Source organism: Macaca thibetana, chromosome 9 (genome assembly GCF_024542745.1).
Source record: "Macaca thibetana thibetana isolate TM-01 chromosome 9, ASM2454274v1, whole genome shotgun sequence".
NCBI classification, from domain to species: domain Eukaryota; kingdom Metazoa; phylum Chordata; class Mammalia; order Primates; family Cercopithecidae; genus Macaca; species Macaca thibetana.
The window spans coordinates 65,777,147-65,921,325 of NC_065586.1; the positions used below are offsets into that span (position 1 = coordinate 65,777,147).

Below are 144,179 nucleotides of genomic sequence, written 5' to 3' on the forward strand. Positions count from 1 at the left end.
AGATTCAGGCAGGGACACTTTCCAAACTATATTAAAGTTCCAACCTCACATTTCCCCTCTGCACTGCCCTAGTAAAGAGGCTCTTGGTGAGGGCTCTGTCCCTGTGGTAGGCTTCTGCTTAGGCTTTCTTACATATTCTCTGAAATCTAGGGGGAAGCTGCCAAACCTCCTTCACTCTTGCATTCTGAACACCTGCAGGTTTAACACCACATGGAAGCCACCAAGGCTTACAGCTTGCACCCTTCAGAGCTGTGGCCTGAGCTGTAGCTGGGCCCCTTCGAGCTGAGGCTGGGGCTGAAGTGGCTGGATGCAGGAAGCAGCCTCCCAGAGTGGTGCAGGGCAGCAGGACCCTGAGCCTGGCCCCCTAAATCATTCTTAGATCTCTGAAATGCCTTTAAGGTTTTTTTTCTCATTGTCTTGGCTATCAGAAACTGACCCCCTTTCATTTATGCAAATCTCTCTAGCAAGTGGTTGCTCTATAGTCTGCTTGGATTCTTGCCCTGAAAATGGATTTTTCTTTTCTACCACATGGCTAGGTTGCAAATTTTCCAAACTTTTACATTCTGCCTTCCCTTTAAATATAAGTTCCAATTTTAAGTCATTTCTTTGCTCCTGCATCTGAAGTTAGGCTGTTAGAAGCAGCCAGGTTACTTCTTGAACACTTTGCTGCCTAGAAATTTCTTCTGCCAGATACCCTAAGTCATCACTCTTAAGTTCAAACTTCCACAGATTCCTAGGGCGTGAATACTATATAGCCATGTTCCTTGCTAAGGCATAACAAGGGTGACCTTTGTTCTAGTTCTCAATAAGTTCCTCATTTCCATCTGAGTTCCATATCACCATCAGCATTTTGGTCACAACCATATTTAACCAGTCTCGCAGGAGTCCCTTTTCTTCCTGTCTTCTTGTGAGCCCTCCAAAGTCTTCTAGCCTCTGCCCATCATCCAGTTTCAAAGCTGCTCCCACTTTGTCAGGCATCTTTATAGCAAGGCCCCACTCTGGTACCAATTTTTTGCATTAGGCCATTCTTGCATTGCTATGAAGGAATACCTGAGACTTGGTAATTTATACTGAAAAGAGGTTTCATTGGTTCGCAGTTCTGCAGGATGTGGAAGCATGGAGCCAGCATCTGTTCAGCTTCTGGGAAGGCTTCAGGGAGCTTTTACTTATGGCAGAACGTGAAGTGGGAGCAGGCACATTACACGGTGAGAACAGGAGTAAGGGAGCCAGGGGGAAGATACCATACACTTTAAAAACTTTTAAGCCAGGTGCAGTGGCTCACCCCTGTAATCCCAGCACTTTGGGAGGCCAAGGCGGGTGGATCACCTGAGGTCGGGAGTTCGAGACCAGCCTGACCAACATGGAGAAACCCCATCTCTACTAAAAATACAAAATTAGTCAGGCATGGTGGCACATGCCTGTGATCCCAGCTACTCGGGAGGCTAAGGCAGGAGAATCACTTGAACCTGGGAGGTGGAGGTTGTGGTGAGCCAAGATCACATCATTGCGCTCCAGCCTGGGCAACAAGAGTGAAACTCTATCTCAAAAAAAATTTTTTTATATCATTAATATAAAAATAGGGACAGAGTCTCGCTATGTTGTCCATTCTGGTTTTGAACTCCTGGGCTCAAACAATCCTCCTGCCTTGGTCTCTCAAAGTGCTGGGATTACAGGCATGAGCTACTGCACCTGGCCAATACTACAATTTTTTGTTTGTTTTAGACAAGATCTTGCTCTGTCACCCAGGCTGGAGTGCAATGATGCGATCTCAGCTCATTGCAGCCTCCACCTCCTGGGTTCAAGCAATTCTCGTGCCTCAGCCTCCTACGTAGCTGAAATAACAGGCATGTGCCACCACACCCAGCTAACTTTTTTGTATTGTCAGTAGAGATGAAGTTTCGCCATGTTGGCCAGGCTGGTCTTGAACTCCTGGCCTCAAGTGATCTGCCTGCCTCAGCCTCCCAAAGTTCTTGGATTACAGGCATGAGCCACCATGCCCAGCTCTAACATTCTATTTGTTTATTCATCCATTGATGGACACTTGCATTGCCTCCACTTTTTGGCTATTGTGACTAATGCCTTGATGAACATGAGTATATAAATATCTTTTCAAATTCCTGCTTTCAATTCTTTTTTTTTTTGATTTAGATTAATTTTATTGACAAGGTTTATAAGAACAAATTAAATATTTAAAATCGAAGGCCAATTATTAGATCTCATTTAGTTGCTTATTTTGTTCACTTCTATTTACCTTTCCCTAGTGTCTGAGTAACTATCAAACAAGTCAAACCTGTGAAAATACCTGTTAACATTCAACATATATATTTCTGTTCTATGATGCAAAGATATTTTTCAACACTTAATTGGTACATCAAATGTGTCATTCTGTCATAAGCAGCATGTTTTAAAATTCAGATTTAATAAACTGATTTAAGACAGTAAATTGAAAGACAAAATTAGTCTCATTCAGGAGTGGTCCGTTGTGTTGATCATCTAGAATCAACACTGATTAGACAAACTTTAAAAGCCAGAGCCCCAACTCCAGAGAAACATTAAATTTCTTTAATGTAAAAGTATATTATTTTTGAGACACACTTTGTCAGAGATATCCACGATTACTTGCACATTATATTCTGGCATTATAATCTGGTACTTTAATCGTAATCATGAAGGTGGCTAAGTTTCTGGTAAATATCAGTATTTTATATGGGCAAAAGCAGTTAATAAAAATCGGTTCATTTACTATAAGCCAAATGTGCTTGTACTTAATCCCACCCTTTCCCAAAGTTTTTGAAGCTTTGATATGTTGATTTTTGGTCTGTCCTTAATATAAAACGTACCTACAGACACTTTTACAGAGTTAATACTAAAATTACAAATTGATGACACTTTCGAGAAAAGCAGGATAACTGTCTGTTCCTTCAGTGTTCCATCACTGAATTGACTTTCCATGCTCCATCATACTGTCTGGCTGAACACTGACATTCCATAGTCTACAACTGTAAAGATACCTACCTATGTGAGTTTAAAAAGTGGTCTGCACAAAAGAAATAAAAAAACTTTATATACAACAAATTGTTTTTTAAAAATACAAAAATAACATCTGTCACTTTTGTCATGCTAACAATCTGACATATATACACATGCGAGAAAAGTTCCAATTCAGTCATCTGGACAACTGTAGCTTGTATATTTTTAATATGATGGACACACTGCTGCTGAATTTTCACACTGACAGAGATGTGTATTCAAAATATTTCATATACTAAATACCCAATCTCTGTGTGTATAAATACCAGTCATAATAGTTTCTGTTCTACTTGATTAAAAGTATGCCTTAAGCTAATATTAAGCGCACTAAAAACCACGACAGTTCAAGAATCTATGACCTTATATAAAGAAACCCAAAATGTACAAAATACAACTATAAAAGCAAGGAACAATTAATGTCATGCAAGATTTTAAACTAAAAATGGCATAGAAATGCAATTTAAAATAGCAAACTCAAATTCACATAACACTCAAGATAAAAAGGTCAGCAGTAAGTTCTAATGTTGCTTAACAAGGATTTAGAAAAGGAAATACATTCTCTTTGCTGGTATAATGGTATAAATCAGATCTTTGAATCTATGGGAACGAGTCATCTTCTCTGTCCTCTATCTCAAGAAATTAGCTCTTTTACAGTTGTTTTTATGAAATCTTTCCTTTCAGTTAAATCATAAGTAGGATAATTTTCATAGACCTTTTTGCAAATCTGTTTCATTGTGACTTCTTCCAAGTTAGCACTGGCCAGTAATTTCTTTATTGTTTCCTTTAATTCTTCATCTGTAGGGGGTTTCTTCAACTTTTTAATTAAAGGTTCATCATCTGAACTATCCTCAGACTCACTTTCTTTTTTGGAACTGTTTTAATTCTTCTTGGTGGTGCTGCTATCTGCCTTCTTAACATTGGCACTTTTCACAGATTTTTTACTTTTAGAAGTAGCTTTCTGTTTAGGTTTTTCTCTTTTGGCTGTCTTTTTTGGTGGCTCCTCTTCACTTTCTTTATCGTCATCATCTGAAGACTCTTCCTTGTTTTTCTTTTCATCTTCATCACTACTAGATTCATCTGACAGAATTTCAGGACATTTGGTTCGCTTAGCCTTCCTTGCCATTCCAGAACTGTTCCGTTCCTTTTTACTGCCTTTGCTAGAAGTTTTTTTAGATTTTGGCAATGGTTTGCCAGAAGGCTTTGGAGGCATTAAGAAATTCAAGATCCTCTTCACTAGTTCACTATTTACACCTGATCTCTCCAAATCAAGAACCTCACAGATGCTCTTTAACATGGCATTTCTAAATTTTTTCAACATTTCTTCCTTCTTTTTATACTGGACACTTCCTTTTTCAAACGGAAAGCCACTGAACTGACCCACATTCTTCTTTAATGAGGACACAGTGCCTGGCCTGTTGTAAAGCAGTTTGTGTAGATTTCTAAGTTCATCGGTTTTCTTCTTACTTAGAAAAAAATGTATCCTCTCAATTTCACAAAGTTTCTGCCCCTTTCCTTGTGCAATTGTAAATGGCTCTCTCTGTAAGGAAGAGACTTGCATTGTCAGCCTCTCTACTTTCTTCTTTTCCCTCTTGCCTTCCACGATGAGACTCTTTTCTTTTTCCTCCTCTTCCTCCTCGTCGTCGTCCTCGTCGTCTTCCTCCTCGCTCTCCTCTCTGGGACCAGGCATTTCGGGTTCTTTCTCGGATGCGGGCTGGGCGGGGGTTCCCTCTCCCTCCGCAGCAGGGGCCGAGGCGGACATGCTGTGAACCGCGGATCCCGGCCACCACGGGCCTGGCACGCGAGGGCACGAGGAGGTTCTGGGAGGCGGGCCGCTGTCTGGCGTGACGCTCGCTGCTGCGCGCTCGGCTCCCCAGAATCAACAAGATTTTCCTGCTTTCAATTCTTTTGTGTATTTACCCAGAAGTGGAATTGTGGGGTCACATGGTCGTTCTATGTTTAATTTTTTGAGGAACCACCATACTGCATTCCACCATGGCAACTTCACATCATTAAAAGGCCATTTATCGGTGATTTAGATCAAGATATTGTGACATACAAATAGAACTTCAAATACCTTAAAGGATGTAGTGAAATTTCCAAAACAAAATTAATTGTACTTTAAAATTCTTTTTTTTTTTTTTGAGATGGAGACTTGCTCTGTCGCCGAGGCTGGAGTCCACTGGCACGATCTCTGCTTACTGCAACCTCCGCCTCCCAGATTCAAACAATTCTCCTGCCTCAGCCTCCTGAGTAGCTGGGACTACAGGTACATGCCACCACGCCTGGCTAATTTTTGTATTTTTAGTAGAGACGGGGTTTCACCATGTTTGTCAGGCTGGTCTCAAACTCCCGACCTCCTGATCCGCCTGCCTTGGTCTCCCAAAGTGCTGGGATTATGGTGTGAGCTACCGTGCCTGGCCTTAAAATTCTATATAGAACTTTTAGCAAGATAGCATGTACAATGAAGGATTAGTAAAAATGGTGCTTCAGTACTTTTTCTTGCTTCTCTTCAGAAATAAACCTTTAAAAAGATGTATATAGGTGGGCTAAAAGAAAAACCATTTTTTTCCCCTAAGATGGGGGAATTCAAAGGGTTAATGGCCAGGCATGTTGGCTCACATCTGTAATCGCAGCACTTTGGGTGGCCAAAGTGGGAGGATCACTTGAGTCTAGGAGTTTAAGATCAATCTGGGCAATACGGCAAGATCCTGTCTCTCTGAAAAAGGAAACAAAAAAAGTGTTAAGGCAGTTAAAATGTTGTGTCCCTGACCACTCACCTTTTTCTTTTCTTTTTTTTTTTTTTTTTTGAGACAGAGTCTCACGCTGTTGCCCAGGCTGGAGTGCAGTGGCGCGATCTCGGCTCACTGCAAGCTCCGCCTCCCGGGTTCACGCCATTCTCCTGCCTCAGCCTCCCGAGTAGCTGGGACTACAGGCGCCCGCCACCGCGCCCGGCTAATTTTTTGTATTTTTAGTAGAGACGGGGTTTCACTGTGGTCTCGATCTCCTGACCTTGTGATCCGCCCGCCTCGGCCTCCCAAAGTGCTGGGATTACAGGCTTGAGCCACCGCGCCCGGCCTCCACTCACCTTTTTCTCTAAATCCCAGACCTGAGCTGTATTTCTTAGGGCCAAAATGAACTGAAACATAAATTGCTTGGACCCACCTGAGACCAGAGACACTCCTGAGTCTGGAGAACCAACCCAGGAGAGGGGGGCACAGCCATCTGACCTGAGTTATCATCTAGTTCTTCTCATTGTCCTATTTTATTTTCTCTACAGTATAAATCACTATTTTATTATTTTATTTTTTGAGACGGAGTCTTGCTCTGTCACCCAGTCTGAAGTGCACTGGCACCATCTTGGCTCACTGCAACCTTCGCCTCCCAAGCAAAGTGAGTCTTTCTGAGTTCAAGCGATTCTTCTGCCTCAGCCTCCCAAGGAGCTGGGATTACAGGTGTGGGCCACCATCCCCGGCCTACAAATCGCTATTTTAAATGATCCTGGGTTTTGTTTTTTTTTTTTTTTTTTTTTTTTTTTTTGTTTTTTTTATGTTTTTCAGTTGTCTTCCTTCATCAGAACGTAAGCTCCATAAAAATCAAGACTGTGTTATTGGCCGGGCGCCGTGGCTCACGCCTGTAATCCTAGCACATTGGGAGGCAGAAGCAGGCAGATCGCTTTGAGCTCATGAGTTCAAGACCAGGCTGGGTAACATGGCAAAACCCCCTTCTCTTAAAACAAAGCAAAACAAAAACCAAAAATTAGCCGGACATGGTGCTATGTGCCTGTGGTCCCAGCTACTCGGGAGGCTGAGGTGGGAGGATCACTTGAGGTGGGGAGACGGGGATTACAGTGAGCTGAGATCGCACCACTGCACTCCAGCCTGGGCGACAGAGTGAGACCTTGTCTGAAAATAAATAAATAAATAAATAAAATGAAATATTTTAAACACTCAGAAAAGCTCCCACTATCCTTATTAACACATCCTAAGATTTTACCACATTGCTTCAAATTTTCTTTTTCTTTTTCTTTTTTTTTAAAGGATAGAGACAAAAATATATAGGAGATGGAGAGGTAGCTAATGTGGCAAGTTTCTGAAAATAGACAGTCTTTATTAACTCATAACACAAATGGTTCAGGTACATCTCTTATATAAACTCAAACTACAGATCCCAGGCAGCACTGCAATAATAGACACGTGGACTGTTCTTTTCTTCTCTGTAAACAGCCAATGAGAGGCAGAGTTTACAAAGGTCTAGGATGACATCTGCTGTATTGACTGTGGCCAGTCTTAAAGCTAGTTGTTGCTATTTGGAACGTGCTGCTCTAATTCAGATTTAAAGAGTTTCTTCCTGTTAATTCGAAGCTCACTGTGCCTCCTGTTTCCGAGGGAAGGAGGACTGATTAAGTCATCTAAATGGATGCAATACTGAATTACAGGTCAGAAGATATTGAAGATTACTACACATTACTGGGATGTGATGAACTATCTTCGGTAAGACAGTGGATAATGCTTTTATCACAACAGTATTCTTTTTCACAATAGTATTTCAAGTTTTTATTTAAGGTTTTAACTTTGAATTTTTGGTCACATTGCCTACAAACCTAACCTTGTATTGTTTTAAAGCACTTTTGGCTCAGAGAAAGTTAAGAATTTAAATGTATGTTGGGTTTTTACTTGAATAGTGTCCTATGGGAATTTTATGGAAGCTTCTGATTAAATGTGTATATTCTGGCACGTGGCCATATGCTCTGTTTCACAATATAGTATATTAAAAATAAATATTTAAAATTTTATTGTAATTTCTGATGGCAGTGTTTCACAGTATACATAAGCTATACCTTTATTATGGTGACTCATAATTGAGGTGAAACGAAATTTCTTATAAAATTAGGGATTTAAATATATTTTATTAAAATGTGTACTCTTATGTGAGCAGTCAAAATATAAACCAAGAAGCATCCTTTTATGTTAATATTTCAAATTGTGTGACAGAAATTGCTTCTTGAAAGGGTGGCTTCTGAAACAAAATGTGTGCAAACTCTGTAGCTGTTCACTGGATCTGTAAGAAAACAAAATTTTTAACGTTCCCAATAAACAATTATAAAGGTTGTAGAGGTTTTTAAAATTATGGAAAAATAATTTATAATTCCCTCTCCCAAGGATAACACTATTGATATTTTGGCATATTAATCTCCAGTCTTCTTTCTATGTATATTCTTTAAAGACATGTTTGGGAGGATATTATATGTACTTGTTGATTCCTGCTTTTTACCCATTTATATTATAACAAGGACTTTTCCATGCTATTAAACTTCCCTTGTACACTTCTTTTTTTTTTTTTTTTTTTTTGAGACGGAGTCTCGCTCTGTAGCCCAGGCTGGAGTGCAGTGGCCGAATCTCAGCTCACTGCAAGCTCCGCCTCCCGGGTTCACGCCATTCTCCTGCTTCAGCCTCCCGAGTAGCTGGGACTACAGGCGCCCGCCACCTCGCCCGGCTAGTTTTTTGTATTTCTTAGTAGAGACGGGGTTTCACCGTGTTATCCAGGATGGTCTCGATCTCCTGACCTCGTGATCCACCCGTCTCGGCCTCCCAAAGTGCCGGGATTACAGGCTTGAGCCACCGCGCCCGGCCCTTGTACACTTCTTAGTGGTTGCAAAATATTTTATTTTACTGTGTTACCACAGCTGAATTATTCTCTTATTGTTAAATATTTTATTTATTTCAAATTTTTCAATATTTCAAATAATGTTGAGATTAATATAAAATATACTCATTATTAAATTATATATTATTAAATCATGTTATTAGGATATATTTATGTTTTATAATTAATATATTTTATTTTATTTATTTTTATTAAAATCTAAGTAGTAAAATTAACATTTTAAAGCAAAATATTTTTATATTTATTGTGTTTCATAAAGGCATAGTTCATTAATAAAATGTACTTAGTTTTGTTTTAAGAATAGAATGCATTATTGGATACAAAGGATTAAAATCTCTATTTTTGCCATGCTGAGGAAGTTATCTTAGACATGTTGAAATTAAAAAACTGCCTCGCCCCCATAATAGCTTATAATGGTCTTTCAGTTGCATAGTTCTTCTCAAGAATGTGTTACCCTTGTTTATGTTGGTGGTGATTTGCTTATAGCAATTAAGAAAGCTTATTACCATTTTTACCATGTGTTTCAGAGTTGAAATTATACTATTATCAAACGATTTTTGAAGGAATACTTTAAAATCAAAGGAATATAATTTAACTTGATAAGGCTCACGATTTGGATTTAAAAAAATACATGCTAGCCTATAAAGTAAGGGTCATTATATCTCCATTATCTTGTGACCTATTTAGTCAGTCTTTTTTTTTTTTTTTTTTTTTTTTTTTGAGACGGAGTCTCGCTCTGTCGCCCAGGCTGGAGTGCAGTGGCCGCATCTCAGCTCACTGCAAGCTCCGCCTCCCGGGTCTACGCCATTCTCCTGCCTCAGCCTCCCGAGTAGCTGGGACTACAGGCGCCCGCCACCTCACCCGGCTAGTTTTTTGTATTTTTTTAGTAGAGACGGGGTTTCACCGTATTAGCCAGGCTGGTCTCGATCTCCTGACCTTGTGATCCGCCCGTCTCGCCCTCCCAAAGTGCTGGGATTACAGGCTTGAGCCACCGCGCCCGGCCTAAAATCAAAAGAATATAATTTAACTTGATAAGGCTCACGATTTGGATTTAAAAAAATACATGCTAGCCTATAAAGTAAGGGTCATTATATCTCCATTATCTTGTGACCTATTTAGTCAGTCTTTTTTTTTTTTTTTTTTTTTTTTTTTTTTAAATTTTACTTTAAGTTCTGGGATACATGTGCAGAATGTGCAGGTTTGTTACACAGGTATACATGTGCCATGGTGGTTTGTTGCACCTATCAGCCCATCATCTAGGTTTTAAGCCTCGCATACATTAGGTATTTGTCCTAATACTGTCCTTTCCCTTGCCCCCCACCCCCCGACAGGCCCTGGTGTGTGATGTTCCCCTCCCTGTGTCCATGTGTTCTCATTGTTCAACTCCCACTTATGAGACAGAACATGTGGTGTTTGGTTTTCTGTTCCTGTGTTAGTTTGCTGAGAATGATGGTTTCCAGCTTCATCCATGTCCCTGCAAAGGACATGAACTCATTCTTTTTTATGGCTGCATAGTCAGTCTTTTGAAGTTTTGCTATTGTCTTTTCAGTCTACATAGAAGGGGGATTCATTCTGGACAGCCTAACAGAAAATAATCTCATTGTTAATGTGTAATATTCAAAATATGGTTACCAGGTGGAGTCATACTTCCTTGTCTCAATTTTCCTTTTACTGGATATATTTTACTAGTCTGTCAATAGCATATCATATTTAGATAACAATTATTTATTTTTAACGAAATGTTTGTCATAATATTGTCACTTCTTTGTATATATATATATCATTTTTTCTCTCTCTCTTTTTTTTTTTTTAGACGAAGTCTCGCTCTGTTGCCAGGCTGGAGCGCAGTGGCATAATCTCGGGTCTCTGCAATCTCCACCTCCTGGGTTCAAGCGATTCTCCTGCCTCAGCCTCCTGAGTAGCTGGGACTATAGGCACGTGCCACCATACCTAGCTAATTTTCATATTTTTAGTAGAGACGGGGTTTCACTGTGTTGGCCAGGATGGTCTCAATCTCTTGACCTCCTGATCTGCCTACCTTGGCCTCCTAAAGTGCTGAGATTACAGGTGTGAGCCTCCGCACCTGGCTTTTCTCTTCTTTTTATAGGTATGCTTCTCATTAAAAAAATATTTTTATGACACCTTTTACTAATATGACATTTCCTTTACTTGATTTATATTGGATAAATTGCCTTTATTTCAGGTATTCCTTCATTTGATGCTCTAAAATTAACCAGAACTCATCATGCCCAAAAGCATTTTAGCTGTTATAATTTCAAAACAATTTGATATTTTAATTTTACTTATCACAATTGAATTGAGACACCCATGTAATACTTTTGCTTTGGTATATAGTTCTTACAATTTCAAGTTCGTGCTGGAAATTGATTAAAGTTATATATTTGATTCTCCTGCTTCAGCCTTCTGAGTAGCAGGGATTATAGGTGCATGCCACCACACCCAGCTAATTTTTGTATTTTTGTACAGATGAGCTTTCACCGTGTTGTCCAGGCTGGTCTCAAACTCCTGACCTCAAGTGATCTGCCCACCTTGGCCTCCCAAAGTGTTGGGATTACAGGTGTGAGCCACCGTGCCCAGCCTCTATGCCTCAGTTTTCTAACCTGTAAATTGGAGTAAATAGTACCCACCTCATAGAGTTGTGGGGATTAAATAATATATGATATATAAAGTACTTTGAGCAGTGCCTGGTGCAGAGTGCTAAGTTGTTGTGGTTGTGGTTGTGGCTGTTGTTTTGGCCCCCACAGTGTTACTGTGCACTTGGAACTTAGTACACTTATCCTATCCTTGAGTTTGCATTATTTTAAAGATGTTTTATTTTGCAGTAATTTTTGACTTACATAAAAGTTGTAAAAATAGTACACAGAGTTCCTATATACCCTTAACCCAGCTTCCCTTTATGTTAGCATCATACCTAATGAAAGTACAATGATCAAAATCAGAAATTAAAAAAAAATTGTAGCTCTGAGGCATTTTATTATAAAAACTTCGTACTCATACACATAAACTAAAATGAACTTAAAATTCATCATACATTTACTTCATTTTTTAGCTTGACCTTCTAGTAAATCTCTAGCTTCACTGATTTTGACTGCTATGATTTAAGAGTATAATTTATTGCAGGGCGCGGTGGCTCACGCCTGTAATCCCAGCACTTTGGGAGGCCGAGACGGGCGGATCACGAGGTCAGGAGATCGAGACCATCCTGGCTAATGCAGTGAAACCCCGTCTCTACTAAAAATACAAAAAAATTAGCCGGGCGTGGTAGCGGGCGCCTGTAGTCCCAACTACTCGGGAGGCTGAGGCAGGAGAATGGTGTGAACCCGGAAGGCGGAGCTTGCAGTGAGCCGAGATTGTGCCACTGTACTCCAGCCTGGGTGACATTGCAAGACTCTGTCTCAAAAAAAAAAAAAAGAGTATAATTTATTAATGAGCATCTCTTATTTTCCCTTTATTGGCAGTAGGGCTTACCCTTGGTATTAATGCTCCTTCTTGTTTTGTCATTTTGGGTTCAAACTCACCTCAGTAATAGCCACCACTGAAGGCAGATTTTGGTAGACTTTGAAAAACTTGTTTTTCTTGAGGCTCCATGTGCTCCATGACTTGCAAAACATAACGGCCTGCAAATCCTGCAGCAGCAATGGTTGGTCCAGCTGCTACCATTGTACTGACCATGGTTCTGACTGGGCTTCCCTGCCTCTACCGAGAGCATGGATCATCCCAGCCCAGAGGTCACGGCCAACAACTGCACATCTTTGCCTGAGAGTGACGCAGCCGCTGACCACATGCACAAACCACCAAAAAATCAGAAAATTAACATTGCTACAATTAACCCTACCACGGTCCAGCAAACATTTTTTTGTAAAGGACCAGATAGAGTCAGGACTAGAATGAGGCAAGTAGGGTGTGTAGGATGCAAAATTTAAGGAGGCACTAACATTTAGGGTTGTACACATACAGAAATTTGAGAGAGAGAGAGAGAGAGAAAGACAGAGGTAGAGGGAGAGGAAGAGGGAGAGAGAGAGAGGATATTTCCTTAAACCTAGGTGTCCTGCTTGCCTCACCTGGTGCTGATCCTGAGATAGCAAATATTTTAGGCTTTGCAGGCTTTACAGTCTCTGTCCTAACTGCTCAGCTCTGCCATTGGAGAAAACAGCCATAGACGATATGTAAGTGAATGATCTTGGCTGTCTTCCAATAAAGCTTTAATTAAAAAACAGGTAGCAGCAGGCCAGAGTCAGTTAATCCTTGATCTAAATTATAAGTCTTATCTAATTTCATCAGTTTTCCTACTAATGCCCTTTTTCTATTCTGGGATCCAAGCCAGGATCCCTTATTACGCTTTGTTGTCTTGTTCCCTTAGTGACCTCCAATCTGATGCTTTCTTCTACCTTCTTTGTCTTTCATGACCTGGACACTTTGAAGAATACTGGTCAGTTATTTTGTAGAATGTCCCTTAATTTGACTTTGTTTGATATTTTCTCATGATTAGATTAAGGTTGTGCATTTTTGGAAAGAACTCCTCAGAAGTGATGTTGTGCCTTTCTTAGTATCTCATGTGGGGGTGCATGATATGGATGTGCCTTACTGACCTTGAGCACTTCGTTAAGGTGATATCTGTCAGGTGTTTTCTGCTAGGTTTTTCCAGGTAGGGTTGTTATTTTTCCTTTTGTAATTAACAAATATCTTGGGGAAGATACTTTGAGACTGTACTGTTTCTCCTCAAACTTTTACTCACTAAGTTTAGCATCCTTTGGTGGATCTTGCCTGTAACAATTACTACTATGGTGTTTGCCTAATGGTGACTTTCTTTTTCTCATTAATGTTACATTTATTAGTATTCTACAGTAAGGAAATTCTTCAGTAAGGAAAAGCTATCCCTTCTCCCACATCTATTTGTTTATTCGGCTTAGTTTTTATCACTATCAATTAATAGCTACTGTATTTTAAGTGTTATAACCCAAATATTACCATTATTTATTTTGTGTCTCAAATTGTTTCTATTCCTCATGTCTTAATTAATTATCATTTGATTAGAATGATGTAGGAGGATCTCTCATTGATTTAAGAGATATTGCTAGTATCTGGAATTTTGTGGGAAAAATCTAGTTTTTTTTTTTTTTTTTTTTGAGACAGAGTCTCACTCTGTCACCCAGGCTGGAGTGCAGTGGCCGGATCTCAGCTCACTGCAAGCTCCACCTCTCGGGTTCATGCCATTCTCCTGCCTCAGCCTCCCGAGTAGCTGGGACTACAGACGCCCGCCACCGCGCCCGGCTAGTTTTTTGTATTTTTAGTAGAGACAGGGTTTCACCTTGTTAGCCAGGATGGTCTCGATCTCCTGACCTCGTGATCCGCCTGTCTCGGCCTCCCAAAGTGCTGGGATTACAGGCTTGAGCCACCGCGCCTGGCCGAAAAATCTAGTTTTAAACCGAGTGAATTAAAATAATATATATCAATTAAATCAGTATTAAAAAGGTGAGACATGGTGCTAGTGTATAAAGAACCTGGTATCCAATTGAGGAGCCAAAGCTAATACACAGGAAACAATTTGAGAACAATTAAGTATTGTGCTGTGTACTGTTCTATAAGTGCAGCAGAAATTAAAGAAAGTCTATCTGAATAGATTTCAGAAAGAGATGGGGCTTGAAATGGCTTTCCTAGATGGCCATAATTTTAATGCACTGTGGGAGAGACAGGGCATTTGTATGGCTAGGAAATCTTGGAGAAGATTCATCCAAGTGGGAATTGGATTAGTCTCCACAGCACACTGGAGTATTTCCTTGCTTAGACAAAAATACTTTGCTGCAGAATATGGAAAAGATAAGTTTCTAAGTTTTAAATTTAAGTTCTAAAATTAATATATGTTCAATGAGGAAATGTGGAATACAAAGAAAGCACAAATAAAAATGTTAACCTACGTGTTTAACATTTTGGAGTATGATTTATACAGGTTAATTATCTGTGCATATATGCTATATCTGTATATGTATATAAATAAGTAAATGCATATGTGTGTATGTATGTATGTATGTATTTTTGAGATGGATTCTTACCCTGTGGTCCAGGCTGGAGTGCAATGGTGCGATCTCAGCTCACTGCAACCTCCACCTCCTGGGTTCAAGCAATCCTCCTATCTCAGCCTCCCAACTAGCTGGGACTACAGGCATGTGCTACCATGCCCAGCTAATTTTTTGTATCTTTAGTAGAGATGAGGTTTCACCATGTTGGTCAGGGTGGTCTCGAATTCCTGACCTCATGATCCGCCCACCTTGACCTCCCAAAGTGTTGTGATTACAGGCGTGAGCCACCACGCCTGGCCTATGTGTATGTATTTATATGAGTATTTTTGTATGTATTTGGAATCAGACTACATGGGTTCAGTTCCTAGATGTGCTACTTATTAGCTGTGTGACCTTGGGAAAATTCCTTAATTTTTCTATGTCTTGACTTCCTTTTTTTTTTTTTTTTGAGACGGAGTCTCGCTCTGTCGCCCAGGCTGGAGTGCAGTGGCGCGATCTCGGCTCACTGCAAGCTCCGCCTCCCGGGTTCACGCCATTCTCCTGCCTCAGCCTCCCGAGTAGCTGGGACTACAGGCGCCCACAACCGCGCCCGGCTAATTTTTTGTATTTTTAGTAGAGACGGGGTTTCACCGTGGTCTCGATCTCCTGACCTTGTGATCCGCCCGCCTCAGCCTCCCAAAGTGCTGGGATTACAGGCGTGAGCCACCGCGCCTGGCTACTTCCTAATCTGCAAAATGAGAATAATGATAGTATTAACCTCATACAGTTGTGGGAATTAAATGAAACACTCTATGTAAAGTGCTTAGAAAAGTGCCTGCCACATATTAAGTTTCAATATTTTTTGAGACAGTCTTGCTCTGTCACTCAGGCTGGAGTGCAGTGGCGCGATCTCAGCTCACTGCAACCTCCACCTCCCAGGATCAAACGATTCTTGTGTCTCAGCCTCCCAAGTAGCTGGGACTACAGGCCATGCCAGGCTATTTTTTTATTTTTAGTAGAGACAGGGTTTTGCCATTTGGCAATTGACCAGGCTGGTCTTGAACTCCTGACATCAGGTGATCTGCCCGCCTCAGCATCCCAAAGTGCTGGATTACAGGTGTGAGCCACTGCACCCAGGTCAATAAATTTAAAATAATAATAATTATCATTATTATATACATATATGTTACATAATCCCTTTTGAGATAAGACGTGGATTTAAATTGCACATAATAGTTATATATTATATGCAGTATAACATAATATATTGCACGTAATATCTTACCTTTTCTCATAGAACTATTTAAATTTTCTCAGGTTGTTAAAAATCTTTTATGACAAGATAATTTTTTAAATGACTGAAGTATTCTAACTTACAGTTACATTACAATCAACTCTAACAAATTTCCTATTATTGGACATATAGATCGTAAGAATTAAAGAAAGAGGAGAGAAACACGAAGGGCGGCTCGACAGTCAACAGGGACAGGTTTATTTATCTATTTTTATTTTTTATTTTTTTGAGATGGAGTCTCGCTCTGTCCCCCAAGCTCGAGTGCAGTGGTGCAATCTCGGCTCACTGCAAGCTCCGCCTCCCAGGTTCACTCCATTCTCCTGCCTCAGCCTCCCGAGTAGCTGGGACTACAGGCGCCCGCCACCTCGCCCGGCTAATTTTTTGTATTTTTAGTAGAGATGGGGTTTCACCGTGTTATCCAGGATGGTCTCAATCTCCTGACCTCGTGATCCACCCGCCTTGGCCTCCCAAAGTGCTGGGATTACAGGCGTGAGCCACTGCGCCCGGGCCTGACAGGTTTATTTTGAATAAATCTGAGAGGGGCGGCTGGCTGAGTTAGGTTAGAGACGCACTCTCTTACAGACTAAGAGTTTTTAAGGATTCAGGGTGGGAGAGTTTATCAGAGGCTTGGACTGCTTCTCTGTCTCTTTGTTGTGCTTATCTGGGAGGGAGAGTTGTGTGTCTGTTTCCATACATCTTTCTGCAGCTGCAGGCATACCCCTCCAGTCTGCTTTTTGCTTCCCTATCTTGGTACACCTGAAGGGAAAGGAATGTGCTTATTAAGGCCCACTGTTTTACTGGGGTCTATTGTATGAGGGTGAAGTTTGGCAGCTACTCCAGAGACTTTCCCCCACCTCCCTCTGTGCCTGAGCTGTCTTATTTGTGTTTTACTGTCTGCTCTTTCTGGCTGCTTGCAGTTCAAAGAGAAGTGATTTCCTTGAAATGCATGAGGCTAGAAAGGGAGCTGGAATTTAAAGTGGCGGTGTTTGTCTGAGTTAATGGTGCTCCTGCTCTGTCATAGGTTTTTGTTTAAAATTTATATTTTATTCTTGGACCTTCTTACAGCTATTCTTTTCTTACCTCTGATTATCTTAGACAAATTTGTAAAATTGGAATTGTTGAATCAAAGGCTAGGAAATAAATTAAAGGCTCTTCGTATACATGTGTGTATCTATATACAGAGAGATAGAAAATAGAATATTTAACACTTTAAAATTTAAAAACAAGTCTAATTCTCAGTTTTATTTGTTAGATAAGCAGGTTATGGTGACTGATGGTTAAAGACAGCACCCAGAAGGAGGAAACACATAGTTAATTACAGTTCTTAACAGGAAGTCATCTTTTCCTATTATTCGAAGGTGTTCTCAGAAGTTTAACAAAGAAAATAATAGAGTTATTAATCTGGGTTTTATACATATGCCTATCTAATACAGCCTGACTTTGACTGTAAAAGTGAAGACATTTCTTATGAGAGTTGGCTAAGGATGACATGGAGCTGATCTACATATACAGAGATAAATACACACATATATCTATATATATATAGACACACACATATATACACATACACATACAAACATACATGTCTCAATTTTTTTCAAGAAAGTCTATACCTATTTACGTCCCCACCAGGAGAGCATGAATGTTCATTTCTTTTCACTCTCAGTAACACTGGTCATTACCATCCTTTGGATATTTTGATTTATTTGATTACGAGTAAAGTTGAACATTTTTTGTATGTTTACAGGACAACAGGGTAGGCAGTTTTGCAGACTACTGGACTTGGGTCAGGAAGGCAGGATTTGGTGGACCTTGACATGGAGGGCGTCAGCTCCAACGGACTGTACTTGGCAGTGGGCACATGGAGTAGGGAGACCAGAAGATAAATACAATGTGTTCAAGATAAACTAACCCACTTTACCAGTTTACATAAAGCCAGCTCTGTGGGAGCTTTGTAATAAACTTTATGATAGTAAAGCTATGAAAAATAATATAAGAAAGAAAAAGACTTTCTTATTTTTTTAAAATATGAATTTGTTAAAACCTAGAAAATATAAAGAAGAAAATAACAATCATGCATGTAAACAAACTGAGAATCAACCATTTTGACACATTTGCTTCTATGTACTAAATACTGGAATTTTTTTTTTTTGAGATGGAGTTCCACTCTTGTTGCCCAGGCTGGAGTGCAATGGCATGATCTCGGCTCACTGCACCCTCTGCCTCCTGGGTTCAAGCAATTCTCCAACCTCAGCCTCCTGAGTAGCTGAGATTATAGGCGGCTGTTACCACGCCTGGCTAATTTTTATATTTTAGTAGAGATAAGATTTCACCATGTTGGTCAGGCTGGTCTCTAACTCCTGACCTCAGGTGATCCACCCACCTCGGCCTCCCAAAGTGCTGGGATTACAGGCATGAGCCACTGTGCCCAGCACAGAATTTTTTTTTTTTTTTTTTTTTGAGACAGAGCCCTGCTCTGTCACCCAGGCTAGAGTGCAGTGTCAAAATCTCAGCTCACTGCAATCTCCACCTCCTGGGCTCAAGGAATTCTCCTACCCCAGCCTCCCGAGTAGCTGGGATTACAGGCTCATGCCACCATGCCCAGCTAATTTTTGTATTTTTAGTAGAGACAGAGTTTCACCATGTTGGCCAGGCTCCTGACCTCAAGTGGTCCACCCACCTCAGCCTCCCAAAGTGCAGGGATTATAGGCATGAGCCACTGCACCCAGCCCAGAATGTTTTCTAGTGGGATAGAAATTAAAAAATAAAACAGCAGCAACAATAAAACCCCAAAACTTTCTACCTTTGATATATAGGTATAATTTTATCTATTTATATTATTTAAAAGCCCTAAGATATATATACATATGCATATATATAAATGCATTAAAAGTGCATCTTTAGGCCAGGTGTGGTGACTCATGCCTGTAATCCCAGCACTTTGGGAAGCCAAGGCAGGCGGATTGCTTGGGCCCAGGAGTGGACAACATGGTAAAACCCTATCTCTACAAAACATACAAAATCAGCTGGGTGTGGTTGCCCATGTCTGTAGTCCCAGCTTTTTGGGAGGCTGAGGTGGGAGGATTGCCTGAGCTCAGGAGGTGGAGGTTGCAGTGAACCAAAATGGCACCACTGCACTCCAGCCTGGGTGACAGAACAAGATGCTGACTCAAAAAAAAAAAAAAAAAAGAAAAAAAGGTGTGTCTTCAAGGATATAACGTGTTCTCCTGGGTATATTCCTTGAATGAGGAATAAAAGGATTTTGACTTTTTCACTTTTTTTCTGTAGTGATAGAATGTTTTTCAAAGAGAGTTTGTAAGTATTTATAAATGACTTACTAATTTAAAAATGCTTACTACTACACTCTATAGAATATTTAATAATTTAAAATTTAAAAACAAGTCTAATTCTCAGTTTTATTTGTTATATAAGCAGGTTATGGTGACTGATGGTTAAAGACAGCACCCAGAAAGAGGAAACACATAGTTAATTATAGTTCCTAACAGGAAGTCATCTTTTCCTATTATTCATAGGTGTTCTCAGAAGTTTAACAAAGAAAATAATAGAGTTATTAGTCTGGGTTTTATACATATGCCTATCTAATACAGTCTGACTTGGGTTGTAAAAGTGAAGACATTCCTTATGCGAGTTGACTAATGATGACATGGAACTGATAAAAATATGTTTCTACCATGAATCCTTTGACAATATTCAGCTAAGGTGCTTGAGATTTAATTTCTCAAACAAGAGCTAATTTGTTTTCACTTATTAGTGGTTAGTAAATATGGAACCCCATGATAATTTCCTAAGCCTGATGAATTTGGCCATAGGGCATGGTGACACATGCCCGTAATCCCAGCTCCTTGGGAGGCTGAACCAAAAGGATCACTTGAGCCCAGGAGTTCTGGGCTGTCATGCTGCGCCAACGGGCTGTCCACACTAAGTTCAGCATCAATATGCTGACCTCCTGGGAGTGGGGGACCACTAGGTTGCTTAAGGAGGGGTGAACCAGCCCAGGTTGGAAATGGAGCAGGTCAAAACACCTGTGTTGATCAGTAGTGGGATCGTGCCTGTGGATAGCCACTGCACTCCAGCCTGGGTGACATAGCGAGACTGTCTCTGAAAAGAAAAAAAAAAGAAAGAAAAAACAAAGTTTGACTGTTCAGTTAACAAAAAACTCAGCTCTTTTTAGTAACTATCTGAATGACTTTAGACTTTAACCGCCTATATTTAATAATAGCCACTATTATTGAGTTCTTATGATGATCAGGTTTTGTGTTAAGTGCTCTACTTATATTATTCATCTGATGTAAAGATGAGTAAACCTAGACACATGGATGTTATGTAACTTGCCTAAAGCCTTGTGGCAGAACTGGGATTTCAAACCAAGCCATCTGCCCAGGTGCGGTGGCTCATGCCTATAATCCCAGCACTTTGAGAGGCTGAGGCGGGGGATCACCTAAGGTCAGGAGTTCGAGACCAGCCTGGCCAACATAGTGAAACCCCTACGAAATCTCTAGTAAATCTCTACTAAAAATACAAAAACTAGCCAGGTGTGGTGGTGGGCACCTGTAATCCCAGCTACTCGGGAGGCTGAGGCAGGAGAATCACTTGAAGCCAGGAGGTGGAGGTTGCAGTGAGCCGAGATCGCACCACTGCACTCCAGACTGGGTGACAGAGCGAGACTCTGTCTCAAAAATAAATAAATAAATAAATAAAATAAAAATAAATAAAATAAAACCAAGCAGTCAGATTCTAGAGCCACATAACCACTATTGTTTCCCGCTGCTGTCATTGCAATTATAATTAATAAACCCAAGTCTTAATAATTCATGATAATAGGGATTAGATGGGTAAGTGAAATCAAATCAAATCATTGATGCTGCTCAAATCTCATTTTAGTTTGGGCTGGAGTTTCTGTTTTCCAAATCAAAATCTCTAATGAAGCTCCTAATTGGTAATAAAATTATCACGTTTAGATTATGTTCTTTTTCATTTAATTCTGAAATTATTAATAAAAAAGAGACCAAAAGACAGGAAGAAGGAGCTTTGTAATAGATAATTTGTAAATTATAACTTATAATTCAGAGACAGTTATCCTTGAGTAATGGTGGCTAAGCATCTTTGAAGAATTTGGATATTTTATATATTCCTAGGAGAAACCTACCTGACCATTTTGGGTATGTATGTATGTATCTATGTATGTATGTATGTATGTATTCATTTATTTATTTAGAGACAGAGTTTCACTGTGTCGTCCAGGCTGGAGTGCAGTGGTGTGATCTTGGCTCACTGCAACCTCTGCCTCCCAGGTTCAAGCGATTCTCCTGCCTCAGCCTCCCGAGTAGCTGCGATTACAGGCACCTGCTACCACATCTGGCTAATTTTTGTAGTTTTAGTAGAGACAGGGTTTCACCATGTTGGCTAGGCTGGCCTCGAACTCCTGACCTTGTGATCTGCCCGCCTCAGCCTCCCAAAGTGCTGGGATGACAGGTGTGAGCCACCATGTCTGGCCTGGATATTTAAATATTTTGAGCTCATAGATCTCTTGGGCCATCATTTAAATTAAGTAGTTAAATTGTCATCACAACAACTATTTCAGTAGGAGCGTTTATTGGATGCTTTCTGAATTTCGTTATTGAGGAAATTATTTCTTAGAGGAAAAAGTCAAAATAGAAATATAGGGATCAAAAAAAGTTGGGTCGATCATGGCTGTTTTGGGGAGGATTGATGCCCCAACTTCTTCCTTTATGACATTTAAGTTTGACCTTTTTTTTTTTTTGAGATAGGGTCTTGCTGTGTTACCCAGGCAGGAGTGCAGTGGTGCCATCATAGCTCACTGCAGCCTTGAACTCCTGGGCTCAAGGGGTCCTCCTGCCTTAGCCTTCCAAGTAAATGGGACTACTGGCATGTGTCACCATGCCCAGCTAATTATTTTATATTTTGTAGAGACTGGATCTCGCTTTGTTGTCCAGGCTGGTCTTATTCCTGGCAATCTGCTTGCCTCAGCCTCCCAAAGTGTTGAGATTACAGGCGTGAGCCACTGTGCCTGGCATGACACCTTATTTTAAACACTGATTTTTGTTTTAGGTTGAACAAATCCTGGCAGAATTTAAAGTCAGAGCTCTGGAATGTCACCCAGACAAGCATCCTGAAAACCCCAAAGCTGGTAAGAATTTAATAAAGGCTATTTCTCAAGAAAATGAGTAGTATATAGAACCAAAAGCCAGTGAATAGTAACTTAATTTTTTCTTGTCTATTATGCTGAAACATATTCTTTCTTTGCATTATTGGATGATAGAAAGGGAGAAGGCTGTGCAGGATCTTTTCTAACAGTAGTCGTTTAAGATCCATTTTTCTTTCTGCTATAATGTGTTGCTTTGTGGTTTAAAATTCTTCTAGTTCATGCTTTATTTCACCAGTTATTGAGTGTTAACATAACTTAAGTATATTTGTAACCAGGTGGTTGTCTTTGTTTTGTTTTGTTTTGTTTTTTTTTTGAGACAGAGTCTCTGTCACCCAGGCTGGAGTGCTATGGTGCGATCATGGCTCACTGCAACCTCTGGCTCCCGGGCTCAAGCGATTCTCCTGCCTCAGCCTCCCGAGTAGCTGGGACTACGGGTGCGCACCACCATGCCCAGCTAATTTTTTTTTTCCTTGTATTTTTTTAGTAGACAGGGTTTCACTATGTTGGGCAGGCTGGTCTCGAACTCCTGACTTCAAGTGATCCGCCCGCCTCGGCCTCCCAGTGCTGGGATTACAGGTGTGTATCCGGCTAGGCGGTTGTCTTGATGAGAAACTTGTGATTTCTTCGTTATTGGGAACCCGAATATATCCATATAGTCATACTTTTGTTTCTTTCCTTCACTATCACTTAAATATGCTTATGCCTATCCAGGCTTGTGAAAAATGTGAACAAACCAATAATCCTTCGGCAACCTGTCTCTCTTCTCTACTTCCCTGCCTCTCTTCTTCTCTTTAGACCCAGACTTCCTGAAAAAGAAGTCCACAGTTGATGTCCCTATTTCCCTTCTCCCTATTTTTCCATTTATTCCACTCTGACTTCCCTAGTTTCTCAGAAATAAACCAAGGACTGCCTGAGTATCAAATCTAGTGGTTACCTTTTGGTACTTATCTCTCCTGAACTTGCATCAAAATTTGGCCCTGGTGACCATACCTTCCTCCTTGAAAGAAAGGTTTTTTCTCCTAGCTGTCAGGATACTATGCACTCGTGGTTCTCCCCCAGCCTCTTTGGGCTGCTTTCTCTCAGTCTCCTTTGTGACTCCTCTGTTGCCCCAAGGTTCCCTCCTAAGCTCTCTTCTGAGCCCACTCCCCATTTTCTCCTGAAGTCTTGTCCAGGTCTGTAGCTTAAATCACCAGCTCTTTTGATGGCCCCCAAATCTATCCTTAACCTAGTTCTCACTCCCCATGTTAAGACTGTAGTTTTGACTGTTTCTGGGAAATTTCCATTTGGAAACATTTCAAAGTCACCCTGTCAAAAATTAGACTCATTATTGTCTTATCACCCCCTCTGAAATCTTGTTTATTTTTCTGTTATCCCATCTCTATGAATGACACCACCATCCATTCAGGTGGTGTCATGGAAGCCTTGTCTCCTTCCTCTCCCTCATGTCCATATCTGGGCAATTGCCAAACACTGTTGCTTTACCTTCCGGGTCTCTTTCCACTGTGTCCTCCTCCCTTCATCCTGGGTGCCATTGCTGTAGGTAAGCCCTCATCATTTCGTGCCTGGATTGCTACAGCATTCTTTAAGTGCTTCTCATTGCAGATTTTTCTTTTTAATTATGGAAGAAAATAATACGCACAAAAAGGAATAAAGAATACTCTAACAAGTGTCCACATATGTTCCACCCAGCTTAAAACTTTACCAGTGCAGTTGAAGTCTCTTGTGTTTCCTTACTCTGATTTTATCCTCAGGGTAGGTAATATTATATCTTAATTTTTTTTTTTTTGAGACGGAGTTTTGCTCTTATTGCCCAGGCTGGAGTGCAATGGCACGATATTGGCTCACTGCAACCTCTGGCTCTTGGGTTCAAGCGATTCTCCTGCCTCAGCCTCCAGAGTAGCTGGTATTACAGGCATGCACCACCATGCCCAGATAATTTTGTATTTTTAATAGAGACGGCATTTCTCCATGTTAGTCAGGCTGGTCTCGAACTCCCGACCTCAGGTGATCTGCCCGCCTTGGCCTCCCAAAGTGCTGGGATTACAGGTGTGAGCCACTGCGCCTGGCCTTATATCTTAAATTTGATGGTTATGTTTACTATATGCATATAGCATGTGAGTATATGTGATTTTTCTACAAGGATAATATCATACTAAGACCTATCTATAATTCCACATGGCACAAATCCAAACTCTTCTTTATTTAGAAAATGTTTTCTTTGAGTGGGCACGGTGGCTCACGCCTGTAATTCCAGCACTTTGGGAGGCTGAGGTAGGCGGATCACCTGAGGTCGGGAGTTCAAGACCAGCCTGACCAACATGGAGAAACCCTGACTCTACTAAAAATACAAGATTAGCCAGGTGTAGTGGCGCATGCCTGTAATCCCAGCTACTCGGGAGGCTGAGGCAGGGCAACTGCTTGAACCCAGGAGGTGGAGGTTGTGGTGAGCAGAGGTTGCGCCATTGCACTCCAGCCTGGGCAACAAGAGCGAAACTTCATCTCAAAAAAAAGAAAAGAAAAAAAAAAAAGAAAATGTTTTCCTTGTCTTCAAGTTCTTTATTTATTTTCTCTAGAAATCATTGATTCCTTTGATTTGCAAAAACAGATCATTTTTCTATATGTGAGGTAATCTTTTGTTCGATATTTAACTATTGCTTCTGCTCATTTGGTTTTTTTTATCCTTTTTATTAACTTGTTTAAGGCACCATGAGCAAATAATAAGTGTGAGCTTGATAAATTTGTGCATATGTATAACCGGGTTAACCACTGCCCAGACAGATGTGGAACATCTTCGCACCCCAGAAATCCCTTTCACTTCTTGTTCAAAGTCAGCACCCTCTCTCATTTTTTGATCTCTATCACCATTGACTAGTTTTGCAGTTTTGGATTTCATATAAATCAAATCATACGGTATGTACTCTTTTGTGTGTAGCTTCTTTCGCTTCGCATTATGTCTGTGATGTACTGTGCGGTAGTTCATCCTTTGTCATTGTTGATAATTTAGGCACAAATCCCTTCATGCTGTGTACCTTAATTCTCCATCCCCTTTTGCTTTCCTTTGCTGTGCCTAGAATTTCATGTTTCAGCCACTCAGAACTACAATAGTTCCTTCATGTGCCCTGCTCTTTCTATACCCCAGCCCTCTATGCTTGATGCTTTCTGCCTGGAACACTCTGTGGCTCACACATGTCCCTGACTACTTGGCCAGGTTGTGTTTCTGTGTCAGGTCTCAGCTGACCATCAGTTGGGAAGTCCCGTGTGTCCCACCTACCAAGAGCACCCTGTACGTCAGGCAGCAGACTGTGTGTCACACTGTCTCCTTATTGCATGTTTACTTATTAGTCATTCTGGAAGCTCAGTAAGGCAGACGCCCTGCTTGTCTTGTTCACAGTTGTGTGCCCCTAGTGTGCCACTTACTGAAGAGGACATCTATTCTGCACAATTTCTTGAATAAGTGAATGCATAAACATTTCTCTCTCTCTCTCTTTTTTTTTTTTTTGCATCAGTCTCACTCTGTTGCCCAGGCTGGAGTGCCATGGCACAATCTCGGCTCACTGCAACCTCCGCTTCCCAGGTTCAAACAATTCTTGTCCCTCAGCCTCCTGAGAAGCTGGGATTACAGGCATGAGCCATCACACCTGGCTAATTTTTGTATTTTTGGTGCAAAAGGGGTTTCACCATGTTTGCCAGGCTGGTCTTGATTTCCCAACCACCGGTGATCCGCCTGCCTCAGCCTCCCAAAGGGCTGGGATTATAGGCATGAGCTACCCAGCTGGGCCTGAACATTTCTTTTTTTTTTTTTTTTTTTGAGACAGAGTCTCACTCTGTCGCCCAGTCTGGAGTACAGTGGCGCTATCTCCACTCATTGCAAGCTCCGCCTCCCGTATTCATGCCATTCTCCTGCCTCAGCCTCCTGAGTAGCTGGGACTACAGGCGCCCACCACCATGCTCGGCTAATTTTTTTGTATTTTTAGTAGAGATGGAGTTTCACCGTGTTAGCCAGGATGGTCTCGATCTCCTGACCTTGTGATCCGCCCGCCTCGGCCTCCCAAAGTGCTGGGATTACAGGCATGAGCCACCGCGCCCGGCCCCTGGCACAAACATTTCTTTAGAGGACATATTAACTACCTGTCTGAACTGGAGTTAATATTAAGATAGGTGTCCTAGCATAAAATTACAAAAATTTAGGTCAGGTTCGGTGGCTCACGCCTGTAATCCTAGCACTTTGAGAGGCCAAGGTGGGTGGTTCATGTGAGGTCAGGAATTTGAGACCAGCCTGACCAACATGGTGAAACTCTGTCTTTACTAAAAACGCAAAATTAGCTGGGCGTGGTGTCGCATGCCTATAATCCTAGCTACTTGGGAGGCTGAGGCAGGAGAATCGCTTGAACCCAGGAGGCAGATATTGTAGTGAGCCGAGATCATGCCACTGCACTCCAGCCTGGGTAACAAGAGTGAAACTGTGTCTCAAAAAAAAAAAAAAAAAAAAAAATTATAAAAATTTGATAAATACTTAAAAACAACCACCACCCAGGTTATTCTTTAACTGGGTTCTTTTCAGTGAAGCATGACTGTGAGTTGTTTCTCTGTCCCTGACAAACAATCTTTATTCAGGATACATGATGAATCACTGTGTAATTATTGCCATTTCTAGTTGCCATAGTGATGGGGGTTTTCATGTATGGGCTGCCTAAGGCGTCTTGTTCAAAGAAACACTGGACTGTGTAAATATTGTTTAAAATGAAAAGGCACACAGACATCAATATCTTCTCTAGTCAGGCATGCATTTGATATATGATTCAACCTTTGGGTAGAGGGTGTTTTTAAATCTATTTAAGCATCCGTTTACTCAGTTTTCATTAATACAACTTTCTGAACATTTATGTGGATCTTTATACACTTGGATGATTAAGGTTACTTAATGATGAAAGTATTTCAAACATACATATGAGACAGGATCTCGCTCTGTCTCCCAGGCTGGAGTGCAGTGGTGCAATCTTGGTTCACTGCAGCCTCAACCTCCCAGGCTCAAGCAATTCTCCCACCTCAGCTTCCCGAGTAGCTGGGACCACACATGCGTGTCACCACACCTGGGTAATTTTTTTGTATTTTTAGTACAGACGGGGTTTTGCCATGTTGCCCAGGCTGGTCTCAAACTCCTGGACTCAAGCAGTCTTCCTTCCTTGGCCTCCCAAAGTGCTGGGATTACAGGAATCAGCTGCTGTGCCTGGCCAGACTATTTCAAAATCTATTTTTTTATTTTCTGGGCAGGACAGAGTCTTGCTCTGTCGCCCAGGCTGGAGTGCAGTGGCACAATCTCAGCTCACTTCAACTTCTGTCTCCTGGGTTTAAGTGATTCTCTTGCCTCAGCCTCCCGAGTAGCTGGAACTATAAGCGTGTGCCACCACGCCCAGCTGATTTTTGTATTTTTAGTGGAAACGGGGTTTCACCATGTTGGCCAGGATGGTCTCAAACACCTGACCTCAAGTGATCCACCTGCGTCAGCCCCCCAAAGTGCCAGGATTACAGGAGTGAGCCACTGCACCCAACCTCAAAATATCTTTAAAAATTCACTTGGATACTGAAGTTTAGCTTGATGGAAATCCAGAATATAGTGGACAGATTGTGAAATGTATCTAATTAAGGTGAAAAGCTAGACAGTAGAGGAACTTTGGGTAGGAGAAATTAAACTCATATCTATACCTTTTTGGTCCGCTAAATATAGCCTGAACTGTTGCCATTGAAATTACTGATGTGGTAGCATGATGGAGTAATGGATATAAACACAGGCTTGTTTGTCTGGATTGCTCCCATTCCACTTACAGTCTAGTTGATCTTGGGCAATCTTTCTGAGCCTCAGCATTCTTGTAGGTAAAGCAGATAGATTAGTAGTATATTACTCCAAGCATCTGCTGTGAAGATTAAATGAAGAGTCCCGCATGTGGGAAGTGCTTAATGGATGCTGGCAATTTTAATTCAGTGGATTGTCTTTCCTTGCTTTTATGTAGCAGCCCAAGGTAGACATTTCACATGATGGGATAGTTTTCTCTTTTTATAAGTAATGATTAGATCATTCTTTTATTCCCTGAAAAAAAAAAAAAAAGTAAATCTAAGGCCACTAGAAATCCCTTCCGCTCTGCAGACGTGGGTGCGGCAGACAGGACTGACTTTGCTATAGAAATAGTGTCCCTGATCCCCAGAGCTCCTGGCGGGTGCTCATGCCAGCGCTTTGTGTGGGTGACAGTAACTGTTTCAGATTAACACTTTATTAACTTCTCCATGGCTATGAAGAAAGTAGACCTAAGGCTGGGTGTGAAGGCTCACACCTGTAATCCCAGCACTTTGGGAGGCTGAGGTGAGCAGATCATGTGAGGTCAGGAGTTTGAGACAAGCCTGGTCAACATGGTGAAACCTCGTCTCTACTAAAAGTACAAAAAATTAGCTGAGTGTGTTGGTGGGTGCCTGTAATCCCAGCTACTGTGGAGGCTGAGGCAGGAGAATCACATGAACCCAGGAGGCGGTGGTTGCAGTGAGGTGAGATCATGCCACAGTGCTCCAGCCTGGGCTATAGAGACTCTGTCTCAAAAAAAAAAAAAGAAAGAAAGTAAACTTCAGACTAAATTAAGAACCTGTGGAATGGCATTTTTGTTACTGATGTGCAAACTTCAAAGACATTTGGATATTAGAAGAAGGGGAACAATTTATCCTTTGTTAACTAATATCTTTTAATGTCTCAATTTTTTTTTTTAACTTTACAGTCTTTACTGTTTTTCCCCATAGAATAAAAGTAATATAATTAATAAATAAATTGGAAGAAAAAGTCTGCTTTTATCTTTCCCTGATAGTGAACTACTATTAACAGTTGGTATATTTTCTTCCAGATTTTTTCAAAGCGTATTTTGACATCATATCATTATTATTTCTCAAGTAATTGTAAATAGCATACATTTAAAATGTGACTGTTATAATGCAAATTCTATTGTGAAATATGAATTTAAAATAACCTCTGTATTTTGAAGGTAGACCCAGGAGTTAAATCAGAATGTCTCGCAAGACTTGCAGCATCATTTGCTCATATAAGCTTACAAAATGAGATCTCTCTTCCCAGAACTGGCACGTGTTTACCTTGTGTGACTCATTTGATTAATTGCTACATTAATGGAAAAATATAAACCCAAACTTACCTTTGTTAAATGTGGTGAAGTGGATGGAACAAGAGAAAGGTCGTGTTATAGGAAAGATAAGGTTTCTTTTTTCTTTCTGCTTATCAACTGTTGTTGAGGGACTTACATCAGAATAATTCTAAGCAGCTTCTTTCATTCTGGGAATTCTGGAAAGTGAAGCCAACAATGACGAAGGTGACTCACAGATAAATACATAAATTTTTACAAGCACCACACGAGTAGCAAGTGGCATGTGCATCCTTGGTGGTAATTTAATAAGCTTTTTATTCCCATTGGAAAAAGTGACATCTCATTTATATAATGGGACATTTACATTGTCGTCAGCAACAGGAAGGATTGCTCTCACTGGACCAAGCTGCTATGGCGAGATACTTTTATTCATTCATTTATTTTCCTGTAGCGTTCAATAGCCCCATCTTTTTTTTTTTTTTTTTGAGACTAAGTATTGTTCTTGTTGCCCAGGCTGGAGTGCAATGGCATGATTATGGCTCACCGAAACCTCCACCTCCTGGGTTCAAGCGATTCTCCTGCCTCAGCCTCCCCAAGTAACTGGGATTACAGGCATGCACCACCATGCCCGGCTTATTTTGTATTTTTAATATAGATGGGGTTTCTCCATGCTGGTCAGGCTGGTCTCGAACTCCTGACCTCAGGTGATCTGCCCATCTCAGCCTCCCAAAGTGCTGGGATTACAGGCATGAGCCACTGCACCCAGCCTCATTTAGCATATTTTCAAGACTCATTCATGTTGTAGCACATGTCAACATTTCATTCCTTTTTATGGCTGGATGATAATTCTTTTATGTGGATATACCATATTTTGTTTATCAATTCACAGTTGATGGACATTTGTGTTATTTTCACTTTTGACTATTATGAATAATGCTGCTATTATATGCTAGTTTTTGTGTGGACATATGTTTTCAATTCTCATGGATATATACCTAGGATTATAAAAGTTGGGTCATATGGCAACTCTGCTTAATATTTTTGAAGAACAGCCAAACTGCTTTTCAAAGTGGCTATACCACTTTACATTCCTACCTGTCACGTGTGACAATTCCAACTTTTTCACATTCTAGACAATTATTATCCTTTAATTTTAGCCATCCTAGTAGGTATAAAGTGGTATCTCACTATGGTTTTGATTTGTATTTCCTCGTGGACTAATTCTGCTCAGGATCTTTTCAGGTGCTTATTGGCTATTTGTATATCTTCTTTGGAGAAATGTTCATTCAAGCCTTTTGTCCATTTTGCATTTGAGTTATTTGTCTTCTTATTGAGTTGTAAATATTCTTTATAAATTCTAGATATAAGTACCTTATCAGATATATTATTTGCAAATATTTTTTCCCATTCCATGGCTTGTCATTTCACTTTGTTCATGGTATTCTTTGAGACACAAAAGTTTTAATTTTGATGTAGTCCAATTTATCTATTTCTTTTGTTGCTTGTGCTTTTGGTGTCATATCTAAGGAGCTCTTGCCTAAGCTGAGGTCACAAAGATTTATTCCTATGTTTTTTTCTCAGTTTTTTTATGTTTTTAACTCTTACATTTGGATCTGTGATCCATTTGAGTCAATATTTGTTTATAGCTTAAGGTAGAAATCTAAATTCATGCTTTTTATATATTGATATTCAGTTGTCCTAGCACCATTTGTTGAAAAGACTGATTTTTCTTCATTAAATTGTCTTGGCACTCTTGTTGAAATCAATTGACTGTAAATGTGAGGGGTTTGTTTCTGGATTCTCAATTCTATTCCATTTATAAGTATGTCTATCCTTATGTTAGTACCACACTGTTTTCACTACTGTAGCCTTGTAGTATAAGTTTTGAAATTCAGAGGTGTGAATTCTCCAACTTTGCTCTTATTTTTTTCAAGAGTTATTTTTGGCAATTCTGGGTCCCTTGTATTTGCAAACAGATTTTAGGACTAGATTGTCAATTTCTGCAAAAAAGGCAACTGGGATTTTGATAGCGATTATGTTGAATCTGCAGATCAGTTTGGGGAGTTATTATCATTTTAGCAATAGTAAATCTTTATGAACATGGGATGTCTTTTCATTTATTTAGATCTTTTTTAGCGTCTTTTGACAATATTGTGTAGTTCCTTCTTTTGTTCAATTTTTAAAAAATATTATATTCTCCTTGAAGCTTTTTTTTTTTTCTTTTGAGAAAAAGTCTTGCTCTGTCGCCCAGGCAGATTAATGATGTGGTCTCAGCTCGCTGCAACCTCTGCCTCCCAGGTTCAAGTGATTCTCCTGCCTCAGCCTCCTGAGTAGCTGGGATTACAGGCACCTGCCACCATGCCCAACTAATTTTTTTTTTTTTTTGTATATTTAGTAGAGACGGGGTGTCACCATGTTGGCCAGGCTGGTCTCGAACTCCTGACCTCATGATCCGCCCGCCTGGGACTCCCAAAGTGCTGGACTACAGGCATGAGCCACCGTGTCTGGCTCTTGATGCTCTTATAAATGGAATTTTCTTAATTTCGCCTTCAGATTGTTCATTGCTAATGTGTAGAGACATCACTGATATTATTTGTATATTGATTTTTTTATTTTTTTGGAGTCTTGCTCTGTCGTCTAGGCTGGAGTGCAGTGGTGTGATCTTGGCTCACTGCAACGTCCACCTCTCAGATTCATGCGATTCTCCTGCCTCAGCCTCCCGAATAGCTGGGATTACAGGCACCTGCCGCCGTGCTCAGCTAATTGTCTTCTTGCTGTGTTTTCGCATGGGGGAAACAGCGTGAGCAAGTCGTCTGGGTTTCTTTTATGAGGGCACTGATTCCATTCGTGAGGGTTCCACCCTCATGACCTAATCATATCTCAAAAGCCCCATCTCCTAATACTATCATTTTGGGAGTTAGGAATTCAACATGTGAATTTTTGTTTGTTTTGAGATGGAATCTTGCTCTGTCGCACAGGCTGGAGTGCAGTAGTGCGAACTTGGCTGCCTGCAAGCTCCGCCTCACAGGTTTCAATGATTCTCCTGCCTCAGGCTCCTGAGTAGCTGGGATTACAGGCGTGCACTAGCATGCCCGGCTGATTTTTTTTTTTTTTTTTTTTTTTGAGATGGAGTGTACGCTCTGTCACCCAGACTGGAGTCCTGTGGCACAGTCTCGGCTCACTGCAACCTCCACCTCCCAGGTTCAAGCAATTCTCTCCCTCAGCCTCCCGAGTAGCTAGGATTACAGGCGCCTGCCTCCACCTCCAGCTATTTCTTTTTTGTGTGTTTTTAGCAGAGACGGGATTTCACCATCTTGGCCAGGCTGGTCTTGAATTCCTGACCTCGTGATCCACCCACCTCGGCCTCCCAAAGAGCTGGGATTACAGGCATGAGCCACTGCACCTGGCCTATATAAGGATCTTGTATTCTGCTCTGCAGAAGGTTTTTACTTCACTGAGGAGCAGAAGAGATTTTGGAGGTGTTTCTAACAGAGCCATAAAAGGTTTCTATTATATGCCATCTGGTCAAGTAGATTAGTGACAAGCTACCATTTGTCCCAGCATCTACCATGTTATTTATTATACTTAAGGCCTCTCGTTTCTCTTAGGACAAAAAGCAGACCAGCATCCTTAACATGACATCTCAGGCCCTAGTTGATTGAGCTATTGTCTGTCTACTGTATAGCCCCCCATCCCTCATCATTCTGCCTCTAGCATTGTGTCCTCCAGCCACACTGGCAGTTCCTACTTCCTCTAAGTCACCGTGCTCCTTCCTGCTTTAGGGTCTTCAGTTTTACTGTCCCTCTTGCCTAATTACTGCCCTCTCTCACACCCAGCACTAAAAAAGGTAGTTTTCTTCCTACAAGGTAGAACAGTATTTTTTCTTTTTTTTTTTTTTTTTTTGAGACGGAGTCTCGCTCTGTCACCCAGGCTGGAGTGCTGTGGCCGGATCTCAGCTCACTGCAAGCTCCGCCTCCCGGGTTCACGCCATTCTCCTGCCTCAGCCTCCTGAGTAGCTGGGACTACAGGCGCCCGCCACCTCACCCGGCTAGTTTTTTGTATTTTTTAGTAGAGACAGGGTTTCACCGTGTTAGCCAGGATGGTCTCGATCTCCTGACCTCGTGATCCGCCCGTCTCGGCCTCCCAAAGTGCTGGGATTACAGGCTTGAGCCACCGCGCCCGGCCAGAACAGTATTTTTTCAATGTTTACAAATGTCTCTTTCCCCTGCTAATAATGTCTATTGTTCACATCTATGTCATCAGCACCAGGAGTAGCATCTGGCACATGACTGAGGCACAATACAGGGAGTGGATAAACTGTGTGCCAAGCACTTTACATCCATGATCTTGCTTGTCCTTTTGATACCCTTTACAAAAGCTTAATGAGGTAAATTGGCCCAAGGTCACATAGCTAGTAAGTGGCAGAGTCATGGTTCTAGTAAGATCAGTTGGATAGTTTTGGAGTTTAAAATATCCCCTCCGAGAAAGAAGTGCTCATTTCTTGATTTGTTTTCCAGTGGAGACTTTTCAGAAACTGCAGAAGGCAAAGGAGATTCTGACCAACGAAGAGAGTCGAGCTCGCTATGACCACTGGCGAAGGAGTCAGATGTCGATGCCGTTCCAGCAGTGGGAAGCTTTGAATGACTCAGTGAAGACGGTGGGTTTCTTGCTGGGGATGATGTGAATTTGTGAAGCTCGGGATGCCCATGGATTAGACTCATGTAGTTGCTTAAAGAGTCATTTGGCAATAGGAGGGAGAAAACCAAGAAGTTAGCAGAGTCTGGATGTAATTTAGTGTCCATAAATCCCATGAAGAGAAACTCACCAGAATAGAAGCAATGAATTTGTGCCAGAAGAGCCTGTGACTACATTTTTTTTTCAGTCTCTTTGGCTGTTTGTTTCAGTATACACACTCCCTGTTATTGCTTACTGTTTTATGAGCTCTAATAAACGTGCTTCTCAAGTTGCTCATGAATTGCTGAGTTTTAACCATTGTAAATTCATATTCTCCATCTTTTTCATTTATGTCAGCTTGTTCTCTTTTTAAGGCTTAGAATTTTCATTAAAAATGCAGGATCTGATTAGTCAAAGAAAGTCATGAATTATTCCTATTAAACATTCTGGTGAAAGAATTGTTAGACTTTAAAAACATTGTGTTATCTTCTTCATGTCATTAAAAGGCATAAATATCAAAATATTCACTCTAATTACTGTCATATGTTTATTTTGTTCAACATTGACCTTTGTATATTATAGACAAAATGTAATTTTAAATATTTAGGCATGATTTATTACCTAGATTCTCTCCATTGGAACATTTTTCTATGATATGGGACTTATAATACAGAAATTACCTCATAGGTAAGTTTTCAGGGACAGTTATTAGAATTAGTGTATAAAATGATTCACATCTCTTAAATTATAGTCCTTCAGGGTTACATTTAGATTTCCTTCTTCAGAGTTTTTATTTTTGAAGACTTGAGCAAATTGTTGATAAAAGGCCCATAATACTGAAGGGTGTTTTTGAAATAATGGGGAAGAGCAATGAAAAATTCCAAAGTATATGATTAAAGCCACTCTACATAAAGTGTAAGCTGTTTTCTTCTTTGCATTTTGGGAAGAAGTGTGCATTCATGTGGATTTGTTTAAGATGGGCTAATTATTTATGAGAGACTAACCATATGATTATTGTATAAATGCACAAAATTACTAGAGGGAATCTTTCAAAAAATTGTGACTTTATGTATCAAAAAATAAGATTTTTGTCATTTTCGTTGTGTAAATTCAAAATTCCTTTTTGACACTAGCTAAATATTGTTCTACCAACTCTGCATAACCATATTTCCATGTCTTCTAAGTGTCACACACTGTAACTGTAACTGGATTCCTGACTCTTGCTATTCTATTCTATTCTATTCTATTTATTTATTTATTTATTGAGACAGAGTCTCGCTCTGTCGCCCAGGCTGCAGTGCAGTGGCGCGATCTCGGCTCCCTGCAAGCTCCGCCTCCTGGGTTTGCGCCATTCTCTTGCCTCAGCCTCCCGAGTAGCTGGGACTACAGGCACCCGACCCCAAGTCCGGCTAATTTTTTGTATTTTTAGTATTTTCAAAAACTCTTCTCCAAATCCCCGCTTGGATTTATATTGCCAACATCTTTCCATTAAATACTAATTTCCTGTCTCCAAACACATCATTTCTGCTTTGAATGTAGCTTAACTGTGAACTGTTTGAGGTTTTACAATAATTACATTTTAGATATTACTGGCTGCATCATTTCTCTTGTCAGCAAAGTTGAAATAGTATGCTGGGCTATATTTGGCTTTAAATTTATTTTTATTAGTGGTACAAAAATGATGAGATGCCTATCTCTCTGCTTCAAATTAGCATTGATTTTTTTTTTTCTCATATAGTCTTCTTTGTTTGGGCTAAACCTTATTGTTTCTGATATCCTTCTATTTCTCTTCCACAGTGGACTTTGAATCGTATATACCAAGTATTACCTGTTCTATACCTCATTTGATAGACATTCTATAACTTTCCTTTCATTCCTTTTTGTTCTTTTTTTTTCTTTTTTTGAGACAGAGTCTCACTCTGTCGCCAGGCAGTGGTGCAATATGGACTCACTGCAACCTCCGCCTCCCGAATTCAAGCAATTCTCCTGCCTCAGACTCCTGGGTAGCTGGGACTACAGGCACACAACACCACACCCAGCTAATTTTTTTTGTATTTTTAGTAGAGACAGGGTTTCACCATGTTGACCAGGATGGTCTCCATCTCCTGACCTCGTGATCTGCCTGCCTCGGCCTCCCAAAATGCTGGGATTACAGGTGTGAGCCACCGCCCCCGGCCTCCTTTCTGTCTATGCCTTACAGTAACTTTTGCGTGTGAGAGCCTCACTTCTTTCTATAACATTTTAGTTGTCGCCTTGTCTTTTTGCATATTTCATCTGTTCATCATTTTGCATTTGCTACTCTAGAGACATTAATAACAATGATCATACCTAGTATTGTTCGTCACCTAAGAGATCACGTCTATCATTTTGTAGATAAATGTCACCATTAGGGTGTTTGTGTCAGGTATTCAGTAGTGTCCCCTTTATTCCCAGTTTTGCTTTCCTTGGTTTTAGTTACCTGCAGTCAACCGCAGTGCAAAAATAGGTGAGTATAGTACAATAAAATATTTTGAGAGTGTAAGAGCACATTCACATAACTTTTATGACATATATTGTTATAATTATCCTAGTTTATTGTTAGTTATTGTTATTAATCTTTTACTGTGCCTAATTTATAGCTGTGGCCATGCGGGCGTAGTAGGAAGCTTTCCTGATAGGTAGTCTGTGGCCAATTGGACCCACCCCAAAGACACCTTGCCCAGCTGGGAACCAAGAAACAATCAGCAGACAAACAGGCCCACGTGGGGCTGACCCAACCAGCCGTCCCAGAGGCAATCAATTTGTCAAATGATCAGTTCACCAAAAATGTGTTTCCATTAACTCTTTATAAAATTTGTAGCAATTGAAGTGGCATGAGATAGTTTTAACAGCTTATGAGAACTATGCCCATATGGCCACAGTTATAAATTAGGCACAGTAAGAGATTAGTAACAATAACTAATAATAAACTAGAACAATGATACCAACATATGTAATAAAAGTTATGTAAATGTGCTCTTACACTCTCTCAAAATATTTTATTGTACTATACTCACCTTGTTTTGGATTGGGGTTGAACTATAAACTTTATCATAGGTGTGTATATATCAGAAAAAGCATAGTATATGTAGAGTTTGGTACTACCCAAGGTTCAGGCATCCACATGGGGTCTTGGAATACCCTTTGAGGATAAGGGTAGACTATCATATATGCCATTCTGACAATAAAACGATTATAACTTTATTATTTCAATTTCAGTGACATGTATCTAAAACGCATGCCCAACACATTTGTACATTTTTTTTTCTTTTTTTTTTTTTTTTGAGACGGAGTTTTGCACTTGTTGCCCAGGCTGGAGTGCAATGGCGCCATCTTGGCTCACTGCAACCTCTGCCTCCCAGGTTCAAGCAATTCTCCTGCCTCAGCCTCACGAGTAGCTGAGATTACAGGCATACGCCACTACGCCCGGCTAATTTTGTATCTTTAGTAGAGACAGGATTTCTCCATGTTGGTTAGGCTGGTCTCAAACTCCCGACTTCAGGTGATCTGCCCACCTCGGCCTCCCAAAGTGTTGAGGTTACAGGTGTGAGCCACCACGCCTGGCTAGATTGTTAAATCTCATAAATTCCCTTTCCTTCACACCATCAACCCTGTGTTTCTGCTTTTTATTTAAATAGTATAATCCCTCTGGTAGGAAAAGCATTGTTTGGGAGCATTATTAGTCCCTGTACCCACAAGGCAGGCCAAATCACAGTATACTTTTGTAGCATCACACACAGGATCATATCTTGGGAATTTCCTTTCAGAAAATTCCTCAAATGAGCCATAGCCTCAGGGGTGCCACATTTTTTTAAATTAAAAACTTTAAAAAATTTTCAGTAGTTTTCGGGGTACAAGTGGTGTTATGGTTTGGATTTGTGTCCTGCCCAAATCTCATATTGAATTGGATGAGGGTCCTGATGGGAGGTGATTGGATCATGAGGGTGGATTTCCCCCTTACTTTTTTCATGATAGTGAGTTCTCATGAGATCTGATGGTTTAAAAGTATGTGGCACTGGGGCCGGGCACGGTGGCTCACGCCTGTAATCCCAGCACTTTGGGAGGCCGAGGCAGGTGGATCACGAGGTCAGATCGAGACCATCCTGGCTAACATGGTGAAACCCTGTCTCTACTAAAAATACAAAAAATTGGCCGGGCGTGGTGGCGGGCGCTTGTATTCCCAGCTACTTGGGAGGCTGAGGCAGGAGAATGGCATGGACCCAGGAGGTAGAGCTTGCAGTGAGCTGAGATCGCACCACTGCACTGCAGCCTGGGCGACAGAGCAAGACTCCGTCTCAAAAAAAAAAAAAAAAAAAAATGTGTGGCACTTCTCCCTTCTCTCTCTTTCCTGCCACCATGTGAAGAAGACCCTTTCTTCCCCTTCACCTTCCACCATGATTGTAAGTTTCCTGAGGCCTCCCAGTCATGCTTCCTGTTAAGCCTGAGGAACTGTGAGTCAATTAAACCTCTTTCCCTCATAAATTACGCAGTCTCAGGTAGTCCTTTACAGCAGTGTGAAACGGACTAATACAAACGGTTTTTAGTCACATGGATGAATTGTATAGTGGTGAAGTCTGAAATTTTAGTGCACCCATCACCTGAGTAGTATACGTTGTACCCAATATGTAGTTTTTTATCCTTCAGTCTCCCTCCCAGCCTCCTACTTTCTGTATATTATACCACTCTGTATGCTTCTGTGTACCCATAGCTTAACTCCTATTTGTAACAGAGAACATACAATGTTTGGTTTTCCATTCCTAAGTTACTTCATGTAGAACAATGGCCTCCAGCTCCATCTAAGTTGCTGCAAAAGATATAATTTTGTTCTTTTCTAGGGCTGAGTAATATTCCATGGTGTATATATACCAGATTTCTATCATCCAGGAGTGATGCAGCTGAACTGGTATTTTTTCCCCACACTGTCTATCACTTTACTACCCACTTATTTATTTCTCTTTTCGTTTTCTAGAAGTTCCTCCTGATAGTTTGATTTGTAAAAATATTTTAAGACCTCACCCAGGTCAATGAATATGTTGGCAGTTTAAATTTAGACATGTAGTATTGGTCTGAAAAAAAGGGTTTGGAGTGAGGATTCAGTAATCCAGGTCTTTGGGATCCTGTGATAACCTGAAGAGTTATCCCAGGATTCCAAAGAATCTTAAGGAAATGTATCTTTGTCATGCTAAATGGTTTTACCCACAGAGACCCAGGGTGTGGATGGCTCTCCCTCTAGCACCAAAATACATGGCAGCATGGATTTAGGATGCCTGTGGGAAAAAGAAGCCACAGCAAAGGCACAGTCAAAATGAATGGCTGAGAAAAATTCTCATAAGCCGCTAAAACTATCTCATGCCACTTCAGTTGCTACAAATTTTATAAAGAGTTAATGGAAACACATTTTTGGTGAACTGATCATTTGACAAATTGATTGCCTCTGGGACGGCTGTTTGGGTCAGCCCCACGTGGGCCTGTTTGTCTGCTGATTGTTTCTTGGTTCCCAGCTGGGCAAGGTGTCTCTGGGGTGGGTCCAACTGGCCACAGACTACCTATCAGGAAAGCTTCCTACTACGCCCACATGGCCACGGTTTCACCAGCCAGATGGGAAACAGTGTGCAATTCAACACCTTCTGCTAGTTCAAAAGGCAATCTGTCTTAATTGGATGTTATCCAAAAGCAGGTCAGAAATCACCCTGACAAATAAAAAATTCACTCGTGGTGATCGCTGATCCAGGATAATAATAACCATTCAATTTTGTATAGCTATTTAGCTGATCTATGGCTCATCTAAGTCAATGGATTTAAAAAAATTTTGTGCCAATGTTTACTGGAATGTAAACCAAATTTTTTATTTCCCTGTGTGTGTGTGTGTGTTTTAATGAATGCTTCACGAATGTGCCTGTTATCTTTGCGCAGGGACCATGATAATCTTCTTGGTATCATTCCAATTTTGGTATATGTGCTACTGAGGCGAGCTCTATTTCCTAGTATTGACGAAGGTCTAGAATGTAAGAAAATGACTTCCTAGAGAAAAAAACAACTCATTTAAGAAAGCTGGTAAACAAGTTAGTTGTGAAGGCAGAATAACAACATAGCAATTTCATAAACTGTTAAGATTAGTGGCCTTTGCACGTAGGTTTGCTGTCTGTTTAGTTTTAGTTCCTTCCATGCATATATAGATTTTCTGTCTTGTGCATTTTATTATCTTGCTCTACAGACTCTCCCCTTTCTAGTCTCTCTCTTAGTCGGTATCAATTGCTGTCATTTGATATCTTTTATTGCTGCTGATTCTATTGAAATGAGTAGCTCCATAATAGACTAGTTCGCTTGATGTTAAATGTTGTTCTGTGCAACTAATACCCTTGTGGAGTTGAGATATATGCTTGTGAACACAGAAATGAGTGATTTGCAGACTATCTAACTGTGTCCCAGCAAACAGTGATGCTTAGCATCACTCTGATGTTAGTCCTTTGATTGAACTACAAAGCATGAGAAGCACTTGTATCTGAGGTTAGATACAGTTTGGATATTTCTTCTGTATATTTCTTTAATGAGGATCAGCAGATGTGGGATTCTGATGATAACATATTTTATTCTGATTTACTCACAAAGGAGATGGATAAGACGACTATTTCAGAACATCTTTTCACTGAAACCTTTAAAGCATTTACTGTGGATTAGATATTAATTCTATCTAAGGCAGACCACAGGTACTTTGATTTCAAGAGAGAAGTACTGAGGCGCAGAGATCAACACATCATGTACAGGCCACCTTGCTGGCTTGTGAAGCTCACAGTTTACATTTTCAGCTCTCTGGGCCCTGAATTCTTGAACGTCTTATTCCCTGTTTTTCACTAACCTTCGTAGTATCCTTTTGCAGAGGAAGTCACTGGCAGCCGTTTTTATTTTGTGCATATGCAAAAACCAAATCAAAACAACAAATCTAAACCAACAAAGTCAATTTTTTTAATACCAGCTGAGGCATTGCCTCTTTAAAAAATTAACATTTTTATTTTGAAATAAAATCTACAGAGAAATGGGTAGTACTTGCATTTACAATTTAGCAAATGGTTTTGAAGTGTTTACTCTCTAACTATTCCCTTCCCACACACATTGTTGGCACCAGGAATCTCCCTCCTTAAATGTTTTTGCATCGAAACTTCATCTAATTTTAAAAATAGAATATTGTCTTTTTTTTTTTTTTTTTGAGACAGAGTCTCGTTCTGTCATCCAGACTGGAGTGCAGTGGTGCAATACCAACTCACTGCAACCCCCGCCTCCTGGATTCAAGTGATTCTCGTGCCTCAGTCTCCTGGGTAGCTGGGATTACAGGCACATATTACCTTGCCCAACTAATTTTTGTTTTTTTAAGTAGAGATGGGGTTTCACCATGTTTGCCAGGCTGGTTTGGAACTCCTGACCTCGTGATCCACCTGCCTCGGACTCCCAAAGTGCTGGGATTACAGGCGTGAGCCACTGCGCCCAGCCTAAAATAGAATGTTTTCTAATTGTAGATATACATAATCTTCTCATAGAAAATTTGGGAAATACAAAAACAAAAGATGTAATTCTGTTACACATATATAACTACAGTTACATTTTGGTACCTTTCATTCCCATTTCTTTTTCTTTTTCTTTCTTTTTTTTTTTTTTTTTGAGACCGAGTCTTGCTCTGTTGCCCAGGCTGGAGTGCAATTGTGCAATCTTGGCTCACTGCAACCTCCGCCTCCTGGGTTCAAGCAATTCTCCCGCCTCAGCCTCCTGAGTAGCTGGGATTACAGGTGTGCGCCACCACACCCAGCTAATTTTTGTATTTTTAGTAGAGATGGGGGTTTCACCATGTTGGCCAGGATGGTCTCAAACTCCTTGCCTCAGGGTTGCCTCAAGTGATCCACCCACCTTGGCTTCCCAAAGTGCTGGGATTACAAGCATGAACCACTGCGCCCAGCCTCTATTCTTTTTCTTGTTAGGGTGAGAGCTGATTACATTTATTGGTGGCAATGACTGCTTTATGGGGTGGTTCTTGGATCTTGGGGTTGATTAGCCTGTGGACTGGTTATATTTGAAGAAGAGGATTCAGGATGACACTTCTTTGTAGTTGGGAAGAGATAGGTTGAAGGTGGGAATAAATGACTTCTTTGATTTGAATAGGGCAGAGAGCTAGAATATTTATAATTTTAGGGTGTTAAAAGGCTATGTTTCCCTCTAGTCTTGAGTTTTGGTAATAGAACCAGTATGTCACTGTTTCTTAGTACTTCAGGAATAGCTTCCCACAGTATCCAGATGAGGTTTTAAGAAATAGTTAGGCATTATTTTGGTTGATGGTAGGGCTAATGATTCCACTTGAAATATTCTTGACACAGCAAATCAAAAGCGCTCTTTTTCACTGTATTCATTTGTTAATTCGTACATCCATCTCTCATTCATTCATCCATCTGTCCAATTTTTAGATCTAATAGGAAATACATATACAGAACAGAAAATAAAAAAGGTACAGAAGGGTGTATGGTGAAAAGTAACTATTAATAGTTGGATTAATTACTATTTGGATTAATTTGAGTAACTTGTTAATAGTCAAGTCTAACATGTTGTTAGTTAGCGCTACAGTAGTAGGTCAGGTGTTACTACATATCAAACTTTAAATATAGAAAATCATATAACATCAACTTAATTTTTGTATCTCTGCTTTACATTAATTTAGTCCATGCACTGGGCCGTCAGAGGTAAAAAAGACCTGATGCTGGAAGAATCTGACAAGACTCATATCAACAAGATTGAAAATGAGGAATGGAATGAGCAAAGAGAAAGAAAGAAAGAGGAGCTGGCTTCAACCACAGAGAAAACGGAGAAGAAAGAACCCAAGCCCCTGGAGAAGTCAGTCTCTCCGCAAAATTCTGATTCCTCAAGTAAGTCATGTTATATAACTGCAGAATGGAGAAAGTCTGAAATTAAAGAGCTTTGTTTATAATGTATTTATTCTTAACTTTTCCAATTTGTACAGCAGTGCCAAGTTTAAAGATTGGTTTAGCATCTTAAAAGAAACTTAGCATTGACACCGAAACTGGAAGGCATTCCTCAGAAGGGAAACCTTGAGACAATTCTCAGTGTCTTTGGCTTTACTGAAATAACACTAGCTAACATTGATTGAATGTTTATAATGTGCAGGAACACTCTTTACATATATTAGTTTACATTTATTATCTCATTTAATATTAATTTTACATATATTAACTTATTTAATTCTCACTACAAGCTTGTAGGCTGATGTCAATATTATTCTCATTTTATAGATGAGAAAACCAAAGTCCAGGAGGTTGAGTAATTTGCTTAAAGTCATACAGCTTGTATGGGAAGGGAAAGGGGTCTGAACCAAGGCAGGTTGGCTTCAGAGTCAGTGTTCCAAGGCATTGCCCTATCTTGTGATAATGCCTTATTTAATTTAATTTTTTTTTTTTTTTTTTGAGATGGAGTCTCACTCTGTCATCTAGGCTAGAGTGCAGTGACATAATCTCAGCTCATTGCAACCTCTGCCTTCCGGGTTCAAGCGATTCTTGTGCCTCAGACTCCCCTGTAGCTGGGATTACAGGCGCCTGCCACGATGCCTGGCTAATTTTTATGTTTTTAGTAGAGATGGGGTTTCACCATATTGGCCAGGCTGATCTTGAACTCCTGACCTCAGGTGATCCTCCTGTGTGGGCCTCCCAAAGTGCTGGGATTACAGGCGTGAGCCACCACGCCCAGCCCAACAATGCCTTATCTGTAAGTAGCTCTCTAGACATTCTGAATCATTTATAAATCCACTGAAGCAGAGTATTATAGAAGTTTACCTCCTGGCTACCAAGCTACACTACCTGAGTTCACATCCTAGCTCTACTGCTTATCATCTGTATTACTTGGCAAAGTTACTTAACTTCTCTAGACCTCAGTTTCTGCATCTATAAAATAGGGATTATAATAGTACTTGCTCATCCAGGTGCATTGCCATGCACTTGTAGTCCTAGCTACTCAGGAGGCTGAGACGGGAGGCTGGCTTGAGGCCAGGAGTTTAAGGCTGCTGTGTGCGATGATCACTCCTGTGATTAGGTGCTTGCATTCCAACCTGGGTGACATAGTGAGACTCCATCTCTTAAATAAAAAATAGTACCTTCTTATAGAGTTACCATGAGGATTAAATGGGGAGATACATACAAAATGCTTAGCACAGCGGTTCACCTGTAGGAAGCCCTAGGTAAATGTTAGCTGTTTGTATCATTTGTCTATCTGACAATCTATCTAGCCATCTGACTAGTTTAGATGTGTTATATATACACACACATTGTAACTGTCCTTCAAATTATGTGTTGATTCTCAGGGTAGTGATGTAACACCCTATTCGAATTTAGCCTTTAAGCAGAACGTTCCTGAACACCCTAGAACACTTGTATTAAAAAGAAGATAGTTTGATGGCTTGTGGTGGATTATAGTCTTTTGAGAAATAGTCACTTCAAATCTCTTTTTGGGGAGAACTTTTACATGTTCTCTTCTTGCTGGGAATGAAGTTTCATAGTGTTTGATTCAGATGTCTCTGTTGGTTACCCAAGAGATGGCTGTGGAGTCTGCACATTAATTGCATCACCCAGTAACTGGAAATGGTTATAATATAACAAACTGATCAAAGGAGAAGCCCGAAATGTAGAAAAACAGTGTTTTAAGCAAACACAGGAGTAAAATCACTCCTCTGCATGTAAACACGATGAATGTTCAGTTATGTGTGTCTTGAACCCCTGGGGGTTCCCTGAGTCATTCTGTTTTTGTCAGATTTAGACCAAGTCTGTGCACACCAGAATTAGGCGTAATGTGGGTGGGGTGAGAGATACTTCAGAGACTCAGGCATAATGCTGAGGCCTCATGAGCCCCTCTTATAGGAAATTTTCCTTCTTTTTAAAAAAATAGTCATTAGATACTGAATAAAAACAAAAGAAGTATAGACTTGCTGTTAAAAAAATTCAAAGAATCATATATAGGCAGTAACTTAGTGTCTACCCCAGGCTGCCAACTTTCTCTGCTTCTATTTCTTTTTTTTCTTTTTTTGAGACGGAGTCTCACCCTGTTGCCAGGCTGGAGTGCAGTGGCATAATCCTGGCTCACTGCAACCTCTGCCTCATGGGTTCAAGCGATTCTCCTGCCTCAGCCTCCTGAGTAGCTGAGATTACAGGCACATGCCACCATGCCCGGCTAATTTTTGCATTTTTAGTAGAGACGGGGTTTCACCATGTTGGCCAGGATGGTGTCGATCTCTTGACCTTGTGATCCACCGCCTTGGCCTCCCAAAGTGCTGGGATTACAGGTGTGCGCCACCGTGCCCGGCCAACTCTGCTTCTATTTCTTGAAGTAACCAAGGCTGACACTCAGATGTGTTTCCTTCCACTACTCTCTATGCTAATACAAGTGTGTATATGTGCACTTATGAGAGCTTTAAAAGTAAAGAATGGGGTTATACTGTACACATTTCTCTGTGTTACACGGTGGTTAAGAATGTGGGTTCAGCTTTTCACTGATGAGTTGTATGACCTTGGGCAAGCTAGTTAACCCCTCTGCATCTATGTCTTCTTAATTATATAATGGTCAAAATATTAGTGTCTACCTCATAAGAATTTTTTTTTTTGAGGAGTAAATAACTTAATTGTCTGGGTGCAGTGGCTCACACCTGCAATCCCAGCAATTAGGGAGGGTGAGGTGGGCGGATTGCTTGAGGCCGGGAGTTTGAGACCAACCTGGGCAACATGGCGAAACCATCTCTAAAAAAAATATGAAAATTAGCCAGGAGTGGTGGTGCGTGCCTGTAATCCCAGTTGCTTGAGCCTGGGTGTGTGGGGGGATGTTGAGGCTGCAGTGAGCTGCAATTGCACTTCTGTACTCCAGCCTGGGTGACAGAATGAGATCCTGTCTCTCTCACACACACACACACACACACACACACACACACACACACGTAAAATATTTAGACCAGTACCAGGCACATCGTAAACACTTTTTTAGTGTTAACTTTTATTATTAGGGACTTCTTTTTAAATCCTTACATTCAGAATGAATTCCTGCTTTTTAACAGCTGATAACATTCCACAGTGTGGATATATATTATGTCAAAGTCAAACAAAAATATAGATTCGAATCTCTATGTAAAACATTTTACTTGGGAAAATATATAAAAACTACATTGCAATTCAGGGCATACACACAGATGGGTGGTCTTTGGTGTGTCTGAAGAACAAATAAAATGTGTGTTTTATTAGAAAGAGAAATGTTACATACTGTTATGAAAGAAAACTCATTGGCACTAGCAAAGATTTTGGAGCTAGCAAGCTCTAATTGGTGAGTGATGGCAATAGGTAAAACTAGCCTTAGAGGCAAGGCAGGTCATTTCAGCAGCTGGCTTGTGATAGAATTCTTGGGCAGGCATTTGTGTCTTGAGTGCTTTTCTTTTCCTCTCCCTGGTTCTTGACTCTAATTTACTTGGGTAATAACAGATAATGCCAATTCATATAATTAATTTTCACATATAATTTACTCAGAACAAATTGTGATACCAGTTTTGATGTCTTCATATTGTGATATGTATGCTTTTTTTTGAAGTGAAGCCAGCCCTGCAGTCGCTTGGGCCTGTACTCCTAGAATTTTGGGAGGCTGAGGTGGGAGAATCGCTTGAGTCCAGGAGTTTGGGACCAGCTTAAGCAACATAGCAAGAGCCCTGTCTCTACAAAAGTAAAAAAAAAAACATTAGCTAGGTATTGTGGCGTGTGCCTGTAGTCCCAGCTACTTGGGAGGCTGAGGCAGGAGGATTGCTTCAGCCTGGGGGTTTGAAGCTGCAGTGAGCTATGATCCTGCCACTGTATTCCAGCCTAGGTGACAGAGCAAGACCCTGTGTCTCCCTGTGTCAAAAAAAAAAAAAAAAAAAAAAGAATGAAGTAGAGGGGATGGGAATCATTGTTCTTTTTTTCTGAAACAGAGTTTTGCTCTTGTTGCCCAGGCTAGAGTGCAGTGGCACCATCTCAGCTCACTGCAACCTCCACCACCCAGGTTCCAGTGATTCTCCTGCCTCAGCCTCCCAAGTAGCTGGGATTACAGGCACCCACCACCACACCCGGCTAATTTTCATGTTTTTATTAGAGATGGGGTTTTACCATGTTGCCCAGTCTGGTTTAGAACTCCTGACCTCAGGTCATCTGCCCACTTTGGCCTCCCAAAGTGCTGAGATTACAGGCATGAGCCACTGCACCCAACTGGGAATCATTGTTCTAAGAAGCTGTTGTTGGAGAATTATGAAATTCTGCCAAAGGTTGCATTTACAAGTATTTTCTTTATGCTGTTTAAAAGATTATTGGCTTTCTGACTAGTGCCTTAAAGCTGGAGTTGGATATATCAAAGCGCTGTTGCATGATTATTTATGATTTCATTTTACTGCAGTGTAAATTTTTATAATGTCAGCATTTAAGAAATATTATTCCCGTCAACTTTACCAAGCCCTGAGTGGCTTCTTATATATTACTTTTCAGCATATTTGCTAATTTCCTCAAGCAGTGCTAGATATTCACTTTGGAATTTGCCTTTTGATGTCTCTTCTGTGATGAGCAGCCACCAAACAGCCCCCACCACATTCTAATTCTTTATTGCAAACAGTAAAATATGGAGCACTGCATCTGAAAACCACTGTGCGAGACAATCTCATTTTTACTTTCTTTCTGCTTAAATATGCAATAAATATGCATTCTGATAAGTACAGTTCTAGAATAAAATAGTTTCGTGTAACATCTTGGAGTAAAAAAGAGAAAGAAAATTTTTTTTTTTTTGAGAAGGAGTCTTGCTTTGTTCCCCAGGCTGGAGTGCAGTGGCACCATCTCGGCTCACTGCAACCTCTGCCTCCCAGGTTCAAGCTATTCTCCTGCCTCAGCCTCCCAAGTAGCTGGGATTACAGGTACCTGCCACCATGCCTGGCTAATTTTTTGTGTTTTTAGTAGAGACGGAGTTTCACCATGTTGGCCAGGCTGGTCTCGAACTCCTGACCTCGTGATCTGCCCACCTTGGCCGCCCAAAGCACTGGGATTACAGGTGTGAGCCACCGCGTCCCACCAAGAAAAATTTAAATGTATGCAATTATTTTGGTGTGCTGCCATGTCCCTGGGCACTTGCCTTCCTAGGCATTGCCACCCCTGTGGCTCCAACCACAAACATTGTGACTCTGCCAGAGGGCTTGCTCTGGCAATGGAGCCTGCTTGGCAGCAAATCAGCAGGCGGTAAGTGCCAGGAAGTAAATGCCCTTTGGATGACAATAATGAGTGGGAGTGGGAGGCTAAATTCCCCACATCCTTCACCCCTCACATGAGATAACTCTAAAAAGTTTTATATTGTCTCCCAGGGTTCCCCAGTGGGATCATTTGTAGTTACCCATAGTGGTAACTTGTTTGATAATGTACCTTTTCTAGATTTGGTTCTAATTCTGTTAAGGTGCCACCTAGGATCACCTCCCAAATTAGCCACTTTGTTTCAAATTCTTTTTTTTTTTTTTTTGAGACAGAGTCTCATTCTGTCACCCAGGCTGGAGTACAGTGGTGCGATCATGACTCACTGCAGCCTCGACCTCCTGGGCTCAGACGATCCTCTCACCTCAGCCCCCAAATAGCTGGGACTGTAGGTGTGCACCACCACATCCGGCTAATTTTTTATAGAGATGGGGTTTCGCCATGTTGCCCAGGCTGGTCTCAAACTCATGAGGTCAAGTGATCCATTGGCCTCAGCTTCCCAAAGTGCTGGGATTATAGATGTGGGCCACTGTGCCCAACCTGTTTTAAGTTCTTGTCTGCATGTCTGTTTCTACAGGAACCCAAACTAGAAACTACATCCTTTTTTTTTTGATGGAGTCTCACTCCGTTGCCCAGGCTGGAGTGCAGTGGCGTAATCCGGGCTCACTGCAACCTCCACCTCCCGGGTTCAAGCGGTTCTCCTGCCTCAGCCTCCTGAGTAGCTGGAATTGCTGGTGCGTGCCACCATGCCCAGCTAATTTTTGTGTTTTTAGGAGAGATGGGGTTTCGCCATGTTGGTCAGGCTGGTCTCAAACTCCCAACCTCGTGATCTGCCCGCCTTGGCCTCCCAACGTGCTGGGATCACAGGCGTGAGCCACCATGCCTGGCCATAAACTACATCTTTTTAAACAAAAATGACACTTATTTACTATATAAAACGTGAGAAAATATGATCAAGCAAAAGGAAGAACATATAACTCATAATCTTATCATTTAGAGAAATATGTATTATCGATTTTTTTGGTATATTTTCATTTGTGTTAGTATGTTTAAAAGGATCATATATACATATTTTGTGAGTAAGTTTTAATTATAGGAACAATTATAGCAATCAGAAACAATTTCCTTTTTGTTTTTTCCCCAAGTGAAAATTCTTTAGATTTGTTTTCTCCAATAATTCTTTAAAAAGTGTCAGTGTAATCTGTTTTTCTGAGATAACCGTTGTTAACTATTCTGTGTATGCTTTTTCTGACTACATATTTATATACTGTATTAAAATATCATATTTATATACTATATATCATATTTATATACTTTATTAAAATATACATATATCATATTTATATACATATTTATATATCATATTTATATACTATATTAAAATATCAATGGAAGCATATTTTATATATTATTCTGTAACCTGCTTTTTTGTTAGCAATATTATTAACATAAAAAGACAAAAGGTATAGCTGTTTATTGCAGAAAAATAAGAAAGTACAGATAAACAAGAGTATAAAAAATGAAAATTGGCCAGGCACAGTGGCTGATGCCTGTAATCCCAGCACTTTGGGAGGCTGAGGCGGGTGGATCACCTGAGGTCAGGAATTTGAGACCAGCCTGACTAACATGGAGAAACCCTGACTCTACTAAAAATACAAAAATTAGCTGAGTGTGGTGGCTCATGCCTATAATCCCAGCACTTGGGAGGCTGAGGCAGGAGAATCGCTTGAACCCGGGAGGCGGAGGTTGTGGTGAGCTGAGATCGCACCATTGCACTCCAGCCTGGGCAACAAGAGCGAAACTCTGTCTCAGAAAAACAAACAAATAAACAAAAAAAGAAAATCACATCTATTGTAACAATCCAGGAGTAAATACTATTAATTTTGGTGTACCTTTTCTTATCTGTTTGTTTGTTTTTTGAGAGAGTCTCACTCTATTACCCAGGCTTGAGTGCAGTGGCACACTCTTGGCTCTGCCTCTGGGGCTCAAGTAATCCTCTTGTCTTAGTCTCCTGAGTAGCTGGGACCACAGGCACATGCTACCATGCCCGTCTAATTTTTTGTATTTTTTTATAGAGGCAGGGTTTTGCCATGTTGCCCATGCTGGTCTCGAACTCCTGAGCTCAAGAGATGCACGTGCCTCGGCCTCCCAAAGTGCTATGATTACAGGTGTGAGCCACCATGCCTGGCCTTCTTTTTTTAGATTTAAAAAAATTTCACATAAATACTCATGTAAATAATGAGTTCAGGAATGAGATCATACTATATAAACAGTTTTTTTTTTAACTGTCACTTAGCAATATGCTATGAGCATTTTTCTATGATGGTAAATATTAAAATATTGTTAATGATGATATCAAAACCTTTTAACCAGCTTTCATTTGCTAAAGTTTAGAATGTTTCCTGGTTTGCAAATAAAATTTATAAATGGTATCATTATAAACATCCTTACAGTTAAATTGTTGGGTGCATCCATTATTATTTCCTTAGGATACATTTCAAGAAGTAAAATTATTGGGTCAAAGGTTTATACATTTTAACAAGTTTGATAAATATTGCCAAATTGCCTCCCAGAGGAGTTTTGCCAATTTACACTTCTAGTAGAGAAGGAAAATTACCTTCTTTTCCCCTGGTTTTCAACAATGTTGTTTATTGTAACTAAAAAAGAAAAATCTTATTACCATGGAATTCAATTATAGTACTTGTATTTCCAGGGATCCTTTTACCATTGACTTTTAACTTTTGAAAGGTTTTTTTTTTTTTTTTTTTTGAGACGGAGTCTCGCTGTGTCACCCAGGCTGGAGTGCAGTGGCCCGATCTCGGCTCACTGCAAGCTCCGCCTCCCGGGTTTACGCCATTCTCCTGCCTCAGCCTCCGAGTAGCTGGGACTACAGGCGCCCGCCACCACGCCCGGCTAGTTTTTTGTATTTTTAGTAGAGACGGGGTTTCACCATGTTAGCCAGGATGGTCTCGATCTCCTGACTTCGTGATCTACCCGCCTCGGCCTCCCAAAGTACTGGGATTACAGGCTTGAGCCACCGCGCCCGGCCGAAAGGTTTTTGAAAACTGTGAAATTTGTTTTGAATTTCTTTGCATGTGAATTGTCAAAATCCCCACCACCGGAGGCATCTATGTATTTCCTCTTATTAAGTATTTAAGCATGTGAGGTCTTATTATCCATATAAATTGTAATTCCTGTTCATAAGAATTCCAGTCTGCTTAAGTTAATCCATTTCTCTAAGATGTTAATAATTCACACCAAAGTCTTACCCTTACATTGTACCTGTTGCAGTGAAATTTTATCCCCAAGCTGTTTTACTGTAACAAGATTGACTTTTCCTACTTCTGATTTTAAATATTTATTTTTTTTCCTTTAAAGGTTTTTCAGATGCAAATGGTTGGCACCTTCGTTTCCGCTGGTCCAAGGATGCTCCCTCAGAACTCCTGAGGAAGTTCAGAAACTATGAAATATGAAATATCTCTGCTTGAAAAATGAGGAAGAGCAAGACTGTCTTCTATGCTGCCAACATGCAATCTTTGTTTATATATTAAAAATGTCATGTTTATATGTCATGTCTGTGAATTGCTGAGTACTAATTGATTCCTCCATCCTTGAATCAGTTCTCATAATGCTTTTTAAATGAGAAAAATTCAGAAGATGAATTTCTCCCAATATTTGAATAAATTAAAGCTCTTAGATACAGAGTAGATTGTATTATATGCTTTTTCCTGTTAACACTACTTATAGAAATCCATTAAAAAATCAATCTCTGTATAGTGTATTTAAATATTTCATCGACATACTGTGATCTCTATTGTGATGGATGTACAAAAAATGTTTTCTTACCCTTGACTTACAATGAAATGTGAAATTACTTGTCTAAATCCCGTGGAGAAAAATAAATAATTTTCCCAAAGTTCATAATGATTTTATAATTCAATTTTTTTTAGGGTCTTGCTCTGTCACTCAAGCTAGAGTGCTGTGGCATAATCATAGCTCAAAACAATCTCAAACTCCTGTGCTCAAATTATCCTCCTACCTCAGCCTTTCTAGTAGCTGGGACTAGAGGCACACACCACCATGTCTGGCTAATTTTTTATTTTCTGTAGAGATGAGGTCTTGCTATGTTGCCCAGGCTAGTCTTGAACTCCTGGCCTCAAGTGATCCTCCCATCTTGGCCTCCCAAAGTGCTCGGAAAACAGGCGTGAGCCACCATGCCCGGCCTTGATGGTATTTAAAAAATAATTTGAATAGATATTTCTAATTTAATTTTAAAAGTTATGATTTATTTGAGGAAATTACATATATGTGTGTATATATGTGTGTATATATATGTGTGTGTGTGTGTATGTATATATATATTTTTTCTTTTTTTTTTTTTTGAGATGGAGTCTCACTCTGTCACCCAGGCTGGAATCCAGCAGCAAGATCTCAGCTCACTGCAAACTCCGTCCCCCAGGTTCAAGTGATTCTCCTGCCTCAGCCTCCCAAGTAGCTGGGATTACAGGTGCCTGCCACCGTGCTGAGCTAAATTTTGTATTTTTAGTACAGATGGGGCTTCACCATCTTGGCCAGGCTGGTCTTGAACTCACATTGTGATCCACCCACCTCGGCCTCCCAAAGTGCTGGGATTACAGGTGTGAGCCACCGTGCCAGACTGGAAATTATGTTTTTACAAGATTTCTTGTGTTATATAAGCAAGTGATATTTTATTTTATTTTTTTGAGATGGAGTCTCACTATGTCTCCCAGGCTGGAGTTCAGTGTTGTGATCTCATCTCACTGCAACCTCCGCCTCCCAGGTGCAAGTGATCCTCCTGCCTCAGCCTCCCAAGTAGCTAGGCTTACAGGAGTGTGCCACCATGCCCGGCTAATTTTTTTGTGTCTTTAGTAGAGACGGGGTTTCACCATGTTGACCAGTCTGGTATCAAATTCCTGACCTCAAGCGATCTGCCCACCTCAGCCTCCCAAAGTGCTGGAATTACAGGCATGAGCCACTGTGCCTGGCTGCAGATGATAAATTTATAAATTACATTCTAACTATGAAAATGAACCTGTTAGGTAACAGAACTTCTTTAGGTTGGAATTATTGATGAAAACATGTAGTCTGTATTTACTTTTTAGCTTGCAAACAAATGAAAAATAAATAAAAAAAAGGATTTTGGAGTAGAGGTTCCCTAGTCAGTGACAGAGTTTTCACTGGGCTACAGCACACTGAGAAAGATAAGAGTATAGCAAGTGCTATGGTATGAATGTTTATGTTTCTCCCAAATTCACATGCTGAAATCCTAACACCCAAGGTGATGGTATTAGGAGGTGATGACTTTGGGAGGTGATTACGTCATGCGGGCTCACCCTCACGAATGGGATTAGTGCTCTTATGAAAGAGGATTGAGAGAGACAGACCTCTTGCATTCCTTCCACTGTGTGAGGACACAGCAGGAAGTCACCATCTGTAAACCAGAAAGTGGGGCCTCACCAGATAATGTATCTGCCCTGATCTTGGACTTCCCAGTCTCCAGAAATGTGAGAAACAAAATATAGTTGTTTCTAAGCTACCCAGTTTACGGTATTTTGCTAAGTAGCCCAGTGGGCTAAGACAGCAATTTTGTTTTCCATTTTTTTCCCACTCCCCTCTCCCACATACAGTGTCTTTTATTATATTTATTTATTTATTTATTGAGACGGAGTGTCTCTCTGTCGCCCAGGCTGGAGTACAGTGGCACAATCTCGGCTCACTGCATGCAACATCCACCTCCAGGGTTCAAGCAATTCTCCCTGGCTCAGCCTCCTGAGTAGCTAGGATTAAGGTGCCCACCACCACAACTGGCTAACTTTTGTATTTTTAGTAGTCACTCGAGGTTTCACCATGTTGACCAGTCTGGTCTTGAACTCCTGATCTCAGGTGATCCACCTGCCTCGGCCTCCCAAAATGCTGGGATTACAGGTGTGAGCCACCTCCCCCGGCCACCTGTTTTTTTTTTTTTTTTTTTTTAATTTTTGTAAATTATTTTATTTCTTCCGTGGTGATTTAGAGGGACTATCTTCAAACCAGTACAAATATTTCATAAACAATATCTGGCTGTTTTGTAACCAACTGAGTAATTTGTTGCACAATAAGCCACCTCACATCTTTCACCAAGAAATACATTAAATTTGAATAGTAAAGATGTTACACAATGAATTTGACACGATTAAATTTGCTGTAAATATTTCTTCGGGGGAAAGGACACCACACTACTCAATGAAAAGGAACATTTTTACAGTTCAGAGGTCTTTTATTATTTTTTACACCTATTATGCCATGAATTCATAGGGAATAGATTCCAGCAGCTCAGGCGCCTTCCCATTAGTTCCCACAAAGTGCGCTTCTCTGGGTGGAGCAGGCTGGCTCTTCAGTTGAACCCAGGTACCTTTCTCATCGACTTCCTTATTTTTCGGATCATTTTCCTTCACGCGTTTCAGGAGCTATCTTGGCTCTTAGAGTGTTTAATGTGGTCAGCAAGCACATTGATTCTCCTAGCAAGAATCTTGCCCTTAACTCGTGTGTTTATAACAATGCCAACAGCATGCTGGGTAACACTGTAGACTCTTCCGGTTTTGCCCTGGTCACTCTTGTGGGGCATTTCTTTTTGAACACTATCCATTCCCTTATGTCTACAGTGTCACCTTTCTAATAGATTCGCATATATGGGGTCAAAGGAACAAGTCCACGTTTTCTAAAAGGCCTAGAGAACATCTATGGGTGCCTCTCCTCTTCCTTTCCCTTTGTGTTTGTTATTTTGGCGAATTACCGGAACCCGCCAAACAGCAACAGTTGCCTGTTATAATGCCTGCCTCGCCCTTGTAGGCACCCAAATAAATACTATATTGAATAAGTGAAGTTTTGAACCTAAGAATCAGGGTTTTATTTATTTTTTCTCTTTCCCCCAGACTGTCTGATTTATAACACTGATGACTTTTAATGACTTGTCAAAGGCAAAAACACTTCACTCCCGCGTTCCACTCTATTTTTGCTACAGACTCATTTCCCAATTGTCGACAAGATTGAGCACCAGCTCTTGTTTACTTTTCTTTCCCATAATGCCTGAAGCCTCCAACATGAAAAAGAGACGTTTCTCCACTTTAAGGGAGGTTTATGATGGGGCAGGCTTGTACTAAGCACTTTATATACTTGATCCCATTTAACTTAGTAGCAGACCTTTTACACTCAAACACTTAAAAATACTCCCCTGAACTCAAAGTATGAAAAGGGAGAGGACTGTGCTGTGATAACACAGCCTTTTGAATGGAAAGTAAGAGGAAAACAGGACGTTTCTTCAATAATTCAGTTCAGTTCCCCGGTGTGTCCAGCACAACTATAATCTGGTGTGCTTATATAGAATAGCACACTTTCTTTTTTTTTTTCTTTTTTCTTTTTATTATACTTTAAGTTCTAGGGTACATGTGCATAACGTGCAGGTTTGTTACATATGTATACTTGTGCCATGTTGGTGTGCTGCATCCATCAACTCGTCAGCACCCATCAACTCGTCATTTACATCAGGAATAACTCCCAATGCAATCCCTCCCCCCTCCCCCCTCCCCATGATAGGCCCCGGTGTGTGATGTTCCCCTTACCGAGTCCAAGTGATCTCATTGTTCAGTTCCCAGAATAGCACACTTTCAACCCCACTTATTTTTGCATTGTGGTTCAACTTCATGCCATAGCAAACTCATTATGAAAAGATGTTTTTACTTAATGATTATTAACCTCTAAAATCAGCAGCTCTAAATGGTGAAGATATTTTCTCATATTTGATACTGACTGAGACACATCTTGAGAACATTATGTGATAAATAATATACTAGCATTTGTGTAGGATACACACACACACACATATATAAAATACACAATATACATATTTTGTAGAGATGGGGTCTTACTGTATTGGCCAGGCTGGTCTCAAACTCCTGGCCTCAAGTGATCCTCCTGCCTTGGCTTCCCAAATTGCTGGGATTTTAGGTGTGAGCCACAACACCTGGCTTGTGTAGGGTATAAAAAGGCTTATGTCATGTTTATGCCCTCAAGGAGCTGATATTCTAGTGAAGTAAGACAGGTATGTGAATCTCTGTCAGTTTAAAAGGAGTATATCGAATTAGTTTGAATATGTAATGTACTTAGAATACAAGGAGTAAGTGCTATGTGTATTAGTTACCATTCTTACTGCATTACTATGTGTTGAGGCACTATTTCTTGCATACCATTCCTTAGATATTCCATTCATTTACACACATATATGTGTTTCTGTTCTTTACACACATGGTAGCATAGTATATCCACTGCTGAATAACTCCCATTTACTCAGTTAATACATCTTGGGAGTTTTTTCATTTTATTGTGTGAGTGCTGCTTTATTCTTTTTACCTGCTATGTAGCATTCCACTGTGTGGATGAAACATAGTTTTTTTTTCTTTTTTTTTGTTTGAGACAGAGCTTTGCTCTTGTCGCCCAGGCTGGAGTGCAATGGCACCATATCGGCTCACCGCAACCTATGCCTCCCAGTTTCGGGCGATTCTTCTGCCTCAGCCTTCCAAGTAGCTGGGATTACAGGTGCCCGCCACCATGCCCAGCTGTTTTGGAACCACACTCTTTTTTTTTTTTTTTTTTTTCCAACTTGTCCTCTATTGATGCCTTTTCAGGCTATTTACAATTTTTTTTTGCAATCACAAATAGCACTGTAATGAACAGCTTTGTAAAAAGTATTTCTTCTATGTAAAGTATACCTGTAGGATAAATGCTTAGCACTGGAATTTCTGGATTAAAGAGTACGTATGTGCATTTAGAATTTGATTACCATATTCTCAAGAAAGCAATAGGTGCAATTTGACAGGTTTCAGAGATCTTAGGTCCACTGAATTGATAAACCCTGGAAACAATGCTTATTCATTAAGATTCTTGCCTTCAGATTTTTTTTCACTCGAAACTGGACTTTGTTGAGTGGCTCAGTCTGAAGCTCTGTGCTTACGAAATAATTTACCCAGCACCTTCGCTAGCACCTAATACCAGGGACTGCCCAAGATATAAAGCAATAATAAAACCAGAGTACACATTTCTTCTGGCACCTTCCACAGAGAGAGAGGAAAACAGGGTTTTTTTGTTTTTGTTTTTGTTTTTTTTTTTCCCCCAGTGCTATGGCTACTTGCCTTCTGGGTATCCTGAAATGTTGAAATACAATTTTAAAACATTTTTGCTTTTTTAGGTAAAGGGCAATTCAACAGAGCAATGCTGGAAAACCTAGGCAGAATTCATAATTTCCAATGAATCCAAATAATTTTCAGTACCTGGACATATTCCCAGCCTGACAAAAATATGCTCCTCGATGAGCAAATTAGAAATACAGAAAAGACTTTGCAGATATTCCTTCTATATCACAGAGCTGGATAAGGAGAAGATAAGGTTGTTTTTCTGCTTATGAATTTTCATATCCTTTCCCTGCCCAGATCTGATGGTTGTTACAAGATCAATCACAGCAGCAAGCGTTGATGACTAATACAGTTATTGAGAGGAGCCTTTAATTTCCTGGAGGCAAACACCATTACTTGCCACTTCTACATCACAGACGGGAGTTGCCAGGACTACTGGGGAGTCAGTGATGGAAGAAATTATAAAACTGATGCAATTACTGAGAAAATGATGAAATGTCTCACAACGAAAGGCTTCAATTCCCTTCAATTTCAGGTTCTGTGATATGCATCAGTGTGGCCTTGTCCACAGTATTACTACTTCTCAGTTCTCTGTGGCAACTCACTCTCATTGTGGGAGATTGTTTTGCATCAGGCAGTTCATTCTTACCGTTTCTCCTCCCACCTGGCCTCTTTTGTTTCTTCCAATATTTTTGCCTTGATTATTTCTTATATTATTTGTGGAATTTAAGAGAGGTTGTGAAGAAATGAATCTTTCTCTAGTTCTAAACTACTGTGGTACTTAGGGCAAATTATTTGTGCCCCCTGACAGTTTCTTCTACCTGTGACTAGATAAAAGGATCTCCCCTTTGTAGAACATAGGATCTTGGCCAAGCACTAGCCCCAAAGTTCTCCAGTTTAGGACATTGAGTGGGAGCCAGGATATGTGGGAACTGGCAAGGAGTTTGTAGGCCAAAAGTGGAAGTCGAGGATTGTCAGGGACATGGAAGGCAGAGAAAGAGGATGTGTTTTCTCCATCATTCCTTTCTAATAACTCATCCTTTCTTACTAGTCTTTTAAGTAAAAGGACAGAGACAGAAAGGGAAAGATTATACTTAATTAGGTGCATCTATAGACAACTGCCCCAAACACCTCAATTATCTTTTCACATTCAGCTGAATTTGATGCCATTCTAGACAGCATCCCACCTTTAAAGACAAGGGTGAAATTTCTACCCTTGTCTTTAGAGCTAATTTCTCATTAGAGCTGGAAATGAGGCTCTAAACCAGGTCTAATAATAATACCAACAGTAACTACTACCTTTAATATTAATAATTTCCAAAGCATTTCCTGATATAACTTGTTTGAATCTCACAACTAATCTCATTTCGATGTAGCTTTTGTTACATTCCAAAAACCATAATAGAATGGAAAACATTTTTTTTTTGTTCTATTTTTTTTTTTTCCTTAAACCACTGGTTCTCAACGTTGGATTCAATGGGGAATATGAAAACCCTGGTTCTCACCAGTGACACTGTGAAGTATGTATTTGGTCTTTGTTTCTATTTCCTGTCATAGGGCTCTTAAAACCCTTGGAATCTCTTTTGTATGTTAATGAGATGACTGGTGGCAGGATGCAGCTTGGTCACTGGAAAGACCATGGCATGATTAGAAGGTTGGGACTTTCCTTCTTACTCCCCAGGAGAAGGGAGAAGGGCTGAAGGTTGAGTTGATCACCAGTGGCCAATGATGTAATCAATGATGCCTAGCTAATGAATCCTGCATAAAAACACAAAAGGACAGGGCTTGGGGAGGGGCTTCTGGATAGCTGAACACATGGAAGTTCTTGAAGGGTGGTGCCTGGAGAGAACACAGAAGCTCCATGCCCCTTCCCACATACCTTGCCCCACCCGTCTCTTCCACCTGGCTGCTCATCTTGGGAAAGAAAAGAAACTCCTTTTTTTTTTTTTTTTTTTTTTTTTTTGAGATGGAGTCTTGTTCTGTCCCCAGACTGGAGTGCAGTGGTGCAATCTCGGCTCACTGCAGCCTCTGTCTTCCAGGTTCAAGCAATTCTCCTGCCTCAGCCTCCCAAGTGGCTGGGATTACAGGCGCGCACCACCACATTCAGCTAATTTTTGTATTTTTAGTAGAGACAGGGTTTCACCATGTTGGCCAGGATGGTCTTGATCACCTGACCTTGTGATCCGCCCACCTTGGCCTCCCAAAGTGCTGGGATTACAAGCGTGAGCCGCTGTGCCTGGCTGAAAAATAAACTCTTTATATTAATTTTACCTCAGTCTTTTTTTAGGTCGACAATCTGTATTCTTTGTAATATCCTATATAATAAATGAGTGAATGTAAGTAAAGGATTTCTCTTGATTTCTCTGAGCCACTCTAGCAAATTAATGAAACCCAAGGAAGGGGATGGTTGGAACCCTGATTTACTGCCAGTTGGTCAGAACCATAGGACACAAGCTGGGGCTTGCAATTGGCATCTGAAGTGAGGAAGAATCTTGTGGGACTGAGTCCTCGCTTTATGGGATCTCATGCTGTCTCCAGGTAGACAGTGTCACAATTAAATTGAATTTGAGGACACCTTGCTCGAGAATCTGCCGGATAATTGACTAGTTGGTGGTGGGGAGAAATCCCCACACATTTTAGTTACCAGAGATGAAGCATTCTGCATTGTAGAGGAGGGCAGGCAAAGCGGTTTGGTTTTCCTAATATCTCAATACCACCCCATTCCACCAACCCCAGATTTCATGTTTCTGGGTAGGAATTTTACAGCTTTCAGGTAATTCTAACTGCCACTAAGGTTGAGGATCATGGTGGCTTAAACAATACAAACTGTAAATGAAGTGGTTAATGTCTTGGTGGCTCTCCCTCTTCCATGTCATCTGTTATTTCTAGGAGTCGCCATGACCCGAGAGGCACTCTGCTTGGGCTCCCAAACGTGTCTAGGACCTACGGCGACCCCTGTCTCTGCCCTAACTCTCCGATCCTCGTCTCCATCTTGGAGCGCCCCCTGCTGCTGAATATACCTGCTGGTGGAAGAAAGGCGGCCTCCCCTTCTAGCAGCTTCCTTCTCAGCTGACTTCTCTTGAAGAGTTTCTCAGTGTCCGGGACTCACCCTTTAACCATGCGATCACAGATCCTGACTGTTGGGCCTGGTAGGGAGTACAGTCCTAGCTTTCTCTGACCATCTCCTTCCTCTGTCATCTTGTTCCCATGCAAATGCCTTTCCTCCCCAAGCTTCAAAAAAGAAACACCTGGGCCAGTAAAGGACAAAAGATTTCGCAGTGTGTGCACGTAGAGGGAGGGTGATGTGTCTCCACTAGTAGCAGCTAGCTAAAAATGCTGTTTTAGAAATTCCATTAGTGTTCAAACAAGGTGGGACAGAAAATGTTAGAAATAGAAGCTTTCAATCATTTGATGTGAAGGTTGTTCATCAAACAATACTTAAAGAGAAATAGCTGTGTGGTGTTAGGCAAGTCCCTTCCGAGTATGTTTCCTCCCTTGTAAAATGAGGAAATATAAAATTAAACTAGGAAAATTGTGAATCAAAATCAGACTGATTTAAAAAGTTATTTTCAGGTTAAAATTCAAGGACTCAGGGAGTTTCTTTGTCATAGCAAGGCCGCTACTGGCAAAACACACATTGTTCATGGTGTAAAGTGTGTTGGTGAAGAAGGTAGCTCTGGGGATGGCACCAGCAGTGTGATGTTAGGCAAGTTCATTAACCTCCCTGTGCCTCAGTTTCCTTTTCTGTAAATCTGCAAAATGGAGATGGCAACTACCTTTGTGTAGGACACAAAATATTAACTGTTAATAGTAGTGCTATAGTTTTCATTTTTTTTTGTTTTTTTTTTCTTCAAGACGGAGTCTTGCTCTGTCACGCAGGCTGGAGTGCAGTGGCACCATCTTGGCTTACTGCAACCTCCGCGTCCCAGGTTCAAGTGATTTTTCTGCCTCAGTCTCCTAAGTAACTGGGATTACAGGTGTGCAGCACCATGGCTAGCTATTTTTTTTTTTTTTTTTTTGAGACAGAGTTTCGCTCTTTTTTGCCCAGGCTGGAGTGCAATGGCGCGATCTCGGCTCACTGTAATCTCTGCCTCCTGGATTCAAGGGATTCTCCTTCTTCAGCCTCCCACGTAGCTGGGATTACAGGCGCGGGCCACCACGCCTGGCGAATTTTGTATTTTCAGTAGAGACGGGGTTTCACCATGTTGGCTAGGCTGGTCTCAAATTCCTGACCTCAGGTGATCCACCCACCTCGGCCTCCCAAAGTGCTGGGATTACAGGCATGAGCCACCGTGGCCAGCTAGTAGTGCTATAGTTTGAATGTGATGTCCTCTCCAAAATTCATGTGGAAATTTAATTTTTGTTGTGGTGATATTAAGAGGTGAGGCCTTTTGAGAAGTGGTTAAGTTGTTGTAGAGCAAGCAATGGGCTTGCTGCCTGACACCCATAGAAGCCAATACTGTAGCACTGGCTTTTGAGAAAAGAAAGGCCCTATTGTAAGTCAACTGGAAAGGACATGGGAGGCAATGCTAAAATCTGTCTCTCCAACCTGGGAGCTGGGGCAGATTTTATAGGCAGAGGATAATAAGGCATGATCTAATTAGATCTTGCCATGAGATGATGCCAGGAGGTGTGATCTGACTTTATCATGCCATGGGGTGATGCCAGGGCTTGATCTGATTGGATCATGGATCATGCCGTGATGTGCTTGCTTCTTAATTCAGTCCCGGTTCCTTGGTCCAAGCGCTTAGGTTCCACCTGTGGTTGCATGCTTGGTTTATCTGAGCATGATCAGGTTACATAACTTGCAACCTCAGAGTCCATGGCAATTGAAAAACAACTCACCATTTTATCACACAAAGTAGAACCAGATTGGATTTGTTCCATGGTTAAGAGTCCTTAAGGCTCTACCCTCACGTATGTATGAATGCCCTTATAAAAGGGACTTCAGAGAGAGTTTGCCTTCTTGCTCTCCCCTTCCTTCAGCCATGCGAGGACACAGTGCTCCTCCTCACCTAAGGATGCAGCAACAAGGCACCATCTTGAAAGCAGAGACCGGGCCCCCACCAAACACCAAACCTATGATGGTGGACTTCCCAGCCTCCAGAACTGTAAGAAATAAATTTCTGTTATTTGTAAACCACCCAGTCTGTGGTATTTTGTCACAGTGGCACCAATGGACCAACACAAGTAGCAACTGGGAAAGAAAATTAGAGTCACTAAAACTATTTTTTTCATCACTTTCCCATTTTCTAGAATAGTGCTCCAGCATCACCCAGAAGCTTGTTACAAATGTGAGTTTCTGGGCCCCACCCCAGACCCATTGAATCAGAATCTGTGAGGTCTAAGGCCCATGAACTTTTTTTTTTTTTTTTTTTTGAGTCGGGGTCTTGCTTTGTCACCTAAGCTGGAGTGCAATGGCACGATCTTCGGCTCACTGCAACTTTGCCTCCTGGGTTCAAGCCATTCTCCTGCCTCAGCCTCCCGAGTAGCTGGGATTACAGGAGCCCGCCACCGTGCCTAGCTAAGTTTTGTCTTTTTAGTAGAGATGGGGTTTCACCATATTGACCAGGCTGGTCTCTTGGCCAGGCTGGTCTTGAACTCCTGACCTTGTGATCTGCCTGCCTTGGACTCCCAAAGTGTTGGGATTACAGGTGTGAGCCACCATGCCCGGCCAGAATTTGTTTTAACAGCCTCTCTAGGGGATTCTTTTGCATGCTAAAGTTTGAGCAGAGCTGTTTTAGAATCCTGCTCCTCAAAATGTGGTCCAAAGCTCAGCATCATCAGCATTTGAATTTATTAGACTTGCAGAATCTCGGGCCCCACTTTGGATCTGCTAAACTGTAATCTGTGTTTTAACAAGATCCTGGTGTTTCCATGCTCAATAAACCTTGAGACGCACTACCCTAGTAACGTATCTCTAATATGATAGCCAATAAGCATACATGGCTATGAAAATTAAAATTAATTAAAATTAAATAAAATTCAACATATAGTTCCTTATTCACACTAGCCACATTTCGAGTACTCAATGGTCACATGGAACTAGTGGTTCCCATATTGGACAGTACAGATTATAGAACATTCCCATCATCTCAGGAAGTTCTATAGGACAGTGCAACTTTACAATAATCATTATCATTATATTTTATAACCATGGGGCATCTGGGAGGAGCAGATTGCATGAGACAAAGTTGACAACTAATGTTTATAAGAGCCAGGCGGGTAAAGTAAATGAGTGAAGTAGTGAGAAGTAAATGAGAGAACCAGGAGCACAAACACAATAAGTGACCAATGACACTCAACCCACATGCTGGGGCTACAGTAGGAAGTGGTGGGGACTGTGGTAACCTAGAAAAAGCATGTTTTGATACAGCCAGTGGTTACTAGGGAGGAGGCTAGGCCCAGGATAGGCTGGGCTAGGCAGTTCTATTTTTGTTTGAGAAGCTAGAAATTCGGATTTTTATATGATTCTTAAATTTTGATCACTAAATTAAAAATTTAAAAATGCTGTACTGAGGCCGGATGTGGTGGCTCACACTTGTAATCAATTTGGGAGGCCAAGGAGGGAGGACTGTTTGAGCCCAGGAGTTCAAGACCAGCCTGGGCAACATAGTGAGACCCTCTCTCTATAAAACATTAAAAAAAAATTAGCCAGGCATGGTGGTGCATGACTAGTCTCAGCTGAGGTGGGAAGATCACTTGAACCCAGAGGTTGAGGCTTCAGTGAGCTGTGATCACAACACTGTATTCTGGCCTGGGGGACAGAAGGAGACTCTGTCTAAAAAAAAAAAAAACAAAAAAAACCCCCCAAAAAAACACTATACACTATACACTGTACTGGCCAAGGAAACATTCCTGAAGGCCTAATTTCACCTTGGTGTTGCAACCTGGAGTTCACACTGGCCTGTTCTGCCTTGTGATAAAAGAAACACTTCAGCCAGATTACATATAAAGGAGTTTAATGAGGAATGAATGATTCACGAATTAGGCAGACCCCAGAATCATAACAGATTCACAGAGACTCCAGTGCAGCCACGTGGAGGAAGAAAATTTATAGACAAAAAAGGGGAAATGACGTACAGAAATTAGAAGTGAGGTACAGAACGGCTGGATTGGTAACAGCTCACATTTTCCCTATTTGAACCCAGTTTGAACACGCAGTAGTCTATGAGTGGCTGAAGTATGGCTGCTGGGATTGGCCAACACTCAACTACTGTTATAGGTACATACTACTAAGTTAGGTTTTCAGTTTTGTCTGCCTATTAAGCTAGGTTACAGTTTGTCCACAAGGACTCAAACATACAAGTACGGAATCCTTCCCAGGCCATGTTTAGTTTGCTTTAACACTTGCCAAGGTCAGCTGTTTGTCTTGTTTATATCTTCCTTTCCTGCCTCCTTTTCTTCTTCCTCCTCTTGTTTTGATCTTGTCTTTGCTTTCCCTTCCCTTTTCTTCTTCTCTTCCTCCTCTTCTAATTTTCTTTCATTTAGTAAGCATTTATTGAATGTGCCAGGCACTGTGGTAGGGACTCAGGATAGAAAGATGAACCAACATCGCCCCTTCCCTCTAAGAGCCGGTAGTTTAGTGGGGGACTTGGACATACAGGTAGATAATGACAGGGCAATTTGAGAAGTGCTATAGTAGAAGTATATTCAAAGCCTTATTATAGAGCGTAAAGGAGCGAGCCAACTTTGGCGGGGAGGAGTCAGAGAGGTCTTCATGGAGGTATGGATATAGCTGCACTGGCTTTTTTTTTTTTTTTTTTTTTTTTTTTTGCGATGGAATCTCGCTCTGTCGCCCAGGCTGGAGTGCAGTGGCGGTCTCGGCTTACTGCAAGTTCCGCCTCACGGGTTCACACCATTCTCCTGCCCCAGCCTCCCCAGTAGCTGGGACTACAGGTGCCCGCCACCAGGTCTGGCTAATTTTTTGTATTTTTAGTAGAGACGGGGTTTCACCGCGTTAGCCAGGATGGTCTCGATTTCCTGACCTTGTGATCTGTCCGCCTTGGTCTCCCCAAGTGCTGGGATTACAGGCGTGAGCCACCGTGCCCGGCCTGCACTGGCTTTTGAAGAATGCATAGGAATTCTCCAGGATGAAGAGCTAGGATGAGAGGCAAGAGGGTATTTTTAGCGGAAGGAAGAGCGCGGAGGCTTCGCAGCACTTAGCGTGTTTGGAATGAGAAAGTTTCTAGGTGGCTGATGTGTACGGCATGTACAGTTGCATATTAGACTTCCTTGTTCTTAAAAGTCTGCTGGCTAGCCACTCCCCACTGCTGTTTAAGCCACCTCACCGCCTTTCTGCAGGTTCCTTTCACCGTGGCCTTGAGGCTTCTGGATCCACCATCTTCCTCTTGGCTCCTCTCTTCACCTTACCTCTGCTGTCTCTTTTTCACTCTTTCCGTCCTGGTAAGATCTCCCTCCATCCACTTTAAATTCTTGTCACTCAGAGCAGTTTAGAGATCCTGAAACCCCCACTCCCTCAGTCAATTTCAGGGTTCAACTCCACCAGAAGGAGAAAAATGATGCTGAGATTGTTAGCCCACCTCCTAGGAAGGTGGTTTAAATATCACTGATTCTGAGGACCTTATCTGAATCCTGATTCAAACTGTTACAAAACCAAGATAATTTATGAGACAATGCAAATTCTGAATACTGACTGGATATTATTGATCAACATTTTAAGGTGTAATAATGTTATTGTGGTTGTGTTAAAACAGAGTCTTTATGTTTGGAGATAGATCAGATGTTTACAGGTGAAGGGATATAAGGTCTGAGGTTTGCCTCAGAATAATACAGGAGGGGACGGGGATTGGATGGGGATACAGATGAAATGAGATTGGTAGAGAATTGATGATTGTTGAACCTGGGAGATGGATACTTAAGGGTTCATCATACTAGACTCTACTTCTAAATATGTTTGCATATGTGTTATGCTTGAAATACTCCATGTTATTGAATTATGGTCCCCTAAAAGGTAGGTTGAAATTCTAGTCCCCTCTCACTTCTGAATGTAACCTGATTTAGAAATGAGGTCTTTGCAGATTTAATCAAGTTAAGATGAGGTCATTAGTGTGTGCTCTAATCCAGTATAACTAGTATCCTTAGAGGAAAACCCCATGTGAAGACAGAGACACACAGGAGAAGGCCATGTGATGACACAGACAGAGACTGGGGCGATGGAACTGCAAGCCAAGGAATGTCAAAGATTGATGGCTACCACAAGAAGCTGTGACAGGGCAAGGAAGGACTCTCCCTGTGAAGGAGCATGACCCTGCCAACACCTTGAGTTCTAGGCTCCAGAACTAAGACAATAAATTTCTTTTAGTTTAGGCCAGGCACAGTGGCTCACACCTGTAATCCTAGAACTTTGGGAGGCCAAGACAGGTGGATTGTCTGAGCTCAGGAGTTCAAGACCAGCCTGGGCAACATGGTGAAACCCCGCCTTTACAAAAAATACAAAAAGTAGCTGGGCGTGGTGACGTGCACCTGTAGTCCCAGCTACTAGGAAGGCCAAAGTGGGAGGATTGCTTGAGCTTGGGAGGTCGAGGCTGCAGAGAGCCGAGATTGCACCACTGCACTCCAGCCTGGGTGACAGAGCGAGACCCTGTCTCAAAAAAAAAAAAAAAAAAAAAAAAAAAAAAGAATAAATAAAAAAATTTCTTTTGGTTTAAATTACTTAGTTTGTGGTTCTTTGTTATGGTAACTCTGGGAAACTAATACACTTTATCATAAAAAATTAAAAAAATAAAGATTAACTACTTTCCTCCCTTAAATTCTTCTTCTTTTCTTTTTCTCTGCTTCCTCTAAATAATCTAAATACCTTTATTATGTGTAGGTACATAATAATCTAAATACCTTCATTATGTGTCCACTTTGGGTATGATTCTGTTACTTTCTTTCTTCTTCTTCTTCTTTTTTTTTTTTTGAGACAGGGTCATAGCTCTGTTGCTTAGGCTGGAGTGCAGTGGTGCAATCATGGTTCTCTGCAGCCTCAACCTCCTGGATTCACTCAGTCCTCCTGCCTCAGCCTCCCAAGTAGTGGGGGCCACAGGCATGCAACACCACACCCAGATAATTTTTGTATTTTTAAAAAAATAAAGATAGAGTCTCATTATGTTACCCAGGCTGGTCTCGATCTCCAGGACTCAATAATCCTCCTGACTTGGCTTCCCAAAGTGCTGGTATTATAGACATGAGCCACCACACCCAGCCTGCTCTGTTACTTTGAATAAGGAGGATGACACAGAACTAAAAATCCAAAAGTGAGAGGTTGAGGGGGAGATAAGGAAAGAGGGATTCCTAGAAAGCTAGACAAAGGTAATAAACAAGAACCTTTAACTCTACACAGCCTCACCTGGCCACTTGCATGTCCTTAATAAGCCATGCTCCTTTGAGCCATTATTAGTTCCTCTGGGGGTCATGAGACTCGGTTTTTGGTTCTAGTACTGCCATTTTCTAAGTCAGAGATGATGGACAAGCTGTTACATACAGAAGACTTGTTTTCTCCTCAGGAGAGTGAGGGAGATGAGTTACGTGAGGAAGCCTTCTTTACTTCTCTTACACTGGCTCGGGGGCTCCTTCAGCCATCACCTGCTCTAGTGTACATCACACTGTCTTGTCCTCTGTTATCATCCGTGGCTATGGCAAGCCTGGGAGCTCTCTGAGGTAAGAACTGTATTGTTCACCACTGGATCTCCTCTCCAAGCAACTGGGCTTGCAGCATAGCAGATGCTTAATGAAAGTAGCCAACATAACCACATTGTATTTATGGTAAATCTATACAAACATTTGGTAAAAATTCTCTTTTAGAGGACTAGAGAAGAAATCATACATCGGTGTGTATCTGTTTTAACTCTTTACTCTGGGCTCTGCTAAGGACTGTCCTTCCACATTCCCACTTGGAGATCAGTCTCGGAGAGATCCCCGTCCTTACTCCCAGCACCAGAGCTTCCACCCTAACCGTGCTACGGTGTTGGTTATACATTTGCCGCAATGCCCAGAACTGTGCTGAGAACAACTAAAGTGCTTGTCCAGGCTAGACTTTGTGTGTGTCAAAAGTTTTGTGTTTTTTAGTGCTGAGGGTTAAACTTCACAACTGGTTCAGAGAGGAAACAAGAAAGTGACACAGTACTATGGGTGTTTAACAAGAACTTGGAAGAAGGATTTTTATTTGTTCATGGGAAGACATCAGCACTCTAGATATGCATGTACAGTTGAAGCCTTGGAGAAAAATGAGCCTGGGAAAGCACTTCAAATAAATGCATGCTGGTTTCTCCAGAGCATGGAACGAGATTTTTCCTTAAGAGTGATTCCATTTCAGAAAAAACAAGAATTTCAGGATGCAAAGTTACCCTATGATAAATGTGAAATCTGATATTATAGTGATTTTAGTAGAGTGTACATCAAGATTTTAGCATTTGGGCAAACTTGTCTTACAAAAAGCCTGGCCCTTTGGGAGGCTGAGGCAGGCGGATCACTTGAGCCCAGGAGTTCGACACCAGCTTGGGCAACATGATGAAACTTCATCTCTACAAAAAATACAAAAATTAGCCAGGCCAGTGGCACGCTCCTGTAGTCCCAGCTACTCAGGAGGCTGAGGTGGGAGGATCCCTTGATCCCGGGAGGTTGAGGCTGGGATGCAGTGAGCTATGGTTGCACCACTGCACTCCAGCCTGGGCAACAGAGAGAGACCCTGTCTCAAAAAAGTGAAATAAAATAAAAAATAAAAAAACCCCAGCCATCTCTTTACAAGGTGATTTCTAAGATCTAAGCTTCTCTGCTTAGAATTTTTTAGTCCACTTTCAAAGTTTCCCAAAGTAAGTTCTACCTAGATGAAAAATTGATAGAGGACATGATAAGGAAGTGTAAAGGTTTCCTCCTGCCGCAAAATATTGACATGATCCCCAGAAAAAAATCTTCACCATCTGTAAACTCTGGCTACGTTTCTTTAGAAGGCCACAAGATGGCAGCATTGGGCTAATAGTAGCAGAAGACTCCACATAGAAAGCATTTCCAAGTGGCTGTGATGGTGCAAAAAGACTCCAGATCTGGTGGTTTCTATAACCCTACGGTGTGGTCTGCTATTATTGTTGTCCACTGCAGACATTTCATGAATAAAACCTAGCGGGGCTTGAAGAAATCTTAAACAATCTAGCAATTCTGCAGTTGCTCAGGCCAGTGCTGTCAGTGCAGAATAGAAATACTTTTGTTCACAAGGGGAATATGTGTGTGCCAAGAATCTGAAAGTTTTTGCTATCTGAAAGCATTGTAGCCAGAGGTAAGATTGATGTGGAAGCTCAGATGAACATTTTAGAATGTTATGAAATAGGTGATACAACACTGAAAATATGTTAAATATCACCAAATGATGTCATAATGGATTGTCACTAGATGGTGGCCTTCAACAAGGTACGGATATGTCTGTTTTGTTGACCACCCTATCCTTAGCATACAAAAATGTTGCCACAGTCTGGGCATGGTGGTTCATGTCTGTAATCCCAGCACTTTGGGTGGCTGAGGATTGCTTGAGCCCAGGAGCTCAAGACCAGCCTAGGCAACAGAGTGAGACCCTCTACCTTACAAAAAAATTTAAAATATCAGCCAGGCATGGTTGCATGCCTGTAGTCCCAGCTACTCGGGAGGCTGAGGTGGGAGGATCACTTGGGTCCAGGAGGTTGAGGTTGCATTGAGCTGTGATCATGCCACTGCGCTCAGCCTGAGCTACAGAGTGAGATAGTGCAGTGGCATGATCATGGCTCATGGCAGCCTCAGTCTCAACCTCCCAAGTTCAAGCCATCCTCCTCCTTCAGCCTCCCTAGTAGCTGGGACTACAGACGTACACCACTGCACACCAGCCTGGGTGACAGAGTGAGACCCTGTCTCAAAAAAAAAAAAAAAAAAAAAGAAAGAAACGTTGCTACACACTGATTACCTTTTCCACCACCAAATCATGATCTTATAGTTTCTTCCACAATGATACTTTTGGAGAACGGGCTGAGAAGGAGCTGTTGCTGGGCTATATTCCTCTTCTCCCGCCTCCCATCCTCATTTCCCCTGCCACCTCGAATATTCTTAGTATAGATACACTTTCTATGCCAAGGATCTATACTAGTTTCCCAAAGTGTGATCAAGACAGCACTGCATCTCAGTTGTTTTAAAAAGTGTACATTCTTAGGTTCACCCCACATCTACTGAATCAGAATCTCCAACAGTGAGGTCCAGGGATTATGTTTTTAATAAGCTCTCTTAGTTGATTCTTCTAATGTTTGAGAATCTCTGATATAAGAAGAATCTTCTACAGCCTTAGAGCCTGGTGGGTCAAGGAAGATACTTCCTCAAATAGCCTGTGAGGTAAGAAAAGAGAGGAGTGAAAGTTTAGACCACAACAGACCCACATGTATCTCAGAATCAGTCAGTCAAGCCTAGCTACCCCTAATATCTCCCAAAGTGGATGCTGAACCATTACATTGCCAAGGAGGAGCAGAAAGTAATGTGAATTAATTACTGTTATCTTTCAGGCTGAATTTTGCTTTGTACCAGTTATTTTTAATGCTGGAATGTGGGGCAAGATGGGTAAAATGGGGGAAGCGGTAGATAAATCTTAAAATTTAGCAGAGTTATAAACTTTCCAAAAAGTAGATATTAAGACTACATACCCTCAACTTGAAATTTACTAGTCTATTTCCTTTGAAATTACTATGTTACCACTATGATGCTCAATTGTTTTCAGTAAGGATGCTCCAAAGAGTCAATTTCAGCTGCAGTTTTAGGGTCTAATAACTGATTTGGTAGAAAGTCAGAAAGCCAGAAATTGAATAGCAAATTCAATTTAGTACAACTAGTAAATATACGGTAAAACATAGAAACTCTACTAGTAATCAAAGAAAAGCAAATTAAACAAAACTGAGTGTGTTTGCCTAGTAAATTAGCAAAAAATATAAAAGGGAAAAAAAGCTGAAAGAGATAATACTCAATGTTGATGAGGGTTCCATGATTCTAGTTTTCTTATATATTCTTGGTGGCCCTAAACATGGGTATAATTCTTTAGCAATGCAATTTAGAAATACATATTTAGAGACATAAACATGTTCATATCCTCTGCCTCAATATTTGCATTCTTGGAACTATAGAGGTAGGGCTAAAGGAATGACATGAATTATGGAAAAAAGCTTGTATCATAAAGATACACATAACAACATTACATGCAAAGAAAAAAGAGTTTAAGTGTGCAACAGTTGATTTCTTAAATTTGGTGCAGCTACTGTGTAGTCTACTGTAGAACTGTTAAAAACAATGATTATGTCTCCAGAGACAGGACCAAAAAGGAAAAATTAAAAAAAAAATCATGATTATGAAGACAAAGAAGCAGCAAAAAGCCCCTAAGATAATTTTAATGAAAAATACAAAATATATGATGTCTTTTGTGCATCTCTGTGTGTTTGAAATATTCAGTGATTTAATGATTTAATTTGTAATTTTGTAATTTTTATTTTTTTGAAATGATTAGCCATAGTGTTAAGAATTTTTTTTTGTGGGGCCTAGGGGCAGCGGCTCATGCCTGTAATCCCAGGGCTTTGTGAGGCAGGGGCAGGAGGATCACTTGAGCTTAGGAGTTACAGATCAGTCTGGGCAACATAGCAAGATCCCATCCCTACAAAAAAGAAAGAAATTAGCTGGGCATGGTAGCACATGTCTTTAGTTCCAGCTACTCTGGAGGTGAAGGTGGCAGGATGGCTTGAGCCTAGGAGGTCAAGGCTGCAGTGAGCTGTTATTGTGCCACTGCACTCCAGCCTTGGCAATTTTTTTTTTTTTTGAGACAGAGTCTTGCTATGTTACCCAGGCTGTACTAGAACTCCTGAACACCAGTGATCCTCCCACGTCAGCCTCCTGCCTTAACCTCCTGAGTAGCTGGGAGTACAAGCACATGCCACCATGCCCCTAATGATTTAATTTTTAATGTAACCGTATATTAGACAATATAAATATAGGAAAGATCAATGTGTTAAGGTGCTGGATTATGGATGATTATTTTCTCTATTTCCCAAGTTTTTTTGTAAGTCAGAGTCCCAGCTATCTCCTATTTGTCTTTCCAAACCCACTCTGTGTCCTGTTCTCAGACACAGAGTTTGAGCAGTTGCATTTGGCCAACAGGGAGGCCTAACTGGGGAGCAGAAGAAGGGAGATGAGTGAGGTGGTGTATTACTACCACAGCTCCCTCCAGGAAGGATCAGCTTGCCCTGGTTGTGTCCTCTTTAGCAATGCAATTTAGGAGTATATATTTATTCCTCCTCAGGGGCAGCCCTTGCCTCAGAACTTTCTCTTTCAGGAGTCTGGTGGCTGCTCTCTCCCTTCTTAGGGGTGATGGCAGCTCAGTGTCCCTTGTGGTTTCTTTATATTCTCCCTATACCTTTGTAGTCTTTTTATTAAATCTGAATAGAATTGTTCTAAATTGACTGTGCTTTCTGTTTCCTGCTGAGACCGACTCATATACGAAGTCTGATACTTTTATCATTTAAAAAATGTAGACAGCGTCCATCAGAACCTGTGACATTGCAGCCTGAAGAGTCATGACAAGAAAATGTTTCAGCTTTGTGGTAGATTTTAGCTGGAAAGATGAAAACCTCCCTATTTTCCCAGTAGCCAAACATTACCCCCACTGAGAAATCCTCAAATGTAGTAATAATAATAATAATAATAGAGAGTAAAAAAAAGCAACTAAAAAACTGAGATGTGAAGGTACAGCCTAGCCGCTAACAGGTTGGATGTTTTATAGAGACAATCTTGAGAAAAATGGTTTGAGTGTTATTTTTTTAAATGAAGTTTTAAAAGCAGTGGGGGGAAAAAAACCCAAAGAATAATTCAGAAAGACATACTACTTGAAGGTAGTGCTGATGTATTAATACGTGCTAGAAATGAGTGGCTCAGGAGGCATCAATATACCTCAGCCCTGGTCATTTTTCAAGCCCGGATGGATGTAAACCAAAATCAAATTGTCAAAAGTAGATTTGAACGATATATTGGCTAATTTTCGTGGCAAAAGCAGGAATAGGAGAAGCAATAGATAACAGCATCTCTGAGCCTCTTTGCCTGCATTTTAGAAATAAATTAGCTTCCAGAGTGAATGTACCTTCAAGTCAGTCTTGCAAAGGAGTTGGGATTGTGTCATGATATACATGTGGGTACTGAAAAAAATTCATAGGGTTATACATCTTATCCCTGAAAGGTTCTGCAAGCTGAAGCGGGAACTGAGAGTGGGTCTCACGGACCTCCCATCCCTCTCTTGCTTTATAAATGACCCTTGACACTCTGCAGGGAAGGCTCCAGACCTACTTTCTTTGTAACTCCAGTCATTATCTGTCCCTCTTATGAGCCAGAGGCAGTGGGTGCTACACCCAGAAGGTATTTGAGTTAGCAGAGGCTATGGTCACAGAAATTACGACTGGAGCATCTTGAATTGTTAATAAAAAATTCCAGGAAGTCCAGTCATTTCTGGGGAGCTAATGGAGCTAAGGAGAAGGGAGGGGAGACAGAAGTAGTAAGGAAAGAAACAGTTTCTAAGAATTGACTCATTTGAGAAGTCATGAGGTAAAGGAATACTTTTCCTTCTGGCTCTTCGTTTTCTCTGGAAATGGAATAGACTGAGGTGGGAGTGAGTGTGCTTCCTTTTTCTCGGGTATTTGTGTAGGCTGTGCTTCTAGGACTGCTGAACTACAGTGATTTCTTGTGCGCAATTCCTGATACCTGAACAAGGTGCTGACCCCTTCTAATTCTAATTCTGGATGACTTGGGTTAAGATTCCTGCTTTGGAAAAATCTCACGAGTTTTTTTTTTTTTTTTTTTTTTAAGCATTTGTTTTTCGAAATCAAAAGATTAGAAACAACTTTAATGGTCTTCAGTAGGGATTTGGTTAAATAAATAATGATCTATTCATTCTGAGGCAGTGAGCTCTACCTGCAGCTGGCATTTGAGTTAGCAGAGGCCAGTTTTAGTGAGCAAACTCTTCACACAGAAAGATAGTGTATATCTTTAAATAACAAAAGCAGGGTTCAGAACATTTTGAATAATATGCTAACATTTGTGAACAATATGTATATGTTCTTTTATGTGCATAAAGAATACACCGAAATAAAAGGTGAGAAACTGATGATGGGTGGCCTTTGGGAAGGGGACCTCAGAGGACAGGGGTGAGAGGGAGCCATTGTGATTTTTGAGCCATGAGAATATATGACCTATTCAATAAGCAAATTAATATTATTTAATAATAAAAATCACTGCTTGTCTTGCCATGAAATAAGATTCTTGGTGTTTTAATTCTCGACTGTTTTTCTAGTATACCTAGCTTTTCTGGAGTATTTCTTTTTCTTTTTTAATTTTTTTGAGACACAGGCTTGCTCCATTGCCTAGGCAGGAGTACAGTGGCGTGATCTTGGCTCACTGCAACCGCTGCCCATGGGGTTCAAGTGATTCTCCTGCCTCAGCCTCCCAAGTAACTGGGACTACAGGTGCCCACCACCACACTCAGCTAATTTTTGTATTTTTAGTAGAGACGGGGTTTCACCGTGTTGGCCAGTCTGGTTTCGAACTCCTGACCCCAAACCACCCGCCTGCCTTGGCCTCCCAAAGTGCTGGGATTACAGGCATGAGCTACCATGGCTGGCCTTGGAGTATTTCTTGAAAATGAGACCGAACATAAATTAGTTATTGCTTATATATACCTATTTAAATTTATTTGTGTGTATGTTCTTAAATCCATGTGTGTGCATGTGTGTGCAGTGTGTGTGTATTTGTGTGTGCATGTTGAGGAGTGTGTATGTTCCAGGAAACCATTAAGATCTGGAGAAGTTTCTAACCAAGGATTTCAATGTGTGAAAGGACCAGAAATTGCTATTCGGTTCTGTGGGAGTGTGTAAGGCAGCCTAACTGGTCTTACGGAGTCATGCTGGGCAGTGGTATGAGACAAGGTTGAAAAGATGTTAGGGCCAAATTATGAAGGGCCTTGTGAATGAAACTGGGAAGCTTGGCCTTCACTCTGCCAGCTATCTACTGAAGGTCTGTGGGCAGGAGAGAAAGGTGGTCAGAACGGTGTCTAGAAAGAGGCCATGGCGGTTGGGCGTGGTGATTCACGCCTATAATCCCAGCACTTTGGGAGGCCGAGACAGGCAGATCACCTGAGTTTAGGAGTTCGAGACCAGCATGGCCAACATGGTGAAAACCCCTCTCTACTAAAAATACAAAATTAGCTGGGTGTGGTGGTGCATGCCTGTAATCTCAGCTACTTGGGGGGCTGAGGCAGGAGAATTGCTTGAACCTGGGAGGCAGAGGTTGTGCCATTGCACTCCAGCCTGGGCACTTAGTGCAAAACTCCTTCTCAAAAAAAAAAAAAAAAAAAAAAAAAAAAAAAAGAGGCAATGGTGATGGTGACTAAACAGCCTTACCCAGTCCAGGGATGCCGGGAGAGAAGGCTCCTCCAAGTCTTTCCTTTCAAGGACAGAATATCTCACATTCAGGGGTCATTGACACATATCATGCGGTTGATATATATTTTTTAAAAAGTGTTTGGAGATGAACCTGGAATGATGAGTGTTACATAGGCCGGGGAATTATATTGTAAAACCAATCATGAGCTGTAATAGGCATCAAAAAAAAAAAAAGGCCTAGATCAGAGAGAATGTCAGAGCAGCTGCTGTTAGCTTCTCAGAGACAGCCTCATGCAGTCCCAAACACATTCTCGGCTAGAGTCAACTCTGGGCAGCTTTGTACATCAACTCCCAGGGAACTTGTTCCTCCTTTTATCCAGCTCGGAGAGACAAAAGAGCAAAGAACATTCCACTCCTTCAATAACATGAGTCAAATGGCTTTTTTTTTTTTTTTTAAATCCCTGTCTAGTGTCTCCCTTGAGTTGGTTGCAGATACCTCTATGAGGGACCCATTTTGGCAAAAGGGGAAGAGAATACCAGCATGTGATCTCATCTTCACCTCTTCATCTGTAAACTAGCTGTGGTCTGTTTTGGAGGTTAAATGAATGAACCCTCATCACAGTGCCTGACCTGTGGTTCGAACTTAGAAAATGGCAGTACTGCTGACAATGTCATGAGGTAGAAGTAATTATTATTACCACTTAGTGGATAAGGAAATTAAGGCTCAGAGAGGTTATGCAAACTGCCCAAAGTTACATAGCAAGAAAGGGAAGGAGCCTATATTTGATGCTTGGTTGCTCTGACTTCAAAGCCTCCATTTTTCCTATTCCTTCAAATTCTTCCTATTCCTTCACATTACTTCACAAACTTGCAAACCTGGATTCAGGTTACATCTTAACATGCTCAAGGGCTGAAAGGCTTTGTTTACAGCAGCAGATACAATACTAACTACAGAGAAAGGAGAAACTAGGTAAGCATGACCTGCACCTCATCCACTGGCAAGTGGAGCAGAGAATCGCAGTATACAGGAGAGGATTCTGGAAGGCTTTGGGCCATTCTGATGTATTGAGATAAAATGATCTTAAAAAACATTCATTTGCAACTTGCCTCATGTGTGTATTACTGATGTCCTTTCTTGGTGTCTTTGTGTTAATGGAAATTATGAGATTTCTTGGATGTGTATAAACCAGGAAGAACTAGTGAAATGTTAACCGGCCTCTTGACAGTGTCCCACTTAATGATATCTTCACAGTGATAACTTAGGGAGAACTTTTTTATTATAGTGAGGAGAATCCTCTAGAGCAGAAATAAACTATAGCCACGGGCCAAATCCAGCCCACTGTTTTTGTAAATAAAGTTTTATTGGAACACAGTCACACTCATTTGTTTACAGATTATCTATGGCTGCTTTTGTGATACAAAGGCAGAGTTGAGTAATTGCAACAGAAACCATATGGCCTGCAACACCTAAAATATTTACTGGGTGACCTTCTGTAGAAAAAGTTGCTAACTAACCCCTGCACTAGAGGTGGGTACCAAAGTTAAGTGCAGCATTTCTGTGCTCCAACATCCTAAGCATATGTTATTTCAAAACACTAGCATTCTGTCTCCAATGATGTATGTGTCTTTACATCTGGAAGACAAGTAGCTTTCAGAGGGCCACTGTGTATATTCATCTCTTGGAATGATTTGTGATGTCAGATAAAATGTGTCTAAAGTTCGTGTGCTGAACAATCTTTTTTTTTTTTTTAAGACTGAGTCTCACTCTGTTGCCCAGGCTGGAGTACAGTGGCACAGTCTCGGCTCACTACAACCTCCACCCCCCGGGTTCAAGAGATTCTCAGGCTTCAGCCTCCGAGTAGCTGGGATTATAGGCATGCGTCACCACGCCCAGATCATTTTTGTGTTTTTAGTAGAGATGGAGTTTCACCGTGTTGGTCAGGCTGGTCTCAAACTCCTGACCTCAAGAGATCTGCCTGCCTGGGCCTCCCAAACTGCTGGGATTACAGGTGGGACCCACCGTGCCTGGCCTGAACAAATGTTTTGATAATTTTGTCTCAAATGAGTATGTTTGGGAGGGAAATATATTCCCCAAGAGTCTTTGTAGACCTATGTTATGTAGGAGGTTTTATTAGAATAAAAATTAAAAGAACAAAGGGAGCCTCTGAGATCCCTGGGGTGGGGACCAGGGGATTTATGAGTCCAGCAGACAGGAGCTGTGCCCTACCTCAGCCCCTGAGTGAGAAGCTTGTCAGCCCTAGTCTCTTCTCCAATCCGACCTCAAGCAGCAGAAAGCATCACGAGCATAAAATCCACAGGCTACATCCTCTGTCACTGAATTCTTCTAAATGGTCTGAGATATGAATGGAGAACTGGCCTTACTCATGCATGCCTCCTTTGGCAACCCAGCACCAGACAAAGCAGCTGAGGTAAGACTAAGTCCATCACAACTACTCTCTGGGCTGTGAGAGCCTGTCTCAGCACCTAGGACCTGAGGGGAGGGAAGGGAATGGATATTTTAAGAGCATGTGTGTGGGATGGTGGGAAGGAAACAGAAATAATTCATTTCCTGGGGCTTCTAGTCTATGAGCTTGGGTGAGCTTGACTGATCAACTTCATGCAGATTGGGAAAGAAACTAGTCTTTGGAACAAGAGCTGAAAGCTCTATGTTTTCTCCATCAGTGCTTCAGATAGAACAGGATATCTGCTTTACCTGAAAATTCCAGTGTCAGAGCCTCTGTCTCTCTCACCCGTGCAGGAGCTAAGACTTAGGTATTATTATTAGTTGTTTGCACTCTAATATGTAGAAAGAGCCTGAGATCAGATGTTTTTGGGGACATGGGCACACTGGGAAACAAGACTCCAGAAATGGGCATTCCCTCCAGAGGGGACTTGAAATGCAAGCTTTACACAGGTCATAGGCCAGCCCTATCTCTCACTTCCTTTTTCTACTGCCTCACTACACAACAATGCCTCCATTAACGAAAACTCTGAGGATGAAACTCCTTTGCAATGAACACGTTGAGTTAAAACAGAACAACAGCTTCATAAATCACGCTAAACAGTTCTGCAATATATCAAATGGTTGAGCTGCAATATTCCTGCAGATCTATGCAGTCAGGGCACAAATCTCTTCAGACACAGTTTTGATTCATCCCCAAAGTTGCAGGAAAACACAGTTTACCCTCTGTTTCCCACCCCTGCAGGTGTTCTGAGACCTCTTGCTTTCTGATCCTCACAATCACAAAATTCACTCAACAATATTACTTATTGAAGGCCCATTAAATAGCAGATAAGGGTATTTTGTGGTTTTACACACACACGTGCGCGCGCACACAGAGATATTAAGCAAATATTTCACACTAAAATATCACAAAGCATGATGTGTTGTGAAGAAAAAGAGTAAAACGGTATGAAATTACATAAGAAGGAGGACTGGTCAGTTTGATGGGGATGGAGACATTGGAGCATGTACAGAATTCCTAACGTGGGAAAGAGTTTGGACTCTTCAAGGAACTAAAAGGAAAGAAAGTACACATGGCTAGAGAATGAAGGGGAGAGGCCGAGTAATTATGCCATGCAGGATCATGGAGAGCTATGGGGTCATGCTGGCGATTCTAGTCTTTATTGTAACAGCACATGGAAATCCCCAGAAGAGTTCTCAGGAGGAAGGTTATAAGACCAAATGTGCATTTTAAAAGAAAATTTTATTTTATGGAGAACAGATTGGAGGGGAGGAAGAGTGGATTGGAGGAGATAATTAAGAGGCTTAGAAGTAGTTGAGATGAGAGGTAGTGTTGATTTGGACTGGGTGGTGGTAGTAAGTATGGAACAAAGTGGATTCTCAGCAGTTTTAGGGGCAAACTCAATGGCACTTGGGTTGAATAGGAAATGGGTTAAGGAACAGGGAAATATCAGGATCATTCCAAGTGGATGTGTCCTGCTCCATGGCTGGAAATGCCACAAACTGGGATGGATTTGGGACCTGGATTTAGAAGGGAAGGATAATTGTTTATTCAGTATTCCTACAGATTAACTGATTACAATTTGCAAAACATTCACTTCAGTCTGTTGAAGTGAATCAGACTGTTGCAGGATCAGAAAGTTGCAGGATTTAATTTCTATTAAAGGAAGTAGGTAGAAAAACATTTGGGAGAAGGGGACCTTGATATTATACTTATAACTTCCTCTGCCTTCGAAGAGGGCTCTGATTGCCAGGCATGTTGAGGCCAGATCGCAGGGACAAGGCTGAATTGCTGTGTAACATAAAAGAATGAAAAAGTTGGGGTCTTGAAAGAAAATCCTCAAGACAGTGCATCATGTGAGGTTGGGTCAGAAAAAGCTGGCTCGAGGGGATGCACAGGAGGGTTGGTAGTGGATAAGAGAACTCTGGAGAAGAGAAATGTGGAAAGAGGAGTTGAAATGGTTTCCTCTGAGAAGAGGAGTGCGCTGCAGAACCTCTTCCACATCCACCCCCACCCCTTCCATGGATTTTCCTTTGCTCACCATGGAGAGAGCTAAACCTTGAGTTGTATGGAGGCCAGTTGGAAAGTGAACATTCTCAAGGAGACAAAGGTGGGGGTGACCCATGGAGGCAGAGGTCTGTACATACTTGCCTCCTGGTTCTGTCTGCCCTTTTAGTGCTAGAAGACAAAGGATGGGAAGAAAAGGTAAGGAAAAAATATGGAAAGGGAAAGAAGGGTACATAGGCTGTTGTCCTCTGACCTCTTTTATATTAAAACTATTTTAGGTGGGGGATACTCAATATTACAAAAACTTATATTAAGGCCAAGATTAGTGGCCTTCAAAAGGAGAACAGCATGTTAAGCCCCTCCTTTCTCTCCCACTTTTTTTGGGCATTCTAGGGGTGAAGTATGGATGTGTGCCGACATATATTCATTCATTATTTCATCAAAAATTTGAGTCCCTTTTCTGTCGTATGTAGGGGCACAAAAATGAGAGATATTATCCCTTTACACTTTCTCAGGGAGTTTACCATTTAGTGGTAAGAAAGGCAAACAGGTGGAAACAGTGCAATGTCAGCCTTGCTATAATAGGAAATGGGAGAATTAAAGGGGCTTCCGGAGGCTGAGCACTGTAGCTCAGGCCTGTAATCCCAGCACTTTGGGAGTCTGAGATGGGAGAATCCCTTGAGCCAGGAATTTGAGACCAGCCTGGGCAACATAATGAGACCCTGTCTCTACAAAAAAATAATAAAAAAATTAGCTAGGCATGGTGGTGTGCACTTGCAGTCCAAACTACTCAGGAGGATGAGGTGGGAGGACCAATTAAGTCCGAGAGGCCGAGGCTGCAGTGAGATGTGATTGCCACTGCACTCCAGTCTGGGTGACCAGAGCAAGGCCCTGTCTCAAAAAAAAAAAAAAAAAAAAAAAAAAAATTGAGTGGCTTTATTTATTTATTTATTTATTTGGCAATGGAGTCTTGCTCTGTCCCCCAGGCTGGAGTGCAATGGCACAATCTGGGCTCACTGAAACCTCCACATCCTGGGTTCAAGCGATATTCTTGCCTCAGCCTCCCAAGTAGCTGGGACTACAGGTGTGCACCACTATGTCCAGCTCATTTTTGTATTTTTAGTAGAGACAGGGTTTTGCCATGTTTGCCAGGCTTGTCTTGAACTCCTGACCTCAGTTGTTCCGCCCACCTTGGCCTCCCAAAGTGCTTGGATTACAGGTGTGAGCCACTGCATCCTGCCTAAAGGGTGGCTTTTGAATCAGCCTGGGAGATTTTGCAGGAAAGCTTTCCCTGAGAAGTGGGACTTGAAAGAATATGAGTTTTCTTAGCAGACAATGATGGGCGGAGGGGGAGTTATATCTAAAACTTTTGGAAGCCAAAAAAATTTTTTTTTTTCGAATGGGGCTGATTTAAGCAGAAACTCATAGGAACTTACTGGAAAGATATTGAGTAGTTTGTAGATTTGCCAAGAAGGCTGCAAAATCACTTTTGGAAAGTAGAACAGGAGTAAGTTAGGGTAGGCGGAGTTCAAGATCACAGCAGAATGATGCTACAAAATTAGTCTTGTGTAGACCTTATTGTTCTGCTGCTGAACAGCTGTAAACTCCAGTTGCAGCTCTGGCTCTGGCAATCCCTGTGGGTGCCATTGTTGCCTCTGCCCACTGCAAGGATGGATTTCCATCCTACCTGCTTTTTGTATTATTAATAACAGCTCTTGATTGAAAGTTGGGCATGGGTACATCTGATTGGCTGAGCCTAGGTCACATGCTGCCTCCTCAGCTGCAAGGGAGTCTGAGACAGCATGTGACTTTTTCAGCTTCTATGCTGGGAGTGGGGTTGGGAGTGGATTATTAGCCTCACACCTAGATTCAAAAGGAAACCAAGTCCCCTAAATAAGAAGGGATTTCAAATGCTAGGTAGCCCTTTTCCTCTAGTGAGGGGACAAGGGTGAAGATATTCCAGGTAGTCACATGTGAACATGTTAAAAAGGCCCAAAGGCATGAGCCAGCATGCAGCGCTGGGAGGTCTTCCAGTAACTCCAAAGGAGAAGGAGGAGAAGGGTGGGAAGGTCAGAAGGGAAGGCAGGGGACTTGTCTTGAAGGCCCAATGTCTACAAGCTTTGACTTTCCTGTTATAGGACTGTGGCAGACGTAACTGATTTTCACTTAGTACCATCTGATTTTCTTCCTTCCGAATTTCAATTTGGGGAGCAATATACCCAGCTAAACTTCACCAAGATTCCTTCTAGCTAATGATAGCCATGATACATAGTTTGGGTAAATGAGATATAAAAGAGGGTCTTGTCTCTCCTCTTCTTGGTTGAATGCATATGTAAGGTCTGAAGGTATAGCAACCATATTGGGACTATGAGATGAAAAGCTGTATATGCATATTAAAAATGGCAGAGCAGAAAGATGGAAAGAGGCCTGTTTCCTGTTCCATCTGAGAATTTCCTATTCCCAGATTTCTTTGTTCTTTCTTTCTTTTTTTAAAAAATGGTGACAAGTGACTATTTGAAAACATTTCTTGAAACCATAAGATATTTCACAAGAAAAAAGAGTTGTCAAATGAAGCTAACTTTACAGCTTGGAGAGAACCATTTAGAAATAAAATTGATCATTAATTTGCCTTTTTGATGGAATGTTTTAATTTATAATTTTAGATATCTCTCCTTCTTGGATTCACTTTTTTTTTTTTTTTGAGATGGAGTTTCACTCTTGTTGCCCAGGCTGGAGTGCAGTCACGTGATATCAGCTCACGGCAACCTCCGCCTCTGGTTCAAGAGATTCCTCTGCCTCAGCCTCCTGAGTAACTGGGATTACAGGTCCTTGCCCCCAGGCCCAGCTAATTTTCATATTTTTAGTAGAGATGGGGGTCACCATGGGGCCAGGCTGGTCTCGAACTCCTGACCTCAGGTGATCCACCCGCCTTGGCCTCCCAAAGTGCTGGAATTTCAGGCATGAGCCACTGCGCCTGGCCAGGATTGCCATTTTAATATAGTGTCACGTATTTTTAAAAATTTTAGATGCAAACAAATAAGTTATAGACTATTTCATTCTCTTGGATACAGGAATGGTATTAATCTCCCAGGTTTTTAGAGACAAATCCCTATGAGTTTAAGTCACTAGAACTGGATTTTCTGTTATTTGCAGCTGAATGTAATCCTGACTGATACAGGAAAGGTGACCAGTTAGGAAACTAATGCAGCTGCTCGTAAGTGACTTAAATGGGGGCAGAAAGGGTGGGGATTGGGCAGAGAGGACGGATTGAAAATGTAAATATGGTGAGTGTTTGTGTTCAGCCAAGTCTCAAATAGGATGGGGCTGTGTGGGTGGAATCCACTTAGGTACCACAGAAAACTATCCCTAGCCTTGAGGTATCAGGTAAGTCCGTAAGAGCGCCTGGGAAGCATGGGGTGGGAGAGATATGGTGAAAGTGGGTTACAGGAAGCAGACAGGGGATGTGTAGGGTCCCAAAGACTAACCTCACAATTTTCTTATTTAAAACATAATACTGGGTCCATGTAGAAATTTTAGAAAACCCAGTTAAGGAAAAAATTATTTAAGAAAACAAAAATCTTCCCAAATCACACCACCCAGGGATAATAATCCCTGCTAACATTTTGGTGTATTTCTTTCCAGCCTCCATTCATTCTCCATCTCTCTCTCTTTCTCTCCCATTTTTCCCACATGAATGGGTATATACATGAATTGCTTAACAAAAATGTTATCATAATGCTGTTTTTCGATCTGTCCTAGTTTTTGCATTGGGCAATGCATTGGGAAGGCCCTCCCACATCATTAACATCATTTTAATGCTTACATGCATAGTATTACATTATGTGGATGTGTCTAAGATGCTTTATAAGTAGAACTTTAAAATTGCTTTTATTACTTCCCATTTCATATCACTTTTGGATGTGGTCTGCAAACCGTTGGAAGTGATTCTGGGATGGAAGGGAAGGTGGCATAGCGTTGTTCTTAGTTTTAGTGAGCTGATAGTTTGCTCAGGCTGTGATAGCCCGAAAACTTGCATCAGTATTTATATTCATTTTACTTCTATTTTGCCAGCTTGCTCTTCTCATGGAGCACGAGGAGTTAGTTACCTTGCCTTTTAGGGCAGTGGAAGGATTTTTCTCTTGGTGTAAACAGTGCGTGTTTGCACTGACATTTATTTACTTTTCTACGGCGTATAAAACCACTCCGTTGGCGCGCCATGTAGCTGGCAGGCATTGAAAATACAGAGAGAAGAGTAAAAGTTTTCATTTGAAGGTGTTTATTAAAAATAATCGAAAACGAAAAGACAGAAGCACCCGTTTCCGCAGCGAGCAGGGTTCGAACCTGCGCGGGGAGACCCCATTGGATTTCAAGTCCAACGCCTTAACCACTCGGCCATCGCTGCCACGAGAAGATCGGTGAGGCGGAGACACTTTAGTGTAACAACCACTGCGCTCACGCCAGGCCCGCGAGAGGGCGGGGCACGCACCCTCTGAGCTCAGCTCGCCGAGAAGCGGCGGGGTTGAGGGCTCCGGGTGCGGGAACTACAGGGTAGACGCGAAGAAATAATAGAAACCACCCTGAGTAGAGGCACGTTCAGAACTTAGAAACTCTTCCCTTCGCTGTGCTTCGAAAATCGCAACCTTGCCTGGCTTCTGGTCGTTGACCTGGTTTTCGCCCTCCCGCTTCATTAAGTCTACCAGAGGGCCGTGAAACAAAAAGATCTGTTCTCTTACGTGCTGCGGGCCCGCGCTCCCGAAAATTTGGCATTTCTGCGAGAGAAGCGTCTTCCGCGGCATTTCCCGCCTTGGCGGGGCGTCGCCTTCAGAACCCTTTCTTCTGCGCATTGAGGCAGGAAGTGTGAGGAGTCGGGATACTTGCCCGTGGGCTAGTCCCCCGCGGGCTTCTGCCCAAGCAGTCGTCTCCCATTTTTTAATTCTTCAGTGATCCCTTCATTGCCGAGCTCAGCTGGGAGACGTCAGGCCGCAAGTGTGCTCTCCGCTCTCTCAGGAGATGGGTGGCCGGGGACGTGGTCTGAGAACCAAGTTCTGCGCATTAGTCTGCATTCAATACCTTCAAATGCCATTAATGCCTTCTTGTGTTCTGTGTGGCTTCTGCCCTAGATGCTTTACCAGCGTTATTTCGTTAAAGCCTTGAGAACCGAGGTCTGGTCCTGTTGCCCACTTCAGGCCTGAGGCCCGGGGTTGTGCCGCAGGTTGGCGCGGCTGGTTCCAGAGCGCCTCCGAAGCCACTACCTGCGTCACGTGGCGCCACAGAAGCGCCAAGTTCTGTTGATGGACAATTTGAGAAAAATAACAGAAGGCCTTTCACTAGTTTAAGTTTCTAGGAGTATTCATGGAAACTCACTGCCCTTCTCATAATGGTACGTTTCATAATAAGGCAGGAAGGCAGCTCCACCTTTGGAAGCCTCTGTGTTGTGGTTCCGCTAGTTAAGGTGTGTAACTTTTCTTGAGACCTTCCATACCATTTCTCGAAACCAAAGTGTAGTGTTAAATGTCTACACCCATTTAATTGTGGAAGAGGAGCAGAATATTTGAGAATTGTGAGGATAAATTTTGTCTGATTTGAGATTGTTCTTTCAGGAATTTTATTCTTTTATTTTGGCAGAGCTACAGGAGGGATCCCATTTTCTCTATGAATACTGCATGGGAACAAAATAATTCCCAATATGGTCAGGCATGGATTTTATCATAAACACAAAATTCACTTGCACTTTTTCCAATAGGTATTGTGCAAGAACATTTTTGTTTTTTAAATCTTGTCCTTAGATTGTACCTATGTAGCAGGACAAGCTGCAGACAAAATTCCTCAGACCCGGAGTTAAAGAAGGAAGGGCTTTATTCAGCTGGGAGCATTGACAAGACTCACTTCTCAAAAACCAAGCTCCCTGAGTGAGCAATTCCTGTCCATCTTAACGGCTTACAACTCTAAGGGGGTCTGCGTGAGAGGGTCATGATGGATTGAGCAAGCACGGGGTACATGACTGGGGGCTGCATGTGCCAGTAATTAGAACAGAATAGAACAGGACAGGGATTTTCACAGTGCTTTTCTATACAGTGTCTGTAATCTATAGATAACATAACCGATCAGGGTTGATCTTTAACTACCAGGCCCAGGGTGTGGCGCTGGGCTGTCTGCCAGTGGATTTCATTTCTGCCTTTTAGTTTTTACTTCTTCTTTCTTTGGAGGCAGAAATTGGGCATAAGACAATATGAAGGGTAACCTCCTCCCTTACCTATGCCCTGAGATAACCTAGAATTTAACTTTACCTAATTTTACTCATTGTATTTTGATCTTGAAGCCATTTTTATCTTTCCTTCTGTGCAGTTGAATGATGATAATGTTTACTGAAAGCTCCTTTTCTTCCATAACCTTTCCTTTCCCTTTAAAGAATCCCTTCAATTGCTTCAAAGCTTGACAGTAATGGAAATTGATTATGGTTAAAATTGCTCAATCAAAATTTTTACTTTGAGAGGGCTTTCTTTATTTTGGGAGGGGAAAGCAAGACTATGGGGAAAATAATCGATTATAAAGTTATTGTATATTTTGTGAGAACAATTGTGATTAAAATGTCTTTGCAACATTTCAAGTGAAATACCTATATTTAATATTTAACTTTTAGCTTGTTTGAGTTAATGTAGGCTTTTAAAACAGTGAAATAATTTTTTCTTTGCTGATTTATTATAATGCTAGAATGAGCCAAGAGATCAAAATTGTTGATTCCTTCCACCACCCCCCCCCGCAAAAGTGTGAATTTCCAAATCCAAATGAGTTCTTTTGGCTCCAACCTTAAGTCTTTAGCATTGTCATTTAATGCAGTGAGCAGCAAGTTAGGAATACAGAAGTAAAATACATATGTTCCTAATTCATGACAATCATATCATAAAACATTGTTTTGCAACCATATACAAATTTCAGTTGGTAAAGGTCCACTGGTGATCCTGATGGTCTCCTCCCTGCCACTCCCTGTTTCTGTTTTTTTAATGTGGCAGTTTCTATTAAGCTAATTTGGGTGTGGAAGGCAAATATGTTGTGACTTTCTCAGAAAACCCTTCTTGGTGCCATATTCAGAGGCAGACAGAATACTGGGAGGAACAGGGGATGTGATTGGGAGCAGTATGGCATTTCTTTTTTCTTTTATAGCAAATCAGAAATTTATTTTAAATTATTTTGATGGTTTTGGGAGCATTTTGTAAAATCATAGAATTTTAATGCTGGAAGAACCATTAAAGCTGGTCCAATCTCTTCATCTACAGGAGGAAACTGTGGCCATGAATAGCTTGCCCAAGTTCACATAGCTAATTACAGTCATGTGCCTCATAATGACATTTGGGTCAATGGTGGACCACATATACAGCAGTAGTCCCATAAAACTTTAATACTGTGTTTTCACTGTATCTTTTTTATGTTTATACACACAAACACTATTGTGTTACGGTTGCCTACGGAATATGCTGTACAGGTTTGTAGTCTAGGAGCATAGGCTACACCAGTGGTCCCCAACCTTTTTGGCACCAGAAACCAGTTTTGTTGAAGACAGTTTTCCACAGACTGGGGGAGGGAGGATGGTTTTCGGATGATTTAAGTGCATTACATTTATTGTGTACTTTATTTCTATTATTATTACATTGTAATATATAATGAAATACACAACTCACCATAAAGTAGAATCAGTGGGAGCCCTGAGATTGTTTTCCTGCAACTAGACAGTCCCATCTGGGGGTGATGGGAGGCAGTGACAGATCATCAGGCATTAGATTCTCATAAGGAACACACAACCTACATCACAGTAGGTTGTGCACTTTACAGTAGGGTTCATGCTCCTATGAGAATCTAATGCTGATCTGATAGGAGGTAGAGCTCAGGTCGTAATGTGAGCAATGGGGAATGGTTGTAAATACAGATGAAGCTTTTCTCTCTCACCTGCTCACCTCCTAGGGTACCAGTTGGGGACCCTAGGGGCTATATTATATAGACTAAGTGTGTGGTAGTCCATACCATCTAGGTTAGTGTAAGTACACTCTATAATGTTTGCACAATGAGGAAATCATCTAAGGATGGATTTTTCAGAACATATCCTTATCATTAAGCGACACGAGTGTATTGGCAGACAGAGGTATAACTTGTAATATTAGCTTAGTGTTCTCACTCATTTTGTTGCCCTCATGTATTATTTGTTAGTCTCTGGCACAATGGCATATAAATTGAGATGTATAGATGGCAGTAGACAAAGCCTCCAGTAGGGAAGAGTCATGAGTTGAATGTTGAAGGCATATGAGATGTCAGATAATGAATGTGTTGTGATGGGTCATTTTTGTTCTTTATTCCAGAATCTATCCTCCCAACTGATACTGACACCTCAATTGTACTTAAGGGGCACCACCCCTCCGCCATTGGATGAAATGTTACTTTGTCTGTGAGTCAAGGTATCCCACCCTCCTCTGGCCAAGGAGTGGGCATGTGACTTGTATTTGTTTCCTATTGCTGCATAAGAAAGAACCATAAACTTAATGGCTTAAAACAACACACATTTATTACCTCACAGTTTCTGTAGGTGAGGAGTGTGATTATGTGTTCACTGGGTTCTTTGCTCAGGGTCTCATCTGGTCTCAAGGTGGTGACTGGGGCTGCAATCTCATCTGAGGTTTGGGGTCCTTTTCTAAGTTAACTAGTTGTTGGCAGAATTCAGCTCCTGTGGTTGTAAGACTTGCTGCTTGTCAGTAGGGGGGCATTTTCAGTTCCTATAGGCTGCCCACTTTGTTCCTTGCCATGTGGCTGTTTCCACAGCATGGTACTTTGCTTCTTCAAGATCAGCATGATAATTCCTCTGTAGTCTGCTACAATGGAGTTTTATATAATAGAATGAAATTATGAAAGTGATTATTCTATTATATTCATAAGTCCTGCAGAAGTGAAGGGGATTATTTAGGGAGTGTAATAGCAGGGGTGGGAATCTTGGGGACATCTTAGATTTTTGCCTACCACACAATTCAAGCTAGGCCAATCAGACCCCAAATCCTTGTTCTTTCTTTTACACAGTTGTATTATGAAAATTTCACACAAAACACATAGTAACCAACAAGAGGTGATCAAAGTGTGGTAATTTTAACTTAGCTGCCTTGTGTGCTTTTGCATTTCACTTGAAAGGAATAGGTTTGACTACAACTGCAGAGTTTTAGAGGCTTTGCCACTATTTAGGATTTCTTTTCTGTAATTTTATATGAATTGGAGAATAACTCTAGGTATATGTTTTGGATACCATATGTGAGAGGACTTAGTACAAATTGGACAAAGAATATTATGAAGTTATTGGCAATAAAACCTTCATTAAACTTTAGTCAGTAAATTAAATGTATCATGAAAAGTGATGGAAATAATTACCAAGGAATTGCTGCATTGCAAATGACCGTACTTTTAAAGCTTAAGTAATTAATTGTGGGTTGGATTTTAGTCACTGTGGTACTTATACGTAAATGTTTGAAGAAGGTTGAAGATATGTCCTAGTTAGCACTAGGTAAGCTTACTTACAGGATTTTCGTACCTAAGCATTTTCGTACCTAAGGATTTTCGTACTTAATGCCATGGCCAATTAAGAAGTAAGAAGAATCAAGAAGGATGGGGTCTTCTTTTCTTAAACGGTGTGATGCCAGTGTAATATTCAACCTCAAATTCTCAAAAAAGTAGTTTTCTTTGACTTTGTGATAGCAGAGATCTGGACTTACCAAAGACATCTTAGGTACATCTATTTTTTTAAACCAAATCAGATATCGAAGGGCAGAATAAGCTTGTTAAGAATGAAATCTTATACCCAGTTATTTATAGAAATGAATTGATTCCCTATAAAACTCTATGGACAAGCTCTATATATGGGGTTGATGTAGTGGGATTTTTATAAAGGCAACTGAAATGAACAATTTTAAGGATTACATTAAAATACAGCTATGATCAATGTATTGGGATTATAATTGGGGCACAACTAGATCCACAGACCACCAATCTTATAACTTTAAGGAGTTATAGCACCGTTTTATTTCCTTACAAGATACTGTCATCCCTTTTACTAATTCTTATTTTTTGGAGGGGCTATTACATTATATAGGAAACCAAGTCTTTTTCCTTGACTGTATTAGTCAGGGTTCTCTAGGGAAACAGGGTCCCTAAGATATATGTGTGTGTATATATGTGTGTGTGTGTGTATGTGTATGTATGTATATATACACATATACACATGAGGAGATTTATTATAGGAATTGCTTTATGTGGTTAGGGAGGCTGAGAAGTCTCATGATCTGCCATCTGCAAGCTGAAGAACCAGGAAAACTGGTGATATAGTTCAGTTCAGCTCTGAAAGCTCAAAAACCAAAAATGCTGATGTCTGGGGGCAGAAAAAGATGGATGTCTCAGCTCAGTAAAAGAGAGAAAAAATTTGCCTTTCCTCTGCCTTTTTGTCCTATTTAGGCCCTCAGTGGATTGGATACTGCCTGCCTGCATTGGTGAGGGTGGTCTTCTTTACTCACTCTACTGATGCACATGTTTATCTCTTCTGGAGATACCTTCACAAACATACCCATAGATAACATTTTACCAGATATTTGGACATCTGTATTAATCAGGGTTCTCTAGAGGGACAGAACTAATAGGATAGACATGTATATGAAAGGCAGTTTATTAAGGAGAATTGACTCACATGATCAGAAGGTAAAGTCCCACGATAGGCTGTCTGCAGGTTGAGGAGAAAGGAAGCAAGTGGTGGATCACTCTGAGTCCCAAAACCTCAAAAGTAGGGAAGCTGACAGTGTAACAGCCTTCAGTCTGTGACCAAAGGCCCGAGAGCCCCTGGCAAGCCACTGGTGTGAGTCCAAAAGCTGAAGAACTTTGAGTCTGATGTTCGAGGGCAGGAAGCATCCAACACAGGAGAAAGATGAAGGCCGGAACACTCGGCAAGTCTGCTCTTTCCAACTTCTGCCTGCTTTATTCTAGCCACGTTGGCAGCTGATTAGATGGTGCCCACCCAGATTGAGGCTGGGTCTGCCTCTCCCAGTCCACTGACTCAAATGTTTATCTCCTTTGACATCACCCTGACACATACACCCAGGAACAATACTTCAATCCAATCAAGTTGACAGTATTAACCATCACAGCATCCATTAGCCCAGTCAAGTTGATACCTAAAATTAACCATCACATTGACCTTAGAGAGCTCATCTATGCCCATGCCTTTAAATACATAAGAGATATTTGCTAAATATTTATTGTTTAAAGCTGCCATGTTTAGGGATAGTTTGTCATACAGCAATAGATAACTAAGGCATTTAGTTTTTCCTCCTAGAACTAGATACCTTTGCTCCCTTCCATGTTTCTGTCAGATGTTTTCTGTTTACCCAGCAGGCTGGAAGACACTCTTGATTCATTAAAATGCCTAGTACAGTGTTTAATATATAGTAGGTATAGTAGGTACTCAATATATGATAATTATCTTTTTTTGTTATGAAAACAATATAATATTAATAAAAAGTTTGAAAAACAGAAAAAAACTCAACCCACCTAAGTCTTTTAAAAACGATTATTTTAGTCTTTTCCCCTATACTTATGTATATTTTTACATAGTTGTAACTGTGTACATGGTAATTTTTCTACTTTTGTTATATTGAGGTAAAATTCACCATTTAAACCATTCAAGTGTATGAATCAGTGGTTTCCATTACATTCATAATACTGTGTTACTGTCAATACTGTATATTCCAGGACATTTTCATCAGCCCAAGAGGAAAACCTGTACTCAGTAAGCAACCACTCTTCACTCCCCACTTTCCTCAGCCCCTGCAATCACTAATCTGCTTTCTGTCTCTATATTCTGTTTGCCTATTACATTTTACGTAAATAGAATCATACAATATGTGGCTTTTTATGTCCATTTTTTTCTCTTAGCATGTTTGCTGGGTTTTTCCATGTTACAGCATGTATTGCTACTTCATTTCTTTATTTTTTAGTGTTTTGAAAATATTGTTACTTGCCTTTTAAAAATTTATTTTTATTGATGCATAATGTACATTGTTTTGAGGTACATATGATAATTTAATACATGATTTGTAAATACTAAATTGTTGTAGTTAGGATATCTATCACCTTAAATATTTGTCTTTTTTATGCTAGAAACATTTGAATTATTCTCTTTTAGCTTTTTTGAAATGTGCAATAGACTGCTGTAGACTATAAACACCCTACTGATCTATCTAAAAACTAGGATTTATTTCTTCTATTAAACTATTGAATAGGTATAAATATGTATCTGGTTAATCAATTTCGTTTCATCTTTCTGTTCCCCCCACCCTACCTGTCATCTTGTAACCACCAGTCTTCTCTCTATTTTCATAAGATCCACTGTTTTACCTCTCACATATGAGTGAGAACATGCAATATTTGTCTTTCTGTGCTTGGCTTATTTCAACTAAGGTAATGAACTTCAGTTCCATACATGTTGCTGCAAGTGACAGGATTTCATTCTTTTTTATGGCTGAATAATATTTATACCACTTTTTCTTTATCCATTCTTCCACTGATGAGCATTTAGATTAATTCCATATTTTGACTATCATGAATAGTGCTTAAATAAACATGGGAGTTCATATATCTTTTTGACATACTGATTTCCTTCCTCCCTCCCTCCCTCCCTTCCTTTCTTTCTTTTTTTTTTTTTTTGAGACAGAGAGTCTCTCTTGTTGCCCAGGCTGGAGTGCAATGGCGTGATCATGGCTCACTGCAACCTCTGCCTCCCGGGTTCCAGTGATTCTCCTGACTCAGCCTCATGAGTAACTGGGATCACAGGTGTGTGCCACCATACCTGGCTAATTTTTGTATTTTTAGTAGAGACGGGGTTTCACCATGTTGGCCAGGCTGGTCTCAAACTCCTGACACATCTGCCTCAGCCTCCCAAAGTGCTGGGATTACAGGCATGAGCTGCCATGCCCTGGCAATTTTCTTTCTTTTGGATGTATACCCAGTAGTGGAATTGCTGGATCATATGGTAGTTCTATTTTTAGTCTTTTGAGGAACCTCCATGCTGTTTTCTGTAGTGGCTGTACTAATTTACATTCTTGCCAACTGCGTATAATGGTTTCCCTTTCTTTACATCGTTGCCAGCATCAGTTATTGCTTGTCTTTTTTATAAGAACCATTTAAACTGGGGTGAGATGTTATCTCATTGTAGTTTTGATATGCATTTCTCTGATGGTTAGTGACATTGAGCATTTTTTCGTATACTCATTGCTATTTGTATGTTATCATCATCTTTTTTTTTTTTTTTTAAAAGATAAGGTCTCACCCTGTCACCCAGGCTGGAGTGCAGTGGAGTGATCACAGGTCACTGCAGCCTTCAACACTTGGGCTCAGGTGATCCTCTTGCCTCAGTCTTCTAAGTAGCTAGGACTACTACAGGCATGGGTAATTTATTTATTTATTTTTTTAGACATAGAGTCTTGCTATATTGTCCAGGCTGGTCTCAAATTTCTGTCCTCAGTTGCTCCTCCCACGTCAGCCTCCCTAAGTGCTGAGATTACAGGCTTGAGACACCGTGTCCAGCCATGTATGTATTCTTTTGAGAAATGTCTGTTCAGCTCTTTTGCCCACTTTCTGATCAGATTATTATTATTTTCTTCTCCATTGAGTTGTTTGAGCTCCTTATATACTCTGGTTATTAATCCTTTGTCAGATGGGTAGTTTGAGGATCTTTTCCCCCATTCTGTGGGTTGTTTTTGCACTTTGTTGATTGTTTCCTCTGCTGTGCAGAAGACTTTTATCTTGATAAAATCCCAGTTGTCTATTTTTGCTTTGGTTGCCTGTGCTTTTGAGGTCTTACACAGAAAATCTTGCCCAGACCAATGTCCTGGAGCATTTCCCCAATGTTTTCTTCTATTAATACTAGTTTCATAGTTTCAGGTCTTAGACTTAAGTCTTTTATCCATTTTGACTTGATTTTTGTGTATGGTGAGAGATAGGGGTCTAGTATCATTGCTTCTTTTTTAAAATTTTATTTTAAGTTCTGAGATACATTTGCATGATGTGCAGATTTGTTACATAGGTAAACATGTGCCATAGTGGTTTGCTGTACCTAACAACCCATCACCTAGGTATTAAGCCCCAAATGCATTAGCTGTTTATCCTGATGCTCTCCCTCCCTACGCCCCCGTAACAGGCTCCAGTGTGTGTTGTTTCCCTCCCTGTGTCCATGTGTTCTCATTATTCAGCTCCCACTTGTAAGTGAGAACATGCGGTGTTTGGTTTTCTGTTCCTGTGTTAGTTTGCTGACAATAATGGCTTCTAGCTCCATCCATGTCCCTGCAAAGGTCATGATCTTGTTCCTTTTTATGGCTGCATAGCATTCCGTGGTGTATATGTACCACATTTTCTTTATCCAGTCCATCACTGATGGACAGTTGGGTTGATTCCATGTCTTTGCTATTGTGAATAGTGCCGCAATAAACATATGTGTGCATGTATATTTATAATAGAATGATTTATATTCCTTTGGGTATATACCTAGTAATGGGATTGCTGGGTGAAATTGTATTTCTGGTTCTAGATCCCTGAGGAATCGCCACACTGTCTTCTGCAATTGTTGAACTAATTTACATTCTCACCAACAGTGTAAAAGCAGTCCTATTCCTCCACAGCCTTGCCAGCATCTGTTGTTTCTTGACTTTTTAATAATTGCCATTCTGACTCATGAGATGGTATCTCATTGTGGTTTTGATTTGCATTTCTCTAATGATCAGTAATGTTGAGCTTTTTTTCATATGTTTCTTGGCCACATAAATATCTTCTTTTGAGAAATGTCTGTTCATATCTTTTGCCCATTTTTTGATGGAGTTGTTCATTGTTTTCTTGTAAATTTGTTTAAGTTCCTTATAGATTCTGGATATTAGACCTTTGTCAGAGGGATAGATTGTGAACATTTTCTCCCATTCCATAGGTTGTCTGTTCACTGTGATGATAGTTCCTTTTGCTGTGCAGAAGCTCTTTCGTTTAATTAGGTCCTATTTGTCAAAGTTTGCTTTTGTTGCAGTTGCTTTTGATGTTTTGTCATGAAATCTTTGTTTATGTCCTGAATGGTATTGCCTAGATTTTTTTCTAGAGTTTTTGTAGTTTTTGGTTTTACATTTAAGTCTTTAATCCATCTTTAGTTAATTTTTGTATGAATTGTAAAGAAGGGGTCCAGTTTTAATTTTCTCCATGTGGCTAGCCAGTTTTCCCAGCACCATTTATTAAATAGGGAATCCTTTCCCCATTGCTTGTTTTTATCAGGTTTGTTAAATGTCAGATGATTGTAGATGTGTGGCCTTATTTCTGAGATCTCTGTTCTGTTCCATTGGTCTGTGTATCTGTTTTGGTACCAATTCCATGCTGTTTTGGTTACTATTGCCTTCTAGTATAGTTTGAAGTTGGGTAACATGATGCCTCCAGCTTTGTTCTCTTTGCTTAGGATTGTCTTGGCTATAAGGGGTCTTTTTTGGTTCCATAAGAATTTTAAAGTAGTTTTTTCTAATTTTGTGAAAAACGGCAATGGTAGTTTAATGGAAATAGCATTTAATCTATAAATTACTTTGGGCAATATGGCCATTTTCATGATAGTGATTCTCCCTATCCATGACCATGGAATGTTTTTCCATTTGTTTGTGTCCTTATTTCCTTGAGCAGTGGTTTGTAGTTCTCCTTGAAGAGGTCCTTTACATCCCTTTTTATCGGTATTCCTAAATATTTTATTTGCAGCAGTTGTGAAAGGGAGTTCATTCATGATTTGGCTGTCTGTTTGTCTATTGTTGGTGTATAGGAATGCTTGTGATTTTTGCACATTGATTTTGTATCCTGAGAGTTTGCTGAAGTTGCTTATCAGCTTAAGGAGCTTTTGGACTGAGACAATGGGATTTTCTAAATATAGGATCATGTTTTCTGCAGAGACAGTTTGACTTCCTCTCTTCCTATCTGAATACCCTTTATTTCCTTCTCTTGCCTGATTGCCCTGGCCAGAACTTCCATTCTATGTTGAATAGGAGTGGTGAGAAGGAGAGAGGGCTTCCTTGTCTTGTGCCAGATTCCAAGGGGAATGCTTCCAGCTTTTGCCCATTTAGTATGATATTGGCTGTGGGTTGGTCAGAAATGGCTCTTAATATTTTGAGATGTGTTCCATCAATACCTAGTTTATTGAGAGTTTTTAACATGAAGTGATGTTAAATTTTATCAAAGGCCTTTTCTGCATCTGTTGAGATAATTGCGTGACTTTTGTCTTTAGTTCTGTTTATGTGATGAATTACATTTATTGATTTGTGTATGTTGAACCATGCTTGCATCCCAGGGATAAAGCTGACTTGATCATAGTGGATAACCTTTTTGATGCTGCTGGATTTGGTTTGTCAGTATTTTACTGAGGACTTTTGCGTCAATGTTCATCAGGGATATTGGCCTGAAGTTTTCTTTTTCTGTTATATCTGTGCCAGGTTTTGGTATCAGGATGATGCTGGCCTCATAAAATGAGTGAAAGAAAAGTCCCTCCTTTTCAGTTGTTTGAATTAATTTCAGAAGGAATGGTACCCATTCCTCTTTGTACCTGTGGTAGAATTTGGCTATAAATCCGTCTGGTCCTGGGCTTTTTTTTTTTTTTTTTTTGGTTGGTAGCTATTTATTACTGCCTCAGTTTCAGAACTTGTTATTGGTCTATTCAGGGATTCAAATTCTTCTTAGTTTAGTCTTGAGATGGTGTATGTGTCCAGGAATTTATCAATTTCTTCTAGATTTTCTACTTTATTTGCATAGAGGTGTTTATAGTATTTTCTGATGGTTGGTGATATCTCCTTTATCATTTTTTATTGTGTCTATTTGATTCTTCTCTCTTTTCCTCTTTATTAGTCTAGCTAATGGTCTATTTTTTTTACCATCATTATTTTTTATTATTTATCTTTACATCCTCAGTGTTGGCAGAGTTTCTGGTGCTTAACAAACATTTGTTCAGATCAGATATGTGGAAAAAATTGTCATTTGCTTATTCAGGTCATGCTTTTCTGTGATATTCTGATCCTAGTTGAACATGCAGAAATAAATGTCTAAAACAGCACCTTGATTCTGGCCTACAATAGAACGAAGTTCCCTGTGATCTCAGATAAGCTTGGCTAAAATAGGACTTGAGTGGAGATAGTCACACTTCAGCAAAGAAAGAGAATCCCCTGTGTAATCTCACCAGGAGATTCAACCTCAGTATTCTGCATCAAAGGGATAGTCCTCCAAATGAGAGGATTGCAACATGTTACAGGCCTTCCAGTTTCTGTTGAAGCTGAGTATGGTTGCCATCTCCTCATCATTCAATTTAAAGTCAAAGACCTGAATGTTCTCAACAATGCGTGCTGGTGTCACAGACTTGGGGATCATAATCACATTCCTCTGGATATGGAAACAGATCAGAACCCAGGCTGCAGTTTTTTTGTGCTTTGCAGCAATCTCCTTAATCTTGGGGTTCTCCAGCAGGGAAGGGTCCTCTGGCTTGGCCCAAGATCTGTCTGGAGAGCCTAAGGGGCTGTAGGCCATAATGGTGATGCCCTTGGAGTGGCAGTACTGGATCAGTTTCTCCTCCATGAGGTATGGGTGACACTCAGCCTATTAGTCACTGGTTTATATTTCAGTCCAGGTTTGTTCAAGAGCCTTTCTATCTGGAAGTGGTTGAAATTGGAGACCCCAAAGGCTTTTGCCAGCCCCTCGTCCATCAGCTCTTCCACGGCCTCCCAGGCATCCAAGAACATTGCTTTTCCACTGATCGTATTACCTTTGTCATCTTTTGGGAAAAAGTCATCCCCAGACTTGAATCCCTGTGGCTAGTGAATCAGATAGACATCCAGATAGCTAAGCTTCAGGTCCTTGAGGGTCTTCTCATAGGCCTTCCTCACAAGGGGTCTCTCAAAGAAAGTGGACCACAACTTGTTGATGATGAAGAGGTCTTCCCGCTTCACAGCCTTCTGTTGGATGACTTCCCCCACCTCATGTTCATTCTGTTAGACATAGGCACAGTCAATGTGGCGATATCCTGCATCAATGGCCACCTTCACCACTTCTTTCATTTTGCTGAGAGGAGACTTCTAAGTGCCCAGGCCCACAATGGGCATCTCGGCTTTGGTACTGAGCTCTACGAAGGTGGCCATGGTTGGTGCAGAAATGATTCTGAGTGAGTAGGTAGAGGTCTCATGTCTTGCTGTGTCCAGAATTGGTTGCTTCTGGTAGGTTCTTGGTCTCGCTGACTTCAAGAATGAAGCCGTGGACCTTGGCGGTGAGTGTTACAGCTCTTAAACATGGTGTGTTCAGAGTTTGTTCCTTCAGATGTGTCCGGAGTTTCTTCCTTCAGGTGGGTTCATGGTCTCGCTGATTTCAAGAATGAAGCCGCGGACCTTTGTGGTGAGTGTTACAGTTGGGGGTGGGGCAGGGGGCTGAAAGAGAGCAGCAGCAAGATTTATTGTGAAGAGTCAAAGAACAAAGCTTCCACAGCGTGGAAGGGGACCCAAGCGGGTTGCTCACGGTCTATATGTATTTTATTAATTTTTTTCAAAAAACCAGCTCCTGGATTCATTGATTTTTTTCGAAGGGTTTTTTCATGTCTCTATCTCCTTCAGTTCCATTCTGATCTTAGTTATTTCTTGTCTTTTGCTAGCTTTTGGATTTGTTTGCTCCTGCCTCTCTGTATCTTTTAGTAGTGATGTTAGGGTCAAATTGAGATCTTTCTTGCTTTCTGATGTGGGCATTTAGTGCTATAAATTTCCCTTTTAGCACTGCTTTAGCTGCATCCCAGAAATTCTGGTACTTTGTCTCTTTTTTCTCATTGGTTTCAAAGAACTCCTTGATTTCTCTCTTAATTTCATTATTTACCTAGGAGTTATTCAGGAGCAGGTTGTTCAATTTCCATGTAGTTGTGTGGTTTTGAGTCACTTTCTTAATCTTGAATTCTAAGTTGATTGCATTGTGGTCTGAGAGACTGTTATGATTTCAGTTCTTTTGCATTCACTGAGGAGTGTTTTACTTCCAATTATGCAATCAATTTTAGAGTATGTGCCATGTGGCACTGAGAAGAATGTATATTCTGGTTTTTTTGGGTGGTGAGTTCTGTAGATATCCATCAGGTCCACCTGATCCAGAGCTGAGTTCAAGTTTTGAATATCCTTGTTAATATTCTGTCTCAATGATCTGTGTAATATTGACAGTGGGGTGTTAACGTCTCCCACTATTATTGTGTGATAGTCTTAGTCTCTTTTTAGGTCTCTAGGAACTTGTTTTATGAATCTGGGTGTTTCTTTATTGGGTGCATATCTATTTAGAATTGCTAGTTCTTCTCGTTGAATTAATCCCTTTACCATTATGTACTGCCCTTGTCTTTTTTGATCTTTGTTGGTTTAAAGTCTGTTTTGTCGGAAAGCAGGATTGCAACCCCTGCTTTTGTTTCACTTTCCATTTGCTTGTTAAATATTCCTCCATCCCTTTATTTTGAGCCTATGTGTGTCTTTGCATGTGAGATGGGTCTCTTGAAGACAGCACACCAATTCGTCTTGACTCTATTCAATTTGCCAGTCTGTGTGTTTTAATTGGGGCATTTAGTCTATTTACATTTAAGGTTAAATTTGTTATGTGTGAATTTGATCCTGTCATCATGATGCTAGCTGCTTATTTTGCAGACTACTTAATGCAATTTCTTCAAAGTGTCATTGGTTTTTGCACTTCAGTGTGTTTTTGCAGTGGTTGGTACTGGTTTTTCCTTTCCATATTTAGTACTTTTTTTCAGGAGCTCTTGCAAGGTAGGCCTGGCAGTGACAAATTCCCTTAGCATTTGCTTGTTTGAAAAATACTTTATTTCTCCTTCGCTTAGAAACTTAGCTTGGCTGGATATGAAATTCTGGGTTGGAAATTCTTTTCTTTAAGAATGTTGAATATTGGCCCACACTGTCTACTGGCTTGTAGGGTTTCTGCTGAGAGGTCTGCTGTTAGTCTGTTGGGATTCCTTTTGTAGGTGACCTGGCCTTTTCTTCTGGGTGCCCTTAACATTTTTTTTCTTCATTTTGACCTTGGAGAATCTGATGGTTATGTTTCTTGGGGTGAACTTCTCATGGAGTATCTTCCTGGGGTTATCTGTATTTCCTGAATTTGAATGTTGGCCTGTTTTGCTAGGTTGGAGAAGTTCTCCTGGATGATATCCTGAAGTGTGTTTTCCAACTTGGTTCCATTCTTTCTGACTCTTTCAGGTACTCCAATCAATCATAGGTTTGATCTTTTTATGTAGTCCCATAGTTCTCAGAGGTTTTGTTTGTTCCTTTTCATTCTTTTTTCCCTAATCTTGTCTTCCTGCTCTATTTCAGCAAGATAGTCTTCAAGCTCTGATATTCTTTCTTCTGCTTCATTGATTCAGCTATTGATACTTCTATCACAAAGTTCTCGTGCTATGTTTTTCAGCTCCATCAGGTCATATTGTTCCTATCTAAACTGGTTATTCTAGTTAACAGCTCCTGTAACCTTTTATCATGATTCTTGGTTTCTTTGCATTAGGTTAGAACATGCTCCTTTGGTTCAATGAAGTTTGTTATTACCCACCTTCTGAAGCCTACTTCTGTCAATTCACCCATCTTAGCCTCTGCCCATTTGTGTGCCCTTGCTGGAGGGTATTGTGATCATTTGGAGGAGAAGAGGCACTCTGGCTTTTTAAGTTTTCAGCATTTTCTTGTTGATTCTTTCTCATCTTCATGAGTTGTCTAGTTTCGATCTTTGAGGCTGCTGACTTTTAGATAGGTTTTTGTGAAGACTTTTTTGTTGACGCTGTTGTTGCTTTCTGTTTGTTTTTCTTTTAACAGGCCCCTTTTCTGTAGGGCTGCTGTGGTTTGCTGGAGTTTCATTTCAGGCCCTATTCACCTGGGTCCCTCTCGCACCTGGAGATGTTAACTAAGGAGGCTGGAGAACAGCAAAGATGGGAGCCTGCTCCTTCCTCTGGGATCTCTGTCCTCAAGGGGCACTGACCTGATGCCAAGAGTAGTGCTCCGTATAAGTTGTCTGGCAACTCCTGTTGGGGGGCATGGGATCCAGGACCCACTTAATAAAGCACGCTGGCTGCCCCTTGGTGGAGGGGGTGTGCTGTGCTGGGGGGAAACTCCCTCGTCTGGTCTGCTCAGATTCCTCAGAGCTAGCAGGAGGAAAGATGAAGTCAGCTGGTCCATGGAGACCATGGCCACCCCATCCCCTAGGGGCTCAGGCCCAGGGAGATCACCATTCTGTCCCTAAGGCCCTGGGTAGAGTTGCTGAAGTTCCTGCAGGGAGGTACTGCCCAGTGAGGAGAGATGTGTCAGGGTCTGGCCTAAAGAGGCAATCTGGCCATGATCTGCCACAGTCGGTGTGCTGCGCTGTGGGGAATACCTCTTGGGTCCAAGCCATCCAGTTTCCCCAGCACCAGCTGGGGAAAAATGGCGGTCTGCAGCTGCAGTGATAGCTGCAGCCCTTCTCCCTCCGGCCCCCGCCCCCACCACTCCCCCCCCTGGAGTTTAGTCATTTTAGGCAGCTGCATGATGGCTGCCGTCCCTTCCCTGTGGAGCTCTGTTGTTTTAGGCAGACTCCAGCTGATTGGCTGTTGAGAAACTGCACAGCTCTGTGGTTGGGACCCAAGGCCCTGGTGGTGGCCTGGGCTCACGAGTGGGGTCTCCTGATCTGCAGGTTGCACAGATCCATGAAGAAGCGTGGTTTCCCAGGCTGGGTAGCAGGATTGCTCACTGCCTCCCTTGGCTGGGGGTGGGGGCTCCCTTTGTCCCATGTGGCTCCCAGGTGGGCTGAGGCACCACTCTACTTTTCTTTGCTCTCCATGGGTCACACCAACCACCTAGTCAGTCCTGATGATAGAACCTGTATACCTTGGTTAATGATGTAGGATTTGCATGCTGTTTTGGTTCTTCTTGGTGGGAGCCTCCCACTGCAGCTCTTTCTAGTTAGCCATCTCAACTCCACCCCACTCCCTCAGTTTCATTCTTATGCATATAGTTATCCCGTTTTTCAAGCATCATTTATTGAAGAGACTGTCCTTTCCCCACCGTATCTTCTTAGTACCTTTGTTGAAGATGAGCTGGCTGTAAATGCATACATTTATATGTGGGTTCTCTATTCTGTTCCATTGATCTGTGTCCCTGTTTTTGCTAGGACCATGCTGATTTTCTTACTATAGCTTTGTAGTAAATTTTGAAGTCAGGAAGTGGGATCCTTCCAGCTTTGTTCTTTTTCCTGAGGACGTCTTTGGCTATTTGGGGGCTTTTGTGTTTCCACGTAAATTTTAGAATTTTTTTTTTCTATTTCTGTGAAGAGTGTCATTGGTATTTTGATAGGAGTTGCATTGAATCTGTAAATTGCTTGGTGCAGTATTGCCATTTTAATGATATCATTTCTTCCAATCCATGAACATGGAATATCTTTTTTTGTGTGTGTGTCCTCTTCAATTTCTTTCATCAGTGTCTTATGGTTTTCTTTGTATAACTCTTTCACTTCCTTGGTTCAGTTGATTTCTAGGTATTTTATATAATTTTGTAGATATTATAAATTGGATTGGTTTCTTAATTTCTTTTTCAGATTTTTGCTTTTGACATATATAAAGTTACTGGTTTTTGTATGTTGATTCAGTACTCTGTAGCTTTACTGAATTTATCAGTTTTAACAGTTTTTTTCATGGAGTCTTTAGTTTTTTTTAAAGTATAAAATTATGTCATCTGTATTTAAGGATAATTGGCTTCTTCCTTCCCAGTTTGGATGCCCTTTATTTCTTTGTCTTGCCTAATTGCTCTAGCCAGGACTTTCAGGACTATGTTGAGTGGTGAAAGTGGGCATCCTTGTCTTGTTCCACATCTTTAGAGGATCAAGACTTTTTTCCTGTTCAGTAGAGTATTAGCTGTGGGTTTGTCAAGCATGGCCTTCATTATTTTGAGATATGCTCCTTCTAGATCCAGTTGCATGAGGGGGTTTTTATTATAAAGAGATGTTGAGTTTTATTGAATGCTTTTTTTTTCTGTGTCTATTGAGATTATCGTATGGTTTTTGCTCTTCATTCTGTTAATGTGGTATATCATGTTGATTGCATTTGTTGAACCATGCTTGCATCCCTGGGATAAATCCCACTTGATCATGGTGAATTATCTTTTTAATGTGTTGTTAAATTTGTTAATATTTTGTTGAGGATTTTTACATCTAGGTTTATCAGTGATATTGATCTGTAGTTTTCTTTTCTGTGTGTGTCCTTGTCTGGTTCTGGTGTCAGGGTAATGCTGGCCTCATGGAATTAGTTTGGAAGTATGCCCTCCTTTCCAGCTTTTTTTTTTTTTTTTTTTTAAAGTTTGAGTATAATTGGTAATTGTTCTTTAAATGGTTGGTAGAATACAGCAGTGAGGCTGTCAGGTCCTGGGCTTTTCTTTGATGGGAAGCTTCTTACTACAGCTTTGATGTCATCACTCATTGCTTTACTGTGGTTTTTCTATTTCTTCATGATTGAATCTTTGTAGGTTGTGTCTGCCCAGGAATTTATTCATTTCTTGTAGGCTTTCCAATTTGTTGGCATATAGTTGTTCATAATTGTCTGTAATTATTCTTTGTATTTCTGTGGTCTCAGGTGTTATGTCTCTTTTTTCATTTCTGATTTTATTTGGATCTCCTCACTTTAAAAAAATTTAACTTTTATTTTAAGTTCAGAGGTACATGTGCACATTTGTTATATAGGTAAACTTGTATCATGGGAGTTTGTTGTACAGATTATTTCATCACCCAGGTATTAAGCCTAATACCCGCTATTTTTCCTGATCCTCTCCCTCCTCCCAAACTCCACTTCCTGGTAGGCCCTAGTGTATGTTGTTTTCCTCTATGTGTCCGTGTGTTCTCATCATTTAACTCGCACTTATAAGTGCGAACATGCAGTATTCGGTTTTCTGTTCCCGTGTTAGCTCCATCCAAGTTCCTGCAAAGGACATAATCTCATTCATTTTTTCTGGTGGCATAGTATTCCATGGTGTATATATATCACATTTTCTTTTTTCTTTTCTTTTCTTTTTTTTTTTTTTTTTTTTTTTTGAGATGGAGTCCCACTCTGTCACCCAGACTGGAGTGCAGTGTTATGATCTTGACTCACTGCAACTTCCAACTCCCGGGTTAAAGGGATTCTCTTGCCTCAGCCTCATGAGTAGCTGGGATTACAGGTGCCCACCACCATGCCTGGCTAATTTTTTTTTTTTTTTGTATTTTCAGTAGAGATGGGATTTTTGACACGTTGGCCAGGCTGGTCTCGAATTCCTGACCTTGTGATCCACCCACCTCACCCTCCCAAAGTGCTGGGATTACAGGTGTGAATCACCATGCCTGGCCTTCACATTTTCTTTATGTATTCTACCACTGTTGGGCATTTAGTCTGATTCCATGTCTTTGTTCTTGTGAATAGTGCTGCGATGAACATATGCATGCATGTGTCTTTGTAATAGAATGATTTATATTCCTTTGGGTATATATTCAGTAATGGGATTGCTGGGTCAAGTGGTATTTCTGTTTTTCAGTCTTTGAGGAATTGCCACACTGTTTTCCACAATGGTTGAACTGATTTACACTCCCAGCAAGAGTGTATAAGTGTTCCTTTTTCTCCGCAACCTTGCCAGCACCCATTATTTTTTGACTTTTTAATAATAGCCATTCTGACTGGTATCTGCATGGTATTGTGGATGGTATCTCATTGTGGTTTTGATTTGAATCTCTCTAATGATCAGTGATGCTGAGCCTTTTTCATATGATTGTGGGCCACAAGTATGTCTTCTTTTGAAGTGTTCATGTCCTTTGCTCACATTTTAATGGTTTTTCTTTTCTTGTAAATTTAAGTTCCTTATAGGTGCTATTAGACCTTTCTCAGTTGCATAGTTTGGAAAAATTTTCTCCCATTCTGTAGGTTGTCTGTTCACTCTGTTGATAGTTTGATTTGCTGTGCAGAAGCTCTTAGTTTAATTGGATCCCATTTTTCAAGTTTTGCTTTTGTTGCAATTGCTTTTGGTGTCTTCATCACGAAATCTTTGCCCACTCGTATGTCCAGAGTGGTATTGCCTAGGTTGTCTTCCAGGGTTTTTATAGTTTTGGGTTTTACATTTAAGTCTTTAATTCATCTTGGGTTAATCTTTGTAAATGGTCTAAGGAAGTGGTCCAGTTTCAATCTTCTGCCTATGGCTAGCAAGTTACCCCAGCACCATTTATTGAATAGGGAATCCTTTACCCATTGCTTGCTTTTGTCAGGTTCTTCATTGAATATCAGGTGGTTATAGGTGTGTGGCTTTATTTCTGCATTCTCTATTCTGTTTCCATTGGTCTGCGTATCTGTTTTTGTTCCAGTACCATGCTGTTTTGGTTACTGTAAGCCTGTAGCATAGTTTGAAGTCAGGTAGTGCCTCCAGCTTTGTTGTTTTTGCTCAGGATTATCTTGGCTATTCAGGCTCTTTTTGAGGCTCCATGACTTTTAAAATAGTTTTTTCTAGTTGTGTGAAGAACTAGAAAAATGGTAGTTTAATAGGAATAGCATTGAATCTATGAATTGCTTTGGGCAGTATAGCTATTTGAATAACATTGTTTCTTCCTATCTATGAGCATGAAATGTTTTTCTGTTTGTTTGTGTCATCTCTGATTTCTCTGAGCAGCGTTTTGTAGTTCTCCTTGTAGAGATCTTTCACTTTCTTGTTTAGTTGTATTCCTATGTATTTTATTTTTTGTATGTGGCAATTTTTAATGGAATTGCATTCCCGATTTGGCTCTCAGCTTAACTGTTATTGGTGTATAGGAATGTTAGTCATTTTTGCACACTGATTTTGTGTCCTGAGATTTGCTGAAGTTATTTATCAGCTTAAAAAGCTTTTGGGCTGAGACTATGGGTTTCTTAGATAGAAGATCATGTCATCTGCAAACAGATAGTTTGACTTCCTCTCTTCTTATTTGGATGCTTCTTTCTCTTGCCTGATTGTCCTGTCCAGGACTTGCCATACTATGTTGAAATAGGAGTGGTGAGAGAGGACTTCCTTGTCTTGTGCTGGTTTTCAAGGGGAATGCTTCCAGCTTTTGCCCATTCAGTATGATATTGGCTGTGGGTCTGTCATAGATGGCTCTTATTATTTTGAGATATGTTCCTTCAATACCTAGTTTATTGAGTTTTTAACATGAAGAAGTGTTGAATTTTGTCGAAAGGCTTTTCTGCATCTAGTGAGATAATCATGTGGTTTTTGTCTTTAGTTCTATTTATGTGATGAATCATATTTATTGATTTGTGTATGTTGAACCAACCTTGCATCCCAGGGATAAAGCCTACTTGTTCATGGTGGATAAGTTTTTTGATGTGCTGCTCGATTCAGTTTGCTAGTATTTTGTTGAGTATTTCTGCATCAGTGTTCATCAAGGATATTGGCCTGAAGTTTCCTTTTTTTTGTTGTATCTCTGCCAGATTTTAGTGTCAGGATGATGCTGGCCTCATAAAATGAGTTAGGGAGGAGTCCCTTCTCCTCAGTTTTTTGGAATAATTTTAGCAGGAATGGTACCAGCTCTTCTATGTACATCTGGTAGAATTCAACTGAGAATCTGTCTGGTCCTGGGCTTTTTTTTTTTGGTTGGTAGGCTGTTTATTACTGATTCAATTTCAGAGCTTGTTATTGGTCTGTTCAGGGATTATATTTTTTTTTCCGGTTCAGTCTTGGGAGGGTGTATGTGTCCAGGAATTTATCCATTTCTTCTAAATCTTCTAGTTTATGTGCATAGAGATGTTCTTAATATTCTCTGATGATTGTTTGTATTTCTGTGGGGTCAGTGCTAAGATCCTCCTTGTTGTTTCTGATTGTGTTTTTTGGAATCTTCTCTCTTCTTCATTAATCTAGCTAGCAGTCTATTTTATTTTTTTTTGAAAACCACCCCCTGGATTCATTGATCTTTTGAATGATTTTTCCCTTCTTAGTCTCCTTCAGTTCAGCTCCAATTTTGGTTATTTGTTGTCTTCTGGTAGCTTTGGGATTTGTTTGCTCTTAGTTCTCTAGTTCTCTCAGTTGTGATGTTAGGTTGTTAACTTGAGATCTTTCTAACTTTTTGATGTGGGCATTTAGTGCTATAAATTTCCCCTCTAACGCTGCCTTGGCTGTATCCCAGAGATTCTGGTATGTTATATCTTCGTTCTCATTCATTTCAAGGAACTTCCTGATTTCTGCCTTATTTTCATTATTTACCTGAAAGTCATTCAGGAGCAGGTTATTCAATTTACATGTAATTGCGTGGGTTTGAATGAATTTCTTAGTCTTGATTTCTAATTTGATTGCACTGTGGTACGAGAGATTGTTACGATTTTAGTGCTTTTGCATTTGCTGAGGAGCATTTTACTTCTGATTATGTGATTGATTTTAGAGTACGTTCCATGTGGCAATGAGGAGAATGTATATTCTGTTGCTTTTGGATGGAGACTTCTGTAGATATCTATCAGGTCTATTTGATCCAGTGCTGAGTTCAGGTCCTGAATATCATTGTTACTTTTCTGTCCCAAAGATCTAATATTGTCAGTGGCATACTAAAGTCTCCTACTATCATTGTCTGGAAGTATAAGTTTCTTTGATGGTCTCTGGGAACCTGCTTTATTAATCTGAGTCCTCCTGTGTTGGGCGATATAATTCAGGATGGTTATATCTTGTTGAGTTGAACCCTTTACCATTATGTAATGCCCTTCTTTGTCTTTTGTGATGTTTGTTGACTTACAGTCTGTTTTGTCAGAAACTAGGATTGCAACCCCTACTTTTTTCTGTTTTCCATTTGCTTGGTAGAATTTTCTTCCTCTATTTATTTATTTATTTATTTAATTAGATTTTATTTTTATTTTATTTTATTATACTTTAGTTCTAGGGTACATGTGCACCACGTGCAAAGTTTGTAACATAGGTATACATGTGCCATGTTGGTTTAATGCACCCATCAACTCGTTGTTTACATTAGGCATTTCTCCTAATACTATCCCTCCTGCTGCCCCCCACCCCATGACAGGCCCCGGGGTATGATGTTCACCTACCTGTGTCCAAGTGTTCTCATTGTTCAATTCCCACCTATGAGTGAGAACATGTGGTGTTTGGTTTCCTGTCCTTGCCATAGTTTGCTCAGAATGATGGTTTCCAACTGCATCCATGTCCCTGCAAAGGACATGAACTCATCCTTTTTTATGGCTGCATAGTATTCCATGGTGTATATGTGCCACATTTTCTTAATCCAGTCTATCATTGACAGACATTTGGGTTGGTTGCAAGTTTTTGCTATTGTGAATAGTGCCGCAATAAACATACGTGTGCATGTGTCTTTATAGTAGCATGATTTATAATCTTCTGGGTATATACCCAGCAATGGGATCACTGAGTCAAATGGTATTTCTGCTTCTAGATCCCTGAGGAATCACCACACTGTCTTCCAAATGGTTGAACTAGTTTACACTCCCACCAACAGTGTAAAACTGTTCCTATTTCTCCACATCCTCCCCAGCATCTGTTGTTTCCTGACTTTAATGATCGCCATTCTAACTGGTGTGAAATGGTATCTCTTTGTGGTTTTGATTTGCATTTCTCTGATGACCAGTGATGATGAGCATTTTTTCATGTGTCTGTTGGCTGCATAAATGTCTTCTTTTGAGAAGTCTCTGTTCATATCCTTTCTCCACTTTTTGATGGGGTTGTTTGTCTTTTTCTTGGAAATTTGTTTAAGTTCTTTGTAGATTCTGGATATTAGTCCTTTGTCAGATGCATAGATTGCAAACATTTTCTCCCATTCTGTAGGTTGCTGTTCACTCCGATGGTAGTTTCTTTTGCTGTGCAGAAGCTCTTTAGTTTAATTAGGTCCCATTTGTCTATTTCAGCTTTTGTTGCCATTGCTTTTGGTGTTTTAGTTATGAAGTCCTTGCCCATGCCTATGTCCTGATTGGTATTGCCTAGGTTTTCTTCTAGGTTTTTATGGTTTTAGGTCTAACATTTAAGTCTTTAATCCATCTTGAATTAATCTTTGTATAAGATGTAAGGAAGGGATCCAGTGTGAGCTTTCTACATATGGTTAGCCAGTTTTCCCAGCACCACTTGTTAAATAGGGAATCCTTTCCTCATTTCTTGTTTTTGTCAGGTTTGTCAAAGATCAGATGGTTGTAGGTGTGTGGTGTTATTTCTGAGGCCTCTGTTCTGTTCCATTGGTCTATATCTCTATTTTGGTACCAGTACCATGCTGTTTTGGTTACTGTAGCCTTGTAGTATAGTTTGAAGTCAGGTAGCATGATGCCTTCAGCTTTGTTCTTTTTGCTTAGGATTGCCTTGGCTATGCGGGCTCTTTTTTGGTTCCATATGAACTTTAAAGTAGTTTTTTCCAATTCTGTGAAGAAAGTCATTGGTAGCTTGATGGGGATGGCATTGAATCTATACATTACCTTGGGCAGTATGGCCATTTTCATGATATTGATTCTTCCTCTCCATAAGCATGAAATGTTTTTCTATTTGTTTGTGTCCTTTCTCTGATTTCCTTGAGCAGTGGTTTGTAGTTTTCCTTGAAGAGGTCCTTCACATCCCTTGCATGTTGTATTCCTAGGTATTTTATTCTATTTGTAGCAATTATGAATGGGAGTTCACTCATGATTTGGCACTCTGTGTGTCTGTTACTGGTGTGTAGGAATGCTTGTGATTTTTGCACATTGATTTTGTATCCTGAGACTTTGCTGAAGTTGCTTATGAGCTTAAGAAGATTGTGGGCTGAGACGATGGGGTTTTCTAAATATACAATCATGTCATCTGCAAACAGGGACAATTTGACTTCCTCTTTTTCTAAGTGAATACCCTTTATTTCTTTCTCTTGCCTGATTGCCCTGGCCAGAACTTCCAATACTTATGTTGAATAGGAGTGGTGAGAGAGGGCATCCCTGTCTTGTGTCAGTTTTCAAAGGGAATGCTTCCAGTTTTTACCCATTCAGTATGATACTGGCTGTGGGTTTGTCATAAATAGCTCTTATTATTTTGGGATACGGTCGATCAATACTTAGTTTATTGAGAGTTTTTAGCATGAAGGGCTGTTGAATTTTGTCAAAGGCCTTTTCTGCATCTATTGAGATAATCATGTGGTTTTCGTCATTGGTTCTGTTTATGTGATGGATTATATTTATTGATTTGCATATGTTGAACCAGCCTTGCATCCCAGGGATGAAGCTGACTTGATCGTTGTGGATCAGTCATGGTGCATCCAGTTGATGTGCTGCTGGATTCAATTTGCCAGAATTTTATTGAGGATTTTTGCATCAATGTTCATCAGGGATATTGGTCTAAAATTCTCTTTTTTTTGTTGTGTCTCTGCCAGGCTTTGGTATCTGGATGATGCTGGTCTCATAAAATGAGTTAGGGAGGATTCCTTCTTTTTCTATTGATTGGAATAGTTTCAGAAGGAATGATACCAGCTCCTCTTTGTACCTCTGGTAGAATTTGACTGTGAATCCGTCTGGTCCTGGACTTTTTTTGGTTGGTAGGCTATTAATTATTGCCTCAATTTCAGAGCCTGTTACTGATCTACTCAGGGATTCAACTTCTTCCTGGTTTAGTCTTGGGAGGGTGTATGTGTCCAGGAATTTATCCATTTCTTCTAGATTTTCTAGTTTTTTTTGCATAGAGGCATTTATAGTATTCTCTGATGGTAGTTTGTATTTCTGTGGGATCAGTGGTGATATCCCCTTTATCATTTTTTATTACATCTATTTGATTCTTCTCTCTTTTCTTCTTTATTAGTCTTGCTAGTGGTCTATCAATTTTGTTGATCTTTTCAAAAAACCAGCTCCTGGATTCATTGAGTTTTTGAAGGGTTTCTGTGTCTCTATTTCCTTCAGTTCTTCTCTGATCTTAGTTATTTCTTGCCTTCTGCTAGCTTTTGAATTTGTTTGCTCTTGCTTCTCTAGTTCTTTTAATTGTGATGTAAGGGTGTCGATTTTAGATTATTTCCTGCTTTCTCTTGTGGGCTGTTACTGCTCTACATTTTCCTCTACACACTGCTTTAAATATATCCTAGAGATTCTGGTATGTTTTGTCTTTGTTCTCATTGGTTTCAAAGAACATCTTTATTTCTGCCTTCATTTCATTATGTACCCAGTAGTTATTCAGGAGCAGGTTGTTCAGTTTCCATGTAGTTGTGCAGTTTTGAGTGAGTTTCTTAATCCTGACTTCTAATTTGATTGCACTGTGGTCTGAGAGAGTTTGTTGTGATTTCTGTTCTTTCACATTTGCTGAGGAGTGTTTTACTTGCAACTACATGGTCAATTTTGTAATAAGTGTGATGTGGTGCTGAGAAGAATGTATATGCTGTTGATTTGGGGTGGAGAGTTCTGTAGATGTCTATTAGGTCTGCTCGGTCCAGATCTGAGTTCAAGTCTGGATATACTTATTAACCTTCTGTCTCGTTGATCTGTCTAATATTGACAGTGGGGTGTTAAAGTCTCCCATTATTATTGTGTGGTGTTCTAAGTCTCTTTGTAGGTCTCTAAGCACTTACTTTATGAATCTGGGTGCTCCTGTATTGGGTACATATATATTTAGAAAGCCCTTTTTGTTGAATTGATCCCTTTACCATTAGGCAATGGCCTTCTTTGTCTCTTTTGATCTTTGATGGTTTAAAGTCTGTTTTATTAGAGACTAGGATTGTAACCCCTGCTTTTTTTTTTTTTTTTTTTTTTTTTTTTTGCTTTCCATTTGCTTGGTAGATCTTCTTCCATCCCTTTATTTTGAGCATATGTGTGTCTCTGCATGTGAGATGGGTCTCCTGAATATAGCACACTGATGGGTCTTGACTGTTTCTCCAATTTGCCAATCTGTGTCTTTTAACTGGGGCATTTAGCCCATTTACATGTAAGGTTAATATTGTTATGTGTGAATTTGATCCTGCTGTTATGATGTTAGCTGGTTATTTTGCCCGTTAATTGATGCAGTTTTTTCCTAGCATTGGTGGTCTTTACAATTTGGCATGTTTTTGCAGTGGCTGGTACTGGTTTTTCCTTTCCATGTTTAGTGCTTCCATCAGGAGCTCTTGTAACGCAGCCCTGGTGGTGACAAAATCTCTCAGTGTTTGCTTGTCTGTAAAGGATTTTATTTCTCCTTCACTTATGAAGCTTAGTTTGGCTGAATATGAAATTCTGGGTTGAAAATTCTTTTCTTTAAGAATGTTGAATATTGGCCCCCACTCTCTTCTGGCTTCTAGAGTTTCTCCCAAGAGATCCACTGTTAGTCGGTGGGCTTCTCTTTGTGTGTAACTCGACCCTTCTCTCTGGCTGCCCTTAACATTTTTTCCTTCATTTCAACTTTGGTGAATCTGACAATTATGTGTCTTGGAGTTGATCTTCTTGAGGAGTGTCTTTGTGGTGTTCTCTGTATTTCCTGAATGTGAATGTTGGCCTGCCTTGCTAGGTTGGGGAAGTTCTCCTGGATAATATCCTGAAGAGTGTTTTCCAATTTGGTTACATTCTCCACGTCACTTTCAGGTACACCAATCAAACGTAGATTTGGTCTTTTTACATAGTCCCATGTTTCTTGGAGGCTTTGTTCATTTCTTTTTACTCTTTTTTCCTCTAAACTTCTCTTCTCCCTTTATTTCATTAATTTGATATTCAATCACTGATATCTTTTCTTCCACTTGATCAAATTGGCTGTTGAAGCTTGTGTATGTGTTACGTAGTTCTCGTGCCATGGTTTTCAGCTCCATCAGGTCATTTAAGATCTTCTCTACACTGTTTATTCTAGTTAGCCATTTGTCTAATTTTTTTTTTAAGGTTTTTAGCTTCCTTGTGATGGGTTCGAACATCCTCCTTTAGCTCGGAGAAGTTTGTTATTACTGACCTTCTGAAGCCTACTTCTGTCAGCTTGTCAAAGTCATTCTCCATCCAGCTCTCTTTTGTTGCTACTGAGGAGCTGTGATCCTTTGGAGGAGAAGAGGCTCTCTGGTTTTTAGAATTTTCTGCTTTTCTGCTCTGGTTTCTCTGCATCTTTGTGGTTTTATCTATCTTTGGTTTGATATTGGTAACCTACAGATGGGGTTTTGGTGTAGATGTCCTTTTTGTTGATGATGATGCTATTCCTTTCTGTTTGTTAGTTTTCCTTCTAACAGGTCCCTCAGCTGCAGGTCTGTCAGAGTCTGGTGGAGGTCCACTCCAGACCCTGTTTGCCTGGGTATCACCAGCAGAGGCTGCAGAACAGCAAATATTGCAGAACAGCAAATATTGCTGCCTGATCCTTCCTTTGGAAGCTTTGTCTCAGAGGGGCACCCACCTGTATGAGGTGTTAGTCGTACCCTTCTGGGAGGTGTCTCCCATTTAGGCTACACAGGGGTAAGGGACCCACTTGAGGAGGCAGTCTGTCCATTCTCTGAGCTCAAATACCGTGCTGGGAGAATCACTGCTGTCTTCAGAGCTGTTAGACAGGGACATTTAAGTCTGCAGAAGTTTCTGCTGCCTTTTGTTCAGCTATGCCCTGCCCCCCGATCTCCATCTCTTTCTTTTGAGCCTATATGTGTCATTAAATGTGAGATGGGCCTCTTGAAGACAGCATATCAATGGGTCTTGTTTCTTTATTCAGCTTGCTATTCTGTGTCTTTTAATTGGGACATTTAGCCAATTTAAATTCAAGGTTAGTATTGATATGTGCAGATTTGATCCTGCCATCATGATGTTAGCTGGTTATTTTTTAAACTTGTTTATGTGGTTGCTTTATAGTATCACTGGTCTGTATACTTCAGTGTCTTCATGTAGTGGCTGGTAATGGTCTTTTCTTTCCATATTTAATGCTTCCTTCAGGAGCTCTTGTAAGGCAGGTCTGGTGGTTATGAATTCCTTCAGCATTTGCTTGTCTGAGAGGGGATCTTCTCTCTTTTTTTCCTTAGTCTAGTTAAAGGTTTGTTGATTTTGTTTATCTTTCCAAAAAACTAACTTTTACTTTGGTTGATCCTTTGCACTTTTTTGTCTCAATTTCTTTTATTTCTGGTCTGATCTTTATTATTTCTTTCCTTCTACTAATTTTGGGTTTGTTTTTTCCTGCTTTTCTAGTTCCTTGGGGTGCATTGTTATGTTGTTTATTTGAAGTCCTTCTATTTTTTTGATATAGGTGTTTATGGCTATAAACTTCTCCCTTAGTACTGCTTTTCCTCTATTATGTAGATTTTGGTATGTTGTATTTTCATTTTCATTTATTTCAAGACATTTTAAAATTTCTGTCTTAATTTATTCATTGATCCATTGATCATTCAGGAGTATGTAATTTAATTTCCATGCACTTGTGAAGTTTCCAAGACTTCTCTTGTTATTTTGGTTTTATTTCTAGTTTTATTCCATTGTGCTTTAAAAAGGTTCTTGAAATTATCTGGGTGTGGTGGTGTGTGACTGTAATCCCAGCTACTCAGGAGGCTGAGGCAGGAGAATCACGTGAACCTGGGAGGTGGAGGTTGCAGTGAACTGAGATCACGTCATTGCACTCCAGGCCAGGCAACAGTGTGAGACTCTGTCTCAAAAAAAAAAAAAAAAAAAAAAAAAAAAAAAAAAAAAAAAAAGAAATTAAAATAAAAAGGTACTTGATATGATTTCTTCTTTTTTGGATTTGTTCAGACTTGTCTTGTGGCCTGATATATGGTCTTTTCTGTAGGATGTCCTGTGTGCTGGTGAAAAGAATGTGTATTCTGTAGCAGTTGGTGAAATATTCTGTAAATGTCAGGCCTCTTAGGTCTAGTATGTAGTTTAAATCTGATGTTTCTTTGTTCTTTTAAAAATTGTGGGCCAGACATGGTGGCTCACGCCTGTAATCCCAGCACTTTGGCAGGCCGAGGTGGGTGGATCACGAGGTCAGGAGATCGAGACCATCCTGGCTAACACAGTGAAACCCGTCTCTACTAAAAAATACAAAAATTAGCCAGGTGTGGTGGCGGGCACCTATAGTCTCAGCTACTTGGGAGGCTGAGGCAGGAGAATGGTGTGAACCCAGGAGGCGGAACTTACAGTGAGCCAAGATTGCACCACTGCACTCCAGCCTGGGCGACAGAGAAAGATTCCATCTCAAAAAAAATAAATAAATAAATAAAAATTGTGGTAAAATATGCATAACGTAAAATTAACCATTTTAACTACTTGTTATTGAACTATTCAGGAACGTTAAATACATTTATAATGTTTTGTAACCATCACCACTACCTGTTTCCAGAACTTTTTAATCATCCAGAACAGAAACTCTGTAGCCAATAAATGGTAACCCCACCTTCCTTTCTGCCCCTGGTTTCTGGTAACTTCTGGTTTCTGTCTCTGTAGGTCGCTCATATAAGTGGAATTGCACAATACTTATCCTTTTGTGTCTGGCTTATTTCACTTAGCATAATGTTCTCAAGGGTTGTCCACGTTATAGCATATATCAGAATTTAATTCTTTTTTTTGGCTGAATAATATTTCATTGTACGTATATACCACATTTTGTTTATCCATTCATTTGATAGTGGACACTTGGGTTGCTTCTAGCTTTTCGCTGTTGTAAATAATGCTACTGTGAACATTGGTGTGCAACTATCACCTAATTTCTTTTTATGGATGAATAATACTTTAATGCATGAGTATACACATTTTGTTTATCCATTCATCGTTGGATTATTTCTACCTTTGGACTATTATGAATACTGTTGCTGCAAACATTTATGTACAAATATTTGAACATCTATTTTCAAGTATTCTCTTGGGTATATACCTAGAAGTAGAATTGCTGGGTTGTATGGTAATTCTGTTTAACTTTTTGAGGAACTACCAAACTGTTTTCCATAGCAACAGCACTGTACCATTTTACAATTGCTCAAGCGATACATGAGGGTTTCAATTTCTACATATCCTAGTCAACACTTTCTTTATTTTTTTAAAAACTTATAACCATCTTAGAAGATGTGATGTGGTATCTCATTGTGGTTTTGGTTGCATTTCCCTAATGACTAATGATGTTGAGCTCTTTTTATGTGCTTATTGGCCATTAGTATATTTCCTTGGGACAAATGATCATTCAAGTCCTTTACCCATTTTTGATCTGAGTTGTTTGTTTTTTGTTGTTGATTAATATAACTTACATTATATCCATTCTGTCATCATGGTTATTAATGATTATGTAATTGTCCATTGAGTTGATGTATTATATTTTATTTTCTGATTCTTTTTTCTCTTACTCTTCCTACTTCAATACCCACTCCAAACTCCAGATTCTTATTTCATCTTCCTATTTTGCACATATACTCCTTCCCAGACTTGAGATATGTTAATGTGCCATTTCTCAAAGGATGCTCTATAGAGCACTTACATTAAGATCACCTAAGTGAGCCTGTGTGTGTGTTTGTGTGCTCGCTTGCTGGAAGGGTGGACATGTTAAAAGTTTACATTTCCAACCTTGCTCTAGACCTGTTGTGTCACAGTGTTGAGGACATTGTGTACCTTTAGAAACAGTGATACATGTTACTTGAAGAAACACTGCATACCTTTTAAAAAACTGTTTTGTAAAATTTACTTTATCTTAAAGACATTTCCATGTTGACATATGTATGTATAATCAGCTATATCATCATTTTAATGTCCACGTGTGTATCATAGGTTTTATTTAAAAAAAAAAACCCATGTTATAGGCCATTCAGATTATTTATAATTCTCCATGGTTATAAGTCATATTGCTTGCTTCCTGTAAATCCTTTAAAGACTTGTCTGGTTATTTCCCTGGGACAAGCCCTTAGATATATTATTTTTGGTCAAAGTATGTACTTTCAAAAGGATTTTAGTGCCAAATTGCCCTCCAGAAATGTTTTCCCAGTTCATATTCATACCAGGAATTATCCTAGTATCTGCTTCTCTAGAGCTTTGACTTCCTTATGTCTATACTTTTATTATTCTTTCAAATCTTGGTCAATAAGCAAAAGGTAGTATCTTCTTGTTTTGACTAATGATTTAACTCATGTTAATTATTTCTATATAATAGGTACAATCTTTCATATTATTCTCTTCTGCTAGATTATTCCTTTCCCCAGGATCATATATATCTTTGAGTCTTATATTTATTTTTATTCACCCTTACTGGAGCCTTGCCTGGCTAGTCACTGAATACATTTTTATATATTTGACTTGAATTATCAAAAATAGTAGATTCTTCAACTCTATACTCCAGATTCAGAACATATAATTGTTGATTTTTAGTCTTATCTTCACACTGATTCTGACCAGTCAGGAGCTTTATCTTCACAGAGTTCTTGGCTTTATATTTAAAAAGTTAATTTGAATTAATTAAAATGTAGGGTTAATATTTGAACAGAAGTTACGGTAATTTTGTTGGTTGGCCCGGAAAAGAGAAAAGAGGAAGATTATTTAATAAGGTCTTATGTCTATAAGTGGGTATTACATAGGAGATAGAAGGAACTTAAGCTCTACCTATAAAAATTTAGGCTAGATATAATTTTAAAAATCCAGTGTGGTTGTTATGAGACTTTAAAATAAATTCCCTGGTGGAAAATTTAAGTATTTTGTGAAAATTTGTCTCCCTCTAAAGGGCTCAGGTGGAACCTTTTCATGGAAAGGGAAACTATAAATTTCTAAAGGATAGGGACTGTGGCTTCTTTTGCTATTTTTTAATCTCTTAAAGCCGCAGCCAAATTACGTTCTGACTGCCAGGTGGCTGCCCAGAATGTACCCTTACAAGAGTTATTAAAGTATGAATGGCAATGTAATAGGGTGGATTAGGTTGTGTTTTCTAGAATACCTGGCAGGAAGAGAGGTAAATATGGTAGGAAGGAGTGACACTTGTAGTGGAAGGAGTATTTGTCGGAAAGGTAAGTGACATTTCCAAGGGAACATGCTCCAGTAATGAAAGATGTTGCTAAACTGTTTTCTAAGGATGGTGAATCCATTTAAGTGGTGAGTACAATTTAGGGCCAGAAGTGATTTGCTTTAAGCAATAGGAGAGTCTGCATACCACCAGCAGTCCTTTTTGTGGTTGTTCTCCAAGCAGAGACTAGCCTCCTTCCTAAATCTTGAATAAAGGTCCCTTGGTGGGAGATGGGTATGATCTACAGATGTAGAGTAGGTTGAGGAACCCAGAATTCCACTTTAGATGTATTATGTCTGAAATACCTCTGACACATTCAAATAGATTTGTCATGATTTGACTTTGGAACCGTTTTGGGCAGAACCAAACCTTATGAACTGAAAGTATAGTAGCAACTTTTCAAAGAAAATTTATGTGGGTCATTTCATTTTTTAATCTCAGCTTTTCTAAAACTTAGCTTTAAATATTAATTTTTAATTTAAAATTTAAATGCTTAGGTGTGTAATAAAGGTACTTGGTTAACTCATTATAATCCTTCCACATAATTTGATTTTGATCATGTACTTATTTGATATAGATAAACATTTACATTTTTAGTTATGTAGTGGGGCGTTGGAATGTACAGCTGCTACTATTCACATCTGTGTGGATTTTCCCCATAAACACTGTAACATACCTTAGTGTGCTTGCTCTGTATTTTGGAGCTTGACTTCTTTGCTCAATTCTACACTTTTAATGGAGTCTTGAGAGAGAAAGTGTGTGTGTGTGAGAGAGAGAGAGAGAAAGAGGGAGAAGGCTGCATTCAATTTGCCATCTTTAACATAATTTTAAATATTTTCTTAGGTTATATTACAGTGTTGATACTCAGTTTTTTTATAGGTTTACATGGACAAATGAAAAAATAATGAGAAACTAATGTTGTGAGAGAAATAGTAAGTTTGAAGACATTTTGTCTGATTTCATACCCTATTAGAAGAATATCTTGATTTTAAAACTGCTGCCCATTTTTGTGTTGCTGGCTCATTATTCAAGTGGATATGTAGTTAGATCTAAGGCCATTCTGTTACTGATGAGCTCTGAAATGAAGGCTTATGTTTTTGTCCTAAAACAGAATGCATTTTTAATTAGAAAGTTATGTCAAGAATCAGAACTGCTTAAACCATGAGTGGCTTCTCAACTTGGGTGAAATTAGTAACAGGTTTTTACTCATCAAGAAGATAAAGTCAGCAATGGTTTTAGACATTATGATTTCTGAGATTTTTATGATACTTTTTTCATAAGACTATGTCCCATTCAGATGCCCAAATACAATTTTAACTGAATGCATATCTATATATGCATATACATGTTTTAATTTAAGCACTATTTAAATTGTTTTATATACCATAGTACTCTTGCTTGATTTGAAAAATACAGGTTCACACACTAAAAGCCCTGACCTCACCATTATGCAATATATACACGTAACAAAACTGCACTTGTGCCCCTTAAATTTATACAAATAAAATACCCAAGTTCAACAATTGATAACAAATATTGTTATTTTTCAATTAAACTTAAAAAAAAAAAGATGGGCCAGGCACAATGGCTCACACCTGTAATCCCAGCACTTTGGGAGGCCAAGGTGGTTGGATCATAAGGTCAGGTGTTCGAGACCAGCCTGGCCAACATAGTGAAACCTCATCTCTATTAAAAATACAAAAAAAAAAAAAAAAAAAAAAAAAAAAGAAGAAACGTTAGCCGGACTTGGTGGTGGGCCCCTGTAATCCCAGCTACTGAAAAAACAAACAAAACAAAACAAAAAACAAAATCTAATGATGTGAGCAATTGTTTAAAAGCAAAATATCTTAAGACTTTTTTTTTTTGAGACAGAGTCTTGCTCTGTCACCCAGGCTGGAGTGCAGTGGTGCAATCTCGGCTCACTGCAACCTCTGCTTCCCAGGTTCAAGTGATTCTCCTGCCTCAGCCCCTGGCTAATTTCTGTATTTTTTGTAGAGACAGGGTTTCACCCTATTTGCCAGGCTGGTCTCGAACTCCTGACCTCAGGTGATCCTTCTACCTCAGCCTCCCAAAGTGCTGGGATTATAGGTGTGAGCCACTGCACCTGGCTATCATAAGACAATGAAAAAAACAGCATTTCCTACACCATGCTTTCCAACTTCATGTCTCATTCTGGATATAATAGCCACCTTTAACTCTTAATTGCTTATTCTGGTATTTACCTCTATTTTTCTAAATAATATTTTTATACAATCATTTCTTGAGTTTTTAGTTTCAGATTTTATCTCTTGACTTTCTACTATGAAATATAATCTGTCAGCTTTTTTATACATTGCTCCTTTCCCATATCTTTTAAAGTATGTGATAATATTTGGTTAAATCAATATTCAATGTTTGTATTATTAATATTATGACTATGTATGTATTATTCACAGCCAAGCCACATATTGTGCTGTAATTAAATTTCCTTTCTACTAGAGCTTCTGTTTTTCCCAGGCATTAATGATTATGCTCTTCCCTTTTGTCTGCTTAGTTTTCTATTTGATTATCACTAATTCATCACCAAATTGTCTGAAAGAATTATGAATCTCTCATTATATTTAAACATCAGATTTTCTGTTAGGTTTTTCTTCCTCTCTCCCTCCTTTATCTTTTTCTTTCTCCCTCTCTCTCTTCCTTTCTTTTATGCATTTGGATATCCCATCTTAGAGTCTCTATCCTTCTGCTCCAATCTTAAGCCTACTGCTCACCTGTCATCCTGGGATCTCCCTTCAGTTCTCTTCTGTAATGTCTTCTATTCTTTCTTGGATCATGTCTTCCTCTTTCATGGTTTACTCTCTTAGTTTAGAGAAGCGTGTACCCCAGCAGCTTCCTCAGAAAGGGCACAGGAGAGGGAAAAATTATTTTTAAAGTTTGCATATCTGAAAATGTCTTTATTCTTGGATGTGTTTGATAGTGTGACTGGCTAAAAAAATGGTAGGGTTAATGAAAATTTCACCACAAATCTTAACAGTCTTAAAAAAAAAAATGCCCAAGGAAAGGTCCAATGAGGGCTAAATTTTGTGTTTATTTGGAAAGATGCAAGCCGTCTGAATCTGATCTAGTTAAAAGTAACCTGTTTACCTCTCTGCTTTTTAGCTCAAGTATGTGTAAAATTTTACTTAGAAATTTCTAAGATTTTCCTTAGATTCTAAAAGGACGTGTATGAAGTTAGACTGAAGTTAGAACTGTTCCCTCCACAAGAGAAGGGGCGTAAATGAAGATCCTGGTGGGTAAGGAACACCAAATGAAATACTTTTCTAGGATTAGTGTTCAGGATTATTTATTTTTTTCTTTATACGTAAGAACTGTAACATTTTCCTCTTACATTTTTTTTCTTTTGTACAATGTTAGGAGCAAGAATCTTAAAACGACTTGAAAGTTGTGAAAGTTGTCTTGCCATTATTTTTTGTTTTTATTTTTACATATTTTAAAAAATTGAGGTGAAATGGACATAATGATTAATCATAAAATTAATCATTTTAAAGTGGACATTTCAGTGGCATTTAGTACATTTATAACTTTGTACAACTGCTTCCTCTATCTAGTTCTAAAACGTTTTAATCACTGTAAATTGTGGAAACTTGATACTGATTCTTTTCATAGAACATAAACTTTTATCTTTGCCTCAAAATTTGGTCTTTATATATTAGTAACTCTGGAAATAACCTATTTATTATATTCTGACCATGCAATTCCTTAAAAATGAACTACCTTGTAGATAGTTTATAGTTTTCTTATCAGAAAATCACAAAAGTGTATTAAAGTCCTTCCTGCCTATTGTGTTCTTTGAATTTAGTAATATAGAAATTAAATTAGGACAATTTTTGTATAAAAAATTAGATTAACATTGTCTTTATTGTTTTTGTTTTGGGATGTTTAAAAATGCAGTGCTACAGAACTTTGAAAATGCAGGCTAGAGAGTAGGAAAAATGTCATCAAGAAATGGTTCATTTAACAAACAAGTTAATAGATCTGTAAATGTTTCTTTCTTTCAGCAGCTCATTATGCTGCCATTTGTCACATGGCATTGGATGATTATCATTGTCATTCTATGTTGGAGAGTCTCCTATGAACAGGCTTAAAGTGGGTGGAATTACATGGAGAATAATTCTGGTACCTTTCAGGGGACAGTAAGAAAAGGGAATAGGAAAAGGGCCAGAGTTTGCTTTTAAACATTTTAAAGTATTTTTCCCTTCACAACTCTTCTTAACATTTAATTTTTAAGTACAGATGAGCTATTTTTCATTTTTGTTTCAGTGTGTAAGTAAATACCACATAGTGATCAGTCAGACCTAACAATCTAGCTAACTATGGAGCTTTATAAGTTAGCACACAGCTGTGATTATTAATAATTACAGCTAATATATTAATTAGAAGATAAAACAATGAAAAATTAATTACATATGTTAATGAAATGTAGGTATACAAATACGTGCATATATATAATAATTAAGTGTAATTATTTAGACCAGTGGTTCTTACAGTGTGGTTCCCAGACCAGCAGCATTGGCATCACCTGTAAACTTGTTAGAAATGCAGATCCCACTGAATTAGAAACCCTAGGGATGGGGTCCAGCAATTCGTTTTAACAAGCCCTCCAGATGATTCTGATGCAAGAACCATGCTCCAGTTTGAGAATCACTATATTAGACCCTGATAGGGTGCCTTCCTGTGTTTTTGCTGAAATTGTATTTGGAAAATTGTTAGGCCTGGCCAAGAAGTCTTGATGTAAAGATAAAAATGAAATAATTTTCTGTGTTTTAAAATTATCTTCCCTCAATATTTCTTTGCAGTCTGTCTTCCTTGCACATTTTTACAAATTTTAGAAAATATGATCTATACAACTTTAAATTTTGACCTTTTTTGGGCTTAACATTATGGAATAAGCATTGTCCATATTATTAAAAATAGTTTGTAAACACAATATTTAAAGGCAACTTAATAGTTCATAATTTCATCCTTATAATTTCCACGTTTGTACTATGGAAGGTTATCTTTTTAGTAGGAGGGATGAAGTTCCTTGCCTACTTTACTATCTTTATATAAACTTACTAATATCTTCTCACATTGCTAAAGAGGTTGACCAAGTTGGTAAAACTGTAAAGCAGGCAATAGTGGATACTTAAAATGTTAATTTATTAGATAAGTTAACTTATATAATGTAATACTTTAAATATTCAATATATAAATATAATCCATTAATAATTTGTTATTTGTGTTTTTCATTTATGCCTTTTCTTTTTGACACCTCCTCTAAGTACTTCCTATCTCCTCAATTTTTGGACCTTGATTGCTCAGTGTTTCATTCTTTGGTCTAGTTCTTTTTGATTCACTTCTTTCATCGCATATTTTCTCAGTCTTCGGGTCCTATCTTGAAGGCTGTAATGGCAGGAATTTGGAGACTATGATAAACAGTTGAAGAAGACATTTTGGGACTGATTAGCTTTCCCTCGCCTTTAATCTCAGTGCAGAGGCACTTGTTTACTTGAGTTTTGTGGTTAATAGAGAGTCTTTGGAATCTGATAAAATACCTCTTCACTTATTAGCTGTGTGTCTTTGGCAAATAAGTTAGTGCCTTTGATGTTAGGTTTTCTCCTCTATAAAATACGGGGAAAATAGTATTTATAGATTTGAACATTATATTATATTTAAATTATAATTTATAGATGTGAGCATTATATTAAATCTAAGGTGTTAGTATAGTATCTGACACATAATAAATCCTCAGTAACTATTAGCTATTACAATTAGAGGTACTATTAATGTTTGTTTAACTCCAGAGCCAACTTTGTATAGTTGCTGAGATTCTAGTTTTAGCCCTTCATTTTTGTGACTAATAGTGCTTAAATTATTTATATTTCATGTTAATGGAAAACTGGCTCTACTTTCTTTTATAGTTATGTATAATCTTTAAAATTAAAACTTTTAAATTTTTAGGGAAAAAATGTTTTAAGCAGGCATAATTTCAGAACCGTATTTTATTTTTCTCATTTAAAACTTATATTCCATCTCACAGAGGAAGTTACCTTTGTTAGAGTTGTTTTATTTTCACTGTCTTTATGATAAGTATTACAGATTCCTAGAAATTTATAGAGAAAAGTATGTATTAGTGCTGATATGCTTTGGCTGTGTCCCCACCCAAATCTCATCTTGAATTCCCTTGTGTTGTGGGAGGGACCTGGTGGGAAGTAATTGAATCATAGGGGCAAGTCTTTCCCATGCTGTTCTCATGATAGTGAATAAGTCTATGAGATCTAATGGTTTTAAAAAGAGGCATTCCCCTGCACAAGCTCTTTCTCTGCCTGCTGCCATCCACATAAGATGTGACTTGCTCCTCCATGCCTTCCACCATGATTGTGAAGCCTCCCCAGTCATGTGGAACTGTAAGTCCATTAAACCTCTTTTTCTTCTCACTCTTGGGTATGTCTTTATCAGCAGCATGCAAACAGACTAATACAAGTGTACTATTCATTTCATATATTTTTTTAAATAATGTGTCAACTTACTTAATTCTTCAGCATCATAGCTTAAAATACCAATAAAAAAGGAAGCATGACTGTTTATTCTTACTTTATATACCTTTTTTTTTTGTTGTTGTTGTTATTGAGATGGAGTCTCACTCTATTGCCCAGGCTGGAGTGCAGTGGTGTTATCTTGGCTCACTGCAACCTCTGCCTCCCAGGTTTAAGCAATTCTCCCCACTCATCCTCCTGAGTAGCTGGGATTACAGGTGCGCACCACCATGCCCGGCGAATTTTTGTATTTTTTTGGGTGGAGACGGGGTTTTACCACATTGCCCAGGCTGGTCTCAAACTCCTGACCTCAAGTGATCTGCCCACCTTGGTCTGCCAAATTGCTGGGATTATCGGCTTCAGCCACTGTGCCTGGCCCTTGTTTTGTATGAATTTTTGAGAGTTTGTGCACATATTTATTAAATTCAAGAAACTACTTAACAAGAGTTATGCATATAAGTGATTATATTAATACTGATTTGTTCCATCTATGTGCTGAATGTTGTGCAACATTTTGGCCAACTCAACTAATTTATTCATTTATTTAACAACCATGTATCATCTGAGTATTATGTATTAGGTACCATGCTTGGTGCTAGGTGTATAAGCATGAGTATGATGTGGTGTTAAAAGAAAACTTCAGACGAGTTAAATTTGAAGGAGTTTAATTGAGCAAAAAAAGAAGAAATGACCAGGCAACCTCCAGAATCACAGCAGATTTAGAGAGACTCCAGGGGTGTCTCGTGGTCAGAACAAATTTATAGACCAAAAAAAAAAAAAAAAAAAAAAAAAAAAAATCAAGTGATATACAAGAATCAGAAATGAGGTACAGAAACAGCAGGATTGGTTACAGCTGGGCATTTGCCTTATTTGAACACAGTTTGAATGCTCAGCAGTTTATAAGTGCTTGAAGTATGGCTGCTGGGATTGGCCAACACTCAGCTGTTGCTACAGATGCATACTCCTAAGTTAAATTTTCAGTCTTGTCAACCTAGCTTATGGTTCGTCCACAAGAATGCAGATATAGAGGTACGGAGTCCTTTTCAGGCTGTAGTTTGTTTAACAATGATATAGTTCATTCTTTTGTGGAGAAATACCTAAACAAGTAATTTTGATGTAGTGTGCTGAGTAGTATAATAGAGGTATGTATAAAGTGCTATAGAAGCATGTGGATGACACATTTTACTTGGCATTTAGTTTAACTGGAGAACAAGGAGGAGTGGTGGTTGTATATGAGGCCAGGTAAGACTTGTCAAAGAAGGTAATGTGTGAGTTGGGCCTTGAAGAAAGGAAACAATTTCAGCAGGATGATCCAGGCTGGTAAGTCTGAGGGAACAGAGAGGGAGGGTTTAAAAGGAGCACTGTCATTTGTAGATGATATCAGAATCAACTGAGAAATGTAAAGCTAAGGAGACTTGTACAGGATTGCTCAATACAAAATCAGCTTATAAAAATTAATAGCATTTCTCTGCACTAGAAAATATAATAACAATTTCATTCACAACTTAACAATAACCCTAAAGTGTCTGGGTACTTACAAAATCTCTATGGTAAGAAATCTCTCTTTGAAACTCTGGAACAAGATTGACTGAATAAATGGAAGGATATCCCATATTGGATGAGATAGCCTAATAAAAATATGTCAGTTTTCTCTTAGTTAATGTATAAATTAATTGCAATTCTAATTATAGTGCAGTTTTTTTTAGAAATTTAATAAGCTTATTCTAAAATGAATGTGGATTATATTAATGTATCAAAATATCACCTGTACCCCAAAAATATTTTGTATCAGTTTGTTCTTGCATTGCTGTAAAGAAATACCTGAGACTGGGTAATTTATAAAGAAAATAGGTTTAATTGGCTCATGGTTTGGCAGACTGTACAGGAAGTATAACATTGGCATCTGCTCTGGGGAGGTCTCTGGAAGCTTACAGTCATGATGGAAGGCAAAGCAGGAGCTTACATGTCACATGGGAAAGCAGGAGAAAGATATACACTTTTATACACTTTTAAATGACCAGATCTCACTAGAACTCACTCACTGTCATGAGGACAGTACCAAGGGGGATGGTCCTAAATTATTCATGAGAAGTCTGCCCCCATGATCCAATTGCCTCCCACCAGGCCTCACCTCCAACATTGGGGATTACATTTCAATATGATATTTGGGCATGGACAGATACCCAAACTGTATTATTCTGCCCCAGCGCCTCCCAAATCTCATGTCCTTCTCACATTTTAAAATACGATCATGCCTTCCCAATAATCTCCAAAGTCTTAACTCATTCTAACATTAACTCAAAAGTCCAGAGCTTAAAATCTCATCTGAAACAAAGCTAGTCCCTTCCACCTGTGAGCCTGTAAAATAAAAAGTTAGTTACTTCCAAGATACAATGGGAGTATGAGCATTGAGTAAACATTCTTTTTCCAAAAGGGAGAAATCAGTCAAAAGAATGGGGTTATAGGCCCCATACAAGTCCAAAATCCTGCAGGGCAGTCATTAAATCTCAAAACTCCAAAGTAATTTTCTTTGATTCCATGTTCCACATATAGGGCACACTGATGCAAAAGGTGGGCTTCCAAGGCCTTGGGCAGCTCTGCCCCTGTGGCTTTGCAAGATTCAGTCCCACAGGCTGCTCTCACAGGTTGTTGAGTCCTGTGGCTTTTCCAGGTGCAAGGTACAAACTGTTGGTGGAGCTGCCATTCTGGAGTCTGATGGATGGTGAACCTCTTCTCATAGCTCCACTAGACAGTGCCCCAGTGGAGACTTTGTGTGGGGGCTGTAATCCCGCATTTTCCTTCTGCACAGTCCTAGTAGAGGTTCTCCATGAGGGCTTCACCCCTGCATCAGGCTTCTGCCTGGACACCCAGGCTTTTTCATACATCTGAAATCTAGGCAGAGGCTCCCAAGCCTCAACTCTTGCACTCTGTGCACCTGCGGGCTTAACACCACATGGAAGCCAACAAGTCTTAAGGCTTGTACCTTCTGAAGCAGACACCTGAGCTGTACCTGGGTCCCTTTGAGTGACAGCTGGAGCTGGAGCAGCCAGGATGCAGGAGCAGTGTCCTGAAGCTGTTCAGGATGGTGAGGCCCTGGGTCTGACCCACAATAGTATTCTGTCCTCTTGGGCCTCAGGGCCTGTGATGAGAGTGGCTGCCTCTTAGATCTTTGAAATGACTTTGAGGCCTTTTTCCTATTGGCTTGGCTATCAGCACTTGCCTTCTTTTTAGTTTTGCAAATTTCTGTAGCAAGTCGTTGCTTAGCAGCCCACTTGATTTCTCCTAAAAATGAGCTTTTCTTTTCTACCATGTGGCCAGGCTGCAAATTTTCAAAATTTTTATGCTCTGGTTCCCTTTTAAATATCAGTTCCAACTTATTTCTTTGTTCCTGCATCATTGTATAGGTTGTTAGAAGCAGCCATACCACTTCTTGAACACTTTGCTGCTTAGAAATTGCTTCTGCCAGATAACCTAGGTCATCACTCTCAAGTTCAAACTTCCACAGATCCCTAGGGCATGAACAGAATACAGCCACATTCTTTGCTAAGGCATAAAATTTGTGACCTTTATTCCAGTTCCAATAAATTCTTCATTTCCTTCTGAGACCTCCTCAGCCTCATTGTCCATATCACTATAAGCATTTTGGTCATAACCATTTAACTCATCTCTAAAAAGTTCCAAACTTTCCCTCATCTTTCTTCTGAGCCCTCCACACTCTTCCAACTTCTGGAAGAGTAGTTCTCCTGAACCCTCCACACTCTTCCAACCTTTGCCTGTTACCCAATTCCAAAGCTGCTCCCACATTTTCAGGGATCTTTGTAGCAATTGCACACTCCTTGGTAATAATTTTCTATATTAACTTGTTATTGCGTTGCTATAAAGAAATGCCTGAGACTGGCTAACTTATAAAGAAAAGAGGTTTAATTGGCTCCCAGTTCTACAAGTGTTACAAGAAGCATACACTGGCATCTGCTTCTGGGGAGGCCCCTGGAAGCCTACAATCATGGCAGAAGATAAAGCAGGAGCTTGGATGTTACATGGCAAAAGCAGGAGCAAGGTAGAGCAAGGAAGGAGGTGCTACACACTTTTAAACAACCAGATCTCATGAGAACTCACTCACTATCATGATAACTTACTATCATGACGACATTACCAAAGGGCATGGTGCTAAACCATTCATGAGAAATCTGCCCCCATGATCCAATCACCTGCCACCAGGCCCACCTCCAACACTGGGTATTACATTTCAATATGAGATGATTTAGTAGTGACAAACATTGAAACTATATCATGTGTTCATCTATTATGTATCGACAAAAATAATAAAAATAAAAGTTTTATTTTGAAAAATCATTGTTTTTTTTCCACAGTGTCCTTGTGAAATAAGTCAATATGTTTCCTTTAAATAGTTAAGAAGACAGCAAGATCTTCTCTCAGAGTGGCCTGTAATTCATACACGTCCAAGACAAAAGCCATAACAATAAAATCCTCACACTTGCTCATAGAATGCATTTGACATAGGTTCTTGCTTAAGCCACACAATAAACCTACAGAGATACCCACAATGTGGATAAAAATTGTCTGCACCTAAGTTGTTGCAGAGAGGTCAAATGATTTACCTAAAAGGCACCATGCTTAATAGGTTAGGCATTGACATATGATATGATTCTGTTTATGCGAGATGTCCAGAATAGGTAAATCCATAGAGGCAGAAAGTAGACTAGTGGTTGACAAAGGATGGGAGTAAGCAGGAATTCAGATTAAAAGGGCTTTATTTGGAGGAGATGGAAATGTTCTGGAATTAGACTGTGGTGACGGTTGCCCACATTGTGAATATATAAAAACCACTGAATTGTAAACTTAAAAATTGTTAAAATGGTGAATTGCATGTCGATGAATTGATTATCTCAATGAAAACAAAAGAAAAAATAAAATGTGTATGGAATAAGAAAGGTATTAGAGCATAAACGATGGCATGAACAGAATGTAGCCAAATTCTTTGCTAGGGCGTAACGTGCATGGCCTTTACTTCAGTTTCCAATGAGTTCCTCATTTCTATCTGAGACTTCCTCAGTCTGGATGTCATTGTCCATATCACTATGAGCATATTGGTTACAACTATTTAACTAGTCTCTAAAAAGTTCCTTATAAGTTCCTAAGTCAGTCTTTAAAAAGAAGAGCAAAGGGGGAAGGACTTATCATGCTAGATTTTAAGACATTAAAAAACCTTAACATTACACATAGGCCAATGAAATAGCTTAGAGGTTTCAGAGACAAACCATGCATGTATACCTTTGATCCTCATTCTTCATAGATTCTGCATTTGTAAATTTGCCTACTTGCTAAAATTTGTTTATAAGCCCGAAATCAATACTTGCAGCAGTTTTGAAGTCATTTACTGACATGCACAGAGCGGCAGAAAATTTGAGTTGCTCATGCGCATGTTCCCAGTTGAACAAGGCCGTGCTCTGTCTTCTTGTTTCATACTGTAAATGTGTCCTTTCTAAGGTCTATTTAGTGACTTTTTGCATTTTTGTGCTTTTTGATAATTTCACTGTTTAAAATTGCCCCCAAATGTAGTGCTGAAGTATTCTCTAGTGTTCTTAGGCACAAGGAGCCTATGATGTGCTTTAAGGACAAAATATTTGTGTTAGATAAGCTTAGTTCAGATGTAAATTGTTATGTTTTTGGCTGTGAGTTCAATGTTAATGAATTAACAATATATATTTTAAAAGATGTCTTTAAACAGAGACACACATAAAGCAATGATGTGAATTGATTGATGGAAATGTGATCAGAGATTCACAGGCATTGTATTTACTCTAAGAGCAATGGTACAGTATTTGCTAATTCAGTGTGTGTGGTGACTATAGTGTAACTAAATGAGAATTGAGTGTATATGTAATCAGTCAGAGTCTACTTAAGAAACCAGAAACCATACGGGGAGGTTCAATAAAAACAGTTCCATATTGGGAATTGGCTAGATAGGCGTTGGAAGGCTGAAAAACCAAAAACTAGAAGGAACACAGGAAATAGCCATCATTCTTGGGAGAATAAAAGAAGCAGGTTGGGGTTCTTAGAACTCTTGAGCATGGATGGGGGGCCCTTTGGATCTGGGAACTCAGATGTCTGAGGAGAGAGTCCTGTCGGGATGAGGGCATACAGAGAGATCATTTCTGGAGTGTAAAGGAGCTGGACACTATAACAACTGCTGCTGATGGGATGAAGAGCCATTGTTGGTATGAGCTGAAATGAATAGCAAGGAAAAAGGAAGGAGAAATTGCATCTACTCTCCTGACTTCTAGTGTTCTTGCAAGAAAATAAATATCTGGCAAAAGGGAGTTCCAGCTCCAGCATCACAAAGCAAAACATAGAAGTACATTGGGAGCTGAGAGACAATAGTTTAATATCTAGCACAATATGAACTCTTAATATATAATAAAAAACACTAGAAATTCCCACTCATGTCCATAAGGGTATATGCATAAGCAGTGTGATTAAGAGTACAGACTCTGGGCTGGGTGTAGTGGCTCACACCTTAATCCCAGCACTTTGGGAGGCTGAGGCAGGTGATCACCTGACGTTGGGAGTTTGAGACCAACCTGGCTAACATGGTGAAACCCCATCTCTACTGACAATACAAAATTAGCTGGGTGTGGTGGCATGCACCTGTAATCCCACTACTCGGGATATAGAGGCAGGAGAATCGCTTGAACCAGGGAGGCGGCGGTTGCAATGAGCTGCACTGCTGCACTCCAGCCTGGGCGACAGAGTGAGACTCTCGAGAGAAAAGAAAAAGAGTACTGATTCTGGAATGGAACAACTTAGATTTGATTTTTAGCTACACTATTTAGTCTCTATGTGACCCTGGGCACATTACATAATCTCTCTGTACACCACATAGAGGAAAGATATCCACCTACCAGCACTGGACTGTTATATAAGCAAGAAATAAGCCTATTTTGTTAAGCACTGAAATTTCAGGTTTGTTTATTGTGGTAAATAACATTATCCAAATTATTACTACCGGGGTGTTTATTGCAGTGTTTTTTTATGGTAGGTGGGTGGAAGACAATCTGGTTGTCTGTCACTAATGGATAAGTTAAATATTATGCATATCCAACATGGAGGTTAATACAGTAATTAGAGGTGAAAAACTGCCTATACATGAATGGATGTTAAAATCGTGGTGCTGACTGAAAAAGTGAAACAGAGTGAGATACATAACACAAATACCATTTATGTAAATAAAATATATGCACATAAACAATACATATTTTGCTGGAACAAACACAAATATAAAGATAAATTTTGGGCATATTAGAATGGTTGCTTCTGAGGGAGTTGGGAAATAGAGAGGGTTCATGGTATAAAGGAATAAATAAAGTAACAAGAGGAGCCTTCTATAGATCAATAGTCAATAGTGATAATTGCCATAAACTGACAAGTATGATTTATTCAACTTTTTCTCACCTGAGAGTAAAAGAAAGAAAGATCAAGATCAAATTTATAATAAATTGAAACACATTTAATGAGAAATGTAGAGCACAAATAGGAAGAAAACTCTAAAGCTCTACTGAGGCGAATAAAAAATGACTTGAGTAAATGGAAAGACAGTCTTTGTTCTTTTCTTATAGAGTTCTTAATTTTCCTAAACTGTTCCATATATTTGGTGCAATCTTGAAGTATTAATAGGATTTTTTCTTTTTCTTTCTTTCTTTCTTTTTTTTAGAGATGGTGTCTTACTTTGTGGCTGGTCTCGAGCTCCTGGGCTCAAGCGATCTTCCTGTCTTTTGGCCTCCGAAAGTGCTGGGATTACAGTCTTGAGCCACTGCACTTGGCCTCATAGGATTTTTGGGGAGCCAAACAAGCTGATTCATGTGAAAAATAAATGTGTGAGTACCTGATAAAATTGTGAAAAAGAATAATAATAAATGAGTGACCAACTGTAAGAGATATTCAAATGGGATGGGAGTATAAAAGGAGCTCTTATGGAGCTCTAGTATTTGAAAAAGGGCCTGGAATGCCAAGCTAAAGAGTTTATATTTTATCCTGGAGGTCCCCTAGAGACTTTGTATGCAGGGTAATGAAATGATCAGATTGTATTTTAGAAAGACCTCTATGATAGAAATGTGAAGAATGGATTGGTGGAGTTGTGTGATGGAGGCAGTAACACTGAGAATGCTAACAGTTGGGAAATCACTTAGCTTTTGCAGTAGTTCAGATGACTATTGATAAGATTCTGATTTGAGACAAGGAGAATGGAGAGAGAATTTAGAGTCATTAGGATTTAATGACTGATTGGGTAGGTGGGGAGAGGGTATAGTTAAGCATGCCTCTCTTCCTGAGGTCAAAAAGGAATTGGGAGTTGTTTTAGAGGGTTTATAAAAGTAATTCTATTTACTTTAGAGTTTCTGAGAATATAGGCTGGGCCCAGTGGCTCACACCTGTAATCCCAGCACTTTGGGAGGCCAAGGTGGGCGAATCACCTGAGGTCAGGAGTTCAAGACCAGCCTGGCCAACATGGAGAAACCCCATCTCTACAAAAATACAAAAATTAGCCAGGCATGATGGCAGATACCTGTAATCCCAGCTACTTGGGAGGCTGAGGCAGGAGAATTGCTTGAACCTGGAGGTGGAGGTTGCAGTGAGCCGAGATCTCACCATTGCACTCCAGCGGGGTGACAGAGTGAGACTCCATCTAAAAAAAAAAAAGTGTATATATAATATACTATATAATATATAGTATATTATATATATTATAATATAGTATATAATATATAGTATATTATATAATATAGTATATAATATAGTATATTATATATATTATAATATAGTATATATTATATTTACAATAAGACTTAGAAAAGGTCAAGATTTTGGAGACTAAGGGGTGCCATGGATCAGGGTTGAATCTTCTGAAGCCTTTTGCATTTTCTAGAAATAACCTCTAGCATTTAGAGTATAGGTTTTGGCATAAGCTCTTCTCCTTACACCCTCCCCCTGACTCATGTCTTTTTCTCTCTATTCCTATCTCTTTATTTTGTCCTTCCGTTGGTTGTCTTGGCTTTGTTAAGATAATAATTATGACTGTTTTTGTTCTGGATTTAGGTAGGGGACTCTGATGTGTGACGAATGATAACACTGGGAGAAATAAAAGTGTCTTGTTCTTAGAGCATATTAGACAGGCAGATCTTACTATATAAAAGTAAAATAAGACTGGGTGTGGTGGCTCACGCCTGTAATCCCAGCACTTTGGGAGGCTGAGGTGGGCAAATCACCAGGTCAGGGGATCGAGACCATCCTGGCTAACACGGTGAAACCCCGTCTCTACTAAAAAATACAAAAAAATTAGCTGGGCATCGTGGCGGGTGCCTGTAGTCCCAGCTACTTGGGAGGCTGAGGCAGGAGAATGTCGTGAACCCGGGAGGTGGAGCTTGCAGTGAGCCGAGATCGTGCCACTGCATGCCAGTCTGGGCGACAGAGTGAGACTCCCGTCTCAAAAAAAAAAAAAATTAATAAATCAATACTATGTATAGGTGAATGGATGTATAGTTAAGTGACTCATGCAGAACTACAAATTCATTGTCTTATCAAATAGTGTATACCCTGAGAAAGTAAAAACTTGGATAATAAATTATAGTGGGAGAATAAATAGATATAATTTTATAAATTATAAAATTTTTAACAAGAATATTTTTGTGTAATAAAATATAATAAGAATTTGTGTAATAGGAATTAAGGTTTAAAGTTTTGGCATATGAAATTCTTACCTGAGCACTGGCAAATTGTTGTATAAATATGTATTTAGAAACTTTCCTAAACCTCTAAGTATTACAAATAGGCTTCCTGCACTTAGATAAGGACTGATCATACAGTAAAGGCAGCAAATTTATGCCACAGCACCAGGATAGCTTTGGATTTAGTGATTTGTGCCATAAAACTTGGAAAATGTACCAGGTACTTCTAAAAAACAGGATTATGTGAAGAGGGAAGCTGAAAACTGGAATGTTGGCTGAAATTCTGTATAAGAGCTGGCAATTGTTTATCAGATCCTTGCCCCCATTGATTGTGGGTTGATCTTGGGCACTAACTCCTCTAAACTTCCGTGGATATGCACATGTTGGCTCCCTGTATCTATCTGTGGCTTTGGAGAAGCCGGTATTCTCTGGAACACCAGGGTTGGGGAAACCCGAAATTGCAGTGCTTGCCATTTCTGTGGTGTAAATACTGTCACCTGGCTATTTTCAAATTATCTGCATGATGTAACTGAATGTGAAATTGGGAATTGATGTTCACAATAAGCTCTTCTACCTGTACCTCATCTAATCCACACTAGAGAGATACCATATACCGGGGATTATCACCAACAATGGACCCTCATTTCCATCTAGCTTGTGAGTGATCCAGTTCAACAGTATCATCCTAAGGGTCTGTTTTCTAGACCCATTCCTGGTATAAACAGTCTTAGCTTGGATTCTCCTTAAAAGCAAGAGCCAGAGACAACAACGCTAGGTAGTTTGTCTGGGTGGTAACACCAGGGAGCAGGGGTGAGGGACTGGGCAGAAGAAAAGGTGGAAAGAATAATGTAGGATAAGCTTACATTATCAGGGTCACTGCTGAGCCCAGCTGGGGCATGATGCTACTCAGAACTTTCTGAGAATTGTGTTGAATGTCCCTTGGAGTTCTCTACCTAAAGGTCTACTCGAAGGAGCAATTGTTTACCAGCTCCTTGCCCCCATTGGTTGTGGGTTAATCTAGGGCACTAACTGCTCTGAACATCCATGGATATGCATATACTTAGTGGGTTCCCTGTGTCATTTCTGTCTTTGGAGAAGCCCCATGGCATACAGAGAAAGATGTGGGGTGTGACACTGACCACATGAGAGAACTGTGGTCTGCTAGTAACTATCCTTCATAGTCCTGACTGGAATCAGAAGTGAGGCTAAGCAGGTGTGGGCAGGGCATCAGAAGCATCTGATACAGAGGATACTTTATGTTTTATGTTTTGAAAGTGGACCAAAAAACATTTATTCATAATGAAGCTACTATTTAGGATCATGGGCCTTGTGGGATTAAATTGTTTATCAAAGAACTGAAAGAGGCTGGGCATGGTGGCTCATGCATGTAATCCCAGTGCTTTGGGAGGCTGAGGCAGGAAGATTGCTTGAGCTCAGGAGTTTGAAACCCGCCTAGACACATGGTGAAACCCCAAAGTCTCTACTAAAAATACAAAAACTAGCTAGGTGTGGTGGCTTGCACCTGTAGTTCCACTACTTACGAGGCGGAGATGGGAGGATCACTTGGACCCAGGAGGTCCAGCCTGCAGTGAGCCGTGATTGCATCACTGCACTCCAACCTGGGCAACAGAATGAGACCCTGTCTCAAAAAAAAAAAAAAAAAAAAAAAAAAAAAAAAGAAAAAAAGAAAAAAAAGGCCAGGTGCCGTGGCTCATGCCTATAATCCCAGCACTTTGGGAGGCCAAGTGGGGCAGATCACCTGAGGTCAGGAGTTCGCGATCAGCCTGACCAACGTGGCGAAACCACATCTCAACTAAAAATACAAAAATTAGCTGGGCGTGGTGGCGCGTATCTGTAGTCCCAGCTACTTGGGAGGCCAAAGCAGGAAAATTGCTTGAACCCGGGAGGCAGAAATTGTGGTAAGCCAAGATCATGCCACTGGACTCCAACCTGGGTGACAGAGTGAGACTCTGTCTCAAAAAAAAAAAAAAAAAAAAAAAAAAAAAGAACTGAAAGATATAATTGTTGTTCTCCCTTTTCCATCCTCTTCCTCATGTAAAACTCTATGTTATAGAGTGTTTCTTTGTCATAAGAAATCCATAGAAGGGATTTTAATCTGTTTCATCAACATTTAAAATATTTGAGCAAATATGTTCACTTATTTAATGAATATTTAATACTGGAAATTTAAAAATATAAGCTTAATTTATGAAACCATGCAGTCATTTAAAAGGTCTTTTGTAGGTGTTCTATAAGGGATAAGAGTTGATGTAAAACACTTTTTGTGAGGTGTAGGCATTAATTACTGCTTTTAAATTTCTTTCAGATAACATTTCTGGAGGCATTAGTGCTTCTGATACATAATTGTATGTCTTTGCTGTGATTTCTTTCCACTTTGTAAAGGAAGAGAGAAAATATCAATATAGTCCCAAGCTACTCTCTCATTAAACCTCTTTAGCCTTGACAGTTTCTTTTGGGATATCATCTTTATATTATTTTCTCTCTTTGAGATTGGTAGCTGTGAATTGTTTGTATATTTGAATGACTTTAGGTATCTGTTGAAATTCAAGGAGAGCAAGGAGGATAGCAAAAACTTCATGACATATGATTCATGCTTTGTCTCACCTTCTATAGAAAAAGGGGAACAAAAACTAGAGCTGGCCTAGTACTACTGGAACAATCCTCTCTTAACCCCTTTGATCTATCACTCACCTTCCCTATCAGTCTTTCTCTGAACTATTCCCAAACTAATAGTCTGAGATCCTGTGAAATTCTGCTAGATGTAAACCCCAATACTGAATTCTAAAAATTTGGTTCTTAGTGTTTGCACTAGTATCTGAGATAAAAATACTGATTTTGTGTATGAACAAGGGGAGCCATTGAGATTGTTAAAAGTTTTAACTTACCATGGCTGGCAAGATGGCTGAATAGGAACTGCTCTGGTCTGCAGCTCCCAGCGAGACCACCATAGAAGGCGGGTGATTTCTGCATTTCCAACTGTACCTCCGCTGGTGATACCCAGGCAAACAGGGTCTGGAGTGGACCTCCAGCAAACTCCAGCAGACCTGCCGCAGAGAGACCTGACTGTTAGAAGGAAAACTAATAAACAGAAAGGAATAGCATCAACAACAAAAAGGACATCCACACAAAAACACCATCCGAAGGCCACCAGCATCAAAGGCCAGAGGTAGATAAATCCACAAAAATGAGGAAAAACCAGCACAAAAAGGCTGAAAATTCCAAAAACCAGAAGACCTCTTCTCCTCCAAAGAATCACAACTCCTTACCAGCAAAGGAACAAAACTTAATGGAGAATGACTTTGATAAATTGACAGAAGTAGGCTTCAGAAGGTGGGTAATAACAAACTCCTCTGAGCTAAAGGAGCATGTTCTAACCCAATGCAAGGAAGCTAAAAACCTTGGAAAAAGGTCAGAGGAATTGCTAACTAGAATAACCAGTTTATAGAAGAACATAAATGACCTGACGGAGCTGAAAAACGCAGCACAAGAACATTGTGAAGCATACACAAGTATCAATAGCCAAATTGATCAAGTGGAAGAAAGAATATCAGAGATTGAAGATCAACTTAATGAAATAAAGCATGAAGACAAGATTAGAGAAAAAAGAATGAAAGGGAATGAACAAAGCCTCCAGAAATATGGGACGATGTGAAAAGAGCAAACCTAAGTTTGATTGGTGTACCTGAAAGTGATGGAGATAATGGAACCAAGTTGGAAAGCACTCTTCAGGAAATTATCCAGAAGAACTTCCCCAGCCTAGCAAGACAGGCCAACATTCAAATTCAAGAAATACAGAGAACAGCACAAAGATACTCCTTGAGAAGAGCAGCCCTAAGACACATAATACACAGTCATCAGATTTACCAAGGTTGAAATGAAAGAAAAAATATTACAGGTGGCCAGAGAGAAAGGTCGGATTACCCACAAAGGGAAGCCCATTAGACTAACAGCAGATCTCTCTGCAGAAACCCTTCAAGCCAGAAGAGTGGGGGCCAATATTCAACATTCTTTTTAAAATTTAATTTAATTTAATTAATTTAATTTAGTTTTATTTTATTTTATTTTAGACGGAATCTCGCTCTGTCACCCAGGCTGGAGTGCAGTGGCATGATCTCGGCTCACTGCAACTTCCACCTCCTAGGTTCAAGCAATTCTCCTGCCTCAGCCTCCTGTGTAGCTGGGACTACAGGTGCTGGCCACCACGCACAGCTAATTTTTGTATTTTTAGTAGAGTTTTACCATGTTGGTCAGGCTGGTTTCGAACTCCCGACCTCAGGTGATCTGCCTGCCTCAGCGTCTCAAAGTGCTGGGATTACAGGCGTGAGCCACCGTGCCTGGCTAACATCCTTGAAGAAAAGAATTTTCAACTCAGAATTTCATATCTAGCCAACCTAAGCTTCATAAGCGAAGGAGAAATAAAATCCTTCTCCTCAGTAAATGGAAGTAAAGTACTCCTCAGCAAATGCAAAAGAATGGAAATCATAACAGTCTCTCAGACCATATTGCAATCAAATTAGAACTCAGGATTAAGAAACTCACTCAAAACTGCGCAACTACATGGAAACTGAACAACTTGCTCCTGAATGACTACTGGGTAAATAACAAAATAAAGGCAGACATAAATAAGTTCTTTGAAACCAATGAGAACAAAGACACAACGTACCAGAATCTCTGGAACACAGCTAACGCAGTGTTTAGAGGGAAATTTGTAGCACTAAAGGCCCACAAGAGAAAGTGGGAAAGACCTAAAATTGACACCCTAACAGCGCAATTAAAAGACCTAGAGAAGTAAGAGCAAATTCAAAAGCTAGCAGAAGACAATAAATAACTAAGATCAGAGCAGAAATGAAGGAGATAGAGACACAAAAAACCCTTCCAAAAATCAATAAATCCAGGAACTGTTTTTTTTTTTTGAAAAGATTAACAAAATAGACCGCTAGCCAGACTAATAAAGAAGAACAGAGAGAAGAATGAAATAGACAAAATAAAAAATGATAAAGGGATTATCACCACTGATCACACAGAAATACAAACTATCATCAGAGAATACTATAAACACCTCTATGCAAATAAACTAGAAAATCTAGAAGAAATGGATAAATTCCTGGACACATACACCCTCCCAAGACTAAACCAGGAAAAAGTCGAATCCCTGAATAGACCAATAACAAGTTCTGAAATTGAGGCAGTAATTAATAGCCTACCAACCAAAAAAAAAAAAAAAAAAAAAAAAAGCCCAGGACCAGATGGATCACAGCCAAATTCTACCAGAGGTACAAAGAGGAGCTGGTACCATTCCTTCTGAAACTATTCCAAACAATAGACAAAGAGAGACTCCTCCTGAACTTATTTTATGAGGCCAGCATCATCCTGATACCAAAACCTGGCAGAGATACAACAACAAAAAAAGAAAATTTCAGGACAAATGGGAGCAAGATGGCCGAATAGGAACAGCTCCAGTCTCCAGCTCCCAGTGTGAGGACACAGAAGACGGGTGATTTCTGCATTTTCAACTGAGGTACCAGGTTCATCTCACTAGGGAGTGTGGGACAATCAGTGCTGGTCAGCTGCTGCAGCCCGACCAGCAAGAACTGAAGCAGGGCGAGGCATCACTTTACCTGGGAAGTGCAAGGGGGAAGGGAATCCCTTTTAAAAAGCATTTAAAACCTCCTCTGCTTGAAAATACTCTGCTGGTTTCTATTTTTTGCCACTGAGCCTTGACTGAAACAGAATTCAATGGAGAAAAAGATATTTAAGAATAAAGGGTTGGCCCAAGATGGCCGAATAGGAACAGCTCCAGCCTCCAGCTCCCAATGTGAGCGACACAGAAGACGGGTGATTTCTGCATTTTCGACTGAGGTACCGGGTTCATCTCACTGGGGTGTGTCGGACAGTTGGTGCTGGTCCACAGGCGCAGCCCGACCAGCGAGAGCTGAAGCAGGGCAAGGCATAGCCTCACCTGGGAAGTGCAAGGGGGAAGGGAATTCCTTTTCCTAGCCAAAGGAAATTGAGACACACAACACCTGGAAAATTGGGTAACTCCCACCCTAATACTGTACTTTACCAAGGGTCTTAGCAAATGGCACACCAGGAGATTGTATCCCACACCTGGCCCAGAGGGACCCGTGCCCACGGAGCCTCCCTCATTGCTAGCACAGCAGTCTGAGATCTAACTGGAAGGTGGCAGTGAGGCTAGGAGAGGGGTGCCTGCCATTGCTGAGGCTTAAGCAGGTAAACAAAGCTGCCGGGAAGCTCGAATTGGGTGGAGCCCACCACAGCTCAAGGAGGCCGGCCTGCCTCTGTAGACTCCTCCTCTGGGGACAGGGCATAGCTAAACAAAAAGCAGCAGAAACCTCAGCAGAGGTAAATGTCCCTGTCTGACAGCTTTGAAGAGAGTAGTGGATCGCCCAGCACGGAGGTTGAGATCTGAGAATGGGCAGACTGCCTACTCAAGTGGGTCCCTGATCCCTGAGTAGCCTAACTGGGAGACATCCCCCACTAGCGGCAGACCGACACCCCACACTTCACACCTCACATGGCGGGGTACACCCCTGAGACAAAGCTTCCAAAGCAAGAATCAGACAGGTACACTCGCTGTTCAGCAATATTCTATCTTCTGCAGCCTCGGCTGCTAATACCCAGGCAAATAGGGTCTGGAGTGGACTCAAGCAATCTCCAACAGACCTACAGCTGAGGGTCCTGACTGTTAGAAGGAAAACTAACAAACAGGAAGGACAACCACACCAAAACCCCATCAGTGCGTCACCATCATCAAAGACCAAAGGCAGATAAAACCACAAAGATGGGAAAAAGCAGGGCAGAAAAGCTGGAAATTCAAAAAATAAGAGCACATCTCCCCCTCCAAAGGAACACAGCTCATCGCCAGCAATGGATCAAAGCTGGACGGAGAATGACTTTGACGAGTTGAGAGAAGAAAGTTTCAGTCCATCAAACTTCTCAGAGCTAAAGGAGGAATTACGTACCCAGCGCAAAGAAACTAAAAATCTTGAAAAAAGAATGGAAGAATGGATAACTAGAATAATAAATGCAGAGAAGGCCATAAACGAACTGACACAGATAAAAACCATTACACAAGAAATACGTGACAAATGCACAAGCTTCAGTAACCAACTTGATCAACTGGAAGAAAGAGTATCAGTGATTGAGGATCAAATGAATGAAATGAAGCAAGAAGGGAAGTCTAAAGAAAAAAGAGGAAAAAGAAATGAACAAAGCCTTCAAGAAGTATGAGATTACGTGAAAAGACCAAATCTACGTCTGATTGGGGTGCCTGAAAGTGAGGGGGAAAATGGAACCAAGTTGGAAAACACTCTTCAGGATATCATCCAGGAGAACTTCTCCAACCTAGTAAGGCAGGCCAACATTCGAATTCAGGAAATACAAAGAATGCCACAAAGATACTCCTCAAGAAGAGCAACTCTAAGACACATAATTGTCAGATTCACCAAAGTTGAAATGAAGGAAAAGTTCTTAAGGGCAGCCAGAGAGAAAGGTCGGGTTACCCACAAAGGGAAGCCCATCAGACTAACAGCAGGTCTCTCGGGAAGAAACTCTACAAGCCAGAAGAGAGTGGGGGCCAATATTCAACATTCTTAAAGAAAAGAATTTTAAACCCAGAATTTCATATCCAGCCAAACTAAGTTTCATCAGTGAAGGAGAAATAAAATCCGTTACAGATGAGCAAATGCTTAGAGATTTTGTCACCACGAGGCCTGCCTTGCAAGAGACCCTGAAGGAAGCACGAAATGTAGAAAGGAACAACTGGTACCAGCCATTACAAAAACATGCCAAAATGTAAAGACCGTCAATGCTAGGAAGAAACTGCATCAACTAACGAGCAAAATAACCAGCTAATATCACAATGACAGGATCAAGTTCACACATAACAATATTAACCTTAAATGTAAACGGACTAAATGGTCCAATTAAAAGACACAGACTGGCAAATTGGATAAAGAGTCAAGACCCATCAGTTTGCTGTATTCAGGAGAACCATCTCACATGCAGAGACACACATAGGCTCAAAATAAAGGGATGGAGGAAGATCTAGCAAGCAAATGGAGAACACAAAAAAGCAGGGGTTGCAATACTAGTCTCTGATAAAACAGACTTTAAACCATCAAAGATCAAGAGACAAAGAAGGCCACTACATAATGGTAAAGGGATCAATTCAACAGGAAGAGCTAACTATCCTAAATATATATGCACCCAATACAGGAGCACCCAGATTCATAAAGCAAGTCCTTAGAGACTTACAAAGAGACTTAGACTTCCATACAGTAATAATGGGAGACTTCAACATCCCACTGTCAACATTAGACAGATCAATGAGACAGAAAGTTAACAAGGATATCCAGGAATTGAACTCATCTCTGCAGCAAGCAGACCTAATAGGCATCTACAGAACTCCCCACCCCAAATCAACAGAATATACACTCTTCTCAGCACCACATTGCACTTATTCCAAAATTGACCACATAATTGGAAGTAAAGTACTCCTCAGCAAATGTACAAGAACAGAAATTATAACAAACTGTCTCTCAGACCACAGTGCAATCAAACTAGAACTCAGGACTAAGAAACTCAATCAAAACCGCTCAACTACATGGAAACTGAACAACCTGCTCCTGAATGACTATTGGGTACATAACGAAATGAAGGCAGAAATAAAGATGTTCTTTGAAACCAATGAGAACAACGAAACAACATGCCAGAATCTCTGGGACACATTTAAAGCAGTGTGTAGAGGGAAATTTATAGCACTAAATGCCCACAAGAGAAAGCTGGAAAGATCTAAAATTGACACTCTAACATCACAGTTAAAAGAACTAGAGAAGCAAGAGCAAACACATTCAAAAGCTAGCAGAAGGCAAGAAATAACTAAGATCAGAGCAGAACTGAAGGAGATAGAGACACAAAAAACCCTCCAAAAAATCAGTGAATCCAAGAGTTGGTTTTTTGAAAAGATCAACATAATTGATAGACCGTTAGCAAGACTAATAAAGAAGAAAAGAGAAGAATCAAATAGATGCAATAAAAAATGATAAAGGGGATATCACCACCGACCCCACAGAAATACAAACTACCATCAGAGAATACTATAAACACCTCTATGCAAATAAACTAGAAAATCTAGAAGAAATGGATAAATTCCTGGATACTTAAAACACTCTCCCAAGACTAAACCAGGAAGAAGTTGAATCCCTGAATAGACCAATAGTAGGCTCTGAAATTGAGGCAATAATTAATAGCCTACCAACCAAAAAAAGTCCAGAACCAGATAGATTCACAGCTGAATTCTACCACAGGTACAAGAAGGAGCTGGTACCATTCCTTCTGAAACTATTCCAATCAATAGAAAAAGAGGGAATCCTCCCTAACTCATTTTATGAGGCCAACATCATCCTGATACCAAAGCCTGGCAGAGACACAACAAAAAAAGAGAATTTTAGACCAATATCCCTGATGAACATCGATGCAAAAATCCTCAATAAAAACTGGCAAACTGAATCCAGCAGCACATCAAAAAGCTTATCCACCATGATCAAGTGGGCTTCATCCCTGGGATGCAAGGCTGGTTCA

The 144,179-nt window shown here is 40.2% G+C and overlaps 2 protein-coding genes, 2 non-coding genes and 2 pseudogenes across 7 annotated transcripts in view; 2 read left to right on the forward strand and 4 right to left on the reverse strand.

The window, feature by feature from the left end:
* Positions 1-3,387: 3,387 nt before the first annotated feature.
* On the reverse strand, positions 3,388-4,852 carry LOC126962953 (protein DEK-like; annotated as a pseudogene). Its single transcript, XR_007728874.1, has one exon. The product of XR_007728874.1 is annotated as a protein DEK-like (transcript).
* A 2,393-nt stretch (positions 4,853-7,245) lies between these two features.
* DNAJC12 (DnaJ heat shock protein family (Hsp40) member C12) lies at positions 7,246-52,214 on the forward strand. Its single transcript, XM_050803011.1, has 5 exons — positions 7,246-7,520; positions 22,096-22,174; positions 33,843-33,982; positions 42,716-42,920; positions 51,669-52,214. Exons 1-5 carry the CDS (start codon positions 7,443-7,445, stop codon positions 51,761-51,763), a joined length of 597 nt encoding a protein of 198 aa, XP_050658968.1. The 5' UTR covers positions 7,246-7,442; the 3' UTR covers positions 51,764-52,214.
* LOC126963452 (U6 spliceosomal RNA) lies at positions 39,886-39,992 on the reverse strand. Its single transcript, XR_007729089.1, has one exon. It is a non-coding gene; the product is annotated as a U6 spliceosomal RNA (small nuclear RNA).
* A 32,469-nt stretch (positions 52,215-84,683) lies between the features above and the next one.
* On the reverse strand, positions 84,684-84,765 carry TRNAS-UGA (transfer RNA serine (anticodon UGA)). The gene has a single exon. It is a non-coding gene; the product is annotated as a tRNA-Ser (tRNA).
* An 820-nt stretch (positions 84,766-85,585) lies between these two features.
* The window catches only part of CTNNA3 (catenin alpha 3), a 1,858,220-nt gene continuing 1,799,626 nt past the window's right edge, over positions 85,586-144,179 (forward strand). For both annotated transcript variants that reach the window (XM_050805650.1, XM_050805648.1), the window contains exons 1-2: positions 85,586-85,743; positions 132,548-132,710. Coding sequence is in view for 1 of the 2 variants with exons in the window: in XM_050805648.1 (XP_050661605.1) it covers positions 132,707-132,710 (4 nt within the window). In the remaining variant the exon portion in view is untranslated. The remainder of the gene's footprint in view (positions 85,744-132,547; positions 132,711-144,179) is intronic.
* On the reverse strand, positions 97,203-98,798 carry LOC126963371 (aldo-keto reductase family 1 member B10-like; annotated as a pseudogene). Its single transcript, XR_007729047.1, has one exon. The product of XR_007729047.1 is annotated as an aldo-keto reductase family 1 member B10-like (transcript).

Excerpts from the sequence above, each read along its gene's own strand:
- DNAJC12 (XM_050803011.1), top strand. The coding sequence starts at position 7,443 with ATGGATGCAATACTGAATTACAGGTCAGAAGATATTGAAGATTACTAC. Across the intron at positions 22,175-33,842 it reads TCCTGAAAACCCCAAAGCTG|TGGAGACTTTTCAGAAACTG; the intron begins GTAAGAATTTAA and ends TTTGTTTTCCAG. Across the intron at positions 33,983-42,715 it reads TGAATGACTCAGTGAAGACG|TCCATGCACTGGGCCGTCAG; the intron begins GTGGGTTTCTTG and ends ACATTAATTTAG.